Consider the following 115,420-nt stretch of genomic DNA (forward strand, 5'->3'; position numbering starts at 1 on the left):
ATATTCCTAGTTCAATGTGGATTTTATACAACTATGTGAAAGGGCTGTTAGACCTCCATTGGGAAAAAGCATGGATTTTGTTATAATAATACATAAGAACGTTACACAGATAATATTTATGTTTTTGTTGCATGTATACGATTTTTGACATTAACAGAGCTTTTTTTTAAAAAGTAACCACTGTAGTTACAAGTCAACTTTCAAGTTTCTTTAAAATTGTCATTGTGAAGGTTTAGCACAGCTGATAAATCACCAGCAACTAGAAGATCTGTCAACCGAAAGGTTGCAAGTTCGAAGCTCCAGGTCAGCGTGAGTGGTCGACTGTCAGCTCTGCTCACTGTTTACCTAAGCAGTTCGCAAACAGCTGTAGCTGTAATTAGAGAAATTAGGTACTGCTAAAAAGCGGGGGAGGTGTTTTAAAGAAAGAAGATCAGAAAATGCTGGGCGACCAAATGGAAGGAGGAAGTCCTGGTCCTCTTCGTCATGGAGAATGGATCAACAGCACCCCCTGTGGCTGGACTCGCCTTCCTTGGCACCAAAAAAAAAAAAAAACAACAACAGCTGGACACTGAGAAGAGGCGGCCCTAGGTAATTTTCAACGGTAAGCAAACAGTATTTTGGTGCCTCCCCCCCTCCAACCAATCACTGATATATATTTTCTGTTTGTCGTGGGAGTTCTGTGTGCCATATTTGGTTCAATTCCATCATTGGTGGAGTTCAGAATGCTCTTTGAATGTAGGTGAACTATACATCCCAGTAACTACAACTCGCATATGTCAAGGTCTGTTTTCCCCCAAGAGCGCTCCTAGGCAAAATCAACTATACTGCAAATGCTTACTTTGCGTAATGGATTGAGCCGCCCCTGACACTGAGTTAACAATGCCTCCTTTCTGTTCTGTCTATGTATTGTCTATAAAAAAGCGGCATTGAATGTTTGCTATGTATGTGTGCTGTGAGTCCCCTTCGGGGTGAGAAGGGTGGAATATAAATAAAATATTATTATTATTATTATTATTATTATTATTATTTCTTAGTAGTAACCAAGGTGGATGCTGTTAGCTATTTTTAAGAACCACCCAAAAGCTCGAGATGCTGGCTTAATATTCCTCCTCAGCTATTTAGTGAAATCATATCCCATGACTATAAAAAGAATGAAAAGTAACAGAGTCAAAGGGGAGAGGTTATTCCTCAATAAATAACTATATGTTTGAAATATATTGGTTGTCAGAGGAAGCCATAACCTTTGGACTTCTTTAGCAAGAGTTAATGGAAAGAATTTGAAGAAACCATTAACTATAGATAATTTTACACATGTAAGAAGTTTCTCTCTACTTTGGCAGCAATCCAACATATTTTTCTGCCCAAAGGCAAAGGGAATCCCTTTGCACATACATGCATAAGGCATACATACAAAGTCCATAAGACTGACTTCTGAATTCTTCCACCACACTGCAGACAGGATAGCACCAAAGTGCAAGCTATCATCCAAACAACAAGTGCAAGCTATCATCCAAGCAACACACATGTAGAGGTTTGGAGTTTTTCATCCCCTCGCTTCATGGCCACTGTAACCAACACATATTCATGTCTATTTTATTTATTTTAAAACAACCTTGTGATCCTAGATTTTATTTATCTTTCATGACTTCTTTGAGGTGCCACACTGCAAGTAAACTGATCCATGGAGGATACCATCCGTGGTACTCAGCCAAAAATAAAGTCATAAGATCTAAAGAGCAGCAACTTCCTTTCAAGAACTACATTGTACAACAATGACACCAGGGCGGGCAGAGAGAAAGGAAGGAAGATAGTATTAGGACAAAAAAGGATTTCACACTATATAATTATGTGAAACTGCATACGATTTGTTGTCTCATTAGAAGTCAATGCTGTATGATGCGGGAACATCTGCAACATGAATGGGGCCGGATGCCAGGTCAGCACTAAAGCAGGCTCTGCTCTGCATCTAAAGCAAACATTTCCTGTTTCTATCAGTTTCCCAAATTCTCCTGATCTTTTACAATTTTAAAATTAATATAAATATATATATAATTGGCTCTAAATATGTATGGATTTTACAGTCATGATATTTATCGTTTGTGAGCTTGTATTCGCATGCACAGCTCCTGATGATAGGGCCACCCTATAAACATGCTCTACCATCCTTCTGAAGATGGGTCCGCTGTGTGAACATTAATCTTGCATAAGGCTGTGGAAATCTCACAATCTCACCCTAGTTGGATTTCTCGAAATCACACTTTCCTCCCTCCCTCATTTTGTATCATATTGCCACTTTTTGCAGGACAGAGGAGCCTCATAGAAATTTGTATGTATTTTAGTATGCACTTTTCTTAACGTATCCACTTCCAAATCTATTTTTCTTAATGCAGTGGTTCTCAAAGTGTGCTTCACTGAGCCCTTGGGGCTTCGCAAAGCATACTGAGGGGCTCCGTGTTTCCCTCCTCGTCCTCTTCTTCCCTCCTCTTCCTCCATCCTCCAAGCTTTCCTTCTCTTTCCTGCTCCTTCCTTCCCCTGCCTCTTTTCCTCACCTTCCTCAGTGTCCAGATCTTTTCCCTCCTCACCTTCTTTGCTTCCAAAACCCCAGTTCCCTCCCACCACTCAGGGGGTGCTTTGATTGTGCTTTTCCTGGAAGAAGAGGGTTGGAGTGGATGGCCCCTTGGGTATTATTATTATTATTATTATTATTATTATTATTATTAAGACTGGGTGGCCATCTGGTGGGGGTGCTTTGATTTTGCTTTTCCTGTATGGCAGAAAGGGATTCAGCTGGATGGCCCCAGGGGTCTTCCACTGAAATACTGTTAGGTTTATGTTGGTCAAAAAGTTTGCCAAGTTTGCCCCATATATATATATATATTAGGCCTGGGTAACAACGGAAAAATTTGTTTCTAAAATCGATTTGTTTTTTGGGGGGTTTTGCATTTTGATATTTAAAAGAATTCTGAAATTTTCCTTAAAAAAAGTTCGATATTTATGAAATTTCGTAAATGGTAAAAAAATTACAAAACAATAACGAAGCAATAACGAATCGATTCGTTAATGGCGGCCGCAATCGCGCAATATGCTAAAAAAACTTCTGAAGCTTCCCTCTCCCTCTGTTGTTGACTGTTGGTGTGATATTATAATTTTTTTTCACTAATTAAACAAAAAACAACTATAAAACTTGCCCCAGACATGCGGAAATAATAACGAAACGACCTCAAACCAATAACGAAACGAATACATAACAAAATACGAAGCATTTACAAAACGTATTTAAAAATTCGTTTCGTTTTTAAGTTGCTCCAGAATGGTTCGTTATCGCTTCGTTATTAAAAAAAAAACGAATTCTTAACGAATTACGAATTAACGAAACGAAACCGCCCAGCCCTAATATATATATATATATATGCCATCCCCTGCCACGCATTGCTGTGGCCCAGTCTGTGTATAAGTGTTTAGTGTGTGTATATATTTGTGTATATGTGTATATATGTGTGTTTGCATATATATGTGTGTGTGTGTGATTTTGTGCATATATTGTAATGAATTTTGGGGGCTTTGGGGGCTTTTTTAGTCTTTTCTGCTATGTTTTTCACTGTTTTTATGAGTGATGGTCACTCATTAGCCTGATCGGTGTGTTGTGTCCAAATTTGGTGTCAATTCATCCAATGGTTTTTGAGTTATATCAATCCCACAAACAGAGATAGATGATAGATAGATAGATAGATAGATAGATAGATAGATAGATAGATAGATAGATAGATGCTCCATGCAGCCATGCCAGCCACATGACCGACAGACAATGCCGGTTCTTCGGATTAGAAATGGAGAGCACCAACCCCCAGAGTCGGACACAACTGGACTTAGTGTCAGGGAAAACCTTTAACCTCTCTCTCTCTCTATCTATCTATCTATCTATCTATCTATCTATCTATACACACACATACACACACACACACACACACACAATACACTAATATAATATATAAAAAACATTTCTTGGGACTCCACAAGAAACTTTTGCTTCAAAAAGAGCCCCACAGCTGAAAAAGGTTGAGAATCCCTATCTTAATGTATGCCTTTTTCCATTGACTTTTCTCCACTGAGTTGTGAGCATTTATTTCTTCATAATTCATAAAAGGAGAAAAGGAAAATCTGCCATTTGTGGTTTCTTACCAAACACAGGAAATGGAATGCTATACAAGCATATTTTTGCTAATATTCTTACAGACCACAAATTGAATAAAAATTGGTTAATGCAGATATCCTTTCCAACCGCTAATGTCACGCATGTTCTCGGATGCTGCAATAAAAGCATTTTTTAAAAGCATATCCAAGTGTACTAAGGGGCTAAATTTAAGATGCAGGGTCAAGTAACACATAATTGCAATGCACTTTGAAGGGAGCACTTGCTCAGAGATGAAACATAAAGCAGAGGCAAACAACTGTGAAAGGCTGAGGGACCACACTATCCCTTCAAGAGACCCCTTCCACACAGCTGTAAAAAATCCATATTGAATTGGATTATGTGGCAATGTGGACTCAGATAATCCAGTTCAGAGCAGATATTATGGATTATCCGCCTTGATATTCTGGGTCATATGGCTGTGTGGAGGAGCTCCTAGAAGAGCTATATCGCTCTCCTGGGCAAGGAGTCCAAGAGCAAGCAACCTTTTAAAATTCGTCAGTTCCCTTTCTCTTTCCAAAAATGCATTTTTTTCAGCCTACGTTGATGGAGGGAAGGGTAAAATATGGTGTATATGCACTGTATACATTTGAGGACCCTCAATCATGGTGGAAATGCCATACACATACATCTTACTTAAAAGCACTTATTTGGATAAACATGCTCAAGTAAAATAGGATGAAGTGAAACTTGCAGCTTTCCAGATGTTGGTCTACAATTCGCAAAATCCCTGGGGCTGGTGAGATCTAGGGCCCAGGCACATCTGGATGCTTCCTACAGGTCCCTACACCATGATTCACACTATTCTTTACTCAAAACTGCAATATATTGACTTGCAAGAAGCATGAGCCCCGAAGCTCCTGAAGAAGAGTGAAAGGCAGCCATACCACATGGTCCCTATTCGGAAACTTCCTTTCCTCCAAGACAACAGTTGCACTTCAGTAAGCTTTTTCCTATGCAGACATGTGCAAGAGATTATCAAGCTCTCTATTCCATCTATATAAATAAAAATGTAATGTTCGTTTGAAAGATTAACATAACTCCAAAACCACACTGGACGAATTGCTGCCAAATTTGGCCACAAGAAACCTACTAACCCAAAGAGTGACCATCACTCAAAAAAATTGGGAGTTATAGTTACTGCAATTTATAGTATAATTACAATCAAAGAGCATTCTGAACTCCACCAATGATGGAATTGAACCAAATGTGGCACACGAGACTCCCATGAGCTAGAAGGGTTTGGTAGGCATTGACCTTGAGTTTGGGAGTTCACCTACATCCAGAGAGCACTGTGGACTCAAACAATGATGGATCTGGACCAAACTTGGCATGAATATTCCATATGCCCAAATATGAACACAGATGGAGTTTGGGGGAAATAGACCTTGACATTTGGGAGTTGTAGTTACTGGGATTTATAGTTCACATACAATCAAAGAGGTGAACTATAAATCCCAATAACTACAACCCCACCAATGACAGAACTGAGGAAATCATCCACACAGAACTTAAGACCATCCAGTCCAACTCCCTTCACCAGAGCAAGAAAACATAATCAAAGCCCTCCTGACAAAGAGCCTTCAAGCCATAGACATAGATAGATATATATGATTCACACACAGAGAGAGATATAGTATCATAGATTTGAAAGGGACCCCTACAGAAGGACAATGATATGTGCCTAGTGGGCAAACCAGACACTCTCTACATCAACACTGACAAAGAAACAGCAAGAAATACTGTTAACCCACAAGCATAAAGAAATTGCATTTATTAGAAACCAACATGTTCTCATTACTTTATTTTCCAGATCACCAGACTGGGCCACAGCAACATGTGGCAGGGACGGCTAGTAATATATATTTTAAAAGGAATCCTCCTTAGTCATGAAGCGTTACTTGAATCTACAAAATATCAATAAACCATAGTATGAATAAAAGAAGTCTTAACACCTTAGTTGTGTTCTTGAAGGCTTTCATGGCTGGAATCACTGGGTTGTTGTGAGTTTTTAAGGCTGTGTGGCCATGTTCCAGTAGCATTCTCTCTTGATGTTTCACCTACATCTATGGCAGGCATCCTCAGAGGTTTGTTCAGAGGTCTGTTGGAAATGAGGTGAGTGAATTTATCTGTGGAATATCCAGGGTGAGAGAAAGAACCTTTGTCTGTTTGAAGCAAGTGTGAATATTGAAATTAGCCAGCTTAATTTGCATTGAGTAGCCTTGCAGCCACAAAGACTGGCTGTTGTTTTTTTATTTACTGAATTTTTTTTACAGAAGAATCAAGACAGTAAATAAAGAACATCACTCAGAAACAGGGGAATTCCAGACAGCAAACAAGCACGTGCCAGTTAACAACTCCCAAACAAAGAATGCCCCCAGACAATAACAGCCAGTCTTTGCAGCTGCAAGGCTACTCAGTGGTCAAGCTGGCTAATTGCAACATTCAAGTCTTTATTTTATAAAAAGAAGGTGCTACTCTCTGTTGTTGTTTATTCGTTCAGTCACTTAACACTTCTTGACGTCATGGACTAGCCCATGCCAGAGCTCCCTGTCAGCTGTCACCACCCCCAGCTCCATCAAGGTCAATCCAGTCACTTCAAGGATGCCATCCATCCACCTTGCCCTTGGTCGGCCTCTCTTCCTTTTTCCTTCCATTTTCCCCAGCATCATTCTCTTCTCTAAGCTTTCCTTTCTTCTCATGATGTGGCCAAAGTATTTCATCTTGGCCTCTACTGTTCTTCCCTCCAATTGAGCAGTCAGGTTTATTTCCTGGAGGATGGACTGGTTGGATCTTCTCGCGGTCCAAGGCACTCTCAGAATTTTCTTCCAACACCACAGTTTAAAAGCTTCTATCTTCCTTCACTCAGCCTTCCCTAAGGTCCAGCTCTCACATCCGTAGGTGACTACTGGGAATACCATTGCTTTGACTATTCGGATCTTCGTTGCCAGTGTGATGTCTCTATTCTTGACTATTTTATCAAGGTTGGACATTGCTCTCTTCCCAAGAAGTAAGCATCTTCTGATTTCCTGGCTGCAGTCTGCGTCTGCAGTAATCTTTGCACCTAGAAATACAAAGTCTGTCACGGACTCCATGTTTTCTCCCTCTATTTGCCAGTTATCAATCAGTCTGGTTGCCATAATCTTGCGTTTTTTGTTGCTGGGTTTTGTTTTGGTTTTGTTGTTGTTGTTGTTTTTTTTTTTTTTTTGGTGTTTAACTGCAACCCAGCTTTTGCACTTTCTTCTTTCACCTTGATTAGAAGCTACTCTTATTGCTATGTAAACTCAAATGTAGCATCTAAAGATACATTTGCAACAATCCTATTATGTATATCTATATTTTGTCATAAATTATATAAATTGTAATATTTGTGCCCTTCCAAAATTGTGGGCTAGATTGGGAAAATATTTTCCTCATGTCCTAAAAAATTATACATTTCGGCTTGTTAATTACTAGCCCCATCTATCGCAGTGGTGTTTGAAACAAATGTAAACACTAAGCAGATGTTCAGTTCACCACACAGCAACCAAAAGGATGGTTTCATCGGTTTTTCATGTACATGAAGAAAAAGCTTTGCCTCTGTGACTATTTCTACCTCCTTATTTATTTCCAAAATTATTTTGTCTGATTAAAGATTCAGCTTACAATAATAAGACACCCATTAATGAAGAACCAAACATAAGTAGTAACAGAGAAACATCTCGCTCTTAACAGAGATACGTAAGAATCAATTGAGATTAGTAATCAAATGCTGGGGTTGCTTCACTCAAAAAGAGCAGAGCCAATAATAATAATAATAATAATAATAATAATAATAATAAATCATAAACTTTATTTGTACCCCATCACCATCTCCCCAATGGGCACTCGGTGCGGCTTACATGAGGCCAAGCCCAAACAACAATTACATAAAATAAAACAAAATAAAAACAAAAACGCAAATAATGAACAATAATAATGCAATTACATAAAACAAATGAAAACATAGCAATATAAGATATATCATCTGTTAGCCCTCCCTTTTATTTCCTTTGAGGTCAAAGTCATGAGCATCTGGGAAGGAGAAGAACCAAAAATGCAGCCCTTGACCAAGGTCAAAGTATCCCTGGTAGATACTCCACTCTTGCAACTATTGCTTTGTTTGTGTATTATATATTGCTTTTACTATTATTGTAAGCCTAATATATAAAAATTGCATCAGCAATCAAGCCATTTATGCAAATTTGTTTGCCTTGCATAGATGCAGGTTGCAGAAGTCAGCTCACCTTGGTGCTGAATTTGGTTATCATGTATTGGTTCAGAACTGTTCTGTATTGTGTAATTATAGGTTAAAGGTAAAGTTTTCCCCTGACATTAAGTCCAGTCGTGTCCGGCTCTGGGGTGTAGTGCTCATCTCCATTTCTAAGCTGAAGAGCTGGCATTGTCCATAGACACCTTCAAGGTCATGTGGCTGACAGTGCTCAGCCTATCACTCATGCAGTGAGTGTTGTTAGTTGTACAGCTTAATGGTGTAACATTAGAAAATGTTGACCATTTCCGCTACCTTGGCAGCCACCTCTCCACAAAAGTCAACATTGACACTGAAATACGACACTGCCTGAGCTCTGTGAGTGCAGAATTTTTCCGAATGAAGCACAGAATGTTTGAGGATCAGAACATCCGTAGGAATACCAAGGTGCTAGTCCTCCCAACCCTGCTATATGCCTGCGAGACGTGGACTATCTACAGACGTCACATGTAACTCCTAGAACAATACCATCAGTGTTGCCTCCAAAAAATCCTGCAAATCTCTTGGGACAAATGTCAGCATGCTGGAAGAATCAAACACCACCAGCATTGAAGTGATGGTCTTCCACCATCAACTCCACTGGACTGGCCACAATGTCCGGATGCCCAACCACCGTCTGCCAAAGCAGTTGCTCTACTCCAAACTCAAGAACAGAAAATGGAATGTTGGTGGACAGGAAAAGAGATTTCAAGATGGGCTCAAAGACAGCCTTAAAAACTCTGGCATAGACACAGAACTGGGAAGCCCTGGCCCTTGAGCACTCCACCTTGAGGTCAGCTGTGACCAGCAGTGCTGTAGAATTTGAAGAGGCATGAATGGAGTGCCAAGAGGAAGGCGCATCAAGCCAACCTCGACCAGGACCACCTTCCACCTGAAAACCAATGCCCTCACTGCGGGAGAAGATGCAGGTCACCTACGGACCCACTGCCAGTACACCAACCTTGAAGACAATCCTACTCGGACAACGAGAGATTGCCTAAGTAAGTAATTAAGTAGGTAAGTTGTTAGTTGTCTGGATTATATTTTATAGAAGGCAACAATAAGAGACATGTGCTGCTTACTTTGATGATTACGTTTTGGCTACAAATCATGCAGCACAGGATGTCTGATAATATTGTATATTGACATTTGGATCATTGTGTTTAATTGTAAAGGAATGCACATCTTTCTATGGATATCAAAGGGATTAATGGGATTTCTTTAAATAAAAAAGATAGCAAGAGCCAACTTCAACAAAGTTCTATCAAGCCCAACAGTATATCTGTTTTCTTTTGCAAGTAATATTTTCTTTCTCATTTCCTGGTCTTCTTTTATTCCCCTCAGCATTCCACAGGAAAACCAAATAAAGATTTTTCCACTCTTTTGTCAAAGTAAAACATCCCATGTAGGGTATGTATGTCTGTAACTATTTCACATAACAATGTCTTCTGGATGAACAACAAAAGGGAAACATCTAGTTTTCATTTTGTTTAGGAAACCGGCCTTAAATGTGCATGAAAAGTATGTGTATGTATGCTTAGAAAAGCTGTAAAAATCAAAGCACTTCCATCTCTCAGGAAGAATTATCTGCTTCATTGGGCCTCTGGAATTTGGCTCCATGCATTTTCGCTGCAATTTAGAAAAGGTTGTAAAAATAACCACTTTTCAAGCAACTGCTGCAATGATGTCTATGAGAATTTCTGCCAGACCCCATTCACTGAAATAGACCAGGGATGGAGCACTTTATTAGGTGACTTTTTTCCCATAATTATTCTCATTGGTAAGCCAGAAGACAAAACACTCTATACTAGAAAACATATTCAGTGTTTTCATATTTTACTTGATGAAGAACCCAGCGAAGTTTCAAATACTTGCATAATATATTTTATGCTTTGGAGTTGGTCCAATAAAAGTATCTCTGCTTGTGGATTTTAGATTTTTCTGAATGCCAGAGTAACCCAAGTAACAGATTTTGATACCACCCCTTTTGTCTATGGCCTCCAATGAAGGATTCAGGTCAAATTGCCCTGAACATCCTTCTAGCAATAAAATTATTGACATATGTCAGGCCTGCACAACATATGGCCTACCAGCCAGACACAGCTTGCAAAGGGCATTCCTATGGTCCGCAGAGGCTCTAGGTCAGTGTTCTTAACTTGTAGGTCCCCAGATGTTTGGCCTTCAACTCCCAGAAATCCTAACAGCTGGTAAACTGGCTGGGATTTCTGGGAGTTGTAGGCCAAAACACCTGGGGACCCACAAGTTGAGAACCACTGCTCTTTATTTATTTATTTCATATCAAAAGCATTGCATAAATTAGTATAAAACTGATAAAGGCGCTCAGGCGGCTAAATAACTTTTGATCAAAAACTGGCCACAGCAATGGCATTGTCTGTAGCCTCCAACAATTCCTCCTCTGTACATGAGGTAGGGCACAGTGGACAAGCATACAGATGCCGAGTTGTCTGTTCTGCTCCACAGTCACACAAGGTGTGGGATTCTTTTAGGTAGTGCCATTTTGCCAGGTTGTCCTTTGATCTGCCCACTCTGCTTCTGAGTCTGTTCAGAGACTTCCAAGTTGCCCATTCTTGGTTTGGGGGACACAGAAAGAGCCTCCTTGAAGACTGAGTAAGTACAGTCGGGTGTCCCCCGGGTAAACGGCTAATTTTTCCAAATCCAAAAGCATTACTTTTAAACATTTGAAATGACCCATATCAATTCCAATAGGAAATTTAACGCCCTTGATCTGTTCCTGTGAATTTGGAACAGATACAGAGGTCACAACTTTACTTGGTTCCAGTTCACCAGGATTGGCCCAACATGGGTCTGGATCCTATCATCAGCCAATCTGCCAGCCAGCCCATTTTGCTGCATAACCATCATTGCACTGATTGTTTGAGACAACCAAATGGACAACCCAAGCTATCTGTCTTAAGCCCTGGTGTGGCAGGTGTTCATCCCTGCCTGAGTGGGATCTCATCTGATCACATACCAACCAGGGTTCCTGTGGAACCCTTGTATTCACCAGTGCCTACCTGCACTGGCTCTTTTTATCCTGGACCCAAGACCCATGCCAATTGCACCAACTCAAAGTTGTGACAAATGCAAAATATACTTAGGTTAGGAAAAGTGGGGTGGGTGGAAGGCCAGGAGCAATCGTATGCCCCCCCCCCCTCTCCTGGCACACTTTATATGCTCTGGCTAGCTGGCCAGAGGAGCCAATCAGCTCCCAGCAATTGTGATGCCAGGATACTATTGACGCCAACGAGTCAGACGTTAGAGAAGTCGTGGCCCGCAAAGACACTCTGGGAACCAGAGTGTGCTCTCAGGTTCTTACCACTACCACCAACACTGGGAACAAAGGCTGCCCGTCAAACCAGGTGCTATCATTCTCACTTTTGGGTTCTCCCCCTTCTTGAACCGCCAGCCTAAAGTAAAACTATCAGAGTTTACTAAATACACATTAATTGTTTCAATGGCACTCAACAAACAGTAACATTTGGTTATGAAGCAAGCAAGGGCTGTGATGGATGCAGGAGGAAGTGCAACCCCCGAATGTTGTTCTAATGCAGTTTCTATGATTCTTTACCAGCCTAACAAAATCTAAAGGCACTTTGCAGAGCTGTTTCCATAGCTTCTGTGATTTTCTCCTGCACAGTCCAATCTGTCCTGCAGCTCCAAATGCCAGAGGTGCCATGGGCCGTGGGATATATTATCCAGTAGACAAATCGACAGCCTTGTTAGACTGAAGGACTAGGAATTCAGACAGTTTATTCCCAATGATAGATGCTAGACTAAACCATAATAAATAACATCTGTTGAGGTTTGGAACAGGGCCTTCCCAGCAGTGACCTCATATAGTCAAGATCTCCCTCCACAAACAAGCTCCAGGGCTTCCAAATTCTGGAAAGAAATCAAAATATTGCAATTTAAATATGTTTTCCAGGTAAGTTTTTTTGTATTATTTTGCTTTTTTTAAAAATCACAATTTTTATGATAGTGCCACATCACATATCAGTGAACAACATGAACTGTTCAACATTTTAGTGAAATTGACACATTAATAGCTTATTTGTTATCTTTCTGTTTCACACACACACACACACACACACACCTCTTCATTCCTTCTCCTAGTCAAAGCATCAACTGTTTTGATTCCTCACAAAACATCTGATTCATAAGGCAACTTTGCAGGAATCTAGTTAGAGAAGGTATGTGCAAGTGGCAGGTTGGAACTTGCCAGGTGTTTAAAAAAAGAAAGAGGGGGAAACTTCAACCAATATTTGATTTAAATGTGTCCAGTAAAACATTTCACGTCTCACATCATCTTTCTGTCTGAGGAACTTTGGGATAAATATTTATTAATAAACGTCCTTACTAAAGAGCCCCGGACATTGCTGCATATCCATGGTGACAGAACAGTAAATATTACTCTCAGCTTGGCTGCAATACAATTAAGGTATTTAAAATGGCAATGGAACCAAGGCACCTGTCATTTCCGGAAAGACCAAGCAGAAAGCCTTCCCTGCTTTGCAAAGATACTATTCAAAGTAACACTCCAATAAAAACCATAAGATGTGCACATGTGTTCTGGTATCTGACAGGATCCCCATCATACAGAAAAATTAGGAAGGGGCAGTGTAGCCCCAAAGGTCAAACATTTTTCTTTTTCTTCCCTAATACGCTATAGGAGATGTATAGCGATAAGAAGGGGGCTAGGCAAGCATACATTAATGGGTTTGCAGGGCAGAACCCATTTTAGGAACTTCGTGTGATAATGTCCTAAGTTTTTTTTTTCTATTTGTGGCTAGGGAGCTTCCAGTGCGGCTTATAACCCTCATGTGATTTTCATTTACCTTTCTTTCTTTATGACATTTTTGGTGACCAAACCCAAAATTTCATGTTTTCTCCTGCTCCTACCTTCCTTTATAGTTGAATAATGCTAAAATAATGCAGGATGAGCCTCTCTTATCCGAAATTTCAAAATCCAAAATACTGTAAAATCTAAAACTATTCACATGGATTGCTGAAACATCTGTGTTTTTTGATGACTCAATGTACACACTCTTTATTTCATGCACAAAATTATTTAAAATATATTCAAGCTATATGTATACGCTATTGTGCCATCACACTCAAACACTGTAACATTAAAACTAAGATGTGCTTCTCTCTTTATCTGGGTGAACTGCTGGGGGTCTTTCTTTGAAACAATAACTCAATACTTTCAGCAACTGATGCCAGTCAAGATATGAACATCAATAAAATATTTATTTCCAAAGTCCTTGGCAGACTTGGCACAGGTTGATAAAGTTACAACACAAACAATCTATTTGGGAAACCAGAGAGATGGTCTTTCTTTCCTTTTCTTTCAATTACTGAGATAATTTTTCTCCAAATGGTAGAAAAAAATCCTGGGATCTTTCACCCTAACCCTGAGCTGCTATGGTTAGAAAGAACAGGTCTTCCCCCATCTAAGCTCAAGGTTAGCTTTAAAGATGAAGGAATCGATCAATAGTATTCAATAACTATTTCTCTCTATTTCTCAATAACTCAATAACAGAGAGCTTCATCTATGCTGATGACCGTGCCATCACCGCTCAGGCAGGGAGCTTTGAGATGTTTGAACAGAAGCTCTCCGAAGCTCTAAGTGCTCGTACTGCCTATTACAGGGAAAACCAGCTGATCCCTAATCCATCTAAAACACAGACATGTGCTTTTCATCTTAAGAACAGACAAGCATCCCGAGCTCTGAGGATCACCTGGGAAGGAATCCCCCTGGAGCATTGCAATACACCCAAATACCTGGGAGTCACTCTGGACCGTGCTCTGACCTACAAGAAGCACTGCCTGAACATCAAGCAAAAAAGTGGGTGCTAGAAACAATATAATGTGAAAGCTGACAAGCACAACCTGGGGATCACAACCAGACACAGTGAAGACATCCGCCCTTGCACTCTGCTACTTTGCTGCTGAGTATGCATGCCCAGTGTGGAACACATCTCACCACACAAAAACAGTGGATGTGGCTCTTAATGAGACATGTCGCATTATCACGGGGTGTCTGCGCCCTACACCACTGGAGAAATTACACTGCTTAGCCGGTATTGCACCACCTGACATCCGCCGGGAAGTAGCAGCCAATAGTGAAAGGACCAAGGCAGAGACATCTCCAGCTCATCCTCTGTTTGGGTATCAGCCAGCACGCCAACGACTTAAATCAAGAAATAGTTTTCTAAGGTCTACAGAGATACTCGCTGAAACACCTCAGCAAGCCAGAGTCCAAAAGTGGCAGGCTCAAACCCAGAGCCTCAATCAGTGGCTGATACCCAATGAGAGACTTTCCCCTGGGCACACAGAAAACTGGGGGACTTGGAAGGCGCTGAACAGACTGCGCTCTGGCCCCACGAGATGCAGAGCCAACCTTAAGAAATGGGGCTACAAAGTGGAATCCACAACATGCGAGTGTAGAGAAGAGCAAACCACAGACCACTTGCTTCAATGCAACCTGAGCCCTGCTACATGCACAATGGAGGACCTTCTTGCGGCAACACCAGAGGCACTCCAAGTGGCCACATACTGGTCAAAGGACATTTAATCAACTACCAAGCTTGCAAATTCTGTGTCTCGTGTATGTTTGTTTGTTTGTTCTGTCAAAAATATAATACAACTGTTCGGTTGCCTGACACGATAGATAGATAGATAAATAAATAAATAACTCAATTTCTATCTATAACTCAATTTCTTAATTACTCAATTACTCAATTCCTATTCTATGTATTTATCTATCTATTTATCTCAGTATCTCACAATGACTTTTCAGAGCTTTGCCTGTCTGACCAACAGCACATCTGAGGGTTTTTTCTCTACTGAAGGAGGCAGGGGAAATTCCAAAATGGAGATCTCAACCCCAGGAAAAAGGGCGGACTCCTAACCCAAAGAGATACTTTCTAAACCAATAACTGCAGAGGGCCTGCAGCCTGGCTTTCCAGACTCTGATACTGTTTAACTTCCAGGGTGCTACTGGGTCTATAGCAACCCTGGGGAAATGCAAAGGAATGCTATCCCATGCAGCTAAAAGGCAATGTAAACCATGCTCCTGGAAGACGGAACAGATATATATATAAAACATATGAAACGCAAATGGATTTTATGTTTAAACTTGGTTCCCATCTCGCCAAAGTGTATATTTCTGTATATGCCTTACAGATATTTCATACATGAGGGCACTGTGAGAGGTCATCCAAAGTTCTGGAGTGTGGAACTATCTCTATGCAGATGACGCCTAACTCTAACACTCCTTTCCAATCCAAGCCAAAGAGGCTGTCCTAGTCCTAAACCAGTATCACTCATCAGTAATGGACTAGATGAGGATAAACAATTTGAAGCATTATTCAGACAAGAAAAAGGTGCTCGTGTGGTAGGCAGAGTTACACTTCCACTGAAGACATAGATTCATAGTTTAGATGTATTCCTGGATTTTATATTGAACCAGCTGGTAGCCAGGAGTGCCTTCACATGTTTAAAACCTGTGCACTAATTGCAGTAATTGCTTGAATATACTGCCTTAGTTACATCCTGACTGGATTATTATAATTCGCACTACGTGGGGCTACCTCTGAAGAGTGCTTGGAAATTTCAGCTGGTCCAAAGAGCTGTGGCCAGGCTGTTAACTGGGGTTGGCTACAGGGAACTGACAACTTCTGTTGCAGCAGCTCCACTGGCTGCCAGTCTGTTTCCTGGAACAATTCAAAGGTCTGACTATGACCTATATAGGTCAGGTCCAAGTTATTTGGTAGATTGTATTGCAAAAGGCCACCTTACTTGGATCTGCGTGCATCATTCAAAAATACACCACACAGTCCTAGATGCTTGGGAAGTGTTCGACTTGTGATTTTGTGATACGAAATCCAGCATATAGATCTCATTTTCTGTGATGATAATAATAATAATAATAATAATAATAATAATAATAATAATAATAAACCTTAACATAGAATAGTCTGAAATGGTCAAAATCCTCCCCTACTTACACTAAAATTTGAACCCTTGGAAAATAATGAGAAAGCATTTTATTAAATTTATGGACAAAAGGGTGTTCGTAATCAATTTTTATGAAAATGCCATCATTATGTACCAGAGTTTTGTCCTTATTTCAAAAAGCAACGTGTTGCTGGTAATATTAGTCAAGGATTGTGTTGTTCCCAAGCTCTGCGTAACTCCCTCAGCATTACAATGATAAAATTAATCTTGTGAGAGAGAAAGAGAGTGAGAGTGTCTGCAATTCAGTACAGCATCATATGGTATGTATTAAGGACTGAGAAATCCATTAAGTTACTTAATCAATCTTTTTGACACATGCAAAAACCATTTCTGTTCTGCATTCTGAAGAGTATTTGTATTATTGGGTTTTAATATTCTGAGTGAAGGGGGCTCAAAACAGTGAGAAGTCATTATGTGACCTAAACAAATTTGAGTTATTATTCCGTCAGAACACTTTTATGTGTCATTTTTTGCATTTTGCAGTTCACATGGACTTTAGTGCCCAGTTAAAGGAAATAATTATGACTCTGTCTGCATCCTGTTGCTGATCTGCCTCCTCCTCATGATTTTTCCACTGCATTTTTCCTATTGATGGGGAAAACCTATCAATAGTGCCATTCCCACCAAGTTATTGACATCCACCTTATGCAATGAGACAGTTCTGGTCTGCCGGCACTGAACTCACATCAGGGTTGGGATTCTTCTCCTCTCTCACTTTCCCCCATCCTTCTCACTTTTATGGAGATGGTTTAAAAAATCTTTACAGTATTTTTTATTGCTGGAACTGCATAATATTGCATAAAATAAGAATAATGAAAAATTACAGAGCAGTGGGAAGGCCGGGTTATGACTATGGATTGGGTAATCAGCACTTTTGAGCAATTGGAGATAGCTGTGATAATGAGGATGCTCATGCAGATATGTTTCCATTATGGCTGTCATGAAATACAGCTTCGTGCAATAAAATCCTCAGACCTCTAGTCCTTATTTATTTATTTATTTATTTGCTTTATTTCTATACTGCATATTTCAGCCTAGACAAGCGACTCTATGCGGTTAACATGGTACAAATTATTAACAGTGTCAGTGCAATTAAAACGCAACAAGTGCGACAAACAGGATCAACAACATCAATCCACAACAGTTAACAAAACAGAACAGGACAGTCAACACACACAACATAACGCCTCAGTGAAATCAGATCCGTTCTCATAATCCTTGTGCCATTCCTATGTTCCATTTACCGTCTTCCTTGATTGATTGCACTGTTCAACCAAACGCCTGTTCATAAAGCCAGGTCTTAACCTTTTTCCAAAACGCCAGCAACGAAGGTGCCTGTCTGATGTCTGCCGGCAAGGCATTCCATAGCCGGGGGGCCACCACTGAGAAGGCCCTGTCTCTCGTCCCCGGCAAGCGCGCCTGTGACGCAGGCGGGACCGAGAGCAGGGCCTCCCCAGATGATCTTATTCCACTGGACTGACTAATCCAACTTGAGGCAACTTCCTGGGGTGCCTAGCAATCATCATCATCATCATCATCATCATCATCATCTTTATTTATACCCCGCCACCATCTCCCCAGTGGGGACTGGGAGCAGCTTACATGGGGCCAAGCCTGGACAACATATTACAGCAAAAATAAAACCAAAACATAAACAACAAGCAACAGCATCAAAATTATATAAAAGAAAAAAATGAATACAATAACAAAATAACATTACAATAAACACAATCGCAGTGACAGTGGGCGGGCCACATGTACAGGATAAAATGCTAAAATCTCTAATGAGATAAGAATAGGAGCAAGTTATTTGCTTCCCAGACCTGGTACCTTGGATCCTTTAACTGAAGATTCATGGGACTGAACTTCAGGCCTTTCCATATGCAAAACATGTGCTGTACCAGTATGATTTTGAGAAGAAAAATATATAAAGTGATGCCATAAAATGTCACTATGGAGTGAAATGGGCTATGATTGGCTTTAAAGAGAATATGGTTCACAACAAGCAACCACAGACTGGAAAATAAAAGTTATATATGGAAAATTATATAGAATTTCTTTGGAGGCCAAGCAATTCTGTTTTCCTAACTTACAGTCTAATCTTATCCTGTAGTACCAGTTGATATTAGTTGATATCCATAAATGCTAATGTTTAACAGATTTTTGGAACTGTATTGTGAAGCAAGACCCATTTATTTTTCCTCCACATTTTATTTTTTAAATAGAGGCATAAAGTTATGCTGCAGTCTTCTAAGATATGGCCCTGCCATGTGCATGAATCAAATACTTTTCTTAGCACCGGAGGTTTGAAATCCTCTCTTTCCAAGAGGGAAATACAGGGCAAACAAGAAGAGCTCAACATTTCTTGAAAAGAAATTATCCCAACCTTAACTCTTCAACATTTCACAGGTGAAGATTGAGACATATATGGCCAGGAAACATCAAGATGTAGTCAAGATGGTAAGAGTTATTATGGAGAAAGAACATAACAGCTTCAAAGGCTGCATCAGTTTGCTTTTGCCTGAACTACCAGGAACAGCATGATTCCTTCCTCTCCTCTTGCTGAGTTAGTGATGTGCAATGAATCTTCAAACTTTTCAGAGAAACATGGTTTGCTGGGGAACATATGGGAAGCCTTGTTGAAGGCTTTCATGGCCGGAATCACTGGGTTGTTGTAGGTTTTTTTGGGCTCTATGGCCATGGTCTAGAGGCATTTTCTCCTGATGTTTCGCCTGCATCTATGGCAAGCATCCTCAGAGGTAGTGAGGTCTGTTGGAAGTAGGAAACCCATATGGGAAGCCTTTGATTCCCACACGAAAGCCTGAAAGCAGGGCAGAGGGAATATAGTCAGTTGGCTCCTGGCTTTCTTCATAAACACAATTGATTGTAAATTGGATCATGTTATATAACTGTAAATTATTTGTGTCACACCTTTGGGAGTTGCTTACTTTATTTACTTACTTACTTACTTACTTAAGCGATCCCTCATTGGCCAAGTAGGATAGACTTCCAAGATCAGTGTACTGATGAGTCCGTAGGTAACTGTGGAGCCCTATTCTTGATCTGCATCTTCTCCCGTAGAGAGGGCATTGGTTTCCAGGTGGAAGGCGGTCTCGGTCGGGGTTGGCTTGACATGCCTTCCTCTTGGCACCTTTCTCTCTTTTGCCCTCTATCCGTGTCTCTTCAAATTCTGCAGCACTGCTGGTCACAGCTGACCTCCAGCTGGAGCACTCAAGGGCCAGGGCTTCCCAGTTCTCAGTGTCTATGCCAGAGTTTTTGAATTTGGCTTTGAGCCCATCTTTGGGAGTTGCACACAGGAACAGATCCAGCTGGTATAAAATGGTTGTGGTGTGTCCATCAAATATGCAGCGAGGGGCGGAAAGGGGAGGAAATGCTTGAGAATTAGATGATCTTGCCTCATCTCCAAGTGCCAAGAAAGCATGCAGTGGCATCATTCAGGTCTACCCAGCAAGCAGGCTGGGTGAAGCGGCTTATATTAGTCATCAAGTCATCAAGACCAACCCCTATAACCAATAAATCTGGGGCTTTTATTCTTTTGGCTCAGTGTCAGTATTTATTTATTGACAAGCAAAGCTTCCTTCTAACAGCTGGCTCCTCAAAACCTGTCATGAAGCAATTAAAGTATCTGTTCTGATTTTTTTTCCATGTCAGGAGTGACTTGAAAAACTGCAAGTCGCTTCTGGTATGAGAGAATTGGCCGTCTGCAAGGATATTGCCCAGGGGGCGCCTGGATGTTTTTGATGTTTAACCATCCTTGTGGGAGGCTTCTCTCATGCCCCCACATGGGGAGCTGGAGCTGACAGAGGGAGCTCATCCGCACTCTCCCTGGATTCAAACCTGCAACCTGTCGGTCTTCAGTCCTGCCAGCCTCTACGGCAAGCATCCTCAGAGGTAGTTAGATCTCACTACCTCTGAGGATACTTGCCATAGTGGCAGGCGAAACGTCAGGAGAGAATGCCTCTAGAACATGGCCATATGCTCTCAACTTATTTATGGGTCTCTCAAAATCCATATGTGTTGGCTCCAAAACCTGCCATCATGAGGTTGGCTTATGCATAACTAATATATGGTAACTATAATGTTTTTAAATCATTAAATAAAAATGGCTGTCACTGCACTTGTAGGTTTGGTCTTTTTACTTTCTAGTGAGTAATAAAAGGGTATATCATGAAACAATGTGGATAGATTAAGACATTTTGACTATGATATTATTCCTGAAAGAAGTGATAATGCTTGGCAAAAAGGAAGGCAGTGGGAAGGTGTATTGCAGACGAATAAACTCAATAGGGGCCACGGTGGCACAACAGGTTAAACTGTAGAATTGCTGAACTTGCTGACTGGAAGGTTGGCAGTTTGAATCCGCGGGACAGGGTGACTTCCTGTTGTTAGCACCAGCTTCTGCCAACCTAGCAGTTCGAAAACATGCAGATATGAATAGATCTATAGGTACCACCTTGACGGGAGGGTAATAATGTTCCATGCAGTCATGCCAGCGACATGACCTAGAAGGCATCTATGGACAAGCAAGCCCTTCAGTTTAGAAATGGAGATGAGCACCATCCCCAGAGCCTCAGATGAAAGGGGAAGCCTTTATCTTTACCTGTGTGTCTGTTTTTCATTGTTTTGAGGCAATGAATGTTTGCCTTGTGTCTCTGTATATGCTGGAAACTGCCCTGAGTCCCCTCAGGGAGACAGGATGGAATACAAATAAAGTGTTTAATAACAACAACAACAACAACAACAACAACAACAACAACAACAACAATGGAAGTGACATGAACAAGGCAATTGATGTCCAAGGTTATTGTCAGTTGAATTCAATTTGGCAGAAAATAACAACAGGAGCAAATATCATTAGCCATATTGGCTGGGGGATTATGGAAGTTTATTTATAAACAACTAGCTGTCCCCTGCCACGCATTGCTGTGGCCCAGTCTGGTGATCTGGAAAATAAAGTAATGAGAAAGTGTTGGTTTCTAATATATGTAATTCCTTTATGCTTGTGAGTAAACAGTATTTGTCAGTGTCGATGTGGAGAGTGTGGTTTGCCTACTCTGGAATATGCAACATATCATAGTCCTTCTTTAAGGTCTCTTTCAAATCTATGATCCTATATCTGTGTGTGTGTGAGAGAGAGAGAATCATATCTATCTATCTATATTTATGACTGGATGGCTCTTTGTCAGGAGGGCTCTGATTACATTTTCTTGCCCTGGTGAAGAGAGTTGGACTGGATGGCCTTAAGTATTTTCTGTTGGTCGTGGGGGTTCTGTGTGGGAAGTCTGCCCCATTTCTGTCATTTGTGGGTTTCAGAATGCTCTTTAATTGCAGTGAACTATAAATCCCAGTAACTACAAATCCCAAATGTCAAGGTCTATTTCCTCCAAACTCCATCTGTGTTCATATTTAGGCATATTGAATATTTGTGTCAAGTTCGGTCCAGATCCATCTTTGTTTGAGTCCACAGTGTTCTCTGGATGTAGGTGAACTACAACTCCCAAACTCAAGGTCAATGCCCACCAAACCCTTCCAGTATTTTCTGTTGGTCATGGGAGTTCTGTGTGCCAAGTTTGGTTCGATTCCATTGTTGGTGGAGTTCAGAATGCTCTTGGGTTGTAGATGAACAATAAATCCCAGCAACTACAACTCCCAAATGACAAAATCATAATTTTTTGAGTGATGGTCACTCCTTGTGTTGAGAGACGTTTTGTTGCCGAATTTAGTGTGTTTTCGCTCATTGGTTCTTTTGTTTTTAAGGTACTCATTATGCACAGAACATTTATATATAGATGTTCATTCATTCAGTCGTCTCCGACTCTTCGTGACCTCAGGGACCAGCCCACGCCAGAGCTCCCTGTCGGCCGTCACCACCCCCAGCTCCTTCAAGGTCAGTCCAGTCACTTCAAGGATCCCATCCATCCATCTTGCCCTTGGTCGGCCCCTCTTCCTTTTGCCTTCCACTTTCCCCAGCATAATTGTCTTCTCCAGGCTTTGCTGTCTCCTCATGATGTGGCCGAAGTACTTCAACTTTGTCTCTAGTATCCTTCCCTCCAATGAGCAGCCAGGCTTTATTTCCTGGAGGATGGACTGGTTGGATCTCGCAGTCCAAGGCACTCTCAGCACTTTTCTCCAGCACCACAGTTCAAAAGCATCTATCTTCCTTCGCTCAGCCTTCCCTAAGGTCCAGCTCTCACATCCGTAGGTTACTACAGGGAATACCATGGCTTTGACTAGGCAGATCTTCGTTGCCAGTGTGATGTCTCTACTCTTTACTATTTTATCGAGACTGGACATTGCTCTCCTCCCAAGAAGTAAGCGTCTCCTGATTTCCTGGCCACAGTCTGCATCTGCAGTAATCTTTGCGCCTAAAAATACAAAGTCTGTCACGGCCTCCACGATTTCTCCCTCTATTTTCCAGTTGTCAATCATTCTTGTTGTTTTTTTTTATGTTTATAATCTTGTTTTTTTTTATGTTTATATATAGATAGATATCAGCAAAACAACATGGTCAATTTTTTATAAGGCATATAAAAACAAAGGAGGGACAATGCACACCCTCCCCAAAGATTTTGGTGTATCTAAAAAAGTAACTTCTTCATGCCTTGCGTTTTGTATTTTCAAAGAAATAAATGGTCTGTGAATGTCTTTGCTTTGGTGAAAGAATGAAACCATTCTTGTTCTCTCACAATCTCTTTCTCTTTCTGTCTTATTCTAGCGATACAGTCTTGAAAGCATGTGTGGGTGGAATTTTTCTTGGTGTCTATTGATCAAGATATTTCAAAGAGACAGAAATAGATGTAGCTTTTAATGAATGGGAGATATCATAGAAGAATGGACGGGAGCTTTCATTGGAATGTATTCATATTTCAACAAACCAAACAGCCTTGAGGAAGCTCTAACTGGATTTTCTCCAAATTCTTCCTAACAGAAATGCTGAAATACTGAAATAGCCACACCCAGAAATATTCTATTCCGTGCGGTTGTTTTAGAAATGGAGATGAATTCAAGAATTTCCAGCCTGTCTGTCCCATCTCCTCTTTCTCTCTCCTTTTCCTCTAATTCTCTCTCAGAGAAAACAAGTTCTTCTGCGTGGCTGAACCTCAAGAGCCATTGAAAGGCTGGAATAATAAAGATTGCAGGAGAAAGAAAAAAACTGCATCCTCCTGGTTGAATAGAAGCATTTAATTACTTCCTCAGATACAGTTGGAACACATTTTTGAATGCATTCTCTCTTGATACATGAAACAGATTTCCTCCACATGTTTAGAAACAAAAATGCAGATGGATCAATGATGAAACTGGATACGAAAGAATTTCTACAGTTTGCCAAATTATACAAATCTTTGACAACTAGTATTCGTTTATCCATTTCTCCCTGCCTTCCCCCTCCTTAGGAATTCTTACAATAGATCAGATATCAAAATACTTGGCTTCTAAGTGTGCAGCAACATATGATAACATGAGCTCAAAGTTAATTACTTTTGTCTCCCAGTCTTGTCTTTGGGATCTAGTCCAAAAGCAGCAATAAAAGGAAGGAAACAAATGTAAAGAAGTAAACAACCATATGTGCTCTTCCTCGCCACAAACAGGGGAGTGGGAGTAGAAGTCATCTAGTAGCCACCTGTTCACGTTGAACAATTTTCCCCTCAGGGGACACTTCACCCTCTTTTCAAGCATGGGGAGGCTTGGAGCTCATCACATGTTCCAGGGCTGAAAAGAGGCAGAAATGTCCCGAAAGGAGGGAACTCTGAACACGGGCCAGCAATCATGTTCGAAGCGCCTACCTCTTATAAAACTTTACTCCCATTTTGCAACTGAAAAACAGATGGCATGGGAACCACCAAAAGTTTCCCATCCTCAAAGCTCACTGGATACAGCAGTCTCTTGTATCCAGTGAGCTTTGATGCAGAACAATAGGACCCCATAGAAAGAAATCATTTTGACCAGGCTGGGTTGCAGCTAGTTAATAGCCAGCTATATTAAATCACTACTGACCAAGAAATCATGAGTTCAAAGCCAGCCAGGGTCGGAGTAAGCGCCTGACCATTAATAGTCTAGCTTGCTGTTGACCTATGCAGCCCGAAAGACAGTTGCATCTGTCCAGTAAGAAATTTAGGTACCACTTTATGCAGGGAGGCTAATTTAACTAATTTACGACAACATAAAACCTTCCAGAAGTGTGCGAAACAATGAGGAAGTACTCCATCAAGGACTCGGAGTCACAAGTGGATGGTGAAGCGGAAGCTCCCCTGTGGCCGGAAACGAGCATACTCTCCTGAAGCCGGAAAACTGGAATGTTAAATTGCCTCTGTGTCTGTCTATATATGTTGTATGTCTATGGCACTGAATGTTTGCCATGTATATTATATTTATTATTATTATTATTATTATTATTATTATTATTATTTCGAGCATTTCTACCCCGCCTTTCTCAACCCCCTAGGGGGGGACACAGGGCGGCTTTCAACCAGCACAATTCGATGCAACAATTCAACATAGTAAAATATATAACCGCAATAATTGTAAATAGTTAAAAACATTCAATTAATACAATAACAACTAATAAAAAGAAGAGCCAATCTGGTGGCCAACGTTCGCCGAGTTCTGTAATCTATAAGTCCATTCAGTATTATCATAATCCTTTCCAAAGCTATAGTCGCACAATGCACATATATGTGCATTGTAATCCACCCTAAGTCCCCTGCTGGGTGAGAATGGTGGAATCTAAATACTGCAAACAAACAAACAAATAAATAGCCTGGATAACTGTGTCTTGTATCCTATGGGGTTTGGGGCAGAAAAATAGGATCCCATGGAAAGCAATGGTTTTAACCTGCAGTACTGTCTCTTGTACCCTATGGGATTTGGGTTAGAACAATAGGATCCCATAGAAAGAAATCTCCTTTAATGTAATGGGCTTTCTCTTGGCTTTTGGATATTGTTGTTTCTCCTGATTTTAAAAAAGTAATATTGACTTTGTGATAAATGTAAAATATGCCAGCTCTTAAGGTTCACATGTGAGTGTGATGGGGAGGCAGAACTCCAAACGGGACTGCTGACAATATAAGGGGGGTGATTCTGTACTCCTAAAGGGATGGTCACCCATGCTTTCCCCTCTCAATGTGATGAGGTGGTAAGATGGTTCATAGAGAACAGACTTCTTTTTGAAGGCCTTCTAGACTTGAGGAGTACACAGCAGTGGTTTTCAACCTGTGGGTCGTCAGGTGTTTTGGCTTACAACTCCCTGGAATCCCGGCCAGTTTACCTGCTGTTAGGATTTCTGGTAGTTGAAGGCCAAAACATCTGGAGGCCCACAGGTTGAGAACCACTGCTCTAAGGACTTTATCACATGAACCTGCTATTTTTTCTTTTTGAAAAAAGAGGGGCCATTGAAATGGGCAGAATTTTCAATTTTCTTGAAATTTTGCATTTCATTCCTGGGCCTCAACTTCTCCACTTTTAGCCCTTCTTTTATCAATATTTCCCAGTGTAAAGTCGACTAGCACCACAACATGATAACTCATTACTCATTATCCCAGCATAGATTCCTGATGTGAGATTCCTTCGGGTCTGCTGGTAAAACAGGGCTTGGAAGGAATCACAACACTGTCAGGCATAATCCATCACTATACTGCAAAATATGTTTTCTCTATGGTACAGTGCATTTCAAGAATGCCAGAATCTGTCCCCTGATGATCTCTGCCTAGTTTTTACTCATACTCCTTTGTATTTTTAGTTTTGGGGATCCTCAATATTAAATCATTGCCAATTAATGCCCTTTTCTTATTCCAGAATTGTAAGACCAGAATTGTGTACACACTCTCCTTACACACACACAAACACTTTCCTTTCATGTACAAGTTCATTTGCATTTGATGTGTCCATATGGAGCTCATTTGTATCCCCTTGACATTTGAAAGGAAATGCATGGGAAGAGAGTCAGCGAGGATGTACACCAGATGTAGAGCGGTTCCCACATTCTGTGTCTGTTGTCATGGGGGGATGAAGTCAGCCTGTCTTGGAAGATGCTGCAGAATGTAGTTTGGCACTCAAAATCATTGTGTTCATTCCAGTAGATATCTTTCTTCTCTTCTACGCCAGGACTGCCACAATATACAGTCCATTAAGACAGTTTTCAGGGAGAGTCCCACTGTTCCTTAAAACTTTTCATCTCCTTTTTAAAGATCTAATTGTCCACTCAAGCCAAGCTTAGGGTGAGGGTTGGACTATAGCAGTGGTTCTCAACCTGGGGTCCCCAGATGTTTTTGGCCTACAACTCCCAGAAATCCCAGCCAGTTTACCAGCTGTTAGGATTTCTGGGAGTTGAAGGCCAAAAACATCTGGGGACCCCAGGTTGAGAACCACTGGACTATAGATTGCAGCATCTCCTATAGCCGTGGTTCTCAACCTGGGGTCCCCAGATGTTTCTGGCCTACAACTCCCAGAAATCCCAGCCAGTTTACCAGCTGTTAGGATTTCTGGGAGTTGAAGGCCAAAAACATCTGGGGACCTCAGGTTGAGAACCACTGGACTATAGATTGCAGCATCTCCTATAGCAGTGCTTCTCAACCTGTGGGTCCCCAGATGTTTTTGGCATCAACTCCCAACAGCTGGTAAACTGGTTGGGATTTCTGGGAGTTGTAGGCCAAAACATCTGGGGACCCAAAGGTTGAGAACCACTGTCCTATAGCAAAGTCAGTGGAGATATTGGCAGGAGGATCCTGGGTAACTATAGTCAGTAAACTAGCTTTCTGGAGTTCAACTCCAAATGATCAAAACTAAGAACAGAGGTAGGATAAACAGTTGCACCACAACATCTGCTTTAATTTGCCTATTCTTGGATCAAGAAGCATGTTCTGGAATTTGGACTATTTTTCCCAGCCCATTTTAGCCATGCAGCAGGGCCTACTTGCATTCTATAATTCATAGAGTCTATGATTTGTTGAGAGAAGGAGAACTGATGATAAAGCTTCAGTTGTGAGTGAGACACTTTTTCCATGCAATAACTCTTCCAAGAGTGAACTTCTCTTCTGAGGGGTAGATTCCTCTCACTTCCTGTTGTCTCAACCCCCTTTCTTAACTATGAGTCATATGTAAGTCAGATGTTTGTAACTCAGAAACTGTTTGTATGTGTAAAGTTACATGATGCAGACCACAATAGCGAATTCTTGCCAATATCTTTTATAGTAGTAGTGGATTGTTTTGCTTTAGTGTCTTGTGGACATTCTGTTCCATATGTAAGTCACCCTGAGTCCCTTCGGGGAGAGGCATAAGAATGAAATTATTATTATTTTACTGACACAAAAACACAGTATGTCACAGCAAGTGAGATATATATGCTGGATTTCATATCACAAAATCACAAGTTAAACACTTCCCAAGCATCTAGGACTGTGTGATGTATTTTTGAATGATGTGCGCAATTCCAAGTACGGTGGCCTTTTGCAGTTGACAGATCTTGATTTTGTCAATGTTTGTTTCCAAATGTTGGCTGAGGTCTTTTGGCACAGCACCCAGTGCGCCAATGACCACTGGGACCACCTGTACTGGTTTATGCAAGAGCCTTTGCAGTTCGATTTTGAGGTCTTGATAATGGCTGAGATTTTCATGTTGTTTTTCGTCAATGCGGCTGTCACTGGGAATGGCAACATCAATAATCCAAACTTTTTTCTTTACCACAATTGTGATGTCTGGTGTATTGCGTACAAAAACTTTGTCATTCTGGATTCGAAACTTTCACAGTATTTTTGTGTGTTCATTTTCCACTACTTTTGCAAGTTTTTTTGATCCCACCAGTTCTTTACTGCTGGCAAGTGGAACTTGTGACATACGTTCCAATGAATCATTTGGGCCACAGAGTTGTGCCTCTGTTTGTAGTCTGTCTGTGTGATTTTCTTGCGGCAGAGGAGGGTATGATCCATGGTTTCATCAGTTTCCGTGCACATCAGCTTCCATGCACATATTATTATTATTATTATTATTATTATTATTATTATTATTATTAAGTGGATGCTTGGATGGATGGATGGATGGATGGATGGATAAGGGGACAGATACATGAGAGATATAGAGAATACATATAACAAAAACAATTAGTATAAGCCTGTGTCAATTTATAATCAATCGTGTCCTACTGTCAGATTTTCCTCATCATCACTTTTTATTTTAAGTCAATCATACAGTATTTAATTCTGAGCACAGAATTACTAGATGAGAGCCACACTAGACATTACTTTAGTATATCATTGGCACAGATGAACATAGAAGAACTGGAGCAAAAATATCTCATCAATGTAGTCAGTGGTGGGGGATCACGAGAGCTCAAATCTCACACCATCTTAAGAGCTTCACGTTTCCCATTCCTCCATTTTTCAACTGAACATATGGTGTTTGCATTTGTGCAACCAGACTATCAGCTAGAACATAGATTCTTACCCATCAAAGCTTATTTCCACCCCCTCTATTTACCTACTCTGCTGAATTCCATCTCTTGGTTGTATGTCAGACACATACTTAAAGTAATGTAATATATGAGTCATGTTTTCTCTGGCTTTTGATATTGACATAGTGTTGATTTTGGCTACTGATATACATCCTGATTTCCTAGCATTTTATATGTGTCTGTCCTGAGAAGCACCTTTCAGCATGCCTGAAATGGCTCAGTAATACACTAAACACAAGGGACCAGCTAGCAGAATTCATTTTTATGTTTATGGGGAACAAACAGTTCTGGGGAAAGAGTGTCTTGCATGCTAAGCAGCATTTAGGGTGTTGAAAAATATAAGGTTTACAAGAGTTGTTCCTAGGCAATCGACATCAACGGCATTGGCTTAGTATTTGTATTAAATATTCCACAAGAATATTAAACTTTTGTAAAGAGGACAAATCCTCTAGTAGCACCAAAATTTAGCTAAGTATTATTTAAAAGCAAGCATGCATGGATATTAAGGAATACTTGCTATCTGAAAAAATGAATAACTTCTAAGGGTTGATCCATTTGCTTGCTAAACTGGGAACTATCTTCTCTGCTTCTGAACTATTTACAGTTACCATTTTTCAAAAACAGAGAGAGTGTGAATTGCCCAAGTGGGTTTCATGGCTGATCAGAGATTTGAACATATGACCTTATTACACAGGGGAGCCCCCCCATGGTGCCATTTCACCTGCGGTCGTGGTGAAAGGGGAGACTCTGTCACACCCACGTTGCTGCTGCAGCGTGGCAGTGTTTTCCCCATCATACAGGAAAAGCGTCGCCCAAATAGGGCAGAAGCATGCTGGCTCCATTGGAGCCAGAGCAAGATAGGAAGCCTCCTGTGTTGTGGGGAAAGCATCTGGCGACACATTCACCCCGGTTGGGGGCAAAGTCACAGTCGGAAGTTATACTATGTCACGTGATAGCTGCCATGGGGCTCCACTGCCAAAGAGGGCTCTAAGTTCCCTAGGATGCATATATTTGGCAATGTGATGAGATCCCTGGTCTCCATAATTGTGGTCCAGTACTCAGACCACTACACTTTAAATCCAATGCAGCCTTATACATTGCAGATATCTCCCATATCTCGTTTCACAGATGACATAATAATAATAATAATAATAATAATAATAATAATCCTTTATTTGTACCTCGCTACCATCTCCCGAAGGACTCAGTGCGGCTTACAAGAGGCCGAGCCCAAATACAACAATAAAACATACATCAAATCCTGTCCTATTTATGGTTTTAAACTCCTCAAACATCTTTACCACCACAAACAATGTCAGTTATTTAAATGTCAGAATCCCAGTTTTGACAAATGTTTTCATGAGACAAGAGTAAAGCTATTGAGATTTCTGTCTGGTTTGTAGGCGTATTGTGCTTTACACATTCATCATCGATACTGATGAAAACTGGTGACAAACAGTGAGCAGAGTATAATCAGGGAAGATCTGCGTTCAAATTCCTACTCACTCATTCTGTCACATATTAGGTAGCAGGCCCGTAGCCAGGATTTCATTTCGGGGGGGGGGGGGGGGGGCTGAGTTTTGGGGGGGGGCTGAGTCTGAGTGAAAGAGGGTCTAGCCTAGCAAACCTTTTGTATCATTACCCCAATAGTCCCATGCATATGGGATATATTGAGCATGGTGATCAGATCATGATATGAATAAACATAACAGCTTAAATAATGCACCATTAAGGCCTTTTCGCGAACCACCATGAAAATTTGGGGGGGGGGGGGGCTGAAGCCCCCCGAGCCCCCCCCCTCCCCCCTGGCTACATGCCTGTTAGGTAGCTTTAGAAAATTGCTTTATTTTTGGATGTTTACATTCTCATCAACAATTTTATGAATGACAATTACTGATAATATAATCATCACTGAGTATTTTCTGCATCTAACTTTCCTCAACTTTACATTGCTGCTGCAATTATATCCATGCTTTTTTCTGTTTGCTTAATTTATATATAAATATATTTAAATACACATAAATGAAAGAGCATGGTCCATCCATCTGTGGAAGTAGTACTTACTTACTTTACTTACTTAGGCGATCCCTCATAGTCTGAGGATGATAGTCCTCCAAGCGTAGTGTCCTGGTGGTGGGTCCGTAGGTGACTGTGGACCCTATTCTTGATCTGCATCTTCTCCCACAGTGAGGACATTGGTTTCCAGGTGGAAGGCGGTCCTGGTCGGGGTTGGCTTGATGCGCCTTCCTCTCTTTCACCCTCCATTCGTGCCGCTTCAAATTCTGCAGCACTGCTGGTCACAGCTGACCTCCAGCTGGAGCAGTCAAGGGCCAGGGCTTCCCAGTTCTCAGTGTCTATGCCAGAGTTTTTAAGGTTGGCTTTGAGCCCATCTTTAAATCTCTTTTTCTGCCCTACCAACATTCTGTTTTCTGTTCTTGAGTTCAGAGTAGAGCAACTGCTTTGGAAGACGGTGGTCAGGCATCCGGACAACGTGGGCGGTCCAGCAGAGTTGATGGCGGAGGACCATCGCTTCAATGCTGGTGGTCTTTGTTTCTTTCAGCACACTGACATTTGTCCGCTTATCTTCCCAAGAGATTTGCAGGATTTTCCGGTGGCAGCGCTGATGGAATTCTTCCAGGAGTTGCATGTGACGTCTGTAGACTGTCCAGGTCTCACAGGCATATAGCAGGGTTGGGAGGACAATAACTTTACAAACAAGCACCTTGGTCTCCCTACGGCTGTCCCGGTCCTCAAACACTCTCTGCTTCATTTGAAAAAATGCTGCACTTGCAGAGCTCAGGCGGTGTTTTATTTCGGTATCAATGTTGACTTTGGTGGAGAGATGGCTGCCAAGGTAGTGGAAATGGTCAACATTTTCTAATGTTACACCATTAAGCTGTATTTCTGGCATTGGAGAGAGATTGGCTGGTGACTGCTGGAAGAGCACTTTGGTTTTCTTGATGTTCAATGACAAGCCAAGCTTCTCGTATGCTTCTGCGAAGGTGTTTAGAGTGGCTTGAGGTCTTCTTCTGAATACGCACAGACGACGTTGTCATCAGCATACTGGAGTTCTATAACAGTTTCATCACATCCAACCTCAGTGTGTAAATGCAATTATGTTTTCACAGGATGTAAACACTTATGGTAGGAAATGATTTCTGTGACCATGCATTGACCATGCAAGTGGAAGTAGATTACAATGCATTAAAGCCTGCAGTATAATAAACTTGTTAGCCTTAAAACTGTTGTTGTTTTAATGTATTGTCAAAGGCTTTCATGGCTGGAATCACTAGGTTCTTGTGGGTTTTTTCGGGCTATAGAGCCATGTTCTAGAGGCATTTCTCCTGATGTTTCGCCTGCATCTATGGCAAGCATCCTCAGAGGTGTGAGGTCTGTTGGAATTAGGACAATGGGTTTATATATCTGTGGAATGGCTGGGGTCGGGCAAGGAGCTCTTCCCTGCTACAGTTAGGTGTGAATGTTTAGCTGATCACCTTCATTAGCATTTGAAGGCCTGCCTGAGCCTGGGAAAATCTGTTGCTGGGAGGTGTTAATCTGTGCCTGGTTTTTTCCTCTCTGTTGTTTAGCTGTTATAATTTTAGAGTTTTTTTAGTACTGGTAGCCAGATTTTGTTCATTTTCATGGTCTCTTCCTTTCTGTTGAAATTGTCCACATGCTTGTGGATTTCAATGGCTTCTCTGTGTAGTCTGACATGGTGGTTGTTGGTGTGGTCCAGCATTTCTTGTTCTCAAATAATATGCTGTGTCCAGGCTGGTTCATCAGGTGCTCTGCTATGGCTGACTTCTCTGGTTGAAGTAGTCTGCAGTGCCTTTCATGTTCCTTGATGCGTGTCTGGGCGCTGCGTTTGGTGGTCCCTATGTAGACTCGTTCACAGCTGCATGGTACAAGGTAGACTCCTGCAGAGGTGAGAGGATCCCTCTTGTCCTTTGCTGAACGTAGCATTTGTTGGATTTTCTTGGTGGGTTTGTAGATTGTTTGTATGTTGTGTTTCCTCATCAGCTTCCCTATGCGATCAGTGGTTCCCTTGATGTATGGCAGGAACACTTTTCCTCTGGGTGTTGTTTTGCTGCAGCACTGAATAATATTGATACCATTTAAAAATCTTTCTCTTCCTCCCTCTGTCCCAACTGCTTAAAAGATATGACACTGTTTTTGTGAAGATGGACTGCTTTGCCCCAAGTTTCTTGGAGAAAAGAGGGAGATATCTAAGGGATATAATAATGGTGTGATCAACACCAAGATGAAAAATATGGATTTTTCCTGTTTGACAAAAAAGTCCTGGATACATCAATTGTACCAAATCAAAAAAGTTGTTCTACAGAAAATAAGACACCTCATTCATTTTTCCTTACTTTCTTTTTCAGTGCTTTGGGTTGCCTTTAGCATGTTCAGCTAAAGATAACAACCCTGACAGATGTTGAATGCTAGAGTGAAAAAAATCAATAACTATTCCAAATAAATTACAAACAGGGCCAAATAGACTTCTGTCAGCTTTAGAGGTCAGCTCCATGCCACAAAGGCTCACTCACATCAATTCAACAAGACCTGCATGTAAACACCACTTTCAATGCATGGTCACAGAAATCATTTCCGTAGAAAACCCCTACCATATGTTTAAGTGTCTACATCCTGTGAAAACATAACTGCATTTACACGCAGTGAGGTTGGATGTGATAAAACAGCATGAGCGAGTAATGACCTTCTGGAACCTGTGCTCTCACATTAAAAATATTCAAGTAACAAAATGATAATGACATTTTTTTTTATATTTCCACATTCTGCTAGAACATAGTAAGCTGTGGTCACTCCTTAAATAGCATCTCCATCTCTCTATGGATGGGAAGGGCGGGGGGGGGGGGGGCTTTTATTACTTCCAGCTGGTGGTGAAGGTTGTACTACTATTAGGACAGATAACAAAATCTCTTCTTTCTCTGTTACTGATCCATCCCTCCATGGCATCTGTGCCATTTCACTAAATACAGATTAACTATAATATTTATCACACCAACCTGCTTTTCCACTACAGTTGTGTTAGGACCTCATCAGACGGGGCTTGGGAAGTGTCCTAGGATGCTTCCCCCCCTTTCAGAGATGGATTGACCCAACATGACATTCTTCATCTTAGGCTTAATGGAACTTCTCAGTAAATATCCATATAATCCTTCTGCAAAAAAGTATACATTATATTGTTGAAGGCTTTTGGGACTGGAATCACTGGGTTGCTGTAGGTTTTTGGGGCTATATGGCCATGTTCTAGAAGCATTCTCTCCTGACTTTTCACTTGCATCTGTGGCAAGCATCCTCAGAGGTTGTGAGGACCTCAGGAGAGAATGCTTCTAGGACATGGCCATATAGCCCGGAAAACCTGCAACAACTTTTCACCTGCATCTATGGCAAGCATCCTCAGAGGTTGTGAGGAACTCACAACCTCTGAGGATGCTTGCCATAGATGTAGGCGAAACTTCAGGAGAGAATCCTTCTAGAACATGGCCATATAGCCCCGAAAACCTCCAACAACCCAAAGTATACATTCTTCAGAAAAAGCATTTTGATGTGAAATGATATACCAGGAGACTTTTGAGCAATGCATCTGGACAATCCTAAATTCAGCACGAGCCCTCATTATCATATAGACATCAATAATTTGCCTACTTCCATTTAGCTGACATCTAAAATTATGTCAGTTGTCTGGACTGTATAGCAAGATTTGCATTTTCATGGTTGCTTTGCCCCATTTCTGAGAGATTACAATTAAGAGATATTCTAATTTGAATTTTAAGGTGTTCATTTGGTTTCATTGTATCAACCAAATGCTGATCTTATCTGCATATCCTATTATACTTCACAGTTATCAGCACTGATGCAACGAAGTCATCAGTAACGTGCAAGCTAATCAAGTCCCATGCTGTCACAAGTGACATGATGCAAAAAATTATCACTTCATCTAGCCCCTAAACAAGCCGATAAAGAAGATTTGGTACTAAACATCCGCAAAAAAATGATGAATGGGGGATTGCTGACAAAATAAACTATGTATCATCCACTTAAATAAGGGAAAATGCTTTATGTTCCAGTAGTGACAATATTAAGTATCCATACAGGCAGAAGTAATTGAGGATGGTAAAACTTGGAAAGCAACAGAAATCATTCAACCCATGTCCCTTCTGTTGTAAGATAGCTTGACTCCTGTTGTTGGTAGTAGAAGGAGGAAGAGGGGAAGGGGAGGAGGAGAAATCACATCCCCACAATTCATTAGATGTACAATTTATTAGAGGTTTCATTTCAGGACTTTCTAATGTTATCAACCTGCAAGACACCCCCCCCCCCCAATGATTTATAGTTCACTAAGAGATCACAAATAAATATATAATCCCCCCCCCCTTTATTAAAAAGATATTTTTCCGTGGGTCCATAGTTGTGCAAGTTTGAAGCTTTAGAACAATGTTTCTCAACCTTCTTAATGCCGTGACCCCTTAAGACAGTTCCTCATGTTGTGGTGACCCCAAACCGTAAAATTATTTGTGTTGCTACTTCATAACTGTAATTTTGCTACTGTTGTGAATCATCATGTAAATATCTGATCTGCAGATGTGTTTTCATTCACAGGACCAAATCTGGCACAAATACCTGATATGCCCAAATTTGAATACTAATGGAGTTGGGAGGGTTTTGTAATTTGGGAGTTGTAGTTGCTGGGATTTATAGTTAACCTACCATCAAAAAGCATTCGGAACTCCACCAACAATGGAATCAAACCAAACTTGGCATAGAAAATTCCCATGACCAACAGAAAATACTGGAAGGATTTGGTGGGCATTGACCTTGAGTTTTGGAGGTGTAGTTCACCTACATCCAGAGAGAATGGTGGAGTCAAATAATGATGGCTCTGGACCAAACTTGGCACAAATACTCAATATGCCCAAATGTGAACACTAGTGGAGTTTAGGGAATGTAGACCTTGACATTTGGGAGTTGTAGTTGCTGGGATTTATAGTTCACCTACAATCAAAGAGCATCCAGAACGCTACCAACAATAAAATTGTAGTTGTTGGGATTTATAGTTCACCTACAATCAAAGAGCATCCAGAACCCTACCAACAATTTTTTTTTTTTTTGTCGTGTCAGGAGCAACCGCTCCTGTTGTGAGAGAATTGGCCGTCTGCAAGGACGTTGCCCAGGGGATGCCCGGATGATTTCTGATGTTTTGTCATCCTTGTGGGAGGCTTCTCTCTTGTCCCCTCATGAGGAGCTGGAGCCGATAGAGGGAGCTCATCTGCCTCTCCCGGGATTCGAACCTGCGACCTGTCGGTCTTCAGTCCTGCCAGCACAGGGCTTTAACCCATTGCGCCACCGGGGGCTCCCCTACCAACAATAAAATTGTAGTTGTTGGGATTTATAGTTAACCTACAATCAAAGAGCATTCTGAACTCCACCAACAATGGAATTGAACCAAACATGGCACAGAAAATTAGACCTTGACATTTGGGAGTTGTAGTTGCTGCGATTTATAGTTCACCCACAATCAAAGAGAATCCAGAACCCCACCAATGATAGAATTGGGCCAAACTTCCCCCATGAGCAAAAGATTGTGGGTCACAGCAATGCTGTGAAGCCTGTGAAGAGATTTGCAAGTTACCTGTTTGTGCCATTTCAAATTCAAGGAAGAAAATCAGAATTTTCCTGCTTCCTTAAAATGGGCACTCTTAGGGTGCCAAAATATATCACCAGGTTCCCTGCGGAGCTGCAGAAGGCTCGCCTCTTTGAATGTACTTTTGGCTGTTCATTTCTTATCTGTACTTTTATTATAAACCAAGACACAAAATTAGCCACAAAGGAAAGGAGAGCTTAATTCACAAGTTAACGTGTTAATCCAAAAATACACTCTCTATTCTTCTTTGCAACTGAAACACATTCCTCTCTCTTTTTCATATTCATCTGCAGACAGCTGGAAACCTTCATAAGATGCCAAATGCATGTGACCTACTTTAGTAGCTGAAAGGCATATTGCTGAGATGAAATCTTAGATATCAGGCCTTTTGGCTTCGAATCCTTGGAGAGTGTTCGGTCCAGGATAATGGTAAAACAGATGTACTACTTTTCTGCTTCGTGGCATTTAAAGGCTTTGTTAATCTTCTTCTCACATTTTTTTCTATAATCTCTTAACAGGGCCCAATTCTATGCTGACATAGTAATCAAGATAAAGGTTTTTTTTATTCCATTTTTTCCCTTCACCATTAAATAAAGCATCTCCAATCAACTACATCACTGTCAGGCTATAAATATATTACTGGAATTGGCTTATTTGCATTTTGATGACATCAGCAAGCACTCAGATTGTTAAGCTTTTGTACGTGGTGGATTTTGTTCCTCTCTGTTGGATTATATTAATCAAATCCTTTTCAACGGCATATGCAGCATTTATAATATGAAAGCTGAGGCACTTGGAATTTTTTTTGACTGAGAGATCAGTTTTCTTTAACAGGTATGGATTATAGGAGGGAGCTTCCATCTTTTGCTGAAGCTGTTTTATTAGGAGGCAGTGCTTCACCTCCAATTTTTTTTTATTCATCCAGAATTTAGAAAAGTTAATTTTTGGATTACAACTTTTAGATCCACTCCCCCAATAGCCTGGGCAATGGTAAGGGATTTTAGGAGTTCTAGTCCCAAAATGGAGACTGCAGCCAGGAAATCAGGAGATGCTTCCTTCTTGGGAGGAGAGCAATGACCAATCTCGATAAAATACTGAAGAGTAGAGACATCACACTGGCAACAAAGATCCACATAGTTAAAGCAATGGTATTCCCCATAGTCACCTACGGATGTGAGAGCTGGACCATAAGAAAGGCCGAGCAAAGGAAGATAGATGCTTCTGAACTGTGGTGTTGAAGGAAAATGCTGAGAGTGCCTTGGACTGAGAGAAGATCCAACCAGTCCATACTTCAGGAAATAAAGCCTTGTGTCTGCAAGACCTGAGCAAGGTTGTTAATACTAGAAGTTTTGAAAATCTGATTCAAAGGTTGCCGTGAATCAAAGCCAACTTGTCAATAAAATATCTATTAGCAAATACAAATATTAGTCAACAAACATTGTTAATGATAAAATAGCAATTTACAGGAGTGCTAAAATTTGCTGCTGAGTCAAAAACTAATATTTGTAACTACAAATCATCTACCAAAAGCCATTGTCTCATGTTGCCTAATGCCTGAGCTTGTTTCAAGGTCTCATCCTAGTTCAACATCCACAATGACAGGTGTTACAGACAGGTAATTTTCAACGGTAAGCAAACAGTATTTTGGTGCTCTCTCCCCCCCCCCCCCCCAACCAATCACTGATATATATTTTCTGTTCGTCGTGGGAGTTCTGTGTGCCATATTTGGTTCAATTCCATCATTGGTGGAGTTCAGAATGCTCTTTGATTGTAGGTGAACTACAACTCGCATGTGTCAAGGCTTATTTTCCCCCAAGAGCGCCTCAAGAGCACCCCTGGGCAAAATCAACTATACCGCAAATGCTTACTTTGCGTAATGGGTTGAGCCGCCCCTGCAGACAGTTTGATACAACCTACCTTTTCTTATGAATGTTAGAAAATGTACCTCTAAAGTATTTTTGTTGTGCCCTTCAAAACAGAGAAACTAATTATAAATTGAAATAATGTGGGAACAAGATACCCTTTTCCATTGGTCATATCAATACTATCCTTGCTACTGTTTTGTCCACTCTTTTGGGAACCTTGAGTGTCTTTTGATTGGAATCCTATTTTCCATGTTTTGGCGACAACAAATTAAACAACTCAACTGTTAAATCCATTACAGTCGCTCAGCTGTTTTGCTAAATTACATCTGATGAGGAGGAAAATCAGTGATCATTTCTCTGGCTCTCAAACTGTTACCAATCCTGTGCTTAATATACAGTACATTAGTGGCACTGATGTTACTCACAGATTTACTATGACTATTTTAAACACCATAAAACTAGCATATGTTTGAAATACAGTAAACAAACACACCCATTACCAATCCCACCACACACCAAAAGCACACTTTTTATGTGATATGCATATTTTATAGATATTTATGATCAAAATGAGAAATAAAAGAGATTTTTCGTTGACTATAGATTTGGCTCAAAATATTTGACATGAAATGAGTTCCAACATTTGCTGAGATTTACTCTGTAAACACATGCGCTAGATTCACTAATTATATACTGTGACACAGTAGAGGGTCACATAGTTAGCTTTTACAGAAGGATCAGTTACCATCCATAGTAGTAAACAAACAGGGATGAAGTCATTCTGCTTATGCTGGGTCTGGTTAGCTAAACTTAGCGAAACAACTGCAAGGGACAAATAACCACAACACGATTTATAACAAAACATGCAATACCCACTGACTTTTAAAGCTGATTTTAAAAATCTCTGACAATGTATTTGTTTTGCTAGAAAATGCTGCAATAGATGCCTTTAATGATTTATCACAGAGAACCTATATGCACTATCCTTGTTCTGTCGCTGCTGGGCCTGTATTTGGTTGGCTTTAAATATAGGATGTGTAACCTTTGCCCAGCAGGAAGCCAGGGGCCTAAGAAGAAGTTCTAAGAGGTTTCCACTACAAAAGAGTCTTGATATGGCTTGAAAAATACAACAAAGTCCTTTATTAATGAATCAAACAGGTACTTCAAAGCTTTCTTGATAAAGAATTAGTTCTCTCAATCTTGCCCACAGAGGACAGGCATTATCTTCAACAACTTTTCTTTAAAGGAAAATTCCCCTTTTTTAACTTCTCCCAAGGCTGACTAAAATCCAACCCTCACTGGCGTGGGTTCCGCTGCCAGGCCGAACTGCTTCTCGAGCGCTGAGAGGACCTACCAGCAAGGCAATGGATGTTCTCCAGCTGGAGTTCTTTAGACCTTAAGACTCTCTTCCTGGAAACTCTCAAGGCTGTGGGAAGGCTTCCCTGGAGTTCGTAGGAGACTCTTACAGCTGTTCTCCCCTGGAGGTTCTGTTAGAGTTTCTGTGACCCTGGAATTCTTAAAGGCTGAAGCCTTTGTACAGGGGAAGCAACACACATCCTATACATTGGTTAACCTGGCTGAAAACTAAACTCAAAATGGCTCACTTCCCTACCAAAACCCAAAAAGGGGGCGGGACTAGGGAACCTAAGGATAATTGACAAGCAATTGACCCAATAACTGCAAAATAAGGAAAACCATCTAACTGCAAAGGCATATAACTTCAAAATACATGCAGCATCAAAGAGATAGCAAGATAAGCTGGAACTCCTGGTGCGGCTGTACCAAAACAATCCTTATCCATTTGAAGCAGTTTGTGACCACATGCCACAGTCAAATGCTTTCATTACTGCTCTTGACCGAACACTTGGAAAATTGTTGGCTCGGATGTTAATGGCTTTCCCTTCCAACAGAGATTTCCTTTTTGAAAAATGAAGTTACATCCTATTGACGGTTCAGATTAAGACAATGCAAAGAGCAGTGGCCCATCTCACTTTCAGACTTCCTGAACTGCTTTTTGTTTCATTCTCTCAACCAAAAACAATTTCATTTTCAAGAAGCTTCCAAGAAAAGTAATTCGTCTATTAAAAAGGTCATAGTGCTCTTTCTTTACTGTTTTAACACCCAAATTTAATATATAATTTCATATAGTGATTCATTCGTTCATTGTGTTCTTTTTTATTTGAAAAATCATAGGGAGATGTCTGGTCACTTCCATATAAAGGTGTGTGTTTTTAATTACCTAGAAGATCTTAGGGCAGAAAACAAGTAAAATAGAATTGAATTCCCCATAGTCACCTACGGATGTTGGAGCTGGACCGTAGGGAAGGCTGAGCGAAGGAAGATAGATGCTTTTGAACTGTGGTGCTGGAGGAAAGTACTGAGAGTGCCTTGGACCACAAGAAACGGGCATTGGGACACTTCTACTTGCATCAAACTCTATTATCTATCTACCATCTCAGTTCAGATGTGATCTGTAAAACACATGGAAAAATAGGATGAATAACCTCTGGCTGAACATATAAAACTTATGTATGAAATAAACAGCAGGATGTGATTTTGGTTCATTTTCACATTTTTTCTTTTCAGTTTCCCATATCCAAATATACTTCAGAAAGCTTTTAGGCTCTTTTTCTTCTTCTTATAGTTCATATTCTGTCTCAAGCCTGCTGTCCAAGTCTTTTGTAAATCTTGTTTTCCCAGCTGGGTTGCAATAACAGCTTTCCCCCCATAAGAATCCTCAATGATTCCCTCAATTCTCATCATGTTGTATAATATAAGAGCTTGAACTTTGTAACTTGAAAAGAGCGGAAATCCAGAAATTCAAAAGGTATGGTTAGTGCAAACAAGCCAATGGGTATGATTAAAATTCAGATGTTATAAACTATATTTATGTTGGTTCTGCATCCTTAGTAGATTGTCAGTTAAATGAAAGAGGAGACAAAATGGCAGTCATTGTGGCCTGGAAGGTGGAGTACTAAATTTCTAATTAAACTTTAAAAAGGCCAGGATTCAAATCCTCATTTTTGGCTATGAACATGTAAAGTGGTCAGATTACAATTTAAGAGGGAAGTATATTCCCAGAGAGTAATATGTTTTCTATTCTTCAACAGGAAATATCTCTTTTAGCAATCAGAATTGCAAGTTTAGTACATATTTACCTTCACAAAACAAAGCACGCAACATACAGTTGAGGAAAAGCATGTGCTGTGACATGCATCTATCTTTCACCACTTGATGAGGCACCTTATCTATTATTATCTAAATGCATGTTAACCTTGAATGTGTCACGTAGTCTCAACCCAACCACCTACCCAAGAATACCCTGTGATAGGGACACCATAAGGTAGAAACAACTTGAAGGCACACAAAAGCAGTTATCCTGAAATTGTATGATGGTCTATGAGACCATGAGCTCTCACACACTGCACACCAGCCGAATAATTCCCCACCTACCAAGTCAAATGTGAAAGAGAGGAGACTGTGAATGAGTCTGAGGAATGATTATTTAACACCACAAAACCTCTGAGAAAGCACAGTTATTAATGCAATGATGTGTGTGTCTTTTGTTACAGTAAGTTGTAGCAGGATCAAGTGTGTGTGTGTGTGTGTATGTTAAAGAAAAACCTTATGATGTTAATTATTATGTGCAGCTGGTAATGTAGGTCAGCCAGCATGTTTGTGACACACCCGGTGGGGTATAACTGTATGGATTTTAGAATACAGTTTGAAGGAGATGCAATATGCTGTAATGCTGCTATGCTCTAATGGCGATGCTCTTTGCTATGGTAAAATAGCTATTTACTCAAGGTTTATGTTTTGCTCTCTCATTTGAATGAAGATGAAGAAGCCTTATTCTGTATTACTTACAAGGACTATGTAAATGTGTTGCACTGTTTGATTTTGTATGCAACACTGCAAGTTTATGTTTTGCCTCTGCTGATAAGAGTAAAGTTTTTTTTTGTTTTTTCCCCCTCATTCCCGTGTGTCTATTACATTGGGCTAAAATCTGCTTCTGCGCAACATCTTTCTATGTTCAGACCTTCAAGTTGTCTTTCATAAGATTATGGGCAGTCCTATTAATTTCATAGGGAAGGAGGACTCAGAAGTGGTTTTGCTACTTTCTTCTGACATAAAGCCTACAGCACCCAGTATTAATTAATTTATTGTCAAAGGCTTTCATGGCTGGAATCACTAGGTTCTTGTGGTTTTTTTCGGGTTATAGGGCCATATTCTAGAGGCATTTCTCCTGACGTTTCGCCTGCATCTATGGCAAGCATCCTCAGAGGTAGTGAGGTCTGGGCTATAGGGCCATGTTCTAGAGGCATTTCTCCTGACGTTTCGCCTGCATCTATGGCAAGCATCCTCAGAGGTAGTGAGGTCACTACCTCTGAGGATGCTTGCCATAGATGCAGGCGAAATGTCAGGAGAAATGCCTCTAGAACATGGCCCTATAGCCCAGACCTCACTACCTCTGAGGATGCTTGCCATAGATGCAGGCGAAATGTCAGGAGAAATGCCTCTAGAACATGGCCCTATAGCCCGAAAAAACCCACAAGAACCTATTAATTAATTGATTGTGCAAGTACTAACAAGGGCTAACCCTGTTACTGAAAACTTGGCCAATGGATGCCAAATCCTGTCATGGATGATCCGGAGAGGTCCCCTGGCTGCTCCTTGGAAATTCCAAAAAATAAACAGGGCCATTCTCCCCAGGTCTGGCCTCACCTTCTCACACAGTATGCCCAAGCACCACCATGTCCTCTTACTCATGCTCCTTACAATAAACAGGGATCCGTCATCAGCTGTTCTCTCTGTGTCACAATAGACCCATGCCAACAGCACTTTTAAACATATCAGGCTATCCTCAAACTCTTTTTTTTCTGCATTTCTGGGGCCCATCAAAGAATCTTGGCACCATTGTCACTCAAAACTATTTATTTATTTATTTACTTCATTTGTATACCGCTATTCTCAGCCCTAAGGCGACTCATAGCGATTTACAACAATCAAGCAAAAACAAGGCAAAACAATCAAGGCAAAAATTCAATGCGGCATCAACAAGGTACTTAAAAACAATTAACACAGAAGCAGATTAAACAATTTAACAGTAGTAAGCATTCAAGTGGCGTCTCATAACTAGAATCATGATCCAAACTCATCAATCGTAGTTCCATTTCCTGAATTCATTGCACTGCCTATTCAAACGCCTGTTCAAATAACCAGGTTTTCACTTTTCTCCAGAATACCATCAATGAGGGAGCCAATCTAATGTCCATGGGAAGGGCGTTCCAGAGCCGAGGGGCCACCACTGAGAAGGCCCTGTCTCTCATCCCCGCCAGCCGTGCCTGTGTTGCAGGCGGGATCGAGAGCAGGGCCTCCCCGGAAGATCTCAAAGTCCTAGTGGGTTCGTAAGTGGAGATGTGATCGGATAGGTAACTTGGGCCAGAACCGTTTAGGGCTTTATAGGGCAAAGCCAGCACTTTGAATTGGGCCCGGTAGCAAATTGGTAGCCAATGGAGCTGGCGCAACAGAGAGGTTGTATGCTCCCTGTGTGCCGCCCCTGTTAGTATCATGGCTGCCACACGCTGGACCAACTGAAGCTTCCAAGCCATCTTCAATGGAAACCCCACATAGAGAGCATTGCAGTAGTCTAAACGGGATGTAACAAGAGCGTGGACTACCGTGGCCAAGTCAGACTTCCCAAGGTACGGGCGCAGAAGCTTTAACTGTGCGAATGCTCCCCTGGTCACCGCTGAAACCTGGGGTTCCATGCTCAGCGACGAATCCAAGATCACACCCAAGCTGCGAACCTGCGTCTTCAGGGGGAGTGTGACCCCATCCAGCACAGGCTGTAACCCTATACCCTGTTTGGCCTTGCAACTGACCAGGAGTACCTCTGTCTTGTCTAGATTCAAAACTACCATGGGGCTTATATCCCCAGAGATAAACCCATCAAGCACCTATTGTCCCCGTGACCCAACCCCATTCTTTCCCAACCCTTCTATCCCCAGAGTGGGCAGATACACTAGACAACAGATGGTTTCCAAGTTAACTAATGACAATTTATTGAGATTCCCACCAGACCTATTTGCCAATCAACAGCTAAGACGAATGGATCTTGTAAAACTTGCAGCCAATCAGCAGCCAGGTATGAATGGCCCCCTTAATCAATGAGAGGGTGAAGAAGATGATCTGAATAGAATCCTACTCCCTTCAATGCCAGGAACAAAGCTGTGATTTAAATGGTACAACGGGTAGGAGCCGCCCTGATTCCCCCTCAGAGAGATAGAGCGGTATATAAATAAAGTTTTATTATTGTGCTGTCACGCGCTGGGCCTATAGCAGTTGGCTTTTGAACAGGGCATGCTCTTTGTGCCCAGCGGGAAGCCGGGGTGCCTCAAGTGAGAGGTCCTAAGGATTTTCCTATAGAGAGTCTTTAGAAGGATGAAAGGTTTAACAAAGTCCTTTATTATTGCTTAAGTCTTCAACAAATCAAATACTTCTTAGATCTTCAACAAATTAAACAAATGCTTCAAGGCTTTGAATCAACTGGTGGCTTTCTTAATCTTGTCCACAAGGGACAGGCAACTGGCTTCGTGAACTGTTTCTTTTCTTTAAGAGGAAAAACCTTTTTTAACCCCTGCCTGGGCAATCTACTTTCTAAACTTTGCTGGTGTGGGCTCTACTCCCGGCTCCAAACTGCTTCTTGGGTCCTGAGTAGACCTACCAGTCAAGGCTTTGTAGATTCTCCAGCTGGAGTCCTTTGGAACTGTTTCCCCCCGGAATTTCCCCCAGATGCTGTGAGAAACGAAGCTTCTCTACAGGTGGAGCTAATCCACGTCCTGTAGCTAAGCTTTCCAATGCAAGACTGACCTAAAATGGCTCCCTCTCCTCCCAGAGCCCTGGGGAAAGGGGCAGAACCAAAACTTAACAATGATTGATGTGTCATAGGCCCTATAATTGCAAATCAAGGGAAACCACCTTATTGCAAAACGCATGGAACTTTGTAATACATGCAAACACTCAAAGAAAGAAAGTTGGAGCTCCTGGTACAGCTGTACCAGCACAATTATATTATTATTAGCTGTCCCCTGCCACGCGTTGCTGTGGCCCAGTCTATTGATCTGAAAAATAAAGTAATGAGAAAGTGTTGGTTTCTAATATATGTAATTTCTTTGTGCTTGTGGGTAAACAGTATTTCTTGCTGTTTCTTTGTCAGTGTTGATGTGGAGAGTGTCTGGTTTGCCCACCCTGGAACATGCAACGTATCATTGTCCTTCTTTAGGGATCCCTTTCAAATCTATGATACTATATCTCTCTGTGTGTGTGCCCTGATGAAGGGAGCTGGACTGAGTGGCCTTAAGTATTTTCTGTTGGTCATAAGGGTTTTGTGTGGGAAGTTTGCCTCAATTCTGTCATTCATGGGGTTCAGGGTGCTGTTTGATTGTAGGTGAACTGTGAATTCCAGTAACTACAACTCCCAAATGTCAATGTCTATTTCCCCCAAACGCCATCTGTGTTCATATTTGGGCGTATTGAGTGCTTGTGCCAAGTTTGGTCCAGATCCATCATTATTTGAGCCTACAGTGCTCTCTGGATGTAGGTGAACTACAACTCTCAAACTCAAGGTTAATGCCCACCAAACCCTTCCAGTATTTTCTGTTGGTCATGGAAGTTCTGTGTGCCAAGTTTGGTTCAATTCCATCGTTGATGGAGTTCAGAATGCTCTTTGATTATAGGTGAACTATAAATCCCAGCAACTACAACTCCCAAATGACAAAATTATAATTTTTGAGTGATTGTAACTCCTTGTGTTGTGAGACATTTTGTTGCCAAATTTGGTGTGATTTCCTTCATTGGTTCTTTTGTTTTTAAGGAACTCATTATGCACAGAGCATTTTTATATATATAGAAGATTAAATGGATCAGGATTGCTGGATTTGAAGATAAAACGAAGTAAATGGAAATGGCATTTCTACATTATCTACTAAATCAATGCTCCAATACCCACACTGTTTTAAGCCCTACTATCCATATGTATAAGGTTGCATTGTAAAATACAATCTCATATACAATCTGCAGTATGTTTTGCTAGAGCACTGCACAAAATGCAGCCCACTTCAGGGCCCTTCCACACAGAATATTAAGGCAGAAAATCCCATAATATCTTCTTTGAACTGGCTTATCTGAGTCCACACTGCCATATATTCCAGTTCAAAGCACACAATGTGGAGTTTTAATCAGCTGCGTGGAAGTGGGACTCAGAAAAAACATATAAACTCAGGAGCAACCAAGACTTGGTCTGAATTTTATTAACCAAATAAAGTAATTATAGCACTAAACACCAAAAAAGGATATCAGTAAACTGGATGCAGGCTTGGAATTAGATCTGACGTTGTTTTCATTAGTCTGATATTTGTTAAACAAATGTGCTACTATTTGTATAATTGAAGAACTGCTGGGAATCGACACTCCCTTGGTGGATGCATATAGTAAGCAAGGTCCTGATTACATAAATGTGGTTTGTTTATGTCTCCTGATTGAAGGAGAAAGGACTTATTACTGGGAATGTTGTTCAAGAAGGTTATTGGGCCCGTTTGAAGTGGCCAGTTTGGGTCATGTAGCTGAAGCTTCATAAAATGGCAGAGTTGGAGGAGACCACAAGGGGCCATCCAGTCCAGTTGTCTGCCATGCAGGAACACTATATCATGATAAGGGCTGGCACTGCTTAGTTTACAAGATGAGAAAGGTTCTGATGCCTTTGGGATATTTAGATGCTGAAATCTCCCTTTCAGGGGCCCTTCCACACAGCCCTATATCCCAGAATATCAAGGCAGAAAATCCCATAATATCTACTTTGAACTGGGGTATCTGAGTCCACACTGCCATATATCCCAGTTCAAAGCAGATAATGTGGGATTTTATTCCGCTGTGTGGAAGGGGACCCAGGGCCCTTCTGCACAGCCCTCTATCCCAGAATACCAAGGCAGAAAATCCCACAATATATTCTTTGAGCTGGGTTATCTGAGTCCACACTGAGATAATGTGGGACTTCCTGCCTTGATAGTCTTTGATATAGGGCTGTGTGGAAGGGCCCCAGAATATCAAGGCAGGGAATCCCACAATATCTGCTTAGAACTGGGTTATCCAAGGGTCTGGGAGTAAATATGCTACTCTCTTTGGCCCCTTCTACCCTGGGATTTTCTGCCTCTATATTCTGGGTTATATGACTGTGTGAAAGGGTCCTTCCAGACAGGCCCAATATCCCAGGTTTTGTGTTTATTCTAGCTTATCTGGCAGTGTGGACTCATATTGTTGTTACAGTCGCTTCCAGTTCTTCGTGACCTCCTGGACCAGCCCACACCAGAGCTCCCTGTCAGCCGCCACCACCCCTAAGTCCTTCAGGGTCAAGTCAGTAACTTCAAGGATACCATCCATCCATCTTGTCCTTGATTGGTCCCTCTTCCTTTTTCCTTTCGTTTGCCACAACATAATTATCTTCTCTAGGCTTTCCTGTCTTCTCATGTGGCCAAAGTACTTCATCTTTCAGTTCTTGTGGGTTTTTTCGGGCTATATGGCCATGTTCTAGAGGTATTTCTCCTGACGTTTCACCTGCATCTATGGCAAGTGTCCTCAGAGGTGAGGTCTGGAGAAATGCCTCTAGAACATGGCCATATAGCCCGAAAAAACCCACAAGAACGGAGTGATTCCAGCCATGAATGCCTTCGACAATACTTCATCTTTGCCTCATATCATCTATTATTGTTCATTTGTTCAGGCGTTTCTGACTTTGTGACCTCATGGACCAGTCCACGCCAGAGCTCCCTGTCGACCGTCACCACCCCCAGCTCCTTCAAGGTCAATCCAGTCACTTCCAGGATCCCATCCATCCATCTTGCATATAATCTATGCAGACTCATATAATCTAATTTAAAGCAGAAAACCTGGAATCAGATCCTGGCATACAGGGCCTTTCTGGAAGGGCGATTGGTCCACACTGAGATAATGTGGGATTTGTATTGCCAAAGGCTTTCATGGCCGGAATCACTGGGTTTTTTTTTTTTGGTTGTCTGGCCATGTTCTAGAAGCATTCTCTCCTGATGCTTCACCTGCATCTGTGGCAAGCATCCTCAGAGGTTGTGGGGATCCTCAGAGGTTGTGAGAAAACCTCACAACCTCTGAGGATGCTTGCCACAGATACAGGTGAAATGTCAGGAGAGAATGATTCTAGAACATGGCCAGAGAACCAAAAAAACCTATAACAACCCAAATGTGGGATTTTCTGCCTTATTTATTTATCGTGTCAGGGGCAGACCAAACAGTTGCATTGCATTTTTAAACAAAACATACAAACAAAACACAAAGTTTGCAAGCTTGGTGGTTGATTAAATGTCCTTTGACCAGTATCTGGCCACTTGGAGTGCTTTTGGTGTTGCCGCAAGAAAGTCCTCCATTGTGCATGTGGCAGGGCTCAGGTTGCATTGCAGCAGGTGGTCAGTGGTTTGCTCTTCTCCACACTCGCATGTTGTGGATTCCACTTTGTGGCCCCATTTCTTGAGGTTGGCTCTGCATCTCGTGGTGCCAGAGCACAGTCTGTTCAATGCCTTCCAAGTCGCCCAGTCTTCTGTGTGCCCAGGGGGGAGTCTCTCATTTGGTATCAGCCATGGATTGAGGTTCTGGGTTTGAGCCAGGCATGTAGCCGGGGGGTGGGGGGTGGGGACGGGACTCAAGGGGCTTCAGCCCCCCCCCCCCTGAAATTCTCATGGTGGTCCATGAGAAGGCATTATTTAAACTGTTATGTTTATCCATATCATGATCTGATCACCATACTCAATATATCCCATATGCATGGGGGTATTGGGGTAATGATACAAAAGGTTTGCTAGGGTAGACCCTCTTTCACTCAGACTCAGCCCCCTCCCCCAAATCAAACTCACCCCCCCCCCCCCCCCCGAATCAAAATCCTGGCTACGGGCCTGGTTTGAGCCTGCCACTTTTGGACTCCCGCTTGCTGGGGTGTTCCAGCGAGTGTCTCTGTAGATCTTAGAAAACCATTTCTTGATTGAAGTCATTGGCATGCTGGCTGATGACCAAACAGGGGATGAGCTGGAGATGTCACTGCCTTGGTCCTTTCACTATTGGTTGCTACTTCCCGGCGGATGTCAGGTGGTGCAATACCGGCTAAGCAGTGTAATTTCTCTGGTGGTGTAGGGTGTAGACACCCTGTGATAATGCGGCATGTTTTGATATTCTGCCTTGATATTCTGGGATATAGGGCTGTGTGGAAGGGCGCCCAGAATATCAAGGCAGGAAATCCCACAATATATGTGTTGAACTGGGCTATCCGAGTCCACACTACCATATAATCCAGTTCAATGTGAATTTGATACAGCTGTGTGGAAGGGGCCTGACAGTAGCCAGGCATGAAGTACCAACCGCAGTCAGATTTCACCAAGGGGAAAATGTGCCAAGAAAGGGAGGGTAGGATTCAAATTCCTTGTGAAGAAGAGAAGGAGAGGGAGACGTGCCTTGGACTCCATCCTAGGGGTGTGTGTCTGTGTGAGAGAGAAAAAGAGAGGCTCCTCCTTAGGCTTTCTCCTGGAGAATGCCTCATGGAGAAAATATGCTGGCAATGTCCCACTGGGTCTCTCATCCCTCCGCCTTTCTCTCAGTCTCACACAGTTTCACACAGAAGCTCCCCTTGGTGCACAAGTCCTTTGAGGAGAAGAGAGGGCACCAGAGAGAGAGAGAGAGAGAGAGAGAGGCTGGCCTGTGCAGCTGAGGCTGGGCCCCCCTCTCCCTCATATATTTGTTGTTGAAAGAAAGGGGGGGGGGGCGCTCCGTGTGGATATGTAGAAAGGAGGAGGAGTGCCTCCAAGAGGGAAGAAGGGAGGGATCTGAAGGCTGAGAAGGGAAGGACGGCGCAGACAGCAAGGACCGCGGAAGAGAGCCCCTTCCTTTCCCCGCGGATGCTGGGTCCCCACTTGAGGTAAGGCTCTCTTGGAGGGCATCCCGCTTTCCTCAGGAGGGGGTGATTATTTATTCCAGTGGCCTCAGCCAGGCGTGGCTTTGCATTAGGAAGGAGATTGGGGGTTTGTTTTGGTCTTGTTTGTTTTGGTTCCCTGCAGTGTTAGGGCTGGTGACCCCATTCTTAGGGTGCATCTACATTGTACCATTAATGCAGTTTGACTATTTGAACTGCCAGGACTGAGGCTGGATCTACACTGCCCTATATCCCAGGATCTGATCCCAGATGGTTTGCTTTGAACTGGATTATATGAATCCCCACTGCTAGATAATAATAATAATAATAATAATAATAATAATAATAATAATAATAAAACAAAGTATGGAAGCAGATGAAACAATATTTATTTATTCATTTATTTACAGCATTTATATTCCGCCCTTCTCACCCCGCAGGGGACTCAGGGCGGATTACAGTGTACACATATATGGCAAACATTCAATGCCAATTTTTGACATACAAACATATACAGACCTACACAGAGGCTATTTAATTTTTTCTGGCCGCCAGGGGAGCTGTCGCTTTCATCGTCCATCTGCGACGCTGATGAAGCACTTCCGCATTCCTCGCATGCTTCCCCGCTGGAATGCATTGCTGGAGTCTTCTTTATGGCCTCATAAATCAGTTAATTTAGCCTCCCCACACTTTAAAGTGGTACCTTATTTTCCTACTTGACAGATGCAACTGTCTTTAGGGTTGCAAAGGTCGACAACAGGCTACACACAATTGGTTGGAAACCCACTCTAACCCGGGCTGGCTTCGAACTCATGACCTTTTGGTCAGAGTGATCTTAATGAGCTGACACTCAGACAGCTGCACCACAATCCTCAGCTGCTGCAAGAAGATTGCGCAGTCAGTCTACAAGCAGAGGCATAACACCGTTGCTTAGGTTTATTTATTTTTTGTCGTGTCAGGAGCAACTTGAGAAACTGCAAGTCGCTTCTGGTGTGAGAGAATTGGCCATTTGCAAGGACGTTGCCCAGGGGACACCCGGATGATTTGATGTTTTTATAATCCTTGGAAGGCTTCCCTCATGTCCCCACATGAGGAGCTGGAGCTCATCCACCTCTCCCCGGATTCGAACCTGCGACCTCCCCAAATGATTCATTGGAACTTGTGCACAAATACTATCTGCCTTGACGTTGGTGGGGGGCTTAACTACTTCAATGATGTTGAGAGCTGTGCTGGCGGTAGTGGACTGTCTACAGGCATCACATGCAACTCCTGGAACGATTCCATCAGCACTGCCTCCAGAAAATCCTGCAAATCTCTTGGGAAGACAGGCGGACAAATGTCAGCGTGCTGGAAGAAGCAAAGACCACCAACATTGAAGCGATGGTTCTCCGCCATCAACTCCGCTGGGCCAGCCACGTTGTCCGGATGCCCGACCACCGTCTCCCAAAGCAGTTGCTCTACTCTGAACTCAAGAATGGAAAACAGAATGTTGGTGGGTAGGAAAAGAGATTTAAAGATGGGCTCAAAGCCAACCTTAAAAACTCTGGCATAGACACCAAGAACTGGGAAGCCCTGGTCCTTGAGCACTCCAGCTGGAGGTCAGCTGTGACCAGCAGTGCTGAAAAATTTGAAGAGGCACGAATGGAGGGTGAAAGAGAGAAATGTGCCAAGAGGAAGGTGCATCAAGCCAACCCCAACCGAGACCGCCTCCCACCTGGAAACCAATGCCCTCACTGTGGGAGAAGATGCAGGTCAAGAATAGGGCTCCACAGCCACCTACGAACCCACCCCCAGGACACCGAACTTGGAGGACCATCATCCTCGGACTATGAGGGATCGCTTAAGTAAGTAAGTAAGTAAGTAAGTAAGTAAGTGTAAACTACCAGCAGATTCAACCAAACCAGAGTGGTCTCAACTGAGAAATAGAACTAAGTGCACCCAACCCATTTAAATATGGTGAAACAAACTCTAAAGAAGTCTATACTGGCTCGGTTGTCACCCAGGATAATAAGGACCGATGCGAGTGCTTCTCCTGGGCACCCGTCGACAAGTGGGCTACAGGAACCAGGACCGATTGCTGAGCAAATAGATTACATCCTGAGCTGCTGCAAGAAGATCGTGCAGACACACTACAAGCAGAGGCATAACACCGTTGCTCAGATGATTCATTGGAACCTGTTCCACAAATACCATCTGCCTGCGACAAAGAACTGGTGGGATCACAAGCCAGAAAAAGTTACAGAGAATTAACACACCAAACTCCTCTGGGACTTCCGGATTCAGACAGAGTTGTGGAGCACAACACTCCTGACCTCACAACCGTGTTAAAAAACAAAGTATGGATCCTCGATGTCTCAATCCCAGGTGACAGCAGGATTGAAGAGAAACAATACTTCTGAAAATGCTTACCATAGATGCAGCCGAAACGTCAGGAGAGAATGCCTCTAGAACATGGCCATATAGCCCAAAAAAACCTACAACAACACATAGATTACTGCAGGTGTGGTGAATGACAGCATGAGCCGGCCGGTTGTCCAGTCTTTGAGGCGCTGCCTCCCCCAGAAAAAGATGAGGAGGAAGCCGAGAGACTCTGATGCTTTGGTTCTGAGCCAGAGAATTTGTCGTCAGCCTCTGTTGTTTTTGAGGAGGCTCGCCTTACAGTACAGTACAGTATCGGTGTCATCCAAGTCTCTGCGGGAAGGCATGCTGTGAGGCGCCTAGTCTGGATGGACAGACCCAGAGATGCCCCACATCCCCCTCATTCCCTCCCTCCTTCCGCAGCTGAAAAGAGCAGGAGGATTACACTTGGATCTCATTTATTCTGCATGATAGCTGGGAGAAAAATCAGGGCACCTAAAAAGCAGCCCAGTGTGTCCTGCCTCTGAAAGCGGCCACAAAATGTGCTGAGGCAGCAAGGCTGCAAGTGTCTTCCTTTCTGTCTCACTTCATGAAAAAGGGTCGCATGGCATTTTCTGAAGGAGGGCTATAGGAATGACCAAAGTGGGAAAGCCACTGCAAAGGTGAGTGCGCTGTTATTGCTGTGTACACCCCGACACTATCATTGTTGTGCTGTAAGTTTTTCACGTAGAAATGCCTCGTGGAGCAAATGTGCTGGATTTATAAACTAGTATTTTTCATGCTGGTATTTTCAGGGCATGCTTTACATGTAGCGTCATCCTTTGAAAGCACAAGAAACTGTAACTGCTATTTTGGGATGCATTTCATGTCTGACTGACAGCTGGAACCGAGAGGATTAATTTGACAGCCCATCATCAGAGGGCATGGTTTTCTCCGCTTCACAATTGTAGTGCTGGCTCCATATTTGGAGGGTGGGACAGGAAGGCGATCTTGATAATTGGGGTGCATCTCTTACCAGCATATTTTGAAACATCAAATGCAGGGGTCCTCAAACTATGGCCTGGGGGCCAGATACGGCCCTCCACGGTGATTTACCTGGCCCTCGCTCAAAGTCAACCTAGGTCTGAAATGACTTGAAAGTACACAACAACAACAATCCTATCTCATCAGCCAAAAGCAGGCCCACACTTCCCAATGAAATACTAGTAAGTTTATATTTGTTAAAATTGTTCATCATTTTAATTATTGTATTGTTTTTAAGTATTAGCACTACAAGTTAAAATATGTGCAGTGTGCATATAAATTCATTCATTTTTTTTTCACATTATAATCCGGTCCTCCAACACTTTGAGGGACTGTGACCTGGCCCTCCGTTTAAAAAGTTTGAGGACCCCTGGTCTAGACTTTGCTCACCTTCTCATTCCAGATGTGTTTATGGTTTGATGCCCTGGCTCACCTGTTTAGAAAAACTCAAAGGAAGGGAGAAACGCAAGAGAGCTCGCTCCAAGGCCCTGGCTTGGACATGCAGGCAAAATCTAACCCTTAGACAAGTAGGTAAAGGTAAAGGTTTTCCCCTGACGTTAAGTCCAGTTGTGTCCGACTCTGGGGTGTGGTGCTCATCTCCATTTCACTTCCATGAAAAACAATGAGTTGGACATCCTGTGACCACACACTTCACATGCCACCACAGAGACTGTCACTATCGTACAGCATCCTCCATACAGTCCAGATTTAGCACCATCTGACCTCCATCTGTTTCTGATAATGAAAGAAGATCTGTGGGGCATCATTATGCTTCTGATGAAGATGTTGAGAGAACTGTGAGACGCTGGTTACGGAAACAGAGTGTCAACTTCTTACATGACGGCTTCAGAAAACTTGTTCATTGTTGACAGAAATATATCCAATTGTCTGGTGATTATATGGAAAAGTGAATAGTGGTAATGTATTGTCGAAGGCTTCAGGCCTGTAGCGAGGGGGTGGTTTTAGGGGTTCAAACCCCCCCCCCCCCGAAATGTTTCAGATTTTTTTTAAAAAAACTGGTTTACTCATGAATTTTAACTGGTTAACCAAATCCCCATGCTAAGTCTATGAGATGCAAAAAATTAAGAGTCCCTCCAGAGCTATAAGCACTATCTCAAGCAAATATTGACAATTTATTCACACTGTCATTACTTGCAGCAATAGCGATGTAGTGAAGCAACCAAGTTGGGTGTGTGTGTGTTGAATGCTCTCATTAAGGAGGCCAGACTTGGTGGAGGTGGTTGACAGGGGTGGAGCTGCAGGCTATTGAAGGTTGCTCTGCCCCCTGCTGTGCGCTTTGCTTCAGCGTGAGCTAGGAGGCAGGTTTCAACCCCCCCCCCGAAATTTTCAACCCTCCCCGAAATCCCCCCCCCCGAAATTTTCAACCCCCCCCCGCCAAAATTGTCAACCCTCCCCGAAATTTTTTTGTGGCTACGACCCTGGAAGGCTTTCATGGCCGGAATGACTGGGTTGTTGTAGGTTTTTTCGGGCTATATGGCCATGGTCTAGAGGCATTTTCTCCTGACATTTCGCCTGCATCTATGGCAAGCATCCTCAGAGGTAGTGAGGTCCTCACTACCTCTGAGGATGCTTGCCATAGTTGCAGGCAAAACGTCAGGAGAGAATGCCTCCAGACCATGGCCATATAGCCCGAAAAAACCTACAACAACCGAGTGAATAGTGGTAGTTAAAGAGCACATTCTAAGGATTATTTCTGCATTTTATTTATTAAAATATTCCCATCCAAACCCAAGTAACGAAGGTGGAGGTATTACTTTTTATTTAACCCCCATAGATATGATGGCAATATTATATGCAGTTTCCAGTTTTCAGAGGCCATATACATCTTATGTAACAGGTGCTAGGGATGAAAAAGGGAGAAAGCCTATTGTGTTTACGGTCTGCTGATGGGTTCCCTGTCTCACCCCACCCCATGAAGCTTGTGGGAGAAAAATAAGGCTGCCCTTGCATATTCTTAATTCAGTCTTGTGAAGCTCTTCTTGTTTCTGTACATAACTTGCAACTTACACAGGCATTGAAAATTTGCTACCACACGAATATTGCAAAGGCATGCTGGGACCGATCTCCGTTTAGGTGAAGCTAGACCATAGAAGGGTCTGTGGCTGTTTCATAAACTACATGATAGAGAACCTGTTGAACATACATTTAACAAGAGAGAATGGTTCTTTGTTCAATGTGCTTAAGCAAAACTCTTCCACAAAAGGAATCCCAGGCTTAGTATTTGCTAAAGTGACTGCCTCGTTTTATTTGGTGCCAATGAGAGAAGGAAATCACAAAATCAGAAATGAGCCAAGTTGAAAACCACAAAGCCAAATATACTAAACAACATGTAGGATGCTTGGCTCTTCAAAGGATTAGACTGTAATCTCTGCCTTCTATATTTAAACAAGATCGGAGCAAAAGAAACAATCCAACTTTTCCCCCTTTGAACGTTATGGAATCTGGAATTAAAGTGTTAGGTTTTCATCCTCTCTAAAAGAGAACACACAATTTTTGTAGTGTTTTTCTACTGTCTTTTTGGATTAAATATCTCCAGCCTAAAACTGGGCAAGTAATGACAATTATTTTATATATTCCTACACAAGAGCTCGTTGCATATTCCATATTTATTTAGAACTTATTGTACATATTGATTCATACTATAGTTATCCTTAACACTAATCGTAGTGCTGATTGACAGGATGACATTTCAGTTAACAGTTTTTAAATATTGTTCCAAATAGCCTCATTATAAATGTAGCAACTGTCCTTTCTCTTTTTAAATCGGAAGTTTTGCATAATAATAATAATAATAATAATAATAATAATAATAATAATCTTTATTTATATTTTGCTTTATCTCCCCGGAAGGACTCAGCAGATTACAGTACACATATAAAGCAAGCATTCATTGCCTAGTACACAAAACTATAACACACAATACACAGATAAGGTAGAGGCCTTCCATGGAGGCGATTCTCAACTCCGGCCACGGGGAGGTGCTCTTTCTAATGAAAGTAAACTATTATTTGGGTGGAAACACATTTTGTGTCCTGAAAATGTTCTACTGCATTAAAAAAATTATATATATTGGTGGATGAATATTCCTGGGGAATGAAGAATCTTGTTCTACCTTGCAGCTGTCACTCTTCTCTCTGACCTTTCTCAGTCTGGAAACAGATAATAATGAATGCCCTTTGCACTCCTGCCCAAAATGGGAAAATTTACTTTTCTGATCACAATCCGCCTCCAGCTTCCCTTTTGACTGTTTTTCTCAGAAAATCACATATATCATTCAACCTTCCATATAAAAATGCAGAAGAATATGTATCATGTTGAAATGTTATTATCTTTTTTAGCTTCTCCCCAGCCCACCATTCTAGCATTATTTTTTAAAAAAAATTATAATTATGGCAGGGGATTGGACTAAATGTCCTTTGACCAGTATCTGGCCTCTTGGAGTGCCTCTGGTGTTGCTGCAAGAAGGTCCTCCATTGTGCATGTGGCAAGGCTCAGGTTGCATTGCAGTAGGTGGTCAGTGGTTTGCTCTTCTCCACTCTCGCATGTCGTGGATTCCACTTTGTAGCCCCATTTCTTAAGGTTGGCTTTGCATCTTGTGGTGCCAGAGCAGAGTCTGTTCAGCACCTACCAAGTCACCCAATCTTCTGTGTGCCCAGGGGGGAGTCCTTCATTTGGTATCAGCCATTGGTTGAGGTTCTGGGTTTGAGCCTGTCACTTTCGGACTCTCTCTTGCTAAGGTGTTCCAGTTAGTGTCTCTGTAGATCTTAGAAAACTATTTCTTGATTTAAGCCACTGACGTGCTGGCTGATACCCAAACAGGGGTTGGGCCAGAGATGTCACTGCCTTGGTCCTTTCACTATTGGTTGCTACTTTCCAGCAGATGTCAGGTAGTGCAATACCAGCTAAACAGTTTAATTTCTCCAGTGGTGTAGAAATCCTGTGATAATTTGTCATGTCTCATTAAGAGCCACATCCATTGTTTAACGTGGTGAGATGTATTCCACACTGGGCATGTGTACTCAGCAGCAGAGTAGCAAAGTGCAAGGGCAGATGTCTTCACTATGTCTGGTTGTGATCCCCAGGTTGTGCTTTCGTATGATATTGTTTCTAATAATAATAATAACAATAATATACTATATATATATGTTTATATGTGTGTGTGTGTGTGTGTGTATATATATATATATATATATATATATATATATACTTTATATATATTACAGGTACATATATGGCAAACATTCAATGCCACTGTACCATTCACAAAGACAGAATAGTACATAAACAGAAGCAAGGCTTCCTCCCCACCCCCATCTCTGGCATTTGGAGGCTGTCCTTGACTTGACCGTGGGGAGGTGCTGTCCTTTCGTTCTTCCAGGCTGAGGAGCTTTTGTCGTCCATGGATGCCTTCCTTCCAGCATGTATTTCAGAGGCTCCTTTTACCTCTCTGCTAAAGCGGTACCTATTTATCTACTCACGTTTCTGTTTTCAAATTGCTAGGTAGGTAGAAGCTAGGCTGATGGTGGGAGCTCACCCTGCCCGCAGCTTGAACTGCCAATCTTCCAGTCGGCAAGATTTTCTATAGCTGATGGTTAACCCAGTGTGCTAGCCTAGATGTTGCACAGTGGTAACATTCAAATGGGCAATAAAATTGGGGAAAATTTTGCATTTGTATCCAGCTCTTTATACGTATGTAATTCCCATAAAATGGCTGCTTTGATATAAAAAATATTATTTTGCAGAGATGCCTGTCTTGGGATTCTCAAGGGTTTTTTTTTTTGGTGTTTTTTCTTTTCTTGTGATATTAAATGCTGACCACATAGGAACATATTTAATTTGCTCATGACTGATTCCAGCCAAATTCTAACTTATAATTTCACTCTTCCGCCTCCAAAATGCAAACCTCAAAAGTCCAATGCTAAGTTTACATATGAGTATTTATTTCTGTTTGCTAGTCAGTGCAAACAACTCAGTTTTACTTTAGTACACCTTGTGTGTGCGCGCGTTTTTTTTTTTAAAAAAAAACATGTTCCTGAGATTTTTTTTAACTTTAAAACTTGTATATCTGGAGATATCTTCAAAAACATTTAATATCCATGTTTTTTTTTCACATTTTGGATCAAAAGGAGGAAAATCACCCAGGGGCAACATCAGGGTTTCCAATACAAACAATTGGCCTTACCACAGTTGGAAGTCAACCTCACACTGCCCAAGTCTGGAGTCCTCAATGAGGAAAAGTTAGTTAACTTTAGAATAGGCTAAGGCAGTGTTTCTCAACCTTCCTAATGCCGCGACCCCTTAATACAGTTCCTCATGTTGTAGTGACCCCCAACCATAAAATTATTTTCATTGTTACTTCATAAATGTAATTTTGCTACTGTTATGAATCATAATGTAAATATCTGATATGCAGGATGTATTTTCATTCACTGGACCAAATTTGGCACAAATACCCAATATGCCCAAATTTGAATACTAGTGGGTTTGGGGGGAGGGTCTGGTTTGCTCAAAGTACATTTGAGAGTTGTACTTGCTGCTATTTATAGTTCACCTACAATCAAAGAACATTCTGATCTCCACCAAGGATGGAACTGAACCAATCTTGGCACACAGGACTCCCATGACCAACAGATAACACTAGCAGGGTTTGGTGGGCATGGATCTTGAGTTTGGGAGTTGTAGTTCATCTACATCTGTGGACTCCATGATGGATCAGGACCAAATTTGGCACAAATACTCAATATGCCCAAATGTGAACACTAGTGGAGTTTGTGGGGAAATAGACCTTGGCATTTGGGAGTTGTAGTTGCTGGGATTTATAGTTCACCTACAATCAAAGAGCATTCTGAACCCCACCAACAATAGAATTGGACCTAACTCTCCACACGTAACCCAGATGACCAAGAGAAAATACTGTGTTTTCTGATGGTCTTCGGTGACCCCTCGGACACCCTCTCGTGACCCCCCTGGGGGTCATGACCCCCAAGTTGAGAAACACTGGGCTAAGGGAATCCCTTCCCCCTTGACTCCTGAATATCAGTTGGAATGTATATATTTTGCTCTCTCTCTCTCTCTCTCTCTCTCTCTCTCTCTCTCTCTCTCTCTCTGTTTCTGCTCCCATCCTGTTTGGTGAAGTAGAACCCTTCAGGTTGCATGCCTTTAAGCTTAGACTCAATTCTTTCCTATCAAGGGCTGTAGTTCTTATTTGTAAATGAACCTTTTTAGTAACTTTAAAGATTGAACTCTGCATCTTTCCTTGCTAAGCTCAAAATTATTTTGCAGCCACACAACACTTCATCTTTCTGCTTGCTGTGAGCTGACTGCTCAGTTAAGTATCCTGATTGTATTTTTGGATACTCTGTTATTTTGGGAATATTCCTGAACAGTTCTAGGGTCATCTTTCTACATTTTTCTCAGATTGTGTTTGATCTCCTGTATGTGGGGGAGGAAACAGTAAAAGCATTTCTATGTGTCACAGTATCCTTAAAAACTGAGAAGTGTGTTATTTTTTTAAAAAAAAACAAATCAAAGGTTTTTTTTCATGTTAGGAGCAACTTGAGAAACTGCGAGTCGCTTCTGGTATGAGAGAATTGGCCATCTACAATGATATTTCAGTTAACAGTTTTTACCATCCTGTGGAAGGATTCTCTCATGTCCCCGCATGAGAAGTTGGAGCTGACATATAGGAACTCACCCCACTCCCCAGATTCAAACCACCAACCTTTTGGTCAGCAGGCCTGCCTGCCGGCACAAGAGTTTAACCCATTGTGCCACTGGGGGCTCCTAAATCAAACTTGTTTCGATTTTTAGTATTACTTAGCATGTAGATTAATAGGTACCACACTGACGTGGAAGTAAAAGGGTGCCCCATGCAAACATGCCGGCAACAATCGGAGAAAGTCTATGGACAATAGGCCCCTCGGCATGGAACAAGAACACCTCCCCATGGCCTGAGTTGACCATCACCTCCAAAAGTGGGAGGCACTTACCTCTGTCTGTCCGCATATTGTATGTCATTATTCACTGTGTAGAAATGCACTGAATGTTTGCCTTATGTATGTAAGCTCTGAGTCCCTCCAGGAAAATAAAGCAGAATATAAATAAAGTTTATTACTATTTGGCACGGCACACAGTGTGCTGATGACCACTGGGACCACCTGTACTGATTTATGCCAGAGTCTTTGCAATTCGATATTGAGGTCTTGATAGTGGTTGAGTTTTTCCTGTTGTTTTTCCTCAATGTGACTGTCACCTGGTTGGCGACATCAATAATACAAACTTTTTTCTTTTCCACAATTGTGATGTCTGGTGTATTGTGTTCCAAAACTTTGTCAGTCTGGATTCGAAAGTCCCACAGCATTTTTGCATGTTTATTTTCCTCAACCTTTGTGGGTTTATGATCCTACCAGTTCTTTACTGCTGGCAGGTGGGACTTGTGACCACAAGTTCCAGTGATTCATTTGGGCCACAGAGTTGTGCCTTTGTTTGTAGTCCGTCTGTGCGATTTTCTTGCAGCAGCTGAGGATATGGTCCATGGTTTCATCAGCTTCCTTAATAATTAATAATTTATTATTATTATTATTACTATTATTATTATTATTATCTTTGAAGCTGTTTGAACATTCTGGCATGGTTATTTTTTCTGCTTAAAATTCCAATTTATCAGCAACTCATTTTTTCCAGTCTAAAAAGCATTGCATAAAATTCATAGCTTGACATCAAAAGTTAATCTGTGGCACAGTATATTTGGTTTCCTTTTTTGACATGTCTTTGAGGGCAGTTATCATCAAGGAAATGTTAGAAGAACAGCAGAAATAATCTGTTAGCATCTCATCATGACAAAAAAATAAGCAGAATAGAACACGATTCAATTTAAAAGCATAATTGAATGCAGTCGACATTCAGGCACCATTGTTCATTGAAGGCCGAGGGAATGTTTAAAGACAGGGCTGACAAATTTAAGCAGGTAAGATTACCTTTGAAAAGGAAATGTGAGGTACTCCAGGGATCATAAATCAAATCAGACATAAAATAAATATGCATTCTGCCTTAAGGAAGAATGAGTGCCCATGACAATGAAGCTTCAGTTAGATTCTCTAAAATCCAATACAAAATTGGTTGTTGATGATGTTGTTTACTTTTTAAGGTGACTTTCATGAGAGGCGATATGGCCAGAGATCTCTCAGGAATTTTTCCAGTTCCCACATTATCTGCTGTGAACTGGAATATATGTCAGTGTGGTCTCAGATAACCCTGTTTAAGCATGGTTTCATTATTATTATGGGATTTTTTTGCCTTGATATTCTGGGTTATATGGCTGTGTGGAAGGGCCCCTAGAGGCACTATAGCTAACACTTGATAGTACTGTGCAGAAGGAGGTAAGGAGTAAACCCCTTCCAAATGTCTCTAACTTTCAAAACACTACGATGAATTAATTCAAAATGAAACAAAAGACTGTACCAGGTCAGAAAGCACACAACAAGCAAATGAGGTACAGCAAAAGACAACTACCTGTACTTTGGGAAGTTTGACTTGGCCATGGTAGTCCACACTCTAGTTACATCCCGTATAGACTACTGCAACGCTCTCTACATTGGGTTGACTTTGAAGACGGTCCGGAAGCTTCAACTAGTCCAACAAATGGCAGCCAGGTTGTCAACAGGAGCGGCGCTCAGGGAGCATACAACCCCCTTGTTGCGCCAACTCCACTGGCTGCCAGTTTGCTACCAGGCCCAATTCAAAGTGCTAGCTTTGGCCTATAAAGTCCTCAACAGTTCTGGCCCAACTTATCTGTCCAAACGTATCTCCCCTTTACCACTGAGGACTTTAAGATCATCTGAGGAGGCCCTGCTCTTGGTCCTGCCTTTGTCACAAGCACGTTTGGCGGGGACGAGAGACAGGGCCTTCTCAGTGGTGGCCCCTCGGCTATGGAATGCCCTCCCTATGGAAATCAGATCTGCCCCCTCCCTCTTGACGTTTTGGCGGCAAGTTAAAATGTGGCTATTCAAGCAAGCGTTTACAAATACAGAGTAGCTAATATAGGAAATTGAATGACCTAACAATGGAATTGGACAATGCTTGAGAATAATGAGAAGCTGATGAGGTTGCTTTTATTGCTTTTGTGATGTCTTATACTGTTTAATGTTTTTTATCTATTATGTTTTATGTATACTGATTTGTTGGAAACCGCCTTGAGTCGCCAATTGGCTGAGAAGGCGGTATACAAATGCAGTAAATAAATAAAATAAATAAATAAACTAGAAGTAGCACTATGAATAATGATTCAACTAGACCCAAGCTGAAAAGACAGTCAGCAAATGTGCCCTGAAGTGAAAGGAGAGTCAGAAGCTGAACAACACATATTGTATGAACATGAACTGTAAGAAGCATGAATCAGAGGAAGTTTGACATAACAAAATGAGAAACAATGTATAAACGTTGTAATAGTTGGGATAAACGAGCCAAAGTGGACAGGAATTAGACATTTTAAGTCAGATAATTACATAGTGTTTGATGCAGGAAATGAAAATCTATGAAAAATGGACATTAATAGTGATGATAGAGGCAACAAAAGGAGTTTTTTGGGGTTGTTTTTTTTTTTGGTCGTGTCAGGAGCGACTTGAGAAACTCCAAGTCGCTTCTGGTGTGAGAGAATTGGCCGTCTGCAAGGACGTTGCCCAGGGGACGCCCGGATGATTTGATGTTTTTATCATCCTTGTGGGAGGCTTCTCTCATGTCCCCGCATGAGGAGCTGGAGCTGATAGAGGGAGCTCATCCGCCTCTCCCCAGATTCGAACCTGTGACCTGTCAGTCTTCAGTCCTGCCGGCACAGGAGTTTAACCCACTGCGCCACCGGGGGCTCAACAAAAGCAGTGTAAGGATATAACACGAAGTCTGACCAAATTAAATCAATAAGAATTCCTCAGTATAAACATAACCTGGATTATTTGCTTTGAAAATCTGGATTATGTGGCAGTGTAGAAGAGGCCTAAGATTAACGAGGTTCTGTTCTGGTGTCTGATCAACTCCTTCCAAGAGTCCAGCACAAAACCTTTCTGTTTTTTTTATCTTTCTGCCTCTGTAGTTGGAGCATAAATCTGGATTATCCATTGTCCAATAAACTTATAGTGCTGCTGCCAAACACATCTTCAGAGTAAAAATAACCTTTCTGCCATTCTTGGAGGACAGCTTTACTAAAGCCTGGCAAAATACTTGCTTTATTTTATAGCATAGTTGTTCCCAAACTTTGGTCTTCCAGGTGTTTTGGACTTCAGTTCCCACAATTCCTCACTGCTGGTAAACTGGCTGAGATTTCTGAGAGTTGAAGTCCAAAACACCTGGAGGACCAACGGTTGGGAGCCACGGTTTATAGCAGAAAATTCCTACATGTTTTATCCATTGCAATATCTAAGAATAGAGTTTTTTCTATAACCATTGATATTCTTTCTTCTATTTCTCAAAATTTGATGACACTGATTTAAAGATTTCTATGCAGCAGTCTTAAAGAACAAGGCTTTGCAAAGCTACCTATGATGTAATGTGTGATCAATAAAATGGAGAAAAATCATACCCTTCAGAAGATCAGTTCCAATGGTTTTACTTCTGTTCCGTCTCCCAGGATCCTGATTTCCCTTACTTTAAAGTTGCTTGAGGTTGCTTCCTCTTGCATTTTCTCCCAGGGCTGCTATAGCTTTGCAAGAGCCCTAAAGGTTAATAGTATCAGAGTCTGCAGGCTTCCTTTGCAGCTATTGGTTTTATTTGGGTCTAGGGACCGCCTTTTCTCCCAGGGAAGAGATCTCCATTTTAGAATCTCCCCTGCCTTTTTAGTTTGAGGAAAGACTTCTGACGTGCTGATGGCTAGGCAGTTAGCTCTGGGAAAACCATTACAAAAATTATACATTATAGATAAGTATTAAGCTATATTGAGTTAATATAGATAGTATATTGTATATTGAGCTGTATTGAGATATTATAGACAGATAAGCTTAATTGAGAAAATTGAGTTATATAGTTATAGAGAGAGAGAGTCTTGACTGCTTTGTCTCCAGAACTAACCTTAAGTTATAGAGAAAAAACCCTGCTTTTTTCTAAACCACAACAGCTTAAGGTTAGGGTGTTCAGATTCCAGGATCTTATCTGCCATCTGGAGAAAGGGTTACCTCTGTAACTAAAGAAAAGAAATAATATTTTTGGAGTTTCATCTATTGACTGTTTGTTTGCAGCTTTGATGAACTGTGCCAAGTCTTCAAGGACTTTGAATAAATAAATATCCTTTTTTGATGTTTAAACCAGTAATAGTCTCAGTTGCTGAGTATCTCAAGCTTCTCAATATAGACATCTGCAGTTCGCTCAGGCATAGAGAGAAGCACGTCGCAGTTTTATTTTTTATATCGTCTGGGTGGACGGCACAACTGCTTAAAGTAATATCGTTGTGTGTTCTTCCCCATTAACAACTTTTGCTCTCTTCAGTGATATAGTTGTTGCATAGAATTAAAACAAAGGAAATTATATTTGGCAATCCCAAACTATCACCAATATTCCAGTAGTTAAGCAGCCCTAAGGAAATTTACTGGATGAATATCTTCTTTTCAAAAGGAAAATCTCTCTAATTTATTGAATGATTCAGTGAATCATTAAAATTTCAGTGAATTATTTAAAATTGCTTCAGGGAAACTTGTTACATCATCAGACACAGAGTTCCCCTCAGTTCAAGATGTAGTCCTGTGGAGCCTATTCGTCTTTTAAGTGTATAGAAACAGGAGGATTATGAAGTCAGGGAGAAATTGACTCCAGTGCTCTCCCTGCGCAAAGAAACAGCTAAAATTAGATCGTTTAAGGTGGGATGGGAACTGTTGGACTTTAAGGTGAGATGGGAACTATTGTTAAATTCTCTGTTTCCTTTGGGAACGGAAGGCCACTGAATACTACACTAGTGGCCTCATCACACTAGAGAAGAAAAACACTTAAGAGCTGGTTTCTGCCTCCTGCAGAATTCTGGGGTTTGTTGTTTAGTGAGGCTTTTAAAGGCTCCTCCCTAAACTACAAACCCCAGAATACTGCAGGAGGCAGAAGCCAGCTCTTAAGTGGATTTTTTTTCTCTAGTGTGATGAGGCCATAAGAAGAAGATTCCCTTTCCCCACTCCTTTGTGGGAGGAGGTCCTTAGTGTTTTGGGATGGCTTAAACTTTTGCTTGCCAGCATACTGTTTTTTAAAAGCCCATTTCAATTTTGGTCTCCTAAGCATGTTAAAATGAGCTTGGTTTCTTTCTATTCCGCAAATGTTAGAAATTGGCCATGGAAATCACTGTAATGTGGGAAACCACTGCCATGTCCATAGAAGAACACTTTAAAAGGCAATTACTATAATTTTATGGTTTTGCACTCTGTCAACTATAAACAGGCCTAAAATAGCACTTGCTACATGTCATTTTATAAAATGACATATTTGAAAGTACACATGTTGGCTTTGAATTGCTAATAGATGATTTCTGGTGCAGCAGAGTATGAGTGAGCTATAGTCATGCTCCCCACTATATGAATCAGATTATCTGTTTAATTATAATATACATAACCTTCCTTTCCACTAGAAAGGCCCAGATTTCTCAACTTCATGCCTGCATTATTGTCTCTGAGAAAAATAGGGAGGCGTTCATATCCTACGTTTCTAGATAGGAAATATGACAAAACTGGTGCTTCTTGTTGCGGCTCAACAACAAAGAGAGCCTTCAAAACAAAAGGCCCCCTGGCTAGTGAAATTATCCCCAAATCAAAGGGAGAATGATATGATCAGCTGTGAGGATACAACATTCCTGTTGCTCACATTTGCTTCTTAGTAAATACAGAATGAATGAGAAGGGACAAAGGGTGCTACATATTAGGAAAGTGCGATCTATTAAAATGGGTCAAAAGTCATTACAAAACTAGGGGGTGCTGGCACTTCGTTTCTAAAGTGTTTCTAAAGTATAAATGAAAAATTCAGTACTATAACAAAAGTGACAAAATTTTGTTACTATTTTGTTATAGTAATTGTGCATAATTACTACAATTGGAGAAACTTAAGGAGCTCCTCATTTTTACAGGTACTGGAGTGAAACTTGTTACAATGGTAGAACACATTTACCACTGTTAGCCCGCCAAATTTCAGAATGTTTCACTTATCCATGGATTTTTGGGGAATCTTCAGAGTATTTATTAACTACATTTTAAAAAAAACCTACAAGAATTTTATATACAATGCACAAGTTAACCAGGACATCAATCTCCAGAAGTTTCAGAAAGATTCACCCATCTGCAGATTTTTTGGGGAATTTCAAAAATTTAGACCAAAACAATTTATCTTCCCAAAATGCGACAAAAGCAATTCCCTTGAATGTCTGTCTGTCTTTATGACACACAACCACATAAGTTCAACTTAGCATAGATTTGTAATATTACTTACTTAAGTCCTCTTTGCAGATGCAATAATTTTATTATTATTAGACTGACTCTAGATGGCTGGCTGATGTGCCCTCATTGGGTTTTTCAGATGCTGAGCACTGCATTCTGGGAAATGTAGTTTAGGGCAGGGCCTTTTGCATTCTCTTCTACAGGGGGTTCACCTTCCCAAACTACATTTAAGATGACTGTGTTCTCAGTCTCCCGCCCATTAACTTTAGTCCCACTCCCAGTTCATCTATGTTCTGGGAAGATCCAGCCCATTGCCGACAATTGAAGTAACTTTTGAGGCTCTTCTTTCTGTCATTTTTATGGCTGTTGGGACAAAATAAGCCACACTTGGAGGACACATTTACAAGTACAACCCCCCCCCCCCCGCCAAGTTTCAGAATGTTTTGGTCATCCACTGATTTTTAGGAAATGTTTAAAGTTTCTACAAATAATAAAATGCCTTTTAATAAAAACCAAAAGAGGTATCCCCTGGAATTTTTCCACAGCGACAACTTTCAGAAAGATCCTTTTCAAAAAGCCTGTGTGGTGTGATGCCAAAATAATATGTATGGAAAGATCCCCTCCACTATAGCTGTGAGCACAAACATTTATTTTCAAAACTTTTAAGAACACATACACATGCAGCCACAGAAAGATAAACATACACCTCTCATCAGGCAGAAATGGAAGGATTTAAACCTCCCCTTCCTAGTCACCAATATCAGGAGAAAGATGGATGTGGTTCCCTCGTTGCTTTTATTGCACTGTTTTCTTTACAGGAAGTTCATTATAAAATATATTGCTGAGTCCAGAACTGTGGACATTACTGCAAATAATAATAATACTAATAATAATAATAATAATAATAATAATAATACAGTGTTTGAGAGACTCACAATTCATGGACTACAGAAGCTAAACATTTCCCCAGCAATGTTACAATAGCCAGAGGATTAGCTTAGGAAAACCTGATCTGGTTGGCAAATTAAAAGACTAGAAACTAACAATTTCTCACAGAATCTCTTGCCCACAAATCCAGAAGTGTTAGCCGCAGCATTTCTAATCCAGAAAAAAAATGTATGGCACCCCCAAGAACAAGCAGACATTATCTTTCTTCAGTTCATAACAACCAAACCAAGTATGATACTACTCTTTATTATAATATTGCAAGAAATATTATAACACTAAAAATGAAAAGGTTTGTCTCTCATGGTCTCCTTATACACCACCACAGAATCAGGAAGTGTATTTTGAGATTATTGTAAGCAGTCCTACCAGTGAAGAGTGCAATGGTACAGGAACCCTTGAGTTCTTTGCTCTTTGTGGCCACTGACTTGGACCTCTGTTCCACCAGAGGAACCTTTTCCTCTTTGCAGGATGGAGGTCCCAACTCAGCAGGTACTTCCAAAACCATGCAGCACAGCTGCCTTATCTGATGGCCTTATAAAGCAGGGCCCTTAGTTTGTGCCCCCTCCACCAGGACCAACCAACTCATGTTGTTTCACCATTCCAAAATATCATTGTTTCTCTTGCTGGCTTATACCCCTTTTCCTCATTAAACACATACTCGAAAAATTTTCCCCATATTTTCAAAAAGTCTGTTTGTTTACATATTGTCCTTTTAATTTTAATATTGCAAGTTAGCTTATCATTAATCGCTATATTCCAAATTTCCCTATACTATTCTTCTAATTGAATTTTTTTCCTTCCAATTTTTTGCTATTAACAATTTAGCTGCTGTTATCAAATTAGAAACCAATTATTTCTTCTCTTGTAAGGGAATTATATTATCATGTATAAGTAATAAAGCTAGTTTTGGTGTAATCTCAGTCTCTATTTTTATTATTGCTCTTATTTCTTTGAATATGCTTTCCCAAAATTTTTGTATAATGTTACATGACCACCACATATGAAAATACGTCCCTATTTCCTGACAACCTCTCCAGCACTGATTTGAATATTTTTTATCAACCTGATTTAATCTAATAGGAGTTAGATAGAGTGCTCATCTCTATTTTTAAGCCAAAGAGCTGGTGTTGTCCATAGGCACCTCCTAGGACATTTGACCTGCATGACTGCATGGAGCACCGTTACCTTCCCACCAAAGCTGTACCTACTGATCTACTCACATTTGCATGTTTTTGAGCTGCTAGGTTTGTAGAAGCTGGGGCTGACAGCAGGAGCTCACACCACTTCCCAGATTCAATCCTGCAACCTATCGGTCAACAAGTTCAGCACCTCAGCTATTTAAGCCACTGTGCCACTGCATTAATGGGATTTTTTTAGTTAGAAAAAAGAATAACTTTTAAAACTATTTCCCACATGACAACAATTGCTGAGTGACTTCATCAACCCAGAACCTCAACCAATGGCTGATGCCAAATGAGAGACTCCCCCCTGGGCACACAGAAGACTGGGCGACTTGGAAGGCGCTGAACAGACTGCGCTCTGGCACCACAAGATGCAGAGCAAACTTCAATAAATGTGGCTACAAAGTGGAATCCACGACATGCGAGTGCGGAGAAGAGCAAACCACTGACCACCTGCTGCAATGCAACCTGAGCCCCGCCACATGCACAATGGAGGACCTTCTTGCAGCAACACCAGAGGCACTCCAAGTGGCCAGATACTGGTCAAAGGACATTTAATCAACTACCAAACTCACAAATTTTGTATTTTGTCTGTTTGTTTGTTTTGTTCTGTTAGAAATGTAATACAATTGTCTGGTTGCCCTGACACCACAAATAAATATCATGGGACAGGGAGGGCACTATTGCTTTGATGTTCGACTTTACCTGCCTTGTGAGATAAGGCCCTTACACTGACTTCAGTAAGCGATGCTCTTAGAGAACAGGGCTCTTGGGATTTCTGTGAGCTGCAACTTGCCTATTTCAGATGGGAGGTCTCATGTTTCTTGGCTTTTTGTTAAAAACGTGCTGTCTTGCTGGCGTCATAACAATATAAAATACAGTTGGACTGGCAATTGATCATTCAAAGGGCTTTTGTTTATTGTGGAAAGAGCTCTCTCATACTCAGTGTCCCTGAACAGAAATGCTAACATATGAGATATAGTTGCCTTGCAGCTGGTTTTAGCAGAGCTCTTTCCAAATTCTACTTGGTTCTCATTTTGCCTGTGTTATTCTTCATCCCTTACTTGGCCACGCAGTTTATCTGTGAGTCCCACCACTGTGCCAACTAGAATTAGATGAAGTGGGAAATGATTGCTCGTGGCTTTATTATTCCTTCCAGCCATCTTCCATTTTACACAGACATGTTACATTCCCCATTTACAAAGAAGGAATGTGTTGTTTTGTAAATTATGAGATTTTCCATGCTTTGGGGAGTGCAAATATGTGCCAGCTGGTTGATGTGTGTGTTTGGGGGTGGGAATCAAGCAATACTTTTCAGATGATTTATTATTTAACTTCTAAAAGTCCAAACCAGCTTGCTGTCATTCAACATTTCTCCATATGGAATGTATTCCTCTAAACCAGTGGTTCCCAACCTGTGATCCATGGACCACCAGTGGTCCGCAAGAACTAAAATATGGCCTCACAGTTACTACACCATTGCAACAGCAGCGACTGGTCTCGCGAAACCCTCTTATAATGCCAAGGCTTATTAAATATGGTTTCCTGTGGGCGAGAAGATGGCGACTACTGGATGGCACATTTTCTGTATCAGAAACTAGAACTGATGTGGTCTGTCCAATGCAATTTTCTGAATAAGCAACTGAAATAATAAAACCAAATCTAAAGTTGACCAAGAACTGATTCGTAATCCTAATGTTGGAGAGAGGTCCCTGGTCAAGTGATCCCTGGTAAAAAAAAAAAAGTTGGGAACCACTGGAAAGCAAACTCTGCTGGAGATATGGCATGCACAAAGGGACATATTTTCATTTATGGGGGAAATGCCCCCAAGTGAAGAGTTTTTGGAATGATAAATTTATCAAAATAGGTAATAATGGAGAACAAGCCCTATGAGGAGCGGCTTAAAGAGCTGGGCATGTTTAGCTTGAAAAAGAGAAGGCTGAGAGGAGACATGATAGTTAGCCATGTATAAATATGTGAGAGGAAGCCACAGGGAGGAGGGAGCAAGCTTGTTTTATGCTGCCCTGGAGACTTGGACGCAGAACAATGGCTTCAAACCACAAGAAAGGAGATTCCATCTGAACATTAGAAGAGCCAGGTTTTGAGGTTCTTTTTAAAGGTTTCTAGGGTAGGGGATTTCCTAATCTCTCCAAGAAGTGAGTTCCAGAGTCGGGGGGGGGGGGGGCACAGAGGAAAAAGCGAGTCTGGGAGATTGGCAGGGGTGAAAGAAGGGCCTCCCCAGAAGAACGGAGGGCCCGAGATGGTTCATGGAGAGCGATACGGTCACAAAGGTAGGCGGGTCCCAAACCGTTTAGGGCTTTATAGGTGATAACCTGCACCTTGAATTGGGACCGGAAAAGAAATGACAAGATTGTTTCCTGGTGTTTTGATCTACAATTTATGCAAACTAATTTGTTGATAGCAACAATAAAATCTCTCTCAAATTAGGAAACTCAACAGATCAGATTTTGATGCATACTAGTTGGTTTTTATTAAATATGCTTTAGAGAGTGAAAATGGAAAACAATATAACCTTGTTGGTCAGGAATTTTGGATATGACATTTGATTAATGGTTGACTTAGAAATATATGGCAAAGGAAAGGATACTTGTTCAGGCCTTGGTGGCGGGGCTGTGTGTTTGTAATATGTTCACTGTTTTGTGTTTTCTTTACACTGTAAGTTGTTAATGTATGTAAATAAAAAACTACTATAAAAAGGCTGAAAATTGCAAAATTCATCTCTATTGCATTATCAGTGTTTAATGTAGCATTCATGTTAATTTTTGCTTATGCATGTTAAAGTAGCTATTACTCTGGGTTGTTGTAAGTTTTTTCGGGCTATATGGTCATGTTCTAGAGGCATTCTCTCCTGATGTTTCACCTGCATGTGTGGCAAGCATCCTCAGAGACCTCACAACCTCTGGGGATGCCTGCCATAGAGGCGGGCAGGGTGTCGGGGGAGAATGCTTCTAGAGCATGGCCATGCAGCCTGAAAAACCTACAACAACCTGGCGATTCCAGCCATGGAAGCCTTCGACAAAGCTATTACTCTATTCTTGTTATGTGTATGGTTGATGATGATGGTGTGTCTCTTAGGTTAATTTTGACTTGTGGCAACCTTATTGGAGGGTTTCTTTTGCAAGATTTGTTTGGAGATGGAGTATTACATTCCTGTTGGGGTGAATCTACATTAATTCAGTTTGACACAACTTTAACTGCCATGCTGTGAAATCTTGGGAGTTGTAGTTTGGTGAAGCACCATCACTCTTTGGCAGATAAAACTGAAGACTTTGTAAAACTGAAATCAAACTGCATATATGAGGAACATACATAGCAAATGCATCAAGAAGGTCGGGATAAATACGTGAGAGGAAGTCATAGAGAGGAGGGAGCAAGCTTGTTTTCTGCTTCCCTGGAGACTAGGACATGGAACAATGGCTTCAAACTACAAGAGATTCCATCTGAGCATTAGGAAGAATTTCCTGACTGTGATAACCGTTCAGCAGTGGAACTCTTTGCCCCAGAGCGTGGTGGAGACTCCTTCTTTGGAGGCTTTTAAACAGGGGCTGGATGGCCATCTGTCAGGGGTGCTTTGAATGTACTGCTTCTTGGCAGGGGGTTGGACTGGATGGCCCACAAGGTCTCTTCCAATTCTATGAGTCTATGATTCTATGATAGGTGGAATCTGCTGAAACAGAATTCCTGATGCTACAAGCCAAACTCAACTTACTGTTTTTCTTTGCAGTTGGAGGAACAGCTGAATCAAATTAATTTACAGTTGGAGGTTGACAAACAAAGTAAAAGATGGATGAGCTTGAGGTTGTCTCTTGACCACCTCTTTAGTATAAACAGGCTTGTTTTCACATGGCATTTAGCATCTAATACTCAAAGCAAAAGGCCAAGCATATTTGTGCAATCCCGCCATCCAAGCCACTGTTGGTCTTGCCGTAACAAACTAACACATAGACATGGTAACATTAGAAGGGTAATATTTCCAAAATAAATACTTGGCTGTTTCTGCAGTTGTTTTTTTTCCAGAGGAAGAAGCTTGCGTTGTGACTTTGGCCATCACCAAGGCAGGATGCCCCAGATGAGAAAGGCAGGTTATGCTGACCTTTGGTTTCGCCAGTTGTAAATTATCTCTTACTGTGTGCTTTAAAAATATTTTAGGATCAACAACACATGTATCATTGTACAAAGTTATGCATTATTGACCACAGATTGCTGTGTACCTTCAAAAGTATGGCAACTCTAAGACGAGCTTATCCTAGGGTTTTGGGGGAGGGGGGGAGGTTTGGACAAGATTTCTTCAGATAGGGTTTACCATCCAGCATTACCTCATGGATTTCCATGGCCAAGTGGAGATTTGAGACCTGGTCTTGTAGAGTTACAACAGTCAGATCTATACCAAACTTAGGCGATCCCTCGTTGTCCGAGTAGGATAGTCTTCCAGGATCAGTGTACTGGAAGTGGGTCCATATGTGACTGTGGAGCCCTATTCTTTACCTGCATCTTCTCTTGCAGTGAGGGCATTGGTTTGCCAGTGGAAGGCAGTCTTGGTTGGGGTTGGCTTGACACGTCTTCCTCTTGGCACCCTCCATGCGTGCCTCTTCCAATTCTACAGCACTGCTGGTCACAGTTGACCTCCAACTGGAGCGCTCAAGGGCCAGGGCTTCCCAGTTCTCAGTGTCTATGCCAGAGTTTTTAAGGTTGGCTTTGAGCCCATCTTCAAATCCCTTTTCCTGTCCTCCAACATTCCGTTTTCCGTTCTTGAGTTCGGAGTAGAGCAACTGCTTTGGGAGACGGTGTTCGGGCATCCGGACAACGTGGCCGGTCCAGCGGAGTTGATGGTGCAGGACCATCGCTTCAGTGCTGGTGGTCTTTGCTTCTTCCAGCACGCTGACATTTGTCCGCTTGTCTACCTAAGAGATTTGCGGGATTTTCCGGAGACAACACTGACGGAATCATTCCAGGAGTTGCATGTGACGTCTGTAGACTGTCCACGTCTCACAGGCATAGAGCAGGGTTGGGAGGACAATAGCTTTATAAACAAGCACCTTGGTATCCCAACGGATGTCCTGGTCCTCAAACATTCTCTGCTTCATTTGTAAAAAAGCTGCACTCACAGAGTTCTGGCGGTGTTGTATTTCAGTGTCAATGTTGACTTTTGTGGAGAGGGGGCTGCCAAGGTAGTAGAAATGATCAACTTTTCTAATGCTACACCATAAAGCTGTATTTCTGGCATTGGAGAGGGATTGACTGGTGACTGCTGGAACAGCACTTTGGTTTTCTCCATGTTCAATGACAGGCCGAGCTTCTCGTATGCTTCTGCAAAGGTGTTTAGAGTGGCTTGTAGATCTTCTTCTGAATGCGCACAGATGATGTTGTCATCAGCATACTGGAGTTCTGTAACATATGTTGTTGTAACCTTGGTTTTGGCTTTCAGTCTGCTGAGGTTAAACAGCTTGCCATCTCTCCGATAGATGATTTCCACTCCGGTGGGAAGCTTCCCGTTAACAAGATGAAGTATCATAGCAATGAAGATGGAAAATAAAGTTGGGGTAATAACACATCCCTGTTTGACACCTGATTCCACCTTAAATGGGTCACTTTGAGAGCCATTGCTGTCCAAGTCTGTTGCCATCATGTCATCATGGAGGAGCCACAGGATGTTCACGAATTTGTTAGGGCACCCGATCTTTTGGAGGATGGTCCAGAGAGCGCTGGGGTTCACTATGTCAAATGCTTTTGCAAGGTCAATGAATGCTATGTACAGAGGTTGATTTTGTTCCCTGCATTTTTCTTGGAGCTGTCGTGCAGTGAAGATCATGTCCACGGTTCCTCTGGAGGGGCAGAAGCTGTTCTGGGATTCTGGGAAGGTGTCTTCTGAGAGGGGCAGAAGGCGGTTTGCAAGGATTCTTGTGAGGATTTTCCCAGCGGAGGTTAGAAGGGAGATACCTTGATAGTTCCCACAGTCTGTTCTTTCCCCTTTTTTGAAGGTACTGCTCCAGCAGGAAGGTAACTGCGCTCCATAAAGTCATGCCGGCCACTTGACCTCAGAAGCGTCTACGGAGAATGCCGGCTCTTCAGCTTCGAAATTGAGATGAGCACTACCCCCCAAAGTTGGACATGACTAGACTTAATTTCAAGGGGAAACCTTTACTTAAAGAATTCCAAAGCCACAAGAAAAGGAGATAAACTAATATCTTGCATACTTGAAAATGCATTCCTTTAAGATGTGTGATTTCTCATCATCACCTTTCCTCTTCAAGCCTCTAAATTCCACACATCATTCAGTGTGCCAAGTTTTGATTTACTTTGCTGTCCTGTCTCCCTTGTTACTGGTACAGAACTTTTCACTTCTTGAATGTCTCATTGTGCTTATTCTTTGAGGAAATAGTCGCAACACTTCTAATATGGGCAAAAAACTGCATAAGGTGGGAAGGGATTTTTTTAAAAAAAAACGTTTTGCCAACATATGACATTTACATGACAATCTGCTTTGGTTCTTAAGGCGAGAGTGTGTTCTTTAATGAGAGCATCACATTTGAAATTTTAGTCAAATACCCTCTTGTCTCAGCTATGTAAGGAATAAATAGAATAGCATTTCCCTAATTCGGGAAACATGGGCTTGGAAACCAGCACTGAAAGATGAAACTTCTCTTTGAATAAGAGGTGCCTTATTGCTTTCCCTTTCTCTTATACAATCATGCTGGGCATGCAGTGACATTTCAGAATGGAAAATGTGAATGAGATGCCACAAAAGAAAGAGGCGAAGCCTTGAAGCTGACTTTCAGGCATGAAAAGCTCTTCCTAGTTGGCTTTTTATACACACACTGTGTTCACTGTATTTTGTATTCAAGACTTGAATTAACTGGAGCAGTTGGGTATTACCATCCTTTCCAACTCATTCTCGAAAGAAGAGCATCTTTAGTGAAAGTCTTTTCAAAGCATCTCCCATATCGAATCTCTCCTGTTGTCAGTTTGAAAGGGCATCTCTCTCACAAACACACTTACGTCTCCTTCAGCTGGAATTTCTATAACAATTTATGTCTGGTAAAAGCAATGGCAATCTTGGCTACTTTTAATTTCTCGTACTAGAGGATGAGTATCCTATCCTATATTTGAAATGCTTGGGGGCCTTTCCAGACAGGCCCTATATCCCAGGATATGCTCCCAGGTTTTCTGTTTAACCCTGATTATCTGGCAGTGTGGACTCATATAATCCAATTTAAAGCAGAAAACCTGGGATGAGATCCTGGGATATAGGGCCTGTCTGGAAGAGCCCTGGGGATTTTGGATTGGGGGGAAGGAGTTGAAATAACCATATTTGTGTGTGTGTGTGTGTGTGTGTGTGTGTGTACACACACACGTGCATACACGTAATGAAATGTCTTGAAGGTGTGAACAAAACACCAAATTCATTGATGTTTCATAGGTAAAGGTAAAGGTTTTCCCCTGACATTAAGTCCAGTTAAGTCCGACTCTGGGGTGTGGTGCTCATCTCCATTTCTAAGCCGAAGAGCGAGTGTTATGCGTAGACACCTCTAAGGTCATGTGGCCTGCATGACTGCATGGAACGCCGTTACCTTCCTGCCGGAGTGGTACCTATTGATCTACTCACATTTGCATGTTTTTGAACTGCTAGGTTGGCAAAAGCTGGGGCTGACAGCGGAAGCTTACGGCGCTCCTCAGATTTGAACCTGTGACCTTTCGGTCAACAAGTTTAGCAGCTCAGTGGTTTAACCCACTGCGCCACCGGGGGTTCCTGATGCTTTATATAAACCTTATATACTTAGTTTAAGACACAGCTGCCATTTTATTACACTTTGAGGGTATGTTTTGTGGGCATCTCACTGGCCTCATGTCTCATTGAAGCATGTCTTATATTTTGAATGAGACATGAGACTTGAGAGAGACTGAGGTTACACAAAATGGCAGGAATCAAATCATAGTGCTCAACATCAATCCACACCTCTGACTGCTTCCCAGATCCTTGCATCTTTCTCCATCTGTATGTCTCTGTACACTCCAGCTTCTCTCTTCTCACCAGCTGCCCACATCTGCCTTGTGAACAAACAAGGATGAACAATGCACCCACTGCCTCAAAGACAGAAGTAGGCTGGCGGCAAAAGGTTTCGGATATTGGAGTATTTCAAAATTCCAGATAGGGGATGCTCAACCTGTACTGCTATACATTGGTGAAAGGAAATAAAATCTATATAAATAAAAATATAATGTTCATTTGTGGGATTAACATAACACAAAAATCACTGGATGAATTGACACCAAATTTGGACACAATACACGTATCAGGCCAATAAGTGACCATCGCTCATAAAAATGCTGAAAAACACAGCGAAAGAGACTTAAAAAGCCAAAAAATAAAAAATACATTACAACACATGCACAAAACCACATATATACACATATACACAAATATATACACACACATATGTATACACACAAAACATATATACACAGACTGGGCCACAGCAACACGTAGCAGGGGACGGCTAATCATCAATATAGAATGATACAGTATGATGCTAAAACCACAAGGGATAAATTCCTGAAGGTGCCAAAATAGCAGGAAACCACGGATAGTAATGAAGCATATTGAAACAATCCTATCCCCTCTAGTCATTTGCTAGGCCTTCTAATATGACTCTGGGAATTTCTGGCAGAATATTACCATAGAATCACCTGGAGGACCTAGGAAATCCCTAGAGAAGATATAGGGCCTTCTCGGCGGTGGCCACTCGGCTGTGGAACGCCCTTCCCATGGACATTAGATCGGCTCCATCATTAATGGTATTCTGGAAAAAGTTGAAAACCTGGTTATTTGAACAGGCGTTTGAATAGACAGTGCAATGAGTGTAATGAACAGCAGTATACAAATAAAGTGTGTATATATATATATATATATATATATAGTCAGATGGAAGTAGCTGAAATCACAGGTACCAGGTGCAAGAGTTGTACTATGTAGGATTATTTTGTGAAAAATATATGTTACATTTCTTCAAAAATTAACGTTCAACTCTGACAGATCCAGTGCATTTTGTTGACTTACGGTCACAGTCATATCTTAAATTCTTGTGGGTTGTTTTTACATTTGTCTGAATATTTTGAAGTGAAAGACGCAACAAATAGTACTCAAATGAAATCTGCAATATTCAGTCCCGTCCCCCGAGATTGAGAGATATTGCTGTTGTCATGTCCCCTGATCTACAGTTTTAACAACACTTTCCTCCGCTCCCTTCCCTTGACCAGCTGTTTGGGGACAGGTCAGATTCTTCATTTACTGTTATCTTCCTAACAACAGAAACTATCCAAATGTCATCACTGTTTTCTAGTAAATTGGCCAGAATTATGAGGGATTAAGATTTGTGGGAGGTTGTAATAGTGAACTTTGTGCCATATGTAAGCCACCCTGAATCTCTTTGGCGAGATGGAGGCAGGGTACAAGAATAAAGGTATTATAAGTTTTTATAATTTGTAGTAATTGTACAGTTCTCCCAAGCAAAATAACAACACCCCATCAGTATTTAGAAATATTTTGTTTTTTTACTAGTGTTAATAGCTGAACAGAGAGAAAAGCGGTAGCTGAACCTTTTCAGAGCATTAAAAATAATTGTGCTATGTTAATAATATAATATAATGTAATGTAATATAATATATATGCATATCTATATATATAAATCTGTTAGGTTGGTTATACCGGACAGGTAAACTCTAACCCCCCCCAACGAAACTGCACCAAAATTGCCATGGCCCTAGGACAACCCACTCGGTACAAACTAATCCACTCACAATTACAAACAACACAACAACACACTCACAAAGTGGCAAAACAACTGAGCATGCGCACTGCCGCAAAGACCCCAGCGCGCGCGCACACATGGCCGAACGGCCGAACGGCACTTCCCTCCCTCCCTCGCCCAGCACGAACACGTCGCCGCCACAAACACACACACACGCATCGCAACTTCCTCCCACCCCTTCCGGCCCTGAAACACTCCTTCCCTCCTCCAACGCAGCTCTGGTAAAACACGCCCCCTCCCTTCCCCGCAACACAACCAAACGCCGGTAACAACCCCTCCCCCCGCTAACTCACCACACCTCCCTTCCCCGCAACACAAAAACACACACGCCGCTAACGCACACCTCCTCCCTTCCCCGCAACACAACCAAACGCCGGTAACAAACCCCCCTGCCTTCTACACAAACACACACGCCGCTAACTCACCACCCCTCCCTTCCCTGCAACACACAAACACACACGCCCCTAACACACACCCCCTCCCTTCCCCGCAACACAACCAAACGGCGGTAACAAGCCCCCCTGCCTTCCCTGCAACACACAAACACACACGCCGCTAACACACACACCATCCCTTCCCCGCAACACAACCAAACGCCGGTAACAAACCCCCCTCCCTTCCACACAATCACACATGCAGCTAACTCACCACCCCTGCCTTCCCTGCAACACACAAACACACACGCCGCTAACGCACACCCCCTCCCTTCTCCGCAACACAACCAAACGCCGGTAACAAACCCCCCTGCCTTCCACACAATCACACATGCTGCTAACTCACCACCCCTGCCTTCCCTGCAACACACAAACACACACGCCGCTAACGCACACCCCCTCCCTTCTCCGCAACACAACCAAACGCCGGTAACAAACCCCCCTGCCTTCCACACAAACACACACGCCGCTAACTCACCACCCCTCCCTTCTCCTTCTTACCTCCTCCTTCTTCTTCCCCAATCTCACCTCCTCCCCCTCCTTCTTCCTCCCCTCCCCTCTAGGCGAGGGAGGTTCTGTGTAGGGCCTAGCCTTGCATGAAGCCTCTCTTGCCTAGATCGCGATCCGGCCAGAGGGAGGGACGACGGAAGAACAGCAAAAGAGGCGAGTGCTGGGAAGGGAAGGGAAGGGAAGGGAAGGGAAAGGCGGGGGGGGGGGGAAAGGAAGGGGAGGCTCCACAACACAACATCTCACAACAGAAGGAGTGACCATCACTCAAACAATTATGATTTTGTCATTTGCGAGATGTAGTTCCTGGGATTTACAGTTCACCTACAATCAAAGAGCATTCTGGACTCCACCAATGATGGAAATGAACCAAACTTGGCACACAGAACTCCCATGACCAACAGAAAGCACTGGAAAAGATTGGAGGGCATTGACCTTGAGTTTGGGAGTTGTAGTTCACCTACATCCAGACAGCACTGTGGACTCAAACAATGATGGATCCGGACCAAACTTAGCATAAGCATTCAATACGCCCAAATATGAACACAGATGAAGTTTGGGGAAAATAGACCTTGACATTTGGGAGTTGTAGTCACTGGAATTCACAGTTCACCAACACTCAAAGAGCATCGTGAACCCCACCAATTACAGAATTAGGGCAAACATGCCACACTGAACCCCTATGGCCAAGCATAAAGAAGGGGGAGGAAGGAGGGATGCCAGAGACAGAAAGAGAGAGGGAAAGAGGGGAAAGGAAGGAGTGTGAGAGAGAGAGAAAGAGGGAAAGAGAGAGAGAAAGAGGGGAAAGGAAGGAGTGTGAGAGAGAGAGAAAGAGGGAAAGAGAGAGAGAAAGAGGGGAAAGGAAGGAGTGTGAGAGAGAGAAAGAGGGAAAGAGAGAGAGAAAGAGGGGAAAGGAAGGAGTGTGAGAGAGAGAAAGAGGGAAAGAGAGAGAAAGAGGGGAAAGGAAGGAGTGTGAGAGAGAAAGAGGGAAAGAGAGAGAGAAAGAGGGGAAAGGAAGGAGTGAGAGAGAGAGAAAGAGGGAAAGAGAGAGAAAGAGGGGAAAGGAAGGAGTGAGAGAGAGAGAAAGAGGGAGAGAGAGAGAGAAAGAGGAGAAAGGAAGGAGTGTGAGAGAGAAAAAGGGGGAAAGAGAGAAAGAGGGGAAAGGAAGGAGTGTGTGAGAGAGAGAGAGGGAAAGAGAGCGAGGGAAGGAAGGAAGAGAGGCCAGGCAGAGAATTCAAAACTCTTACTAAAGGCCACAGCAACGCGTGGCAGGGCACAGCTAGTAATATTTATAATATTATAGTGTAATGCAATATACTACTACTACTAATAATAATAATAATAATACGATATTCTAATTATATATTTATATTACATGTAATACTACTAAGAATATTACAATATAATGGTATAATACAATACAGTAATAATTAATACTGATATTGTACTATGCTAATAATATAATATATTGTATGTATATATATCTTGTAAGCCTTGAAACCAGTGGCCTCATGTAAGCCATACTGAGTCCCCTTGGGGGAGATGGAGCGGGGTATAAATAAAGATTATTATTATTATTATTATTATTATTATTATTATGCCGCTTTGAGTCCCCTTTGGGATGAGAAGGGCAGCATATAAATGTTGTAAATAATAAATAAATAAATAAATGTCCTAACTTTTGAAGAGTTGTCTTCTGGAAAAGGCATAAAAATCTGAAGAACTGGTATCCAGACTAGAAGAAACATCTCGGATCCAAACATTATATCACCACTTCTGCATATCCATTTAGAAGGAAATCTCAATAAGTGAAATTGTAGATTTCATTTGCACCTAAAACTTTGGCTACTTTTGATGACATTTGAGAATTGAGTTATCAAATAGGTGGCTTTATTTTAGAAATGAACATATTTCAGTTGTGTAGCAAAAAAATCATTTCCTTCATGGTACAATGCAATCATGAACTGCCCACATCTCTTGCACTCCCATCAAGTAATGAATGAGATCATAAAGGAAGAGGGTTCGAATTAACTTTTCTCCTTTTCTTTCTGTTTTTTTTTTCATGCAACATGCAGCTCTTTCTCACTTCAGACTGGAGATGGCAGAAATCAGCTCTCAAGTAAATATCAAGGAAAAGGTATGATCTCTGATTATCATGCTATATTGCAGATGCAGCACATTCATCCAGATTGTTCAGATCTTTAATATTATTGCCATCCTGCAAAAGATGAAATATTGAGTCTTGCTTCATCATAAGCAATTCATTTAAATTAATTTTTCACCGCATTAATTAAACTCAGTATTTAATATATAACTTGATCTGGGGCCCCTTCCACACAGCTGAATAAAATCCCACATTATCTGCTTTGAACTGGCATTATTATTATTATTATTATTATTATTATTAGGAAAAATTGAGAGCCAAATTGACAAAGAAAAAATGTGGCTGCGGCTCACAAATGGAACTCTGAAAAAGGAGATGTAGGGCCTGATTCTGGCAGCCCAAGAACAAGCCATTTGAACCAATGCCATCAAAGCCAGAATTGAAAAGTCAACGACAGATCCCAATTGTAGACTCTGCAAGGAAGCAGATGAAACAATAGATCACATCCTCAGGTGCTACAAGAAGATCGCACAGACAGACTACAAGCAGAGGCATAACACTGTTGCTCAGATTATTCATTGGAACTGCGACAAAGAACTGGTGGGATCACAAGCCAGAAAAAGTTACAGAGAATGAACATGCCAAACTCCTCTGGGACTTCCGAATTCAGACAGACAGAGTTCTGGAGCACAACACTCCTGACCTCACAATCATGTTAAAAAACAAAGTATGGATTGTCGATGTTGCAATACCAGGTGACAGCAGGATTGAAGAGAAACAACTGGAAAAGCTGACATGATATGAGGATTTAAAGATCGAACTGGAAAGACTCTGGCACAAACCAGTAAAGGTGGTCGGCACACTGGGTGCAGTGCCTAAAGACCTTGGCCTGCACTTAAACACAATCGGTGCTGACAAGATTACCATCTGCCAGCTGCAAAAGGCCACCTTACTGGGATCTGCACACATTATTCACCGAAACATCACATAGTCCTACACACTTGGGAAGTGCCCGATGTGTGATCCAGTACAACAGCCAGCAGAGTGATCTTGTTTCAAATAATAATAATAATAATAATAATAATAATAAATAGCACTTTGGGATATGGAATTGGATATGGAATTGACTGGAATTGGTGATACGGTTGTTAATACTGTTTCTACTGTTTTAATGACTGTTTTACTTATTGTTTCAATTGTTATTGTATTGCTCTGTTATATGTAGTGGCATCGAATTGCTGCCAATGTAAGCCATCCTGAGTCCCCCTTCAGGGGTTGAGGAGGAACAAGATAGAAGTACCGGAAATAAATAAATAAATAACAACAAGTTTATTTTTATACACCATCTCCATCTTCCTGAAGGGACTCGGGGCAGCTTACAAAGGGAGAAACCCAGAGAGCACAAGAGTTAAAACATAATGCAATAAAATTAAAACCAAACCAAACCAAATATATGACAGTGTTGATTCAGAGAACCCAGTTCAAAGCAGATATTGTGGGATTTTCTGCCTTAGTATTCTGGGTTATATGACTGTGTGGAAGGGCCCTGTATTTCGCTTTTCAGGCCAAAACCTATAATAACCTATAGTAAAAATCTGTGGTGCCTGATGCTTCAAATGAAAAATCTAAGACACATAGTTGCATCCACATCCAAGTATATTTTTTTCTGAATCAGTGTCCATGAACTTTGTGGCTGAATTCTGGATGATTTGTCTTTAGCACTCAGCCATTCTCATCCTAGACCTTCTGCGGTCTGTGTCTTTCATGTGTCTTTGTAATAACCGAATTAATATGAGCAGTTGTGAATGGTGTCCTAGATGTGTAAAGCAGAATTAAGAGTTAGGAGGAGATGGAATGACCTTGGAATGTAGTTACTCTCAAGTAAATGTGTTTCTACATAAATTACATCTGAAACAATCTATTTGAATGATTTTGAGTTTTCAGTCTGTGCTCTATTAGGGCTTTCATTCAGAGGCAGTAAGTGGCTTCCAAATTAAACACATATTTACTGACTTTCATTTCTACAGAAGAATGCATTGAAATTCTGAACAGCCTGGAATATAACTCATATAAAACATATTCTCATTCACACTGACAACTGCAATGACTGGTTGCAATGGGGGAAGCACCTTTTCTTCATTTCAGAATTATTAAGGTGTGTTTAGGTGTTTTTATAGCTGCAGTTAATTTGAAATACATGTTCACATTCTGAAAACATTTTTGCCATGATTAAAAACATTAAAAAGAAAAGAATTTTCAGGAGAAATGGTGTGTAAGAGTCCTTCCACACAGACATATAACCCAGAATATCAAGGCAGATAATCAACAATATCTGCTTTGAACTGTGATAGCTGAGTCCACACAGCCATATAATCCAGTTCGATGTGGATTTTATACAGCTGTGTGGAAGGGGACTTAGACTGTTACAAAAAACCAAGAATGATTCATCAGCTGCTATGTTATTATACGCATACCTGGGTCTTCTTTCTTGTACTTTATGGATCATAGAATCAAAGAGTTGGAAGAGACCTCATGGGCCATCCAGTCCAACCCCCTGCCAAGAAGCAGGAAAATTGCATTCAAAGCATCCCCGACAGATGGCCATCCAACCTCTGTTTAAAAGCTTCCAAAGAAGGAGCCTCCACCACACTCCAGGGCAGAGAGTTCCACTGCTGAACAGCTCTCACAGTCAGGAAGTTCTTCCTAACGCTCAGATGGAATCTCCTTTCTTGTAGTTTGAAGCCATTGTTCCGCGTCCTAGTCTCCAAGGAAGCAGAAAACAAGCTTGCTTCCTCCTCCCTAGGACTTCCCTCACATATTTATACATGGCTATCATGTCTCCTCTCAGCCTTCTCTTCTTCAGGCTAAACATGCCCAGCTCTTTAAGCCACTCCTCATAGGGCTTGTTCTCTAGACCCCTGATCATTTTAGTTGCCCTCCTCTGAGTAGCCCTTCAGATGCTGTTGGGGTGCAGTTCAATTTTGCCCTTGTTAACGATGAAGGATGATAGTTATTGCAATTCTTTACCCCTATTTTATACCAACTGTGCCACCTCTCCATTCTTTTCCTTTCTACCTTGGCTTTGCATGGTGCTAATTGTCTCACTTAGGCAGGGAACATTGAAACAGCTAAGTTGGCAATCAGTTACCAGAGAGCATGGCCTGAAGAAATTGTCTCTGCCAGTTAGATCAGGTCTTCCAAGTGGATACCAGTTAATCCTGACATACTGCACCATACGCAGCATGCCAGGAGAGTCATAATTGCCAGTAGAGCTGGGCAGATGCAAACAAGTAGGGAAACACAACTTGGGGTGGGTCTTATTTGATTGAAAATGTACAGCATTGAAATGCTGCTCCACCAAAATTGAAATGTCAATAGCACCTTCAGGCTGACATGGTTCCTTAATATATTAACATTAGTGATTGTGTATCATGGTCTGGAAATAGATTAAAATTTAACAAGCAACATTCAGGATGCAAGTAAATGGAAATGTCAAGACCAGTTTTAGGGAGGAAATAAAGGATAGCTGTTGCCAAGGAAAATGAGCACTGTCACTCATTAACACCAAGGAATACATCAGAAGAATTAAGGCAAAAGTGCATGTTCCCCGTTAACATTGTTGGAGAAGATTTATGATCTACTTCAGCCACTATAATCACAGAAGAGTGATTATTTGAGTTGTATTCTAACTTCATCTGTAAAAATACAGTTGTCCCATTTCTGCTTTATGGAACTGGGCTATATGGGTTCCTTACTTGCATATTTTGGATATGATTGCTTTTGCCTACCTCCATGACATCCAGCAGAAAACCTCAGAAAAAAAGCTTTTCTCTGTTTTCCTCTTGAAGATTTGCCACTAGCCACTCATCAGAAAAATGTTTCACGTCGTAAAATATTTTTTGAGAATGAAAACATAATAATAATAATAATAATAATAATAATACACTTTATTTATATTCCTCACTATCTTTTTGAGGGGACTCAGAGCAGATTACAGTATACACAGATAGGCAAACATTCAGTGCCTTAATACAGTGAAATAACAACAACACACAAATACACAGAACAAAGGTAAAGGCTTCCCCTTTCATCTCCGGTTTCTGGAGCAATGCTCAACTCCAGTCATGGGGAGGTGCTCTATCTCCATCTCCAAGCCAAGGGATTTGTTGTCCGTAGACACCGCCTGGTCGTGTTGCTGGCATGGCTGCATGGGCACCTGTATTACCTTCCCACCAAAGCGGTACCTATTGATCTGCTCACATTTGCATGTTTGCGAACTGCTAGGTTGGCTGAAGCTAGAGCTAACAGTGGGAGCTCATCCCAACCCATGGCTTCAAACTGCCAACCTTTAGGTTAGCAGATTCAACAGTTTAATCCATTGCACCACTGCAGGCATGTTCATATCTTTATATGTTTATAACACAACATGTTTATATGTTTACTCCTGCAAAAGATATTTCAAAAGAATATTTAGCAGGAAGATTTTCAAGTAAGACTGTGAACAGTATCAGATTATTACAATTCTTGGTGTTAGTTTTATTTTCTATGTAATTTTTATGGGAATGAGTCCTTTATGACTACTTCACCCTATCGTGAATACTATTACTAATATTGATGGTTTTGTTTGTGTTTTGTTGTGTTTTGTTTTTGCCTACTCCCAAGAAAAGGGGAAAACTATAAAGATTCCTTACAGTTTCATTTCATTCATGGAAATAGCAAAAAATAAAAAATAAAAACATATGTTTGTAATTACTGCGTGAATGAATTCAACTTTGAATACAATAAAAATGATAATGTTATATTCAACCATTATAAATAATATTTTTTTTATGTTCCTAAAGTAATAAAGCAACTATCAGTTTGTAAAAATGCTAACGTTGCATTTTTATATTTACCAAAATTTCACTTCCCTCACCCCCATTACATGGTCAGACTGTTTCAAATTTGAAATCCATTGTGTGTGTATATTTATTATTTATTTGCCAGTTTTTAGTAAGCCTTTCTCTACATTATGTTTATCTCTTTTCCGTTATAGATCAATGCAGTCCGGTCAATTGTTCCCAACAAAAGCAATAATGAGATCGTGCTGGTGCTCCAGCAATTTGATAACAACGTACACAAGGCTGTGCAAGCTTTTGTGGATGGTCTGTAGTACCCTTTTAATACTTCATTGACACTTTGGAAAGTATATTGCTAAATGTGTCACTGTTAGTATAGCTACCATAAAGACTGTCAGTGCGTTCAGCTAAAATGTAACTACTCAGCATTTCCCAATAATATTATATATTGCCGTGCTGATTGGCCTCTTTCCTTTGCTTGCTGTTCTGCAATTTTGTATGCCTTGCGTTCAGTTTGAGCAATTTCGCACTTAACATGTGAAGGTCTTAACAGGAGCTCTACAGCTATTGGGAGCAGGGAAAGGGGAGTGTGACATTGACCCCTGTGCACAGAAGACTTGTCTGAACCAGTTCCTGTCCTGCTGTCCACACTGCCCCAAAGTCACAGATTTACTCAAATTTTCCTTAATGCAGAGTAAACTGAATTAGCTCCACTATAGTAACCAGAAACAACATGGAGACAGCTAATAACAAATTCAGAGAGAGTCTAGGGGCCCTTCCAGACAAGCCCTATATCCCAGGATCTGATCCCACGTTTTCTGTTTATCCCAGATTATCTGGCAGTGGGGACTCCTATAATCCAGTATACACCACCATATAATCCAGATTATCAATGCAAATAATTTTGATTATCTGCTTTGAACTGGATTATATGGTCTACACTATCATATAATCCAGTTCAAAGCAGATAATCTGGATTTTATATGGCAGCCTAAAACTGAGTTCTTAGATCTAGGCACCTGAATAGATTCTGTCCTTAAATGAGCTGCTAAACTGCTATTTGTCTGTAGCTGCCTAGAGCAGGGCTCCTCAAACTTTTTAAACAGAGGGTCAGGTCACAGTCCCTCAAACTGTTGGAGGGCCAGATTATAATTTGAAAAAAGTATGAATGAATTCCTATGCACACTGCACATACCTTATTTGTAGTGCAAAAAACCTCACAAAAACAATTCAATAACTAAAATGAAGAACAATTTTAACAAATATAAATTTATTAGTATTTCAATGGGAAGTGTGGACCTGCTTTTGCCTGATGAGATATGATTGTTGTTGTTGTTGTTGTTGTGTGCTTTCAAACCGTTTCAGACTTAGGTTGACCCTGAGCGAGGGCCGGGTAAATGACCTTGGAGGGCCGCATCCGGCCCTCGGGCCATAGTTTGAGGACCCCTGGCCTAGAGATAACTGGAAAGAGTACTAAATATTAGGCATGTGCGTGAAATTCGTTCCTACTGTTTCTACCATTTCTTTCACGTCTTCTGTTTATTCAGAAGCATGAAATGGGAAGCCCCCTCCCTCCACAAAAATCTGCTTGACATGAAATCCTGTCTACAGCCTGCTTTCATGTGCATCTGAACTTGCCTCCTTGCCTTGGAAAGAGAGTGCGTATGTTGCCGGGCCCAAAGCTCAGCTGGTGTGCCGGTCCGGGCCTGCCTATACGCCCTGCCATACACACACTCCTGGAGAGTGTGGTGGGGCATATATGGTGGGACATGCATGCAGGCCCGGAGCACCCTTGCAGCTGAGTGCCCCTTACTCTAGAGTAAGAGGTGCTCAGCTGCAGGCACCGGCAAGCATTCGGTGCTTTCTGGTTGTGCCTGCATGCCCCGCCACACATGCACTCTCTTTCCAAGGAGAGTGCATGTGTGGCAGAGCATGCAGGCAAGCCCCGAAAGTGTGTAACTGCCAGCTGCCTACAGCTCAGTGCCTCTTACTCTAGAGTAGAAACAGCAGATGCCAGATAAGAAGAACGCATACCAGGAAGGGGAGCCAGTGGGTGGAAAGCCCCCCTCCCCCCCCCCCCCAATAATGGTCAGATTTTCAGGCCCCAAAATGAAAGAACTGAAAAGAACACTCCCAATTTCGTGAGGTCTACAAAAAACAGATTGGGACCCCAACGAAAGCCGGGACACGCAATGGGACAAGGTTTTCCTCAAATACACATGTCTACTAGACATCACATTTCAAGTCAAAAACAAAATTGCAACATTCTGCAACTATTGGAAAAAACTGGCCAAAACAAACAAACAATAAAGATGATAAATGGGCACCAGCCTCCAAGGGATTGTTTTCAGGCCAATGTAATTCTTTTATCAGGTACAAACACCTGCTAAAATGCTTTTATCCTCTTTTCTCTCTTTCTTTTTTTTTCTCTTCCGCCTCCAGGGAGTGCACTTCAAGTGCTCAAAGAATGGAATATGACAGGTAAAAAGAAGGTAAGGGATTCTGAGCAAGAATTAGCTTGAGGCCATTTCTATCAGCATTTCCCAATGGCACAACAGCATATTTGTTGCTTTTATTTGTTTTATAGAAGGTTGCTATTTTCTAGGCCAGTTGTAATGAACAGACATTGGCGGATTACTTGAACAATAGAGCAGGGAAATGTATGACTGGCACTTGAGTTAAATTCCCCATCGGTTGTGTGAAAAATCGTATATTTTCAAAACATGGAGAAGTTTGTAGACACCCATAGACATATAATCAGAGCAAGCATGATAACATCCCTGAAGATACACACTGGATCCTACCTTTTCTCGAAACAATTGCATAGCTGATAATAGCTGATCAACCGAGGTATGAAGGTGTTTCTGATGCTCTTGGGTCCAGAATGAACCCTAAAACATATTTGTGTGTCCTTCCTCATTTCTCTAAAAGTACATATTCCCAGTCTGAATGTTTTAATGCAGACCAAAGTTGAGCTTCTTCTGAAGTGTCTATAGGAGTTCATTAATTGAAAATATATTTTGTGCATGAAAGAGAAGTATGTGAGCAATAGATTTAAAAGATTCTGTCTAGATTTAAAACACATATAGTGAAAGCTAGTGATCTGAGCGTGAGTCTAGGGCCCTTTCCCCACAGCTGAATAAAATTCCACATTTTCTGCTTTGAACTGGAATATATGGCAGTGTGGACTCAGATAACCCAGTTCAAAGCAGATATAGTGGTGTATATATACTGGGACTGTGGCGCAGCTGGCTGGAAGTCAGCTGTATTAAGATCACTACTGACCGAAAAGTCATGAGATCGAAGCTATCCCAGGTCGGAGTGAGCTCCCGACCAAAATTGTGTAGCTTGTTGTCGACCTTTGCAACCCAAAAGACAGTTGCATCTGTCAAGTAGGAAAATTAGGTACCACTTTGTGGGGAGGCTAAATTAACTGATTTACGAGGCCATAAAAACTCTCCAGGAAGTATGCAAGTATGCAAAAAATGAGGAAGCGACAGCTCCCCTGGTGGCCAGAAGCTGGAAAGTTAACAGCCTCTGAGTGTCTGTCTATATATGCTGTGTGTCTATGGCATTGAATGTTTGCCATGTATATCCACCCTGAGTCCCCTGAGGGGTGAGAAGGGCGGAATATAAATACTGTAAATAAATAAATAAATTTCTGCCTTGATATTCTGGAATATAGGGCTGTTGGAAGGGGCCTAGGACTTTTGGGGATTCGATTTAAAACCCCATGAAGTCATGGAGATCAATTGGATAATTTTGAGCAAGTCAGCATAGTTTGCAATCAACACAAACACAGATAAAACAACAACAATCATTAGTGTGTATATCTATAGTGTGTACTGAATAATCTTTCATGTTAGACAGTGCATTTTGTGCAAGAAGACTTGATAAATAGTTATCTAATGTTCCCCAATCATAGCAAATATACTATTCCAAAAGTATAATATCCAGGACTCATTTATTTTCCAACTGGGCAAACAATTCATATTTTTCAGCTATAGAAAGTTAGCAATTATACAAATTATCCTGACAGTGGTATCCCAGTTGTTCTTCTCTGCCAGATGTCTGGCAGAGAAAAACAAAAGCCATCTCCAAATAGTGTCCAGCTCATTACATGTGGGAGTGAGCTAATGAAAATATATATGAATAATTAATTCAATTTCAATCTGAAATAAAGAGAATATCAGCTGGCATTAGATTGATTTATTTATTTATCATGTCAGAAGCAAATTGAGAATACAGTTATAATATATAGAAAAACCACAATGTTAAAAACATTAAATGTCCTTTGACCAGAAGCTGGCCACTTTGGGTGCCTCTGGTGTTGCTGTAAGAAGGTCTTCCATGGTGCATGTGGCAGGGTTCAAACTGCATTGTAGTAAGTGGTCTATCGTTTGCTCTTCTCCACACTCACATGCTGTAGACTCCACTTTGAAGCCTCATTTCCTAAGGTTGGCTCTGCATCTCATGGTGCCAAAGCACAGTCTGTTCAGCGTCTTCCAAGTCGCCCAGTCTTCTGTATGCCCAGAAGGGAGTCTCTCATCTGGTCTCAGCTATGAATTGAGTTTCCAGATTTTTAGCCTGCCACTTTTGGACTCTTGTTTGCTGAGGTGTTCCTACGAGTATCTCTGTAGACCTTATAGAGCTGTTTCTTGATTTAAGGTGTTGGCTTGCTGGCTGATATCCAAACAAAGGATGGGACAGAGATGTCAATACCTTGATCCTTTCATTACAGGCTGCTACTTCCCAACTGATGTCAGGTGGTGCAATACCAGCTAAACAGTATAATATCTCCAGTGGTGTAGGGTGTAGAAATCCTGTGATAATTTGTCATGTCTCATTAAGAGCCACATCCACTGTTTAATGTGGTGTTCCACACTAGGCATGCATACTCAGCAGCAGAATAGCAAACCACAGATGTCTTCACTGTGTCTGATTGTGGTCCCCAGGTTGTGCCAATCAGCTTTTGTATGATACTATTTCGAGCACCCACTTTTTGCTTGATATTCAAGCAGCCAAAATTGTCCATATGTCTGAGATAGTGTCACATTTGCCTTCTGATGGTCCTGTGTATACAGACTTTGTTTTATTCACAAGATTATTTAAAACATTTTGTATAAAATAACCTTCCGTCTTTAAGGTGCACATGAAAAACCAATGAATTTTGTGTTTAGGCTTGGGCCCATCTGTAAGATATCTCTCATTACATATATAAAGGTTTTCCAAAATCCAAAACTCTTCTGGTCCCAAGCATTTTGGACGTAGGATACTCCATTTACATATGTTTTGCTAGTCTGGAAAATACACTCCTGATTCATCTAACGTATTCCACACCTTCTAGATTCGTGTTCTCCCTGTATTTGTTTACAATTTAAAAATCACTAAGTTATATTAAAACATGATTTTTAAAAAGTAAACATATGTCATATTATTATGAATTACTTGCTTCTTGTAAACTCTCGTTTTTATTAAAATAGCTGAAGCTGCTTACACAGTTAATTAAAATCGTAATACCTACTGAACATATTTTAAATTAGCTTTCGGAAAATGCAATTGTGGGGGTTATTTACTGTTCCTGGTAGAACGTGAAGTGTACAGAGTCTAAATAACATGATTATCCTTATATTCTCTTCTCCCTCTCTCTCTGCACCCCCCACCCCCAAACACACATACAGAACAGCAAAAGGAAAAGAAGTAAATCTAAACAGCATTACCTTAGTAAAGATGCAAAAGATAAAGATGAAAGGGTAGAAAAGACATCTCTGGAATTGCAAGAGCTGAATGGCTGCCATCTGAATGACTGTGATAAGGAGACTTTCTTCAAACCTGCAGGTGAAAAATCAACAATGATTCCTCAAGAGGAAAAGAGTTTGGAATACAAAGAAAGGAGAGAGACAAATCCGGAAAGCTCAGGTCAGTGCACACAAAAGCATGTTTCATTCAATGGGCTCTGCACAAGAACCTAAAGAACTTTCTCTCTTCCCACCCCTCTTCCTTGTGTTAAGTGTATCTGCTGAAGGACTTCACTGCATGCAGATGACATTTCGTATTGTATCACATCATTGCTGGCTCATCATCTCCCTGCAATGATGCCTCAATAGCCAATGGTCACACCATAGTGCTGTGACTTACCTCATGCAATGAGGGGTTCCAGCTTCTGTGGTAACATCTGCTTCTCTCTGCAGGAAAAACCAAATTAAATCCCTCACTTCAACAGGCACTTTGGAATTGCAAAGTACCTTAAAAGAAGCACAAAGGGGAAAGTCAGAGTTACACTGTCCACCCAGAAGTGTGGCTTTGCACAGCAAGATGTCAAAGTTGCACAATACTAGCAGTTTGTTGGGAATCAGCCTGCGTTTGTATTTCAGGATCCTGATGTGGGGAATAATGAGGGAAATGATGGTGCCGAGGCTGAGGTACAAGATGGAAATGGTTTGGTCAATTATTTTCATACAGACAATGACAGAGAGGCCCCGGTGCAAAGGGCAGTTTCTCATGAGAATATCCCTGGTCCTAGCAATGATAATTCACTCCCTCTCTCTGTGAGCTCTCACGATTTGGGTTTCGAAAACAATCTGACACCTGGGAATTTTAATGAGCAGCCAGATAGGGAGCTGAAGAATAGGCAGCTGGAGATTAGCCAGGATCGACAAGAAACTCAGTATTTACATCGCTCCGAAAGGCTGAGTCTGATAAAGGGAAAATGTGGGGGGAAACAAAACCAATTTCTGAGTTTTGGGATATAAAGTTTGCTTCAAGGGAAAACCTGTCCGATCAGGCATCGTTTGGAAACCAAGTTCTTGTGCCATGGAAGTCTTGTTCAAGGGGTCTTGTTTCTGTGGAGTTTTTTAGCCTTTTGGATTGTCTTTGCATCCTGCTTGATTCCTGGCTGGATTAATGCTGTCTTGGATTGTTTTTATTTCTTGTGTGGACATTGCTTTGTGTTACTACTTTTTATGGACTAATTACTTGGAACCTTCTGATTTTCTTACAAGCATTTATTTCTTTTGGATATTTACTAAGCTTCAATAAAAGAAGATTTGTTTCTTCACTCTTCATGTGGTGTGTTTAAAGTCAGAGGGCTTCTTCTCGACCTGGAGTGCAACACAGCTTTGCAAAACTGTCTGTCATAATTACAATGAATTGCTGCTATCCTATGCTCTGGGAATTATATAGGATAGCAGCAAGCATGTGGAACCCCGAGTTAGTGTGCATCATTTGATGAGCAGCGTGGGGCTCCATGGATCAACTGTGTCTCAAGTGTCCTAGATTGTCTGCAAAGACCCATGTGATGTAGTCATAACTATCCTGAATCAAACTTACAGTTGTTGTTGTTGTTGTTGTTGTTGTTGCTGCTGCTGCTGCTGCTGTTGTTGCTGTTGTTGCTGTTCTAGAAGCATTCTCTCCTGATGTTTCGCCTGCACCGTGGCAAGCATCCTCAGAGGTTGTGAGGTTTGTTGGAAACTAGGAAAATTGGGTTTATATGTCTGTGGAAGGTCCAGGGTGAAAGAAAGAACTCTTGTCTGTTGGAGGTAGGTGTGAATGTTTCAATTGGCCACCTTGATTACCCTTCAATGGCCTGACAGTTTTTAGGTGTGGCTTTTTACTGCCTGGGAAATTCCTTTGTTGAGAGGTGATTAGGTGTTCCTGATTGTTTCTTGTCTGGAGTTTCCCTGTTTTTTGAGTTTTGTTTTTTATTTACTGTTTTAATTTTAGAGGTTTTTTTTAGTGCTGGTAGCCAGATTTTGTTCATTTTCATGGTTTCTTCCTTTCTGTTGAAATTGTCCACATGCTTCTTGTGGATTTCAGTGGCTTCTCTGTGTAGTCTGACATGGTGGTTGTTAGAGTGGTCCAGCATTTCTGTGTTCTCAGATAATATGCTGTGTCCAGGTGGGTTCATCAAGTGCTCTGCTATGGCTGACTTCTCGTATTTGGGTGCTACGTTTGGTGGTCCCTATGTAGACTTGTCCACAGCTGCATGGTATACAGTAGACTTGTGCAGAGGTGACTTGTATATGCATTCTATACAATTATTTCTACATCTCAAAGCTTAAGCATGTTTTAGCCACCCTTTTTGCGTCAACGGGTTTCAGAAAGTGCTTTGGCTGAAGCTGTTTTTGGAAAGAGAATTCTGCTGCATGTTTCTTTGCTTCAGAATGCAGCCATTTCCCAACAATTTGGGGATCCTTGAACTTGGGTGCATCTTATTCCAGGGTGCTCCTTCTGCATGGACATGGAATGGTGTATCTGTCCCTTTCCATGAATGTTCACTCTTGTCCATGGATAAGGAGAGTCCGGACTCACCTAAGCAGAAGCCGGTGGTTATTTTTCCACATTTAATCTGCTGCTCTTGGCCTCATCTGATTTTAAGAGCTGAAATTTCTCTTTGGTCTCATAGCCTTGCTATGAAAAGAAGTGAAGAGGAACTGAATGTGTCTAGACTTCAAAGCAAAGTTTCAGAGCAAGCAATCTATGCCTGCCTGAAGCAGTCAGCTTTTCCACAGATGGAAATGAATATTCACGCCAAAGGGCTGGTCTTGCATTCTCCATAGACTTTTGACTATTTTAGCACATTCCTGATATGCACATCTTCTGGCTATACAGAGCCAGAGAATTGAGTTTGACATGCAAATGATAGAAGTGCCTCTGGACAGTTTCTGAAGACACGCTGCTAAATCTCTTTTTTTTCCCCCCAAGAATAGCAGCCAGCAACTTTTCCAACTTCAATTTGACCTTTCAATGGACCTTTTTCTAAGAAAGAGATTCTAGTTCAGTGTGTTTCATTTTAGTGTTTCATTCCTTATCCTTCAGGGATTTGAAAGTATCATGGTATTGTGGTGGTGGAGAGAGATGAAACAGTCAGTTTTTACCATGTGGCATATTGAGATTTGGAGCAAAAATTTTCCTGTTTGTCCCATTAATTTCAGGTCTGCTAAATGCTCAAAGTTTGTATGTGCTGGAAACGGACATGAAGGACTTTATCACACCCAGTTCCTTGATGTGGGGAACAGTGGGGGAATCCATAGGGCAGTGGGGCAAATTGTGGGGCATCGGGGTGAATCCACATTTCCCGCCACACCCACTTGTCCATCACACACCAGAAAGTGTACCTTTCTGGTTTGTTCCCGAATTTTCTATCTGTTCAGAGTGCCCGTCTTAGAACACTAAGCCGGCATACCCGGTACAAAGCCCTTCTGGAAACAGCTGTGCATCATGTGATGAGATCTGGTGGGCTCCGTGTCGGCTGAGTCAGCGAAGTGTTCTACAACAGGGAAATTTGCGAATGTGATGAGATTGTAAAGTGTACTTTCATAGCACTTAAATATCAGGAATTTGTTTTTCAGCCAGATGTTTGTAATGGCAGCAGCGCCTTTTCTGCCTTTTGGTTTGTAAGCTTTCTTATGGGGGCCGCAGTAGCACAATGGATTAAACTGCTAACTGCAGGAAGTCTGCTTACTGGAGAGTTCAATCAATCAGTGTTTTGCTATGGTCATGGATTTTCCTTTGAAACTGTCTTAAACTCAAGTGAATGGTAAAATATGTTATACTTACTTTGTTCAAGTTGCCATCTGCATACAGATCTAGACATGTTTCATTATTTCTGAATGTATAGTTTCTGATTATATATGAGATTGTATCAAATAATTAATTTTTTAAAAAGGAAAAAAAATGATTTATTGCGGTCTATGACCACCAAACTATAGAATGGCGCCCAGGTGCCCAAGGAAGGGAATCGCAGTTCACAAGGAGGTCAGATAAAAAAGCAGATTAAAAACATGTTATAAAAGAGACAGATTAAAAAAACAAACTAAACTTACAGTTTAAAATGCAGGTATACATCTAAAAGAGGAGAGTTAGCACTTTGAAGCCAAGAATCAGGATGAGCACTTGGCTGTCAGCCCTAGCTTCTGCCTATCTAGCAGTTCAAAAGAATATTATGCGAGTAGATCAATAGGTACACCTCAGTGGGGAGTTAAAAGGGTGCCCCTTGCAGACGTGTGGGCAACACAATCAGTTAAGTCTATAGACAACAGGCTCCTCAGCATGGAAAAATGGAACAAGAGCACCTCCCTATGGCTGGAGTTGAGCCTTGCCTCCAGATGTCGGAGATGGAAGGGGAAGGCCTTTACCTCTGTCTGTGTATTGTATGTCATTGTTTACTGTGTAAAAAGGCATTAAATGTTTGTCTTACGTATGTAATACTGTAATCATCTCTGAGTTCCTCTGGGAAGATAAAGCGGAATATAAATAAATATTATTATTATTATTATTATTATTATTATTATTAGCTGCTATAGTTTTCATTTACTTGTTTATTGTTTTTCAAAGGCATATCTTCATTTCATTTCGCTGCTAAAGAACTCAAACCAACTAACAGTGTAAAAATACAAAAGCCACAAGAACCATATTGAAACAACTTAATGAAACTCTGTAGTCATAAAATCAGCAGCCAGAACAGAATAGTTGGGGATAGGAAGGGGAGTCGGCATTTTGCAGCCAAGAATTTATTTATTTATTTATTTATTTATTTACAGTATTTATATTCCGCCCTTGTCACCCCGCAGGGGACTCTTGACGGATTGCAATGTGCACATATATGGCAAACATTCAATGACAAAGACACACAACAAATATAGACAAACAGTCAGAGGCTATTTAACTTTTTCTGGCCGCCAGGGGAGCTGTCACTTTCATCGTCCATCTGCAACACTGATGAAGTACTTAGAATCATAGAATCAAAGAGTTGGAAGAGACCTCATGGGCCATCCAGTCCAACCCCCTGCCAAGAAGCAGGAATATTGCATTCAAATCACCCCTGACAAATGGCCATCCAGCCTCTGCTTAAAAGCTTCCAAAGAAGGAGCCTCCACCACACTCCGGGGCAGAGAGTTCCACTGCTGAACGGCTCTCACAGTCAGGAAGTTCTTCCTAACATTCAGATGGAATCTCCTCTCTTGTAGTTTGAAGCCATTGTTCCGCATCCTAGTCTCCAAGGAAGCAGAAAACAAGCTTGCTCCCTCCTCCCTGTGGCTTCCTCTCACATATTTATACACGGCTATCATATCTCCTCTCAGCCTTCTCTTCTTCAGGCTAAACATGCCCAGTTCCCTAAGCCGCTCCTCATAGGGCTTGTTCTCCAGACCCTTGATCATTTTAGTCGCCCTCCTCTGGACACATTCCAGCTTGTCAATATCTCTCTTGAATTGTGGTGCCCAGAATTGGACACAATATTCCAGATGTGGTCTAACCAAAGCAGAATAGAGGGGTAGCATTACTTCCTTAGATCTAGACACTATGCTCCTATTGATGCAGGCCAAAATCCCATTGGCTTTTTTTGCCGCCACATCACATTGTTGGCTCATGTTTAACTTGTTGTCCACGAGGACTCCAAGATCTTTTTCACACGTACTGCTCTCGAGCCAGGCGTCACCCATTCTGTATCTTTGCATTTCATTTTTTCTGCCAAAGTGGAGTATCTTGCATTTGTCACTGTTGAACTTCATTTTGTTAGTTTTGGCCCATCTCTCTAATCTGTCAAGATCGTTTTGAATTCTGCTCCTGTCCTCTGGACTGTTGGCTATCCCTCCCAATTTGGTGTCGTCTGCAAACTTGATGATCATGCCTTCTAGCCCTTCATCTAAGTCATTAATAAAGATGTTGAACAGGACCGGGCCCAGGACGGAACCCTGCGGCACTCCACTTGTCACTTCTTTCCAAGATGAGGAGGAAGCATTAGTGAGCACTCTCTGTGTTCGTCCACTTAACCAATTACAGATCCACCTCACCATAGTTTTGCCTAGCCCATATTGGACTAGTTTCCTTGCCAGAAGGTCATGGGGGACCTTGTCGAAGGCCTTACTGAAATCCAGGTACGCTACATCCACGGCATTCCCCGCATCTACCCAGCTTGTAGCTCTATCGAAGAAAGAGATCAGATTAGTCTGGCGTGACTTGTTTTTGATAAATCCATGTTGACTATTAGCGATGACTGCATTTGTTTCTAAGTGTTTGCAGACCACTTCCGCGTTCCCCGCATGCTTTTGCTGGAGTCTTGTTTATGGCCTAGTAAATTTTGTTAAATTTGCCTCCCCACACATAGATGGTACCTAATTTTCCTACTTGACAGATGCAACTGTCTTTCGGGTTGCAAAGGTCGACAACAAGCTACAGAATTGGTCGGAAGCTCACTCAGACCCGGGCTGGCTTCGGACTCATGACCTTGTGGTCAGAAGTGATCTTAATGCAGCTGACACTCAGACACTGTGCCACCAATACAGAAAGTTACATCTACTCTTTTTCTTTCTGTGCTGCAGCTCTCAATCAAAATTTTCCTTCACAATCACTTATCTTAAACCAAAAATAATACCGCGCTATGACTCTTGCCTCTTGAACCATATCACTATTTGTTGTCTTTCATTTGCAGAAAAAAAGATGGAACAGAAGAAAGGATCTATAGATGCTGAGCAAAAATACATACACAGTGCAGAGGTGCCTGATACTTCTCAATCCTCCTACCAATCCCCATGCAACATGAGTAGGCCCAAGTTCAGAACATCCACTGTCAAGTCACCTGTCTCTGTATCTCAGGTTGAAATAAAACCAGAAGATTCAATCAAGAAAAGAGGTAAAATAGATCTGTGTTATCCATTCTGGTGTACAAAAAATTGTTATTGTTCCCAAATCCCTCATTGCTATCCTATTCTAGTAGCCTTTAAAAAGGAAGTGTAAGATCTAAATGACATTTCTGCGATAAAAGGCTTCTGAAAATACTTGGTATTCTCCATCACAAGGCATCACAGTATTCTCAGATTTACAGCTTCATGTCCTCCAGAATATCAATGTCATGCCAGGTGTACACAGCTGATACATAGAATCATGAATCCTAGAGTTGGAAGAGACTTCATGGGCCATCTAGTCCAACCCCCTGCCAAGAAGCAAGAAAATTGCATTCAAATCACTCCCGACAGATGGCCATCCAGCCTCTGTTTAAAAGCCTCCAAAGAAGGAGCCTACACCCCACTTTGCAGCAGAGAGTTCCACTGCTGAACAGCTCTCACAGTTAATGTTCAGATGGAATCTCTTTTCTTGTAGTTTGAAGTTCTTTAATTTTACCACTTTTATGCTGCAAAATTATTTATCTATTGGCTAGATCTGGGTAGTGGCAACTGGAAAGAAGACTTAGGAAACTTGTGACACTAAATTAACCCAGACTTGGATTTGGTTTTAACTGGCATGTTTAATCTATTGTTTGAATGAATTGTTTTAATGTAATGTTGATTATTTATATGGTGATACCAGCGTACGGTGCTTTTGTGAGGCAGCCCTGAGTCCACCCTTGGAGGTGAGAAGGGTGGGGTAGAAATGTATGAAATAAATAAATAAATAAACAAACAAATAAACTTCAATTATGATATTGTTTTGTAGAAATGTTTCCTAAAATCAACACTTTTTTTCTTGAGCTTGAAGACTGGGTTTCCTGTGGCTTTTCATTGGGTATCATCTTGTTTTTACAACATTTCAATCAGATTTGAAAACTAAATGGTAGCTGATGGTTATTTGTTCTTTCAGGTCCAAATATTGAAAAATCTGTGAAAGATCTCCAGCGCTGCACTGTTTCACTGACAAGATACCGAATGATGATTAAAGAGGAGGTGGATAATTCTGTAAAGAAGATAAAGGCTGCTTTTGCTGAATTACATAGTTGGTAAGGAGACATGGCACAGCAAAATAAGGAGACATATTGTAGCATGTGAAGGGCACCTCATGCAGTATAGGTGCCCCCACTAATTGATGTATTTCTCTTTCAGTCATTTTGAAATGTGCCATGCAAGCTTAGCTTAGTTTGCCTCAGCTTAGGATTCCTTTTAGGATCGTCACAGCCAAATTCTTTTAGGATTCTTTTAGGATTTTTCTTTGCAGTTTGTAGAATTTTAAATTAAAGAAATCCAAGGGGGAAAAGGGAAACCCCACAAAAATGAATTCTCAATGCCTCCCCTCCCCTCACGAGCAATATAATGAACGCAAGGAGTAGAAAAAGTTAATAATCTCAAATCTTAAATCAATTTCTGTCTTTGCAAAGTGAAACCAAGGGTCAGGCAAAATGAGAAATAGAGGGTCATTCCAGACAGGGCCCAAAATGCAGGCCCTGTCAGACTTTTACCAGAGGAATCCAAACAATGCCTGCAGTAAAAGAGGATTAATTTGGGATGAAGCAGGTAAACCCTGCTTTGTCCTCATTTAGTTTGATACCACATTAGACCCAGACCTTCCTGAAAGGCCCGGATCAGATGCTCAGGACAGCCCGGATTTTGGGAGGAGGTGGGGGTGAAAACGGGTAACCCATTTTTGCCTGCATTAAATTGGTGTTTTGAAGCACCCAGAAGGCCAAATTTTGGTGCATGTTTCAACTCATTACTGCTTTGGTGACATGAAAAAAGGAGGGGATGGCAAGACTTTTTTTTAAAAAAAGCAAAACTGGTTGGAAGGTCAAGTTTACTAACTTTCCAGCTGTTTTTGCCTTTCTGAAGTCATTTTTCTATGTCAAAACTTAACTCGGCTGTGATGAAAACCCCTTGAAGTGGAAAGCCAATTTTGTGGTCTGCTAATGGCAGTGGTTCTTTACTCCTCGTTCATGAGCTCTATTTTGTTTTTAAAAATCAGATGGTTATCACTTCTATGTGGCCATAATATTTTTGTGCTTGGAAAATACTGGGTGGGCTGCTGCAGCCTTTTCCAGCTGAATGCCTTCAACGTGGACAGTTTTCCCAGCTAGTACAGCTGCTAAGATATTCTCACTATCGACTCTGAACAGGCCTGCAAGTTATCTTCCTATTCAGCCCTTTGCCATTTTTGGGTTTGCCAAATTCAACATGTTTTAAAAGATAAGCTGCCAAAATGGGTATTCGATTCTCTCATTTGCCAGTCCCATCATTACATATAGGATCCCTCGGTGGCGCAGTGGGTTAAACCCTTGTGCCGGTAGAACTGAAGACGGACAGGTCACAGTTTTGAATCCGGGGAGAACATGGATGAGCTCCCTCTATCAGCTCCAGCTCCCCATGCGGGGACATGAGAGAAGCCTCCTACAAGGATGGTAACACATCAGAATATCTGGGCGTCCCCTGGGTAACGTCCTTGCAGACAGCCAATTCTCTCACACCAGAAGTGACTTGCAGTTTCTCAAGTCGCTCCTGAGACACACAAAAAATAATTACATATTTCCAATGTTTTTGGACATCAGATTTTTGTAGTACATAGTTGCATGTATTACTTTTGCTGTAAAAAAAACAACAACTGCAGCTACAGAAGAGTATGGATTTGAGCAATGTACTACAGCAGTGATTCTCAGTCTGTGGGTCCCCTAGATGTTTTGGCCTAGATGTTTTGGCCTTCAACTCCCAGAAATCCTAACAGCTGGTAAACTGGCTGGGATTTCTGGGAGTTGTAGGCCAAAACACCTGGGGACCCACAGGTTGAAAACCACTGTACTAGAGGTACAGAGAAGACCCATTACCTATTGCACCTATTTGGGATTTTTAAGTTTTGTCAGGAAAAGCATACAGAGAGTGGTCACATCATTATCTACTATTTTTGATTCTAGTCAAAGTAAGAAATAAAATTATATAATCTTCATCACCATCATCATGAACATCATTATTATACTAGAAGAGATTATTACAGGACATTTAGTCCAGTCCTCCAGGCCAAAATAATCTAAACTTAACTTCTAAGATCAATCAGGATCTGATAGATTCTAAAGGCACCAGATCCTGTACTGGTTAGTACTTGGATGGGAAAACACCAAGAAATATCAGAGGCTGTAAGCTGTATTTCAGAGGAAGAAACTGGCAAAACCATCTCTGTGTATTGTTGTCTAAGAAAACCATTAGATTCATCAGGTTGCAATAACATGACAGAAGACTTGAAGGCATACAGATACACACTGGCAGCCCAGCCTGCTGTTCAATAGTCTTGTGCATTTGTATAGAATCACTATTCTTTTCTGTTAGTTTCATTCGTAAGGCTCGCGTTTTCATTTTTGAGTGCCACCCAAAAACAGGTATTTTTCCAAACGGGCATTTTCATTCCATGGTCGAAAAGACGATAATTTTTTGCCTATTGGCAGCAATGAGCAGGATTCCCCAGGCTACCCTTCCCCTCAGTTTTAGGGCTAGAGGGATGAAAATTGCCACTCATAAAGGGCACATCAATGACTTTTAGCCTGCCAAGTCTTATAATGTTTGGGTTAGAGTTAGGGATTTTCAGGGATTTTTTTTCTTTCTGTAAATGAAATCTCCTTAAAAACCTTCCCTCTTTCCCCCACTGGCCCTGCCCTCTAACTTCTCCAGGAACAGCAGAAGGAGGGAGGCAGAGCAGGACACAATTCCTTCCTCCAAAGTCAAAGATGCTCCACACGCCATACACACAGCCGAGTACCCAGCCCCACTATTTCACTTCTTTATCTGGTGGCAATGGGGTAGGGGAATTTCCCTCCCCTTCCCATCATTTTTGGGAATGGCATGGTTTGGCCTTATATCCTTCATTACAACCTGAATTATAAGCATCAGAGTTACTTAAACTACCACTTTTTCCTGTGATGCCTTCCTCTCTGTCTGCAGAAGAGAACTGAGTTTAAAGACAGGGCTTAAGCTACCACTCCTCCTGTGATTCTTTTCCCTCCGTATGCAGAGGAGATGAGTGGCATGCAGGTAAAGCGAGGCAGGCAGCAAGCAAGGTGCCCAAAAAGCAGACAAGGAAATGGTACCTGCTCCTGCTTTCTTTCGTTTTGAGTTTATTTTCGTTTTGGGGGAGGTGTTCCCATTCATGCTCCTGCCTGAAACGAAATGAATGAAAGAACGAATGAAACGGGTGAAACAGGTACCACGCACACCTGTACTGTTCAGTGTAAGAAACCCAAAGCAAAAACATCCTTACAAATGCTCTGCTCCAGCATCCATCACTCCTCTAGGAATCAGTTCAGTTGACAAAAAAAATCTGATCCTTGAGGTTTCTCGCAGCTCTTTGCATATCTTCATGTCTTTTGTATCTTCTCTCAGGTGGTTGTATATATGGCTGGAGTTACACTTAAAAGTGTACTTGTTCTGACTTACAAAAACAATCAACTTAAAAACAAACAGATTGAGACCTGAGCACTGGACAATGAAACTCTTATAGAAATGTGTGCCTTCTACTAAGTCTGTCCATTAACCCTTTGGTGCCTGTTGTTGAGTCCTACTGTGAATGGCTCTTTGTGGGGGGGGGGGGGATTGTTGCCTGCTTGGAGATCAGTTTGGGACTTCCTTCATATAAAACATGAGCTGATGAGTTGTTGTTCACTGACAAGTTACTAAATTTGTCTTCACTTTTCAGAAAAACATCTAGGTCCTGTAACAAAATTGCCTCAATTTTTGTTCCAAAGGATATTGTTATCTGTGCTACGTTCCTGTTGAACCAAACTTTCTTCTTCTTCTTTTTTCAGTATAATAGACAGAGAAGTGACTTTAATGGCAGAGGTGGACAAAGTTAAAGAAGAAGCCAGTAAGTATAAATCAAAATGGGATACTCCTTAAGCTTGAAGCAGCTGGAAAAGGTTGTTTAGGGCTGCTCTTGCAAAAATAACAAGTGGGACTTATTTTTTCAAAGCATGGACAGATCTTCCTCTTAGGTTTTGCACCAGATAGTCCCACCTGAAACTGCAGAAATCATTGGAATCATAATTATTGCTGTGGAATTCAATAATTCAATAATTGCACTGGAATTAAATAATTCAACAATTGCCCTGGGAAATATTGGCTGGAGAGTGAGCTTTTAAAGATTTGTTCTCTGCTTATCCTCCAACAACAACAACAACAAATTTTTATTTATATACTGCTCTAGCAGGCAACAACAATAACAGGTATAGTCTACGGCTGTTCATTTCCGGAGCCTAACAGGAGGAAGTGACCTGGATAAGTGGTAGAAAAAGATATGGCCATATTCAACAATATCTAGGACTGAGCTAGAACTTAAAAATTGATTTCTAGCAATGACAGTAGGCTTTAAATAGTTTGGCTGATGCCAGGTAAAATCTCGCCAGCCAAGGCAGAAGAAGAGAAAGAGAAGGAAATGATGTTTGAACAAGATTTGGAATAGTAGATGTTAGCAGTGCTTCCTATTCATTTCATTGCAGAATCCAAACCTGCTGTTTGACTTACCCATGTCTTGGAGTCTGTCTAGAAATTTGCTAGGGCCACTAAGTGATTTTTATGATATTCTTCTTTTTGAAATTACCACAGGGTTTGCACTGGAGGAGCTAGCAAATGTATGGGATGAGTACTTCTCTAGGAATCTATAGATCCTTCAGTACAATTCTGTAGTGTGCTATGACTGCGGTAATTTAATGGTGCTTTGCTATATCTGCAGTTTTAAATAACTAGTTCCATTGGGAACATATGCCTCGTGGATACACATGTCTTACTATAGCCCAATAGTGCAAAGGTGCTTCATTTTCATAAAGTTTACCCAAAACGTCATGACAAGATTTAAGGTAATTTCTCCCTCCCTCACAGGCTGATGCTATAGGAATGAAGATCAAGAGAGCACACTTGCATGGGAAGATTACTCACACAACATAGAATACAATTATAGTTTGTGCAAGATGTAAATCCAGAATTTCTTAATATGTCTTCTAAGATCATTTTTATGGCAACTGATTTCTTTTATTTCATCCATTTGCCTTGACAAACAAACAGAACAGTCAAGATAACAGACAAAACACAACACCACCAAGGTGTATCTCTACCATAGAAACAATACAGTTTGATACCACTGTAACTGCCATAGCTCAGTGCTGTAGAACTGGGGTCCTCAAACTAAGGCCCGAGGGTTGGATACGATCACCCAGTCATTTACCCGGCCCTTGCATAAGGTCAACCTAAGCCTGAAACGACTTGAAAGCACACAACAACAACAACAATCCTATCTCATCAGCCAAAAGCAGGCTCACACTTCCCATTGAAATACTAATATGTATATTTATTTATTTATTTACTTTATTTGTATACCACTCTCTCTCAGCCCTCAGGCGACTCAGAGCGGTTTACAGCAGTTTAGATATACAGGATACAAAATCATTATGCATTTAAAAACAAAAGCATCACAAGTCATTAACATCATTAACATCAGCATCACAAACATCAATACACCAATATAACAAATCCATCTGGTCTAGTCACTGAAATCAGAATCCAAAACTCGTTATCCATTATTCCGTGTTCCAATAATCAGTCAATCAATCACACTGCTTAGCCGAATGCCTGTTCAAACATCCAGGTCTTTACCTTCCTCCGGAATGCCAGCAAGGAGGGGGCCAATCTAATATCTGCAGGAAGGGCGTTCCACAGCCGAGGGGCCACCACTGAGAAGGCCCTGTCTCTCATATATATTTGTTAAAATTGTTCTTCATTTTAATGATTATATTGTTTTTAAGTGTTTTTGCACTACAAAAAAGGTATGTGCAGTGTGCATAGGAATTCATTCATGCTTTTTTCGAATTATAATCCAGCCCTCCAACAGTTTGAGGGACTATGACCTGGCCCTCTGTTCAAAAAGTTTGAGGACTCCTGCTGTAGAATCACAGGAGGTATAGTTTTACAAGGTCTTCAGCATCCCCTGCAAAGAGTGCTGGTGTCGCACCAAAGTACAACTCCCAGGATTCCATAATATGAGCCATGGGAGTTAAGGTGGTGCAAAACTACATTCATTCTTCAGTATAGATGCACCCCAAGTGAGCAACTTCTATAATAAGCCACTGAGGCCCCTTCTACGCTGCTAAAAAAATCCAAATAAAATTATCTGTTTTGAACTGGATTATATGGCAGTGTAGACTCATATAATCCAGTTCAAAGCTATGAAGAATATGAAGTGAGAGCAACATAGAATATCTGTACTAATGAGCAATGAGACTGTTATGGATGCATTTTACTTTTGTTGTAACGTGATTTCAAGTCATTTCTAACTTATGGAGTCCCTTGAGTCAACCTATTACAGGACTTACTTGGCAATTATTGTTCAAAGGGGGTTTGCCTTTGCCTTCCTCTGACGTTGAGAGAGTGTGACTTGCCCAAGGTCCCTCAGTGGGCTTCTATGGCCAAGTGAAGAATCTAACTCTGGTGCTCAAACCACAACACCTTCTGTTACTTGTGGACTAATTGTCAATTCTTTGTCCATGTCTCTTCTGCTTGTTGATACAAGGATGTATGTTGAGACGCTAGATGCACAGTAAACATTTATTTTTTGCATTATCCTTTTTTAAAAAAAATGTAGTGGAAATTTTAACTGCTCGTCAGAAAAAAGCTGAAGAATTGAAGAGACTAACCGATTTGGCTAGTCAGATGGCAGAGACACAGCTGGCAGAACTACGCGCTGAAATTAAGGTTTGTCTTCCAGCCTAGTACCTTATTGGGATTTACAAAAAACAAGCAAACAAAACAGGACTTGATAACTTTCTATGGAACTGTACAGTAGGCAGAAGTTGAGCCAAACTTGAAAAATAGAATCATAGTGTATTGAGTGATTCCAACATTGACTTCTACACAACTGGTAAATTTAAAAAGTGGTGAGAATTTGATAGAGACTAGTGCATAATGCAATGACTTAGGAAAAACATTGGAAAACCTTTTTAAATCAAATTATTTTAAAAGTTAATGCAATTAAGTTAAGTGAAATACTACATTGCATACTAAATAAATAAAATAGGTGGCAACTGCACGATAGCCATAGACATAATTTGGAAGGTACCTGTGGAGTTGCTAATGAGCATGGCCATGCAAGAGTGTCTTCCAGGGTAAGGCACGCTTGCAGTATTTCATTATATTTCCTGAAGGTTGTGTTCCACTTCCCCATTTTTAAAACAAGCAAGACATTTTCTTCCCACTCTATGAGAGCAGAATATAACGCTAAGAGCCCTGAATAAATTGCTGCAAGAAACAGTTATAAACAACCTTTTAAAATACCAAATGAATCGGAGACTAGTATGTGTGTCTGAGACTAGTATGTGTGTGTTTTTCAAAAGAGACTATAACAGGCATGGGCAAATATTTTTGCCTTGGGGCCACATTGTGGGCCCAGCTGGAAGGGGTGGGCCAGGAGGGAGGAAGCCATTCACATGCCAGGCAGAACGGGCCCGTGAGGGGCAAGGGGCTAGGAGAGGGCGGGGGCATGGCAGGGCCTGGGCCATCCTCAGGTTGTCCTCCCAGCATAAGGATGGGGCTGCTTGCCCCATCCTTATGCCAGGATGAAGGCAAGACATGTGGCGACTGCCCCAACCTTCCCCCGATCCTTGGGCTGTCCTGGCATTATACCAGGGGGAGGGTGAGACAGGCATTAGCTGAGAGTGCTCTAGAGGGCTCTCAGCCAACACATGCCTTCCTTTGAGCCATTCTCCTGGCATAAGGATGGGGCTGTTTGCATCGTCCTTATGCCGGGAGGAGGGTGAGACACGTGGTGGCCGATAGCGCTTCAGAGGACTCTCAGTCATCTTTTTGGCATAAGGATGTGGTGGACTGCCATGTACTTATGCCAAGAGGACAGGGAAAGTGAGGAGGGTCTGAGGTAAGTGCCCAGGGGGCTGCATCTGAGCCCTGGGCCTTAGTTTGCCCACGCCTGCTGTATAGCTATCTCTGTATAAAAGTCAATGTCTGTATGTTTGTGTTTGTTTATTCCACAAAGGCTGTGAAGTGGCACTCTATAATGTCACTGGGAAAGAAGGGTGACATATATATGAGAAGTGGGGAGGAAAGAAAAAGAAAGAAGATAATAAAAGGAAAGAAGAAGAAAGGGGGAGGGAGGAGGAAGAAGACAGAAAAAGGAAGGAAGGAAAAGAATAGAAAGTGGGAAAGGTATGAGAGGAGGAAAGGAAATAAAGAGAAAGGAGGGAAGTGAAATGAAGGGAAGAAAGGGATGAGGGAAGAAAGAGAGAAAAAGAAAGGAAGAGGAAGGAAGGAAGGAAGGAAGGAAGGAAGGAAGGAAGGAAGGAAGGAAGGGAGGGAGGGAGGGAGGGAAGCAGGTGGGCAGTAGCTCCTCCAATGACTGGCCAATGATAATTTTGTATATAGAGCGTTTTTGCCATTCTAGTTTATCACCTGAAGCAATTTATAATAAAGATCCTTTCCTCCCCATTCTAGCATTTTGTTAGTGAACGTAAATATGATGAAGAATTGGGAAGATCTGCCCGCTTTTCTTGTGACATTGAACAGTTGAAGACTCAGATTTTACAGTGTGGAGAAAGTAAGTTATGGTACTTCCCACTAAGATTGGTAGGACTTGGTACTCATGCCACATTTTCTAGATGCTATCCGAGTTTATGTCTACCTCCCTGACTTTCTTCTTGAGAAGTGAAGTGTGAGGGTGTTTTGGAACTGAACAGTGACTGATGAAAGAGTGTAGAAACATGATTGAAAGCATCTGTCACAGAGCGCAATATATGCCACACATGAATGCCCTAGACTTAAAAAGTAAGTATTTGTCTGTATTTTAAGTCCTAAATTCATTTGTAAATGGATTGAGAAAGCTGTGATAAACCAATCTTTGCTTGTTGGGACGTGTTTATTCATAAACAGTTATATATGGGGGCTTTCAGACATTTTTCCAGCACTCTAAAATAACCGGCAAATCAGCTCAAAATATATAATAGACAGGTCTTAAGCCTTTGGGACAGTGCAATACGGTAACCATAGGAATTTTACTCTGCTGATTTGCGATGGCTTAAACAATTAATTTTAAAAGTGGAGATACTGGTTTTAATGTCTGTGTATGTTTATAGTTTATTTTATGTTCTGGCATTGAATATGTTGTGCTCCACCCCGAGTCCCCTTCATGGTGAGAAGGGTGGAATATAATTTTTAAGTAATTAATTAATAATATTCTAATGTGTCAACAAAATGTATGTGTGGAGAAAGGAACATGGTGAACATCAGATAATAATCCAAGATTATCCTTTGAGCCCAAAGGGACCTACACAAGCTGCAGTTAAGTCTCATTGAGTCCATTGCCCACAAGCACATTTTGCGTATTGAAACCTATGATATTATTGCATTGTCCTGTGTATTTCAGGATCAATCAGGGATACGAAGCAGGGCATAAACCAAAGCTGACTTGGCAAATCATCCGCGGTGCATGCTGAAAGCCATCCTTTAGTGTGGTGTTTCTCAAACTGTGCTCCACCTGGACGTTTTGGACTTCAGCTCCCACAAATCCCAGCCATCTTACCAGCTGTTAGGAATTGTGGGAGCTGAAGTCCAAAACATCTGGAGGAGCACAGTTTGAGAAACTCTGCTCTATAGACTAAGACAGAGAGAGAGAGAGCATCAAGCAATAGATGATGGCAAAAGCTTCCACCTCAGATTCCAGAGTGTTGTCAGGAATCACCACTTTAATGGCGATGGTCACATTTTGGCCCTCCAGATGTTTTGGATTTCAACTCTAACAATTCCTAACAGCTGATAAGCTGGCTGGGATTTATGAGAGTGGAAGTCCAAAACACCTGGAGGACCAAAGCTTGCCCATGCCTGGGCTAGATTAAATAATGGAATGTGTTTTCAGAAAGTGCATATGCTATGCTGTGTTGATTGAATTGGAAATAATTTACTGTTTTCTGTAACATGTGGCTACCACTAGAATGTAAACTTGTTCTCTTGTCCTTAAATGCACTAGAATGTATTTAGCCCATTAGAATGTTTTGTAATATAGTGGGAGGTTTTTGCCAAATCCAGGATGAATAGACAAGAGTCCTGACAGTGTTATATCACAAGTCTTCATACAAGATTATCTCTCATCTATATCCTAAATTGTTATTTGGACCATTTCTACAGCAACTACAACCTTTCACATTACACATTTCTACCACTTTAATGGCGATGGTCACATTTTGTGGAATTTTAGGGTTTGCAGTTTAGTCAGGCACTAAAGTTACCCACCCAAAAATGTAAATACAGTGGTCCCTCGCTACTTTGCGGTTCGCTTTTCGTGGACTCGCTGTTTTGCAGTTTTTCACTATGGACTTTCACTATGTTTGTCTGTATGGAGAGGCTGCTTCTGCAGATAAAGCCGGAGCTGAGGATTACATGAACAACACGTTCAAAGAGGGTTATGTAGTGTATAAGTGTGTGGGGAGGATTTATAAAGACTTTAAATAGTGTATAACTACTAAAATAATGTATAAATATTAAAATAAATACAGCATCCCTACTTCGTGGATTTTCACTTTTTGCGGGTGGTTCTGGAATGTAACACCCACGACAAGTGAGGAAACACTGTACTCCTTCCTGAAGTGCAATATTATATAGGATAGTGTTAAGTGAATCTAGTACTATGGCATGAAAGTAGTGAAATATTGTTATTTGGTATAGTGAAAAGGACAACTACAATTTAAACTGTGGTATCTCTAGAACAGTGGTTCTCAACCTGTGGGTCCCCAGATGTTTTGGCCTTTAACTCCCAGAAATCCTAACAGCTGGTAAACTGGCTGGGATTTCTGGGAATTGTAGGCCAAAACACCTGGGGACCCAAAGGATGAGAACCACTGCTCTAGAATGAGTGCTAATCTATTCTGTGATGTAACATTAGGTCTGGGCAATTTTTTTCTCTTATAGTTTCTCATCCAAAGAACAACTATTCCTCAAGGACACCCTCCAGTACACTTCCACAGTCAGCAACCTTGCATGCAGCGGCCGGCATTCAAAGTGCATATATCCGAAAACCTTTCAGTCGTGCCCGTGGCAAGGCTCCTGATGGTAGAGCAGTAATAACCAAAGGTTTCAGCCAAAGTCTCACCAGCTCCAGCGAATCCTCTCCTCAAATAATTTCAACAAATAAACAGGTGCGAACTGCAGGACAATGATTCACTGTTTCAACATCAACAGAAGGAAGTTTTTAAGGTTACAATTGCGTGGTAGAAATTGATAACTGGAATTAAATACTTTATGGGTTACTGAATCCAGGGTTCTGAAAGATACAGGAGACATCAGCCACTGTCCTTACTTCAAGACTCAGCACAAGTGATTACTTTTAGATCTGGATATTATCTATTTATTTATTTAAACAAGGCATCTTCATCTTAAGTCAAATGATCAAGCAAAACATAAACCTTGAGCAAACATCTATTCCACCATAACCTCCTTTGGAGCAGCATAACGGCTTCTCTCGAACCTGCTCCTCAGAGCAGAGCCTTTGAGCATAGATCTCCTCAGAGAAAAAGCTCTCCAGAACTGTATTCTAAAAACCCATACAGTTATACCCTATCGGGTGTGGTTCAAGATTGCTAGTTGACCTACATTACCAGCTGCACATAATAATTGCCATCATAAGGTTTTTCTTCAACACACACACACACTTGGTCCTGCTGCAACTTACTGTAACAATACTGACCTCAAGCTAGTTCACCACCCAAAGCATCAGAGATCTCAGCTACTAACAAGCAGGGTACTGCAAGATAACATACGTGACATTCTCCTGACAGAAATTGAGACTGCCATCAAGAGCTGGAATAGGTCCCACAGGAGTTCCTTCTTCTCCTTCTTGCAGCCTTCTCTTCTGGCAGGAGTGGGCTGGTCATGTCATCATGCAGTGCCTCATTCACCAGCAGCACAGACCCCATCTTCTGGCTGGCTAACTCAGTTTTAAGATATATATTTTTATTGTGTCAGGAGCGACTTGAGAAACTGCAAGTCGCTTCTGGTATGAGAGAATTGGCTGTCTGCAAGGACGTTGCCCAGGGGACGCTTGGATGATTTGATGTTTTTATCATCCTTGTGGGAGGCTTCTCTCATGTCCCCGCATGAGGAGCTGGAGCTGATAGAGGGAGCTCATCCGCCTCTCCCCGGATTCGAACCTGCAACCTGTCAGTCTTCAGTCCTGCCAGCACAGGGGTTTAACCCACTGCGCCCCCGGGGTTTTTAAGATGTGTCTCTGGGATCTGATCAGGTGATAAACCATGGGTATGACATTGTGGTCATGCCTCCTGTCTTGGCACATTCCATCCTGGACTGGTCAGAAAAAGCTTCGAGCCATTTCTGGACGAAAGCACTCAAATGTATTTGGATTTTAGCAGGTTACTTTGGATTAAAATTACAAAAAGTATCCCCCGATTTCCCAAAAATTATTTCCTCCAGAAGTCACAAATTAAATAGTGTTACCAGTTATTAATGAGACTTTAAAAGTTAACATAATAATCAGCGTTATACTCGCCCTCCCAAAAGTAACATGCTGTGGGTATTTATTTTATTTTTTTGTAAAATGTTACTTCTAAAATGTAGTGCTAATATATTGTCGAAGGCTTTCATGGCTGGAATCACTGGATTGTTGTAGGTTTTTTCGGGCTATATGGCCAGGTCTGTTGGAACTAGGAAAAAAGGTTTATATATCTGTGGAATCTGTTTATATATCTTGTCTCGCCCTGGTCATTCCACAGATATATAAACAGTCCTCACTACCTCTGAGGATGCTTGCCATAGATGCAGGAGAAACATCAGGAGAGAATGCCTCTAGACCATGGCCATATAGCCCAAAAAAACCTACAACAACCCAATGTAGTGCTAATAGTTAAAGCTTCCTGTAATTTGCATTATTCTCTCCTGCCTTCAGAGATTGTAATGACAGCAAAGGAGATAAGAGTTTTACTCATACTTCCTGAAAGGTCTTCAGAATAACATATGTAACAGATATGCATGAAGAATAATTTTGTTAGATTTTTACTAAATAGACCAGTGGTTCCCAACCTGTGGTCCGTGGACACCAGGGGTCTCCAAGAACGAAAATATGGTCCACAGCTTCACCATTACTACACCATTGCCTCAAAACTACGCAGCAACGAGATTTACTGGTCTCGCGAAACCCTCTTATGGCAACTGGGAAGTTGGGAGGGGAGAGGCTGACTACCCACAAAAGATTACTACTACCACATCACCTCTAGATGATTAAATATGGTTTTCTGTGGGTGAGCAGATGGTGACTTCTATATCAGAAACTAGAGCTGATGTGGTCTATCCAATGCAATTTTCTGAATCAGAACCCCAAACAACCAAACCAAATATAAAGTGGACCAAAAACTGATTTGTACCCTTTTGATAATAATGTTGGAGAGTGATCTCTGGTCAAAGTGGTCCTTGGTCAAAAAAAGGTTGGGAACCACTGAAATAGACCAATACAACTAACTTAATGCCTGTACTCCCTTCCTTCTGACAGAACGGGCCTTCCAATCAGAGACGAAGATTCCACGGACAATACCACAGCATTCGAATCAATGGATCTCACAAGCCACAAAGTGCCAGTATCGAATCGGATCAGAACAACACAAAGGGGAGTGCCTGGCACGAATACAGAAGACCTCATCACAGTGGTTTTAGGCCCAGAAATAAAGGCAGTCTTAAAACCCAAGAGCAGCCTGCAATTGCCAAAACCACAGAAGATCTAATGTATCCAGAAAAAACACGTCGAAAGCATCCTACGTCAGGCCCAATAGAGTCTAGATCTTTATGCAGCAATATTACCAGGGTTTCCCAATGCAATCTGTGCCCCTCAAGCAGAGAGACCTCTGCAGATGCTCCTGTCCTCTCGGTCCCAGCTGTGACTTTGGTGGCGTGATGACTGGGAAGGATGGAAGAGCATTTTCTACTTGCATTTCCCAATAAAGGTGCTTTCCCTTTCCCACTCCCCCAATTACTAGCAAAATACTTTGTCAGGTATTTTTACAATTGTGGTAAATGAAACATACACAAACATTTCTTAACTATAAGTATGTAACCATATCTTGTTACATATTTTGAAAGCTTTGCTCAGTATAGTCAACATTGTTTTTCATAATAATGCAGTTTTTGGCTCGCCACTACTTAGTAGCACAATCAAAATGGTGATGAAAAATAAATTGCAGGAAGATGTCAATGTGAATTTGATGTGGTTTGTTAGTGTCCAATTTATTATTTATGAAATAGCATCAGATTGGTGCGGGGCTGGGGGAGTATATTGATATCCCTATAGCTGGTTTACATTCAAGTTACTGGCACCTATGCTTTGCTATTTCTATATTACATAGAGCTCAAAACAGATACAACCCTGAAGCTTCATACTTGTATTCACTACATTTTAAGACCACATTTGAGCCTAAAAATGATCTGCTTTGCCACAGAAACCATCCCAGAAATGTAGCAAAATGGCTTTTTAAATTTGGCATTCCTTGTTTTCTAACATGGTATAAAATTATCTTCAGACTATGTGTGCAAGAAACATCAGAAACATGAATGTAATGTTAACAACAACAACAACAACTGGAAAAGCT

General features: G+C 41.4%; 1 protein-coding gene across 5 annotated transcripts; it reads left to right on the forward strand.

Moving 5' to 3' along the window:
- The first annotated feature begins 50,090 nt into the window (after positions 1 to 50,090).
- SPATS2L (spermatogenesis associated serine rich 2 like) lies at positions 50,091 to 115,026 on the forward strand. Of its 5 annotated transcripts, none has more exons than XM_060781888.2 (12): positions 50,091 to 50,485; positions 82,239 to 82,300; positions 87,303 to 87,411; positions 89,548 to 89,597; positions 92,787 to 93,024; positions 99,536 to 99,736; positions 100,681 to 100,816; positions 104,591 to 104,649; positions 107,416 to 107,525; positions 109,275 to 109,377; positions 111,741 to 111,967; positions 114,349 to 115,026. In XM_060781888.2, the coding sequence occupies exons 2-12, from the start codon at positions 82,262 to 82,264 to the stop codon at positions 114,727 to 114,729; spliced, it is 1,653 nt and encodes a 550-aa protein (XP_060637871.2). In that variant the 5' UTR covers positions 50,091 to 50,485; positions 82,239 to 82,261; the 3' UTR covers positions 114,730 to 115,026. The 5 variants fall into 5 exon arrangements, with proteins under 5 accessions (XP_060637871.2, XP_067326694.1, XP_060637854.2 ...); XM_060781871.2 differs by having other exon boundaries at positions 50,092 to 50,485; positions 114,331 to 115,026; XM_060781879.2 differs by lacking the exon at positions 50,091 to 50,485 and adding an exon at positions 53,134 to 53,499 and having other exon boundaries at positions 114,331 to 115,026.
- The last annotated feature ends 394 nt before the right edge of the window (positions 115,027 to 115,420 follow it).

This window comes from Anolis sagrei, chromosome 1, assembly GCF_037176765.1.
Source record: "Anolis sagrei isolate rAnoSag1 chromosome 1, rAnoSag1.mat, whole genome shotgun sequence".
NCBI classification, from domain to species: Eukaryota; Metazoa; Chordata; class Lepidosauria; order Squamata; family Dactyloidae; genus Anolis; species Anolis sagrei.

What these genes read in the sequence shown, in the direction of transcription:
- SPATS2L (XM_060781871.2), top strand. Translation starts at nt 82,262, where the DNA reads ATGGCAGAAATCAGCTCTCAAGTAAATATCAAGGAAAAG. An exon ending in ATATGACAGGTAAAAAGAAG is followed by an intron (nt 89,598 to 92,786) that starts GTAAGGGATTCT and finishes ACACACATACAG; the next exon opens with AACAGCAAAAGGAAAAGAAG. An exon ending in GATTTTACAGTGTGGAGAAA is followed by an intron (nt 109,378 to 111,740) that starts GTAAGTTATGGT and finishes TTTCTCTTATAG; the next exon opens with TTTCTCATCCAAAGAACAAC.